This window comes from Chionomys nivalis, chromosome 4, assembly GCF_950005125.1.
Source record: "Chionomys nivalis chromosome 4, mChiNiv1.1, whole genome shotgun sequence".
Classification (NCBI taxonomy): Eukaryota; Metazoa; Chordata; class Mammalia; order Rodentia; family Cricetidae; genus Chionomys; species Chionomys nivalis.
In genome coordinates, this window is record NC_080089.1 from 19942475 (window position 1) to 20081370 (window position 138896).

At 42.9% G+C, this 138896-nt stretch overlaps 3 protein-coding genes and 1 non-coding gene across 16 annotated transcripts in view; 1 reads left to right on the plus strand and 3 right to left on the minus strand.

Annotated features, from left to right (window-relative positions):
- Nucleotides 1-2213: 2213 nt before the first annotated feature.
- On the minus strand, nucleotides 2214-2375 carry LOC130874041 (U1 spliceosomal RNA). The gene has a single exon (XR_009057086.1). It is a non-coding gene; the product is annotated as a U1 spliceosomal RNA (small nuclear RNA).
- A 1205-nt stretch (nucleotides 2376-3580) lies between these two features.
- LOC130873242 (zinc finger protein 426-like) lies at nucleotides 3581-27591 on the minus strand. Of its 10 annotated transcripts, none has more exons than XM_057767923.1 (9): nucleotides 27557-27591; nucleotides 27228-27297; nucleotides 22148-23074; nucleotides 12661-12809; nucleotides 11634-11716; nucleotides 9957-10083; nucleotides 8014-8094; nucleotides 6522-6604; nucleotides 3581-6078 (listed from the first exon to the last, which is right to left on the minus strand). In XM_057767923.1, the coding sequence occupies exons 4-9, from the start codon at nucleotides 12683-12685 to the stop codon at nucleotides 4816-4818; spliced, it is 1662 nt and encodes a 553-aa protein (XP_057623906.1). In that variant the 5' UTR covers nucleotides 12686-12809; nucleotides 22148-23074; nucleotides 27228-27297; nucleotides 27557-27591; the 3' UTR covers nucleotides 3581-4815. The 10 variants fall into 10 exon arrangements, with proteins under 10 accessions (XP_057623906.1, XP_057623907.1, XP_057623913.1 ...); XM_057767924.1 differs by having other exon boundaries at nucleotides 22148-22243; nucleotides 27146-27297; nucleotides 27557-27580; XM_057767930.1 differs by lacking the exon at nucleotides 22148-23074 and having other exon boundaries at nucleotides 27557-27580.
- Nucleotides 27592-29322: 1731 nt separating this feature from the next.
- On the minus strand, nucleotides 29323-60829 carry LOC130872912 (zinc finger protein OZF-like). 4 transcript variants are annotated; one of them, XM_057767289.1, is made up of 9 exons: nucleotides 60319-60829; nucleotides 59994-60093; nucleotides 42595-42755; nucleotides 41160-41314; nucleotides 40421-40509; nucleotides 39473-39599; nucleotides 36138-36221; nucleotides 34903-34976; nucleotides 29323-34503 (listed from the first exon to the last, which is right to left on the minus strand). In XM_057767289.1, the coding sequence occupies exons 4-9, from the start codon at nucleotides 41182-41184 to the stop codon at nucleotides 33091-33093; spliced, it is 1812 nt and encodes a 603-aa protein (XP_057623272.1). In that variant the 5' UTR covers nucleotides 41185-41314; nucleotides 42595-42755; nucleotides 59994-60093; nucleotides 60319-60829; the 3' UTR covers nucleotides 29323-33090. The 4 variants fall into 4 exon arrangements, with proteins under 4 accessions (XP_057623272.1, XP_057623273.1, XP_057623274.1 ...); XM_057767290.1 differs by having other exon boundaries at nucleotides 60277-60829; XM_057767291.1 differs by lacking the exon at nucleotides 41160-41314 and having other exon boundaries at nucleotides 60319-60828.
- A 70089-nt stretch (nucleotides 60830-130918) lies between these two features.
- Nucleotides 130919-138896, plus strand: part of LOC130872853 (zinc finger protein 699-like) — a 15022-nt gene continuing 7044 nt past the window's right edge. The window contains exon 1 of the mRNA XM_057767175.1: nucleotides 130919-131275. The gene's annotated coding sequence lies outside the window, so the exon portion shown is untranslated. The remainder of the gene's footprint in view (nucleotides 131276-138896) is intronic.

A 138896-nucleotide genomic window follows, 5' to 3' on the forward strand; every position in this document is an offset into this window, starting at 1 on the left:
TCACCATAGAACCTTCATCTAGCGATGGATGGAGATAGAGACAGAGACCCACACTGGAGCACCGAACTGAGCTCCCAAGGTCCAAATGAGGAGCAGAAGGAGGGAGAACATGTACAACGAAGTCAGGACCACGAGGGGTGCACCCACCCACTGAGACAGTGGGGCCGATCTATTGGGAGCTCACCAAGGCCAGCTGGACTGCAACTGAAAAAGCATGGGATAAAACCGGACTTTCTGAATATGGCGGACAATGAGAGCTGACGAGAGGCCAAGGACAATGGCACGGGGTGTTGATCCTACTTCATGTTCTGGCTTTGTGGGAGCCTAGACAGTTTGGATGTTCACCTTCCTAGAGCTGGATGGAGGGGGGAGGACCTTGGACTTTCCACAGGGCAGGGAACCCTGACTGCTCTTGGGACTGGAGAGGGAGGAGAAGAGGAGTGGGGGGAAATGGGAGGCGGGGAGGAAGCGGAAATTTTTTTTTCAATAAAAAAAAAAAGAACCAAAAAAAAAAAGCAAGATGAAAAAGATTCTTGCTTGAAGTTTGAAACAATCACTATTGTCAGTAATCGTTCTATCCACATTGAAGTGCAAATATATCTTTGGCTTCCAGCTCTCAGTGTTTTGGATTTATAGAAAAGAAGTACCACTGAATCATATAATAATGGGTTTTAATAGTGAAACCACCATACAGCTCTCCAGACCCACTATGCCATTTTACTACATAACACACAGTTCCTTCTTTTTACTTTTTGTTTCTTACTTTTCATTTTGTATTATGTGGGGTGGGCACGTGCATGGATTTCAGAGGACAACTGCCCACCACCTGAGCTCCAGGGGTCAAACTCAGGTCATCTTCCCTGGCAGAAGTGCCTTTACCCACTGAGCCATCCTGCCAGCCCTGCTGTGCTTTTTAGAATCCCCCCTCCAACTGCTGTTGATGATAACCAGAACCAGTGTGGTAAATGAGATCTCATTTGTACTCTACAGGGAATCTATACCTTTGCACATGCTAAATACATAAGATCCACTACAGCCCTCTTGCTGTTACACATGCTAAATACATAAGATCCTCTACAGCCCTCCTGTTACACATGCTAAATACGTAAGATACACTATAGCCCTCCTGTTACACATGCTAAATACATAAGATCCACTACAGTCCTCCTGTTACGCATGCTAAATACTTAAGATATACTACAGCCCTCTTGTTACACATGCTAAATACATAAGATACACTATAGCCCTCTTGTTGTGGTTTGGATTTATTTTCCATGTTTAGTGATTTAACCATCTTTTGTTGTACTTCCTGCTCATTTGTATTCCTTTTATATATTTGAGTTCTATTGTTACTCTTGAATTCACAGGTTTTGTATGAGGGTTTGTGTGTGTCTCAGGCTCAAACTTTTTATTTGACTTTTAAAAATTAATTTTAAAAACTAGTATACAAGGCAGCAAGACAGAACTCACTGCATGGATCTACCGGCCTCTGCCTCACAACTGTTGGCATTAAAGGCATGGGACACCATATCTTAATTTTGGTTTAACAGATAACAATATTAGACATTTTCTTTTGTATGGTCATTGGTGGTACACGTAATTCTACTTGTTTTTCTGCATCTGGGTTCTTTTGAATCCAGAGTTGTTATAAGAGTTTGTTTTCTCCTCTCTGAGTAGCACTGGGCTGGCCCTGAGGAGAAGGCTGCTCTCTAAGACCTCTGAATAAACTAGAAGAGCTAGAATGGCTGAAATGCTTGGCAAAGAATTCAAAAGTCTACGTTTTTAAAAGGTTTTTTTTAAAAAAAAAAAAACAAAAAAAAAACTTTTTTCCTCGTGTGTCTCTGTGTGTACATACAGCAGGACAGCGTGGAGGCCAGAGGACAGCGTGTGCGGGTCAGTCCTCTCCTCTCACCATGTGCGCACTGGACTCAAGTCCTCTGCATTGGCATTAAGAAGCCTTTACTTTCAGAGTTCTCTCACAAGTCCTGGAAAGTCATTAAAATAATTAATGACCAGCCAGGCAGCTCTGGCATACGCATTTAATCTCAGTACTTGGGAGGCAGAGGTAGGTGGATCTCTGTGAGTTCAAGGCCAGCCTGGTCTACAGAGTGAATTCCAGGACAGGCTCCACAGCTACAGAGACACCCTGTCTGGAAAACAACAACAACCAACCATATCTGTATATGTTACAGAGTTCATCTGTGGGCTTCAGAGGTGGCTTAGCAGTTATGCGGCTCCCCATTTCCACAAATTATACAGTCAAGTTTCCCATATCGGGGGGGTGCAGGGGTCAAAACATTTAGAGTACAATGAATAGACCACGCCCTGTAGAAACCACCTTTGTGATCATAGTATCTCCCCTGCCAGGTCCTTATGTTCTGTTTTTGAGACAATATCTTAGTGACTGTTCTACTGCTGTGACACCACGACCAAGGCAATTCTTATTTCAAAAGCAGCAGCAGCATTTACTAGAGGCTTGCTTACAGTTTTAGAGGGCCAGTCCATGATCATTTATTTTGGGGGGAAACAGACGTGTATGTCACTGGAGCAATAGTTGAGAGCTGTACATTCCGATCTGCAGGCAGCAGGCAGAGAGATATACTGGGATTGGCATGGGCTTTTGAAACCCACCTCAAGTGATGCACCTCCTCCAAGGCCATCCCTCCTAATCCTTCTCAAACCGTTGCACTAATTGAGGACCAAGCGTTCAAACATGAGGCTTTCTCCTTCAAACCACCACAAACAGGAACTCAGTTAGCCTTGGGCAGCCTCAAACTTACCAAGACAAGGGTGACCTTGAAGTCCTAGTCCCCCTGCTTCTACCTCCTGAGTCCTGGGAAGACAGAGGATCTACCACAACACTCAGTTTTATTTTTGTTTCGAGAGGGGGATCTCATGACACCCAAAATGGCCTTAAACTCAATATGTAGGCAATACTGGCCTTGAATTCCTGATCAGTCTGACCTCACACACTCAAGTGTTAGGATTATATTAGTGTGCCATTATTTTCATGCTATTTGTCTTTTTAAGATTTTTTTTTTCAGCAGGGTGATGGTGGCACACGCCTTTAATCCCAGCACTTAGGAGGCAGAGGCAGGTGGATCTCTTGAGTTCATTGCCAGCCTAGTCTACAGATCAAGTTCCAGGACAGTCAGGGCTACATAGATAAACTTATTTCAAAAAAAAAAAAACCCAACCAAAAAAGAATTTTTATTATTTTGTGTGCATGAGTGTTTTACCTACATGTATTTATGTGTAGCACATGACTGTATGATGTCCTCAGGAGTCAGAAAAGGACATTAGATGAGCTGAAATTGGAGTTACAGGCATGATTGTGAGCCACCATGTGGGCACTGGGAACCAAATACTAGGTCCTCTAGGAGAGCAACAAGTGTTCTTACCTGCTAAGTCATCATTTTAGCCCCACCCCTTGATTTTTAAAGATAGGATATTAAAGAAAAATGTTTTAAAAAAAGAAGACAAGATCTTGCTGTATAGCACAGGTCTTAAACTCAATCCGACTTCTACCACTCAAATTGTAGGATTATAAAACAGGGGCCACTGCAATCAGATCTGTAGTCTAAAGTTTTATTTATTGATTATTACATCTATTTGTTAGAGCTAATGCAACAAAGTAACACACCAGGTAGCTTAAACACGGTTATTCATTTCTTACAATTTGGAGGCTGGAGATCAAAGATCAGCAGAGCTCAGGTAGTTTCCTCTGGAGGCCACAAGCAGAAACACCTTGGTAACGATCTGTCTCTATTTGCAGAAGGCTGAAGACTTGCTACCATCTTCTCTGTGTGCATCCTGCTGCATCTTTACCTTCTGAGGACATTAGTCACTCTGCCCTAAGGGACTCATTACAACATCCTTTCCTCTTCATTGTCTTTATGTGTATAAGTGTTTTGCCTGCACATGTAGGTGAAGTCTATGTCTGCTGAGCACTTACAGAGGCCAGAGAGGGTGCCAAATCCCCTGGAACTAGAGTTGTGGATAGTTGAGAGTTGCCATGTGAGTGCCGAGAACTGAACCCATGTCCTCTGCAAGAGCAGCAGGTGCTTCTAACTGTTTAAGTCATCTCTACAGTCCCTCATTTTAATTTTTAAAATGTATTATTACTGGGGGCTGGCAAGTGGGCTTGGGTGCCACAGCATTCACGTGGAAGTCAGAGGACAGCTTTTAAGAGCCACTTTTCTCCTTACACTGTGGGGAACCAGGGATAGAACCCAAGTTGTCAGGATTGTATGTAGAATGCTTTTATCTGCGGAGCCATCTCATCAGCCCTCAATTAAGTTCTTTAAAAATTTACTTATGACTGTGGCATACGTGGTAAGTAAGCAAACATACAGAGGTCAGAGGACAACTTTAAGGCATTGGTCCTCTTACCCTGTTGAAGCATGACAAGGTCTCTCGGAAGATAGTTGGCCTGTAAGCTTCCAGGTGATTCTCCTGCCCCTGACTCCTATCTTGTAGGACTGTTGGCAATACAGATGAATGCCACTATTATCTGTCTATTTTACATGCATACAGATCAAACTCAAGATGTCAGACATTCACAACAAGTGATTTTATCCACTGAGCCATCTTGTCAGCAATTGTTTTAATGTTTTTGACATGGAGTATTTGTGTTGCCCGGTTTGGTTTTAAATTTTCCCCCGTCTTCAGCCTCCTGAGCAGCTACCATACAGTACTGCTCCAAGCTGCGTGGATAATTTTAACAGTGTCTCTCCACTGTGAGTACCATCGTGTCTTCAAAGTAAACTAGAGCAAATCATGGCTTTCTCCCACAGCTTCCATCAGCCAGGCTGCTCACTGGTGAGTTCTTTCATGCCTCCGAAGGGAACGGGGATGACTGTAGGCTCTTCCACACTGCTGACACTTATATGGTTTTTCTTCAGTGTGAGTGTGACTTATTTCATGAATTCTGAAGGAACTGGGGCAGATGAAGGCTTTCCCACACTCCATACATTCATAGGGCTTCTCTCCAGTGTGGGTTCTTTCGTGTATCTGGAATGAAGTGGAATGGCTGAAGGCTTTTCCACACTGTTTGCACTCATAGGGTTTTTCCCCAGTGTGGATGCGCATGTGAATTTTAAGGTGAGTGGAATAGTTGAAGGCCTTCCCACATTCCTTGCATGTGTACGACCTTCTGGCGCTATGAGTTCTCATGTGACTGTTGAGACATGAAGGATGCCCAAATGCTTTCCCGCAAATCTTGCACTCACACGTCTTCTCTTCAGCATGCATTTTCAAATGTCCATTAAGATTTGAAGAAATAGCAAAGGCTTTCCCACATTTGACACACACAAAAGGCTTTTCTCCTGTGTGTGTTCTTATATGTTGAATAAGTCGTGAGGATGTAAGGAAGGCTTTCCCGCATTCCTTACACTCATAAGGCTTATCACCATTGTGAGATCTTACGTGTATGCTAAGTCCTGAGTACTGAGTGAAGGCTTTCCCACACTGACTACACACATAGGGTTTTTCTCCAGTGTGAGTTCTTCCGTGTATCTGAAATGAGTTGGAATAATTGAAGGCTTTCCCACACTCCTTACACTCGTAGGGCTTCTCGCCAGTGTGCGTCCGCATGTGAATGTTTAGATATGCAGGGTATCGATAGCCTTTCCCACATTCCTTACACCTGTAAGGCTTCTTTGCATTGAGAGTTTCTATGAGCACAGCAAGTCTCGAGTTTATAAAACTTCTCCCGTATTCATTCCAATCGTGAAGTCTGTCTCCATTGTGAGTTCTTCTATGTGTCTGAAGGTGCGTCTGACTAATAAAAGACTTCCCACGGTCAATGCATTCTAAAGACTTCTCTTGTGCGGCAGTTTTTCGATCAACTTTAACTGGGGTCGCACAGGCTTCCTCACTCTCACTGAGTTCAGAAGGTTCCTCACCAGCGCAGTTTTTCTTGGGAAACATCAGAAAGTCTCTTCTGTACTGACCGCAATCATAGTCATCCTGTGTCGCTTGAGTTTTCGGATGTGCCTGAAGGGGTGAGAGGTCACTGCAGAAGGCTCCAGACTCTGTCCAGTTATGGAGCTCCCCTCTGCTCTGGCTTCCTGTTTCCTGGTAAGAAGGAAGAACAACGTTTTGTTTTTGCAGCCAATTGTTAAGGTTATAAGCATTTGATGACAAAACACTATAGTTATGGTTATTTCCACTACCTGCATACAGTTCATGCTGTTAGTTGCTCTCAAGTGGTGTGATTAAACACTTTCTCCAGAATGCTGTGTCATCTGCTCTAATCTTTAAAAGCTTTCTGCACCAGTCCAAGAAAAAGATGTTCTGAAGCAGTGAGTTTCACTACACATTGGGGACACAATTTCATATTATTTCTTCAGACATTTGTTCTTGTATATTATCTACTTCTCTCAAAGCTCCTTTAACGGAATTCCTAGTTTTCTCCCTCGAAGATCTTCAAATATGCCAAACAGGTACTCTATAAGAGACACATCTTTAGCCTCTAATTTCCTTTGAGAATAAAAATAAGATAAAATTTTTATTCTTACCATTTGCAACCCACTGGACATGTCACCCCTCAAAACTCCCTGTTGGAACGCCGGACATTTGGTTTCAGGCTGCATTTCCCATTCTGAAGTGAAACAGAAAAATAAAGGTAGGAGTATGGAGAAGGAAGTAGAAAACAGGAATTAAAAAATAAGGTTTGGGCTGGAGAGATTGCTCAGTGGTTAAGAGCACTGGCTGCTCTTCCAGAAGCACCCACATGGCAGCTAACAACTGTCTCTGACCAATATCTCACATCCTCACACAGATATCAGTGCAGGCAAAATACCAATGCAAATAAAATAAAAATAAATTATTTTTAAAAATAAGGCTCATTTATTTTATTTTGAATTTTAAAAGGTAGAAAAAGTAGAGACAGATGAGGATTTTTTTTCTGTTTTATTTTTGAGATTAAACAGCCTAGCCTTGAACTCACTACACAGCCCACACTATGCTGACTTCATAACCATTCCGACTCACATTCCTGAGTAGAAGGATTACAGGAATGTGCCATCATGTAAGACAAAGATAATGACACTGGATCGAACTTTCAGATCGTATCAAAAGTTGATTCTATAAAAATTAAAAATGATGGTAAACAGAAAGAAATTATCAGGGAAGGAAAGGAGAAAACTTCTAGAAAAAGCGCATCTCTCAAAGCACTAAGTTTAAGTAAACGAAAAGAATATCGGAAGTTGAAGATTTTTCTTCTTGCCTCAGAGTTCTGAGACAAATTTTATCTTGAAAAACTTCATTATAGGAGCTTGATTGGTTCAATGAATAAAGTGCTTATTATATAAGTGTGAGGGCCTAAATTCAGATCCCCAGAACTCACATAAGGCTGTCTGTAATTCCAGTATATCTATGACAGATGGTAGATGAAGACAGAAGGATTCCCCAAAGCTTGCGGGCCTGGCACATGCAGTGGCAAACAAAGGCTCTGTCAAATGAGGTGGAAAGTGAGGACAGACACCAAAGGTGCCCTCTGACTCCAAAACACATATTGTGGGAACACGTACACGCCCCCATACACGAGAATTTTAAAGCTTTTGTAAAATATTCATTCGCCCCTTCATTCGCTTACTGAGTGTGTATGTGCAGACATACGCAAGCGTCACAGCACGCATGTAGAGGTCAGGGGACTTTTGGAGTTGGTTCTCTCTTTCTGCTGTGTGGGTTACAGGGATCGAATTCAAGTTGTCAGGCTTGGCCGCACATGCCTTTACCTACTGAGCCATCTCTCCAGACCAACACAAGGGTTTTGTTTTTAAAGTTCATTTCAGTTGCAAATATACTAAACTTTCATTAAATAGAACTTCCAAGCCCAGTGATGGTGGTGCATGCCTTTAATTCCAGCACTTGAAGCAGAGGCAAGTGGATCTCTGTGAGTTCGAGGCCAGCCTGATCTACAGAGTGAGTATCAGGATAGCCAGGGCTATACAGAGAAACCCTGTCTCCGAAGAAAAAGAAAAAAATTTAATTTCCATGAATACTGACCTGGGAAAACTATGTTCTGACATGTTCTAAATTCTTCTTGTTCCAACCAAGAGACCAGACTGGGTTTGATGAGCTGATGCCCTGTGCACAAGGTAAGACACACTGAGGAGAAGAAGGCTTAGAGAAAAAAATGACAGAACTTCCCAGGGTTCAAGAATTAAGAACTTTTGCTTTTTCTCCAGTGTTTGGAGACACTGACTTCAAGCTCACAGAAATATTATTCTTATTGCCTCCCACATGCTTGAATCCAGAAGTGTGCCACCAAACTGCCAGGAACTAGAGATGTAATGATAATCATGAGAAATTATTTTTAAGGCGCTAATTATACAAGTACCACCTGTCTATGCCTCAAAGTTTAGCTTGCTCTGGAGTCTAAGACCCCAGTTAATTTATCGTATATACATTTACAAAGTACTAGAGTTTTCTTTCTATGGCACTGGGGGTTGCACCCGGGCCCCGCAAGTGGTTGGTGCTCGACCACTGAGTCGTATCTTAGCCTAGCACTTTACTTTTACTCAAACAGAAAGTAAGAACAGCTGGGAAAATATGTTTTAATGTACTGGGGTGGTTCTCAAAAAGTCCAGGTCTCCATATATTTTTTGCTGGGTGATGGTGGTGCATGCCTTTAATCCCAGCACTCAGGAGACAGAAGCAGGTGGATGATGTGGGATGTCCTTCTGTATGTATTGCTTTTATTGGTTGATGAATAAAGCTGTTTGGGCCAATGGCTTAGAAGAGTAAAAACAGGCAAGAAATCTGAACAGAGATCTATAGAAAGAGAAGACAGAGTGAAGGAGACACCATGTAGCTGCCAAAGAAGTAACATGCTGCACCAGTAAGTCACAGCCTTGTGGTAATACTGATGAATAAAAATGGGTTAATTTAATACTCAGAGCTAGCCAGTAAGAAACCCAAGACACTGACCAAATGATGTTGCAATTAGCACAGTTTCTGTGTGGTTATTCGGGTCTGGGTGACTGGGAAATGAAAGTACAGTGTCTGTTTTCAGGAGGATCTCTGAGTTCAAGGCCAGCCTGGTCTACAGAGTGAGTTCTAAAACAGCCGGGGCTACACAGAGAAACCTTGTCTTGAAAACAAAAAACAAAAGAGAGAAAGAGGAGAGAGAGAGATCTGCAACAAAGAGATCTTTGTTCCTCTAGAAAAATTAACCACAAGTGGCTCATATATAGTATTATTAATCACAGTCATCAAGATAATTAAACTTTCTAATTTACTTATTATTTTGTATGTCTGTACAAGTGTTCATGTATGTAGGTGTGCTTCTGTATATATGGTGGCTAATATCACACCTAGCCTTTACAGGAGAGCTGTGGCCCTAACTCAGGTCCTCTTGCTAGAGCAGTAACCATCTTACTGAGTCATCTCCTCAAGCCCTTCTTAACTAACTGCATGTGTTTGTGGATATGTATGTGTGTGGTATATGTGCATGTGGTATATGCATGTGTGTGTGCAGGTATGAATGCCTGTGCCCACATGCAAAGGACAAAGTGGGGTGCTGGGTGTTTTACTCTAGGGCAGTCTCTCCTGGAACCTTGGCTTGTGCTTTCCCCACGAGGCTGGCACCCAGTGAGCCTCAGTGATCCTCATTTCCAACCTCTCCTCAGTGCCACACCAGGGTTACAGGTGCATGCAAGACCACAATCCGCTTGTTAGATAAGTACTGGGATCCCCACCCCAGGTCCTCAAGCAACTGCTCTTAACCACCAAGCCATCTCTTGAACTCCAAGAGAATTTATAGACACACAAATGATATAAGATTATACACTGAGGTTTCTAATTTAGCCTATCAAAATAGAACAAAACAAAAACAAAAAACAAAATATGGATTTAGGGATGGGGCTGTGTCTTATTCAGAGCTACCACCATCATTCCTGAAACACAGTCAGTCCATAGGAGGCTGCAGGGAGCAACAGCAGTCTCACCTACTGTGGCCAGGTTCCGGTAGTTCTCCAGCATCACGTCTCTGTAGAGGCTTCTCTGGGATGGCTTCAGTGAGGTCCATTCCTCTTGGGTAAAGTCCACAGCCACATCCTCAAAGCTCACCAACTCCTGAAATATTGAACACATGCCATGCTGGTCTTAGCCAATTAAGATCAAGATCTTTGTTAACGAACATGGGAGGATGAGGAAGTGGAACCCAACATCTAAGAAAATTCTCTGGTCTCTAACACCAAGGTCCAGTGGCTTTACAAACTCCTCTTTAAACTCACGTGTGTGTGTGCATGGTGTATACACATGTAAACTGATAGGAACACTTGCCTGTGCAAGTTCATGTGGGATGACTTCCTCAATTAATTCTTCACCTTATTTTCTGAAACAGGGCTTTTGACTGAACCTGGAAACTGCTGTTTCAGCTAGACTGGCTGATCAGTGAGTCCTGGAATCTACTCATCTCCACCCCAGCCCTGAAATTACAGACATAAGCAGCCACGCCAAGTTTTACATGGGTACTGGGTCTCAAAACTCAGATCCCTGTATTTGTATGAAGCCCTTTACCCACTGAGGCATCGAGGACCCCAGCCAGCTTTTTACCTTGCTGGAGACAGAACCCAGAACCCTGACTGAGCATGCTAGGCAGGAACTCTACCGCTGAGCTCCATCTTCAGCCTTATTCTCGCTCTCTTATTTCCTCAAGTTAAATGTCACTGCTGACTAGGAACTGGTACCAACAGTACAGAAGAACATCATGGTATTTCTCTGTATTAGGCGCAGTAGCCAGCACCTCCTAAAGATGTGATGAGTGTGCATACATGAGTAAATGTCTTAGAAAAGGAGGCTATCTCATCTACCTTATCATCTGCCAGGGAACTCAAAAAAGGAAGAAACATTCAGTTGGTCAGGGGCCAGCAAGACGGCTCAGTGGGTAACATTACTTGCTGCCAAGACTGATAACCTAAGTGTGGACCTCAAACACACACGATGCAAGTAGAGCACTGACTTGCAGTTGTCCTCCGAATCCACACACACTGTGGCATGTGCTCTACACATGCATGTTCATATGAATACACACACAAATGTAATAATAAAAGAAAAATGATCTGACACCATGAAGGTAAAGCCAAGATCAAGATTAACTGTAAATTTCCAACTCACTTAATAGGAAAGATTTTGTCATAATCACTGGCAAATTGACACAAACTAGACACATCTGAGAACAGGGAGTGTTAACTGAGGAACTGCCTTCATCAGATTGGCCTGTGGGCATTTTCTTGATTTCTGATTGATGAAGAAAGGCCCTGTCCATTGTGGGCAGTACCGTTCCCCAACAGGTGGGCATTGGGTGTTTAAGAAAGGTAGCTGAGCAAGTCAGGGTCATGAGACAGTAAACAGATTCCATCACTGGTCTCTGCTTCAGTTTCTGCCTCAAGTTCCGGCGTTGACATCTCTCAGGACTGGATTATGATCTGAGAATTGTAAACTGATGGTTTTTATCATGGCAACAGAAGGCAAACTATGCCAGGTTCTCTATCCCGGGAAGCCAGAGCCTTAGGTGAGTGAAGCTCTATTTGCTGTAAACAGCTCTAGAGACAAGTGTGTTCGGAGGAAATTGTCTGTAGGTGGAATGTTTTGAACGTGTGTGTACGTGTGTATCTTTTTACCTGATAATTCGTCAGGCAGTCAAGCAACATCCTTTGTGCTGATACCTTCTCTTCTTGAAGGCAGACTGAGTCCCCTGAAAGATCTCATGGAAAAGGAAAAGCATGAGATTTAGTTGTGCAGAGTCTCATCCGAAGGCACAGGAGTCATTCCACCCTAGTACAAAAGCCTCACGTCATCAATCTAACTATCTCCTCCCTCTCTCCCGGTCTCCATCTTTCTTGTTCTGTGCCTCTCACTATAGTTCTCTCTCTCCTTCCTCTCTCCCTCATTTGTTCCCCACCTCACACACACACACAAATTTGAGAGCCTGTTCCCATCCCTACATGCCAAAGAATGCTAGAGCAGTCCTGTGTCATCTACAACCTGAAAGAAGGATGCAAGGAATGCTTCTTACTAGGGCAACTCTATTAATAGCATCTTCATCTCATAAGTAAGGAAGCTTTGTGCCCTGACACCACTTTATCAGGGTTGGAGCTGTAGCTCAGTCAGTGCAGTACTCACCCGGAGAGCATGAAGCCCCAGGCTCCATCTTAGAATAAATGGGTATAAATGGTGCACACCTGTCATCCCAGCTCAAGAGGCGAAAGCAAAAGGATCAAGAATTCAAGGCCATCATCAGTTACCTTAGCAAATTCAAGGCCACTATGGGCTACATGGGGCTCCATCTCAAAAAAAGAAAAGTGTTGGGGGATAGAGAGATGGCTCAGTGGCTAAGGACTCAGGTTCATTTCCCAGCACCCACATGGCAGCTCACAACTGTCCAGTCCCAGGAGATCTGACACCCTCTTCTGGCCTCAATAGGCACCACATGCACGCGCGCACACACACACACACACACACACACACACACACACGATGCATAAACAAACATACATATAAAAATAAATAAAATCTAAAACAAAAATGGTACTTTATCATGACTATAAAACATATAATGAAGACTGCACCTTTACCCCAGAGGCGCTACAAATATTCCTGTGGGCCAGCAAGTGGGTTTCAACCTGTTTTCAGTTCCTAAGGCCTTACCGTGGGACGAGTCAGTCGCTGCCATCCTGTAACGCAGAAGTGGGTCCGGGTATTGCCTTCTCTGGAGCTGCCATCACTTCAGTGCAGCTGGTGAGTTTCAGAGGACAGTGGTACTCTCCATTGCCGGTTGTACACAACCATTAGCATTTCTGCAGTATCAATCACTAATTAACATCAGTTACTTAGACAATACCTATCAATTATACATTATCTGTATGCAGGAAGTACATAGGACGATCACTACACACAGTGCTCTCTGAAACATGAATTCTAGTGATACTAGCTGCAGTTTACTGAGGGATGCTATGTAGCAACTGTGCAAGGAGTATGTGTGTCCATGTGTTCAATTAATCATTATAATCACCCTTCACAGTAAATACAGCTGACCTTAAAAGATCTATATTCAAAGCCAAGTAGGTGGTGCATGCCTGTAATGCCAGTGCTGTACACTGGATATCCGTTGCTCTCATTGGTTTGATAAAGGACTCTCACTGATTTAACAAAGGACTAAATGGCCAATAGCTAGTCAGGCATAGGTTAGCAGGACTTGTGGACAAAAAGAGAGAATGGGGATGAAGAAGGGCAGAGTCGCCAGCGAGATGCAGAGGAAACAGGAGATGAACATGCCGTGCTAAAAATACTACCATGTGATAGAGCGTAGATAAAGCTAGTTAGTAACAAGTCTAAGCTATCAGCCGAGCATTTACAATTAATAACAAATCTCTGTGTGGTTGAGAGCTGGCTGGTGGAACAGAAAACCCTGCAAACATGCCAGCCCTTGAGAGGTTGCACCAGGGAAATGGCTGTGAGTTCAAAGCTAGCAGGGATATAAATTTTGCCTCAAAATAACAGGGAGTTGGCCAAATGACTAAGCAGGTAAGGCACTTGTGTCCAGACAATGAGCTTCACAGCTTGTGTTTGATCTCCACGACCCATGTAAAGGTGGAAGGCACCCTTCTCCCTGCATCATACACACAAAGAAAATAATCAGAAAATTTAAAACAGAACAAAACGGGAAAGGACCTATATTCAGAGAGCATTAGCGAGTGCTCATTTATCATCCGGTTCAGACACGATGATGCAGGACTTAAGGGCAGGTAAAGGTTTCTTTCATTGCTATGCAAACTTGCTCTCATCTTCAACAAGTGGGAAAATTATATGTACAACAAGCATATTTTCTTATTTGTGTGTATGTCTTCTGAAAATGTGCACACGCAGAGGCCAGAGGTTTCTATGACCTTCCCCATCCTTCTCCACCCATTCATTTAAGGTGGGTGTTTCCCTGAACCAGGGGCTCACATTTTCTCAGCTGTGCTGAAAGCCAGAAAGCTCCAGTGGTCCTCCTATCTCCATCCTCCTTAGGACTGGAGTTACAGATGTTAATTGGACACATAGTTTGATACACGAGTGCTCAGATCTACAGCAAATGTACTTGAAAATTGAGCCATCTTTATGGTCCCAAAATAATCCTTTTGTTTTCAGGTAGATTTTTCTTGGCGGTGTGGTCTTTGATCCTATTTGACAGGTGTGGAGGATGGAACTCTTGTCTATCCTGTATGAATCTTGAATGTAAAGGTATTTGGGCAGGGGGACTCTCAAATCATAATTTAAGCAGTAAGCAACCTCAGCAAGGTCTTGGTAGGCAACTCAAGCCTTCTCCCCCCAGCACAGGGATGGCTAGAGCAAAATTAGATCTGTTTAGCACCTTTTTTATGGGTCTTTTCAGAGAACCATCTTTTCACTTTTTGTTTTAGGGTTCCTGTTTGCCTGCCTGAAACAAAATCATCATTATTATTATTGTAGGAATAGTGTTTCATAGTGTTTAATTTTTTCACCAGTTTGCTTTAATTTCCTTCTCACACTTTTCTTCCTTCTTCTTCCTCTTCCTCCTTTTCCTTTTTTTTTTTTTGTCTACCAGATATAATATGTAAGTGAAAATGAGACAAGCTGTTCATCTTTTCCAAATGTTGACTGCGGAGGCAAAAAAGCCAAAAATGAATAACAAAATTCCTCTTTCTTTTGCTCCAGTGCCTTGTGGTGCCATTATCTAACGAAAGCTTAACTCTTAGCTTAACCATGGCATCTCACCCCAAACGGCCAATCTTTTCTTCCCTTTTTATTAAAAATGGGCTTTCTTGCACCAATCTTAGGACAAATGGTGTTTGTTTATAAAGCTTACTACCTATCAGGATACTGAAGTGTCACCTTTTATCTCAATGACCCCAAACAAATGGCCCAGGATATAAGTTAGGTTAATGTCTCTTAGCTGCTACAGAAGGTACCCGTACTCTCTGAGAGGCAGCAAGTGCCTGGGAATTTCTATGCCGTGTTTGTCAACAATGCATAGTAGTGTGTTTGTGTGTGCATTGCACCAATGAGCATGTGCGTGTATGTATGGATAGGTCAGAGGCCAACTTTCTGGGGTTGTGCTCACCTTCCACCAGTATGTCATAGGACCACATTCAGGTTATCACCCCGTTGAGTCATCTCTCTGGCCCCATAACATACACTCTTCATTAAAACTTTGTATCAATTTTCACCTGGTAAATACTTCTACTCCCATGCCTAGAGCTCCCTGCTCTCATCATATTTGAACTATCTTCTATTTAAGAAAACACCCAGGGGCTGGAGAGATGGCTCTCATAGAGGACCCAGGTTCAATTCCCAGCACCCACATGGCAGTTCACACTGGCTGTAACTCCAGTTCCAGGGGATCTGGTACCCTCATGTAGACACACAAGCAGGCAAAACACCAATGCACATAAATATGAATGAATCTTTAAAAAAAAACACCCAGTGAGTTCGAGACCAGCCTGGTCTACAAGAGCTAGTTCCAGGACAGGCTCCAAAGCAACAGAGAAACCCTGTCTCGAAAAACCAAAAAAAAAAAAAAAAAAAAAAAAAAAAAACCCAGGAAAATATATTAATATCATCTTCTAGAATTAAGAACTTGCCTTGAAAAATGTGCTATGTACATTTTGCATGATTATGGGCTAGGCACACATTTTAAACCTTAGTATTTCATGAACAGCAAAACCTCATACCACCTCTAAAAATGCTTATAAGCTGGGTATAGTTGTGTATACTTTTAATTTCAGTACTCATGAGGCAGAGGCAGGTAGATCTGTGTGAGTTACAGGCCAGGATGGTCTGCATAGTAAGTTTCATGCCAGCCTGAGCTACACAGTGGTTAGAGACCCTGTCTCAAAAACAATTTTTATATATACCAAAAAGGTGACTGTACCATCAATAAAACAAAAAGCTCCAGTGTTTTGTACCTCCAAGCCTATGTCTGAGATCCTAACATGAACTTCAGATTTAAATCGAGGGCAAGAGACATGCACAGCCAAGCAGTGCTACTAAGTGTGCAGTTCCCCTCATCACGATAGCTCAGGCTCCCGTCCCTGCTGCAATACGATCTGACCTCTTTCCAGGATACAGCCCCCTCCCTGGCCCCACCCTATCCACACACACTGGCTCCTAGCCTGTTCCTTCTCCCAACATTAAAATCTTTCAGAAATACCAATTGACGTGAGTATATGCTTTTGAAAGTCTATTTCAAAAAAAAGGGGTAGTCACCAGTTTCTCTTTAGAATACCTTTATTCCCACCAGGGCAATTAGAGATCCTTCTGAAATTGTACAACTAAGTACTAACTAGATTTAATTAAATGATTTTCATAACACAATATAAATTTAAGTTTCCAGGAAATATACTAAGAATGGGAGGGCGAGAACGATACCTTGTTTGTGCACTCAACCACAGCACAGTTTGACTTGGCTGCACACACCAGCGTCCACACCAGCGTCCAATTTTGCTTTGCTGGTTTTTTTTTTTTTTTTTTTTTTTTTGGTTCTTCAAGACAGGGTTTCTCTGTGGTGCAGCCCTGGTTGTCCTAGAACTTGCTCTGTAGACCAGGCTGGCCTCGAATTCAGAGATCACCTGCCTCTGCTCCTGAGTGCTGGGATTAAAGGCGTGCGCCAACCACCCAGCTATGAATTCTTTTTTAATACTTTTTTTCCCCAAATGTATCTTGAGGGTTGTTTGCATGTATGTATGTGTATGGCTGGTACCCAAGTTAGAAAACTCCAAGTATTGGATTCCCCTTGAACTGGAGTTACGGATGGTTACAAAACACCACGTGGGTGCTGGGAAACAAACATGGGTCCTCTGCAAGAGCAGTTAAATGCTCTTAACTGCTGAGCCATCTCTCTAGCACCCCCACATGAACTGTTAGTGGTTTTTGGTCTAAAAGTGCAATAATAGTATTATTATTTATTATTGTGTGTTGTGGGAATTGGTTATGACTGAACATGTGGAGGCAGAGGGCAACATGCAGAGAGAGCTCTCTCACTCTGAGCTCCAGAGACTGAACTCAGCCTGTTGAGACTTGGGAGCAGGCACCTTCAGTTGCTGAGCCAACTCAATGGTCCTCTATATATTACATTATTACTATTGTGTGTGTGTGTGTGTACACTCTCACGCACACACGCCTGTGTGCAGGGACATGTGCCATGGTATACAGAAGGTAAGCAAACAAATTTGGGAAGCTGGTTCTCTTCCAACTGTGAGTTCGAGGGATTAAATTCAGATCAAGTTCACACAGCAATTTTTACCCATAAGTTTTACCCACTGAGCCATCTCACTACCCTTTTTAAAGTTATTACTATTACTGTTTATATGTGTGGGTATGGGATCCATGGCACCCATGTAGAGATCAGAGAACGATTTTGGGGAGTTGGTTTTCTCCTTCCACCATGTGGGTCCCAAGGATTGAGCTCAGGAGGTCAGGTTTGGCACCAAGCACCTTTACCAATGAGCCACCTTACTGGTCTTCTCTTTTTGATCATCCCAGGTGCCAGGATTATAGATGCACCTTTATTCCCGGTAACTCGTGTGTGTGTGTGTGTGTGTGTGCGCGCGCGCGCTCGCGCACCATCGCACATGTGCACAAAAGAGCACACACACCACATGTGTCCAAGTGCCTGTGGAGGCCAAAAAGGTGTACCTTAAAACTAGAATTACTGATGGTTGGGTTGGAGAGATGGCTCAGTGGTTAAGAGCACTGATTGCTCTTCCAAAGGTCCTGAGTTCAATTCCCAGAAACCACATGGTGGTGGCTCACAACCATCTATAATGAGATCTTGTGCCCTCGTCTGACCTGCAGGTATACGCAAAGACAGAACACTATATACATAATAAATAAATCTTAAAAAAAAAAAGAATTATTGACACCCTGACGTGGATCCTCTGGGAGAACAGCAAGTACTGCGGAGTCATCATTCCAGCACCACAGCTCAGTACTTTAAGTAGCAACTGGGAAGCTAACACTCGTCGCCTGGGTTATGCAGATATAAAAGATGAGCAGAACAGACTAATTTAGCTCCCACGGCTTTATAAATCTAACTGGAGAGTCATGCATGACAAAGTACTTCTAGATTCCTACCATTTGAGGGGGGTGGCAAGAGGCCTGGTTCAAGGTCATTCCTGGCTATACAATAAGATTAAAGCCAACCTTGAAAAACAAACAACAACAAAAAAGGCAAAACAAATTCCACATAACTAGAAAAAGTAGCATTAGACATACGACAGGGTTTGGAACCCAGTCCATAACCAGACACTCAGTTTCGCCATCAATATCCAAAGAAACAAATCAGGAAATCAGGCACCTCCAAGTCCAACATGTTCTCAATCTTGATAGCCCAGGATGGTCTTGAACCTTCTACCCTCTTCTCAGTTTCTGTAGTGGTAGAATTATATACCTGTGGTGATTTGGTCAAGATTAAGTGTTGGGAACATTAGCTACTAAAACATAATTTTGGAACATCCTTGTTTGTGCCCAATAAGAAACATGCAGCCAGCAGGATGCAGCTGGAATGGCACTCTCTCTCCTTCCACTGTGGCCATCAAAAATCCCATCTATGAATAATCATTCAATAAGCACTAGAGACTTTTAAATATTTATTATTGTGTGTGCATGTATAGGCATGCACATGGGGGGTCAGAGGACCAGGTCCAGGAGCTGGTTCTCTCCTCCACTACTGTGGGTTCCAGGGATCAAATTCAGGTTCCTAGTCTAGCATGACAAGTGCTTTTGTGCACTGAGCCACCCACAGGCTCTGAACTAAACAATCTTACCAAAAGGAATGTTCAGGATGATGGATTTATCTGGCTTAAAATTAAAGACTATAGTCTGTCACCAAGGGGGAATCTAAGCTGAATTCAAGCATCTATTCACTTTACACTGACGATCAAGAGCAGAGAAACGAATGAATCCTTACTTGCTTGCTCTTCTGTCTTACACAGTTCAGAGCTCCAAACCAGGGACTGGTAGCACCCTCAAAGGGCTGGGACTCCCTATAGGAATTAACAATCAAGACAATGCCCCCACACCAATCTGATTTACACAGTTCCTTACTGAGACTCTCTTTCCAAGTGATTCCAGGTGGACAAGTTTACAATTAAAAGTTAACTGTCACATCACAAAGGAGAAAAATGAATAATTCAACAGGATGGGTTAAATGAGGTAGGGATGGGATGGCAGAGTAGAAGAGGGGGTATGGAGAAAGACATTAAAAGTCTTTTGAAAGCATTATATAGATGCCTACCTTCCTAAAATATATACTTATATAAAAAGAGTTTAAATAGAATTAGCCCGTAATCAGGCAACAATGTCCCTACTGGATATACCACAGTCTAACAAAAAACTTAGTGCCAAGAATGGATTACCTCTTCGGGTGGTGCTGCACAGACCTCCAAACATTAAAGACTATTGCCATTGCTCTTGGTTACCCTTCAGAACTTGAGAATAAGACCCTATTGCTGAAGACACCACATACTTGAGTCACAGAACATGAAGAAAGCAAACTTCGCTTAACCTGGAAACTTCATCCCTACTGACTAGTTTTTATACTGCTGAGTGCTAGGCTTGCTAGTGGGGAAAAGGGGGAATCGCCAATTTTTTTAAATATGTAATTTATTTTTATATTATGTTCATTAGTGTTTTGCCCGTATGTATGTCTGTGTGAGGGTAACATGTCAAAAGCCCTGGATCTGGAATTACAGATAGGTGTAACCTGCCATGTGGGTGCTGGGAATTGAACCTCGGGTAACCTGGAAGAAGAGCTTTTAACCACTGAGTCTTCTCTCCAGTCCCGGAATGACCAATCTCACCCAGCTGTGAAATCTGCAAAGCTACAATAATGACGACCCTGGCACAATATGCCCGCTGATGCAGCCACTAGTGGAACAAACGTATGGGAGTAACCAAACACTTTCTGCCTGGATTCAAGACCATCTGCACAAGGTGGGACCCATACCCATTATCAGAGTCAAGAACCTGTGGTCACTAGGCCACAGACTCTAAGAGGAAACCTACCACTATCACTGTACTAAATAGACATAAGTGAATAAACCCATGACTTATCACCACACCCACAGTTAGTGCATCTCTAAATCTTCACCAGAGACGCTTCTTGCAGTAGATGGCAATCAACACAGAGATCTTCAACTGGTCATGTTGCAGAGAGTAAGAAGCTGTGGAGTGCTTAGCCCTTGGTGGGACATCTATATCACACCCTTCCCCTCAAGGTTCAGGAATCGAGAGAGAGTAGAAAGGACTAGAGGCCACAATGACTATAATGAAAGTGTTTTCCGGACACACCAGGGCACTTGCACAAATGAACTCACAGTGGTTGTGTAACATGAGCAAGACCTCTGCAAGCTCAAGCCAGACAAAATCCCAGCACAGAGCGGAAAGGTGCCGTGATGTCTAACAACCAGCAGAGGATGAATGGCAGCTTACAGGAGGAATCAGCTGTGAGTATAAGTGTGACCTCTTAGCCGGGCGATGGTGGCGCACGCCTTTAATCCCAGCACTCGGGAGGCAGAGGCAGGCGGATCTCTGTGAGTTCGAGACCAGCCTGGTCTACAAGAGCTAGCTCCAGGACAGGCTCCAAAGCCACAGAGAAACCCTGTCTCGAAAAACAAAACAAAACAAAAAAAGCGTGACCTCTTGTAGGCTGTCCACAATTCAGTGGATGGAGTATTTGGGCTACACAAATTGGACAAGATGAGAGATGAAGAGGAGGAAGAAGCAGAAACAGAAAAGCTGGGTGGGAAGGGAGATGGGAACTGACCTGGAGAAGCTGGGGAGGAGCGAATAAGATCAATAGACACCATATTCATATTAGACTCTCAAAGGGAAAGAAATGAGAAAAGCAGCTCGGGCACAGTGTACGACAGGCGTACTTCATGCTGCCACTGAGGGATTTCCAAACATTATTATAAGGTGCTAGCTGGAATCTATGGCTTGATTTTGACAGAAGATGTTGAATTGGGGGCTGGAGAGATGGTTCAGTGGTTAAGAGCATTGCCTGCTCTTCCAAAGGTCCTGAGTTCAATTCCCAGCAACCACATGGTGGCTCACAACCATCTGTAATGAGATCTGGTGCCCTCTTTTGGCCTGCAGGCATACACACAGACACAATATTGTATACATAATAAATAAATAAATATTTAAAAAATAAGATGTTGAATTGGCGTAAATACTTGAGGCTTTTATTTATGATACATCCTGTAACACAGAACTAAATATATTAATTGCTTCCAAATTTACATGCCAGTATGCTATTCATAATCAATCAGCCTGAAAAAGATATGACTATGAGACAATAAAATATTGAAAGAAACCATATTTACTTTAACTTTTATTATAGTATATTGTTGAAATTATTCAATTTCTTAGTTATTTCTGTTCATCTATTATTGTACCGAATTTATAAATTAATCACAGATATGTTTAGGAGCAGAAAATGATACACACAGAGCTCTATACCCTTTACAGTTTGAGGTCGCTACAAACATTCTTAGAAAGTATCACTCATGGGACCTGGAGAAAGGCTCAGTGAGCAAAACACTAGCTGTCTAAGTATGAGGACACTGAGTGTGAACCCTGGCACCCATGTGAAACCCAATAGGTTGGCACACGTCTGCAACCCCAGTGCTGGGGGGTATAGGTCAGAGACTTGTTAGCCAGATAGCCTAGTCGAAATGATGAGCTACAGTTTTAATGAGAAACCCTATCTCAAGAAGGCAGAAGACACAAATGTTGACCTCCGAGTTCCATGTGTGCATCTAAACACATAAAAATACACATGTATATATTCACAAAATACACAAATAGTTAAATGATTTTAAAACACATTTATTAAAAAAGAAAGTCTCTCCTATAGATAAGGGAACCATTATATTGTTCATTTTACTCAGTAACCCACAGATGATGGAGGGAGGCACCCATTGAGAAAAGAACTCACAAGACTACTATAGACACTGAGTTTTGGTTACATTATGGAAAACATGGGGAAATGAGCAAAGAGAAATTTATGTGCTGCTTACTGGGGGCCCCAGTTGAGACCAAAGATGCTGATATAAAGCGGGAAATGTACTCACAAGATGTAGTAATATGAGTAAAGTATAGTGATACAGACCTGGGATTCCAGCACTTAGGAGGTAGAAACAGAAAGTCCATGAGTATAGATAGGGTCATCCTCAGCTACACAGGGAGTTCAAGGTCAGCCCAAGTTCTGTCTCAAAACAAAACTGAGTATGATATTATAGTTAACAAAGGGAAACATGCTTAACAATTGCTTCACAGTTTACGTGTGAGAACAGGATAGCTGGTAGACACAGCATTTAATGCGAAGGCCAACAATCCACTCCACAGTTTGAACAGGTGTGCTAGTTCCTGCACTTGGCCTTACTAAGCAGCAGCATCATACTGAGCTGCATGACATCATAATGCACCAGTATCCTCCTTCTAGCACACAAACTCTCACTGCTAGTCACACAACAAACCCCAGCTGCTCCTTGGAAAGCCTTGGAGACTGAGACCTCCACCTGGGTACTGGGAGCCATGTTCCCACAGCTATAATTTACAAGAGGGCCCAGATTTGATTCAACACCAGCTTGAGCCTTAATACCCACAACCTGGACAGCTGGGTATGGAAAGTCAAAGACTCAGCATTTGTGAGAACCCATTCTCAGATAGCCTGGTAGGTATGTCATTTGTTGTCTTAATGTATGGCCCAAAGCAGAGAAAGGCAGTTTCTTCTATCAGAAGAGTAAGGCAACAAAAGGTTATTTGGGACAGATAATCCACAAGGCAGGAGAAACACTGATAAAACCTCTACAGGGAAGAAGTATCGAGGGCACTAACAGGATTAGCTGTTAGTTTCAATTTGTCAATAAAATTTTAAAATAAAGGATGTATTCCCACCAGAACTAAAACAGCATGGCCAGCAAGGTGGATCAGTAGAAAAAGGTGCTCACCGGTGGTCAATCCTCACAGGCCCACAGGGTGAAGGAGAGAAGCAACTCTCACAAGCCACCCCCTGATCTCAACACCCCTCCAATAACTGTAATTAAAACATAAGAGGAAAGGATGAGTGAGTAAAAGACACTGCACTATATGTGTGTGTAACTAACAGTGTGCCAGGGCCAGTAACCCAGAGGTTTTTAACAATTTCCATAAATGCTGTGGCACTTCTATATGAGCACAAGCACCCCTACACACACACACACATACATAAAATAAATACAAAAGCCAAGCGTGCCAAATGAAATCCTGAAAGGTACTACCAACGTCATACCTGACCTAGGAAAGTGTGCAGTTAAGGTGTTGTCTGAATGGACTACCTATGTGTGACGACAAAGTTGCTGCGGTGCCTCAAAGGTGCCCGTGAAGGTATACTGTGTTCACACTGGAAGAGTGAGGCACACTACCGCAAACAAGCTCTTGAAATAGACAGAGGGGCTGGTGGGATGGTTCAGTGAACACAGGGCTTGCCACGCCATCCTCAGAACCCACATCAAGGGGAAGGACAGGGAGAGAACCAACCTTACACAGCTGTCCTCTGACCTCCGTCCACACACCCATGTCACAAACAAAAATAAATTAAATAAAAAGAAATAGTTACTAAAAGGAAAACATTAGCCAATATATAAGTAAAAAATGTTTACAAGTTGTTGATTGGATAAAATTAGAGCAATATTCAATATTGTATATGGGGGCTTTGATTATAGAACCATAACTGAGGCTGCAGTAATCCACTGGCTATGTATCCATCTGACCTATGGAAATAAATTGTACAAATTTTGAATTTTAAATAAGATCACAATATAGAAACTGTTTTATTACTTACACATGATAAAATTTATCACATATTCACTTTATAGTATTCATATTAAAACACAGACATATAGGATTATATAAATCTCAGGTGTCATGAGGCAGGAACAAGAGAAAACATGGATTACACAGTGAGCTCAGGGCCATCTAGGAATGGCCATCTACACAGCAGGAATCTATCTCAACAACCGTAAATGAAAATGCAAAAACTGATGTAGTCACATAATCTACTAAATCACACTGTTATTTTAAGCTCTTGAATGGGACTCAGTTTGAAATCATTAACTCAAGGTGGACATACCTGTACTTACAGTGCTCATGAGCCTAAGGCGGGAGGAAGGAGGGTAAGGCCGGCCTACACAACACAGCAAGATCAAATAAGAAAAATTAAAAAAAACAACTAAAACTTGATGTTTAAAAACCCCTTTATTTTACTCAGTTGAGTTCCTAGCCAGCAAAAATGCTACTTGGGGAAGGAGATAGGAGGGAACTGGAGCGAAGGGGGCAGAGGAAGAATGATTCACCAGAACAAGACTACAAAGCAAGCATTAAATGACACTAGAGACAATAGAGATTCAACGTAGACTCTCACTATGTAATGCCTCCAACTTGTGACTGCCAGCCTCAGTTTCCCCGGTCCTAGTAGTGCAGATATATAGCACTCCATGGTTTTGTTTGTTTGCCTCAGGTCCCCAAGCACTGGAAGTACAGGCCACCCATGCAAACGCAGCTTCTCAGAGTACAGCCGAGTGATCTTATTCACTTGAAATGGCCAAGGGACTTCCCGTGTCAAAACAAATGTCTTGTACTTAAACTAAAATTCTGTTTCTTATTTTCCCAGAGTAAGTTTTAAATGATGTTTAAGACAGATTGATTCAGAAACTGCTACGTAGGTAAAAGACCTGGGAAAAGGGAAAAAAATTAATGTATGTCAAAATAAAATGTACATGTCTTCTGACCTAGAGTGACAATACATCTCCATAAATAGAGGAAAGAGGGAATAAGAAGGCTGGCAAAAACTGGCTAAAGGCACTTGCAGCATATGCCTGTCTACCTGAATTGAGTCACCAGAACCCACACAAGAGGAAAGAATCAACTCCACAAAGTTGTCCTCTGACCACAACCATGTCACCATCATTGAGGTATTAGCATGCACACACACTAATAATACGTTTCTAAAATTAAAAGAGGGCAGGGACATGTATTTACTGCAGTTGGATGTTAAAAAAAATTAAGTGTGATGAGAGCTGGGGCACAAGACATTCCTCTTGTTAAACTATAAGGAAAAACATCTGTAAAAGCAAGTGTTGGGGCTGTGGCTTGGTGCAGAGTGCTTGCCTAGCAAACCCAAGGTCCTGGCTCCGACTGCCAGCACTGCCAACAAGCCAAGTGCTGTGATGGTCGGTGTCTTTAGCAAGTACCAAAGTTAGGATCACAAGAAATGGATGCCTCCCTAATAAAATATAATCCAAGTATGGAGCATCTACAAATTATCTTCCACATATCTTTTGAAATCTTGGAGTTGGCAATGGAAAGCTGCGGTACCCGAACTTACTGGAAGCAAGATGTGACTATTAACCCAGTGCTTGGGAGACGGTGAGTGGTAGGAGTATAAATTCAAAGCCAACCAAAGCCAATAATAAGCTTAAGATTTAGCCTGAACTCCATGCCTCAAAGAGAAAAGCAGAATGCTGTGCCTAGCTGCGCACCATGCACAGCAGCTTGCCTGCTACTGCAGACAGCCAATTACTTGGAAATCGTTATGGCTTATAAACAAGTACAATACAGACATCTTTTGGTTTTATTTTTGACACAAGGTCTTGGCATGCAGCTCAGCGGGACCTCAAACTTGCAGTGGCACTCTTGCCTCTGCCTTTCACCTGTTGGGACTGCAGGTGTCTGCCCCAAAGTCCAGCACAACATGGAAATCTGGAAGAGATCACACACCTCCAAATACCCAGAAGCAGCTTCTTCTCATTGTTGTTTAAACAATGGGGAGAATTTCGAATGTTTATAGATGAGATATCACACAGCACCATTGTTAATTTTCAGTATTTTTTTGCAGAGCTGGGAACTGCGCCTAGGGCCACACATGCTAGGCAAGTGTTCTACCGCTGAGCTATTTTCCCAGCCAGTTTTTAACTTTCTTCTTTTCTTTGTTAGAGACAAGATCCTACGTGATTCGGGTTGGCTTACAATTTACAATATGACCAAAGATGACCTTGAACTCCTAATCCTCCTGCTTCTACGGATTAAGGGTGGAATTACAGGAGAGTGGGCTACTACACACAGTTTATGTGGTATTAGAGATTCAACCTAGGGATTTGTACATAATGAGCAAAACTCTATCAACTGAGCTGCATACCCAACTGTTCTTTAGCTTTTCTTGATCAAAATCTAGTCATTTTGTTTTGTTTTTCAAGACAGGGTTTCTCTGGGTAGCCCTAGCTGTTCTGGAACTCACAGAGATCCTCTGCCTGCCAAGAGCTGGGATTAAAGGCGTGCGCCACCACAACCCTGCCACACCCCCCTTTATTTTCAGTTTACGTCTTAGCAAACAAATCATCATACAATATATTTATCTATTAGGAGAAAGTGCAAACAAACTCCTGCAACACATCTGGATCATCAAACATGAAAGCACATTTAAGATTTTTCTTTAAAAGAGAAATTGGGGGGGAGACGTGTTGTAGGAAAGAAAACACTAATTTATCAATCTTAACAGGTAATTCTACAACTTTTCATAAAGCTTTCCACGTTTCCTCTGTGAGGTCCACATTTTTAAGCAGTTTGGTGCTGAACAGGCCTAGGAACTAAGAAAAAAAATGTGTAGCATGCATAAGGCCCTGGATCTGATCACCAGCGCAAAGGTGTAAAAGGGATGGAGAAACACAGTTCTAGAACTTCAGATGAACAGAACAGCCAGCTGTTGTTGTTTGTTGGATTTTTGCTTGTTTTTTGAAACAATGTTTCACTATGTAGCACAGGTTAGACTGAAACTCTCTATATACAACAGGCTAGCCTGGAATTCTTAGAACCCCTCCTGCATCCTTAGATTTAAGTAAGGCATGCACAGACACCGGGCTGGGTTTTCTTAAGTGGACTTGAGGTCTACCAACGTTTAAACTCACAAAATAAAGAAGTACATTCTAAATAACGAAAAAGTATGTCTTTGTATCTGAAGCTAATGGGCTAAATAAAACACACATACACACACACACACAGAGAGAGAGAGAGAGAGAGAGAGAGAGAGAGAGAGAGAGAGGAGAGAGCGCAACAATAGGGGTCAAGTTCTCACCCGAGACATTCGTTTCTTTTCTTTTCTTTTTTTTTAAAGAAATACGGCCTTTTCCAAAAGGCATCTTTCACTAAGTGCTCACCAAAGGCGCTGAAATCACAAGGTTTAAGACGCTGGTCACTCCAACTACTCCAGCGAAAATTCGTTCCCTTCTGAGAAAACAAACAAAAACAAAACAACCAGCTTTTTTTTTTTTTCCATAAAAGTTGCTCTGGCGGCTTTTGAAGAGCGGGAGCTGCGGACACAGCCAGGACGCGCCCTCTGCGGTCTTTCCCACCCCGGGGACTGACAGCCTGAGAGGCCCAGACTTGGCCACGTCCGGAGGCGCCGAGGCGCGAAGAGCAGAGCTCAGCACCCAGGCCTTTATCCTCCCCATCAACCTGCAGGGAGTCCCTCTCCCGCGGAACTCACAAAGGCCACAGCTCTCCAGGGAACGAACTACTCAGGGCACAGAGCCACCGGAAGAGATGGTCGCGGTCTTACGTCACTTCCGCTCGCGCATCCTTTGATGCAGAGGCGGAGCTCGGATCCTACTTTGTTGTAAGATTTCTGGTTTCTTTGCAGCTAGGATGGAGGTGCTGTAGTGGCTTCACAGCGGGAGCTGGAGGCCAATGGTGGCCTCGTGGACAATACAGAATTAGAACCTAGGCTGTGGGCCGGAGCGGAAGTCATCGGTGATACCCTGGTTCTATAATGTTAGCGCTTCCAGCACAGGGTTTCCTATGCAGACCCCGCCCAAAGAAAGCTCATCAGAAACTTTCTGCCTGTCTCCCTCGCGTTAAAACCCTTGCTCTCCAGAGCTCATTTGAGTAGGAACAGAAGACTGTCGCTCCTGCCATTATCTGCACCTCTCAATGTGTTGAAATTGCTTTTGGTAGGTTGCAACCTACAGATCGACCCTACGTCACCCCATTCCACCAGGCTCGGGAACCCCTGGGAGGAATTTGAGATGCTAGAGGTTTTTGAGTGGGAAACCTAGCTAGGGTTTTAGCATTCTCCTAACTCTATCTGTATCTTTCCCAGCAATTGTTTTCCCAATTACCGGTTCTGATAAATGCCCTGGGTGCCTAAAATGAACTCAAACCTTGTCATCTCAGTGAATACCGTCATCCAAACCATTCTACACTGTGGAATACTGATGCTCCCTTGAGACATGAAGAGCCAGTTTATTTTACAACCCCACAGTTCAGTAGCTGAGAACTGCGAAGTTACTAGAAGTCTACTGAGAAACCTTTAGAACTGAATTTCATTGACTTCTATTGGTTTAAGTGAGCCATAAAGATTATTCCACCTTCTGATGAACTTCAAAGGATTTATGGTTGTGATCTCTCACAGGATGTAATGGGCCTTTTGTCAAGAGACCCATTTTGTGTGCCCCCCCCAGTCCCCGCCATGGATTTGTTCAGTCAGGGGCTTGTGTTGCCACAGAAACAATATGCCAATATGATTTCCCCACAAGAAACCACTGCATACTTAAAACTGAACTAAAAGCTCTTTACTAAATCACACTGCCAAATGGGGCTATCGCACAAGTAAGAGCTGGCATCAATTTCACTAATTTATGTACACCTTAGGGTATTTTATACACTGTCATCCTTAAATCTTTTAGGTCCCAGCCCCAGGTTTCATTTCAAACATTTAAACAGAGACCGGAGACTGCAAGTCTGGCCACCTGAGCAGGTGGGAAGACTCACACAGCAAAAAATATTGCCAAAATTATTGAAGCATGACAGCATTGTACTTTTCAGATGAAGGGTCCTGTCCTTCTGGCAGAATTATGCTTTTCTCAAGAACAGAACTTATAGCTGGTATCTGTTGTGATCCTGTGCTGCCCCCTGCACCTGCCTGTTAAAGGTATGTTCTTTGGAGATGGACTAGGGGCTGACCCAGACAGTTCTGGTGAACAAACATTTACATACAAGCAGTGTGAATTTGCATTGATCTAGCAGGCTTGAGTAACATCCTTGAGGTATTTCAGGGAGGGGGGCAGCAGCACTTCCTTAGCTAAATTCACTTTGTGCAAATCTATTACTAATAAATCCTCTATAAAACATCAGTTCTGTTACTTTGATTTTCTTCTATGGCAGTGTAGGTCTCTGCGGCTGTGATGCTCAGGAAGAGAGCGTTGGCTGTATGCAAACTCAGAAAGAAACAATATTAACAGATTTTATTTTAAAACTGAATTTAATGTTTTAGAATAGCAACTAAAAGCAAATGGAGTACATAAATTTCAAGCACTGGGTAAAATTTCAATGAAAACATCATTACAAAGAGAAGGTACATGCAACAAATACAGAAAAAAACAAGTTGCTAAAATTCCAATTTGTTACTAATTGCATTTTACATGATGGTCTAAAAAGAATTGTTAATCTGGATTTTTCAAGTATTCAGAGTTTTAAAACTTCAACTACAGTATGTATAAAAGACACCTACAACTGGGATACGTCAGTGGTTAGCATGTGCAAAGCCCTAAGTTTGAATCTTAGCACCCCCCCCCAATTTTTTTAACTAAGGATACAAAAAGAAAGCTTATATATAGCCATGTAAATACCTACCAGAGTCAATGAAATAAAAACCATATCAGAAAGTTTAAATATTTCAAGACAATTTTGCCCTCCCAAATTATTTATCAGGCCCCCAACTCCACCTCTGGGTGCATTTGGTTTTGTTTTTTCTGTTTTAATCCAGCTTTTGTATTTTTAAAACAGTGTTTCACAAAGTAGCCTAGGCTCAGGCTACCCTTAAATCTGTGATCCTCCAGCCTTGGCTTCCAATCCAAGATTACAGTGTGTGTCAACACACTCTGCTTGAGACAGATACAGTCCAAAAGAATACTGGATACTTTCAAGGTTAACTCAATGTAAATACAAGAAATCACTGCAGAATGAAGATAGACTCAAAGTAAAGTTAGTTATACAACCAGGAAATATTAGGAATACAAGAAAAAATAAATTTTTGTTTCATGTCAAAAGGAAAGCATACCTAAGAAAAATATACTCAAAAAATTTTTAAATAATATTGTAAATATTAGGTGTCCTATAAACATAAAAGATTCCGAACAATTTAAGAAGACAGAATACAGGTACCCAAAAGTATCAGTTATTCTAGCTCAGGAGAACTCAACAAATTGGGGATTTAGAAAAGTGAGGAATATACTTCACCGTAGTATGTGACACTGTTCTAATCTACAGCTAAAAACCAGTCAGTTAATTTCAAAATTTGTTTTGGTGGTGCTGAGGACTGAGGGTCTTGAACACTGCTAACAGGCACTCTACCTGCTCCATACTCCATTTCTTCTTGCACAAGGAGAACTTCTATGCAATGTTACTCAAGGATAGCTATGATAATCTTTATGTGAGTAAATGGCTTAAATTGTAGCTCAGTAGCAGAGTGCTTGCTAGTCCTGGGTTTGTTTGAGTCCCCAGCAATCACACAAAACAAAATGATCCTTAATGTCCAAGTTGGATATATCTAGGAATTTAAGGTTAATATAAAACAACTAATATATCGTCACTATTAATAAATGACTGCCTTTATTTTAGAGTCCTTTTACTCATTCCAGTATTTATTAGGCATTATGAACCAAGGAAATCCTAGGTACTTTAGCCTTACCAGCAAATGAGTATGGTCATCACAGAGGACATGGGAAAAGCAATTCATGAATCCAAGAGGAATTTTACTTCACAAATAAAGAAATACTATAAAATCATTATGCAAAATTCAGATATTAAAAACACCCTTCTATCTAATAAGCAAATCAGTATGATGGAGAGCATATAGCATTATAATTCTACAGAAAATATGCTTTTACTACTTTCACTCGTGTCCTGGACATCATACTCATTTCTGTAAAAAAAAACAACTAAAATAGAAAAAGAGAATACCATTATTATCTACAGATATGACTACCTATCTGGTAAATCAAAAGAATCTATATGTACTGTTGACCCTCTCAAATTCTTGGTTAAATATACACCACACATGATTGTCCAGGTAGGGTCTTTAGAATTCCATTTGATAGTCGAGGGTAATAAGTGGAGACCTCACCCAACAAGGCTGCAATCTTATCAGAAGAGGAAAAAAGCCTCATCTCAGGCTTTGTCATGTGAAAGTGATCACATACCAGGAAGAGTCTGCACCAGAGTCAAGCATGCTGTTATTTTTAATGTGTGTGTATGTGCATGCTGGTGTGTTTACACATTTGCATGTGGCATGTGAAAGCCAAAAGATACTATCAGGTGTCCCCACTCACTTCCCTTTTTATTTATTGCAGCAGGGTCTCGCTGCACTGAAGCTCATGGATTCAAGTAACCTAGTTACCTAAATCACCTGAGGATTCCATTCCCATCTTGTTTCCCAAGCATTGGAATTACAGGATCCAAATTCTGGTCCTCGTGTTTGCATGGCAAGAGCTTTTCCCTCTGAACCATTGCACTAGCTCCCAAGCTCTTCTTGTATGAGAATATAATCTGCTGTACATTATCTGTCCAGGGCTGGAGATAAAAACTAGCTTTGCATATGCTAGGCAAGGACTTTTACCACTGAGCTAAATCCACAGCCCTAAAATTTTATCCAAAAAGTGGTGAGCTAATGAGAACAACATACAGTAATACACAGATACATGAAAACGCCATACGGAACCCCATACTATTCCTTTAGAGTGAATCTGAAGACCTTGGTTTCTGTTGTTCTGTGTAATGTTATGGCACACATCAAGTGTGTGTGAAAGCTGTGGCAGGCATGCACAAGTAGAGGACAACTTGTGGCAGCTCATTCTCTCCTTTCACAAGACAGGGTCCTGGGATCGAACTCAGTTCCTGATTTCATTTAAACCAGGTAAAGCACATTTACCTTCTGAGCCATTTTGCCAGTGCTGGCTATGGTGTTTTCTTGATACTAAGGCATTGCAGTAAAACATAATTAAACAGATACAAGCAGCTTAAAAACTGAGCGATAGGTACAGGTTATTCTGGGGAGGACTGCCTTAGGAAGGAGGAACATGTTACTGGAACATGAAGAAAAACTAATCAGTGATGTGTAATGGTAACATTACATATGTAATGCAGAACTGTTATTCTTGTAATTTGTGTGAAGCTAGAAATTGAGAGTGATAAAACTGGAAATTTATGTGACAGGTGTAATCAATCTGATTCCTCTTGAGTACTTTTAGTAAAATGTAAAAGGAGAGACCACTGAAGCTAAAAGGGAGTTGGTACACTCTCAGCTAGCCCACATTACAGTAACTGAGAAATTTGTACTAAAGAGACTAAGAGCCAGCGAGGGATGCGGCTTAGCAGCAGAGCACTTACCTAGCATCCATAAAGCCCTCAGACCATCAATCTCAACCACACTGAGAACAAAGTTACTGCCACTTCAATCAGAAACAGGTCCAAAAGGTAGGATAGAATGTACCTTCTGAATTTTATGAAGGAACACAGAAATAGTATCTGTAAACAGGCTGCTACTAAGAACGGATAAGGACTATTTCTTGGGATGCTTACTGGAATCAGTGGGGTCAGAGTAGTTGCCTGGATTGTGTCTTTCCACATTAAAAAGACACACTAACCCACAAAAGGATCCAATCTGTTTCATTTCATAGCATTTAGAAATGTTATAATCACTAAGAGTCAAACATCAGAATGAGGCCATCTTGTATACTGGCCTCATTTATGACCCACAAATGCTCAGATTCAGATATTCATAAAAAGGTTCCAGGGATGTAGCTCAGTGATTGAGTGCTTGCCTAGCATGTGTGATATTCTAGGTCAAACCTCAAAACTGCCCAAAAGAAGAAAAGTTTGAGGGGGCACCTAAATAATCCTATTTCATAAAATTAGGATGTTGTCTAAGGCCAATGTGAGCCATTATAACCCACACAAAGCAGCTAAGACTAACTTGATGATCTTTGGTGTCACTGTCAGTATTTAAAGGTGGCAACAGATGGGCTAAATAGCAACACTCATACCCTCACATTGATAGGGCTTCTCTTCAGTGTGAACTCTGCTATGTTTCCTTAGACGTGAGTAAACAGCAAATGCTTTCCCACACTGCTTACATATATAGGGCTTCTCTCCAGTATGGGTTCGCATGTGAATATTAAGGGATGTGGAATATATAAATGCTTTCCCACATACATTACATACAAAGGGCTTTTCGCCACTGTGAATTTTCAGATGTTTTGTGCGATGGGAGGAAGTTATGAAGGTTTTCCCACAATGAACACATTCAAAAGGCTTCTCTCCTGTGTGAGTTCTCACATGATGAATCAGGCCAGAGGTCCTGGTAAAGGCCTTCCCACATTCCTTACATTCAAAGGGCTTCTCTCCACTATGAATTCGTACATGTGTGGCAAGGCCTGAGTACTGAGTGAAGGCTTTCCCACACTCCTTACATTCATAAGGTTTGATTCCAGTGTGTGTTCTTACATGTTCAGTAAGCTGAGTAGATCTAGAAAAGGTTTTTCCACATTCCTTACACTCGTAAGGCTTTTCCCCAGTGTGAACTCTTATGTGTTCAGTGAGGCCTGACCATCGAAGGAAGGCTTTCCCACATTCCATACATTTGTATGATTTTATTCCAGTGTGAATTCTAACGTGATCATTAAGGTATGACATATTTTTAAAGGCCTTTCCACACTCCTTGCATACAAAGGGCTTTTCTTCATTATGAGTTTTTACATGTGCAGAAAGTCGAGAAAAATTAGCAAAGGACTTCCCACATATCTTACATACTTTGGATTTTTCTTCAGTATGAATTGAGACATATTGAGTTAGGTGTGAGGAAACCGTGAAGGCTTTCCAACATTCCTTGCAGTCACAGAATTTTTCTCCAGTGCACATTCCCATGGGATTATTAAGGCATGCAAAATACTGAAAATCCTTTCCACATTCCTCAAATTTGTAGGGGGTTCTTGCATTGAGAATTGGAAGATGCATAGCAAAGCTTGTGGGATGAATAAAACCATTCCCATATTTATTCCAGTCAAATGGTTCTCCTCCATTCTGAGGCCTCATATCTGCCTGAAAGTATGGCTGATTAAAAAAGACTGTCTCATAGTCTGTGCATTCAAAGGGTTTCTCATTTGTGCTAGTGCTCGGGTATATGATGTTTGGCGTCAGACTGAAGATTTTTCCACACTGATTAAGCTCAGAAATGTTCTGTCCAGTAGAGGTTTCCTTGAGCAAAGAAAGAATGTCTTTCCCATACCAGTTACACTCAGAACTGTATCCTTGGCTCTGCATGCTCACCTCTGGGTTAAGGCATAATTGTTCACCCAGCACTTCTCCACATGGCTTAGAGTCACACAAGTCCCCTTCACTGTGGTTTTCTGACTGTTGAGGAAGGGCTGAATCAGCTACCTGAAGACACAAACATTTTTATGTTCATTATGAGCTTTACAGTTTCTTTTCCATGCATTCATTTCCTGACCTCTATTTTTTCCAAACTGAACGACAAAATCCATTGGCCAAAATCTTGATGACTGGCGAGTTACATGCATTTCTTAAAAAGGTGTAAACTTCCGTGAGACTGCTGAAACTTCTATGTCTAATGTATATGTAGAAACACATACTAGTGGAAACAATGAGACATGATCTTTATGGTATATTTGGGGAATTTCCCAATTCATGATACCCCAAATAGTTCTCCTGAAGTATTAATTCCTCTTGGGTATAGACTATTCATCTCAAAGAGTTTTCTACAGAGGGACCCCCTCCTCTTTTTTGAGTATGAAGTAGAAAATCCTTTGCTGGTCTCACCATTTCTACTGCACTGGAACTTGGCATCTTTAAGTAATTCGGAAGCTCTGAATCATCGGGTTGTAATTCCAATTCTGAAGTTAAACAGAAAGAGAAATGTAGAAAGTTCAAAAAACAAGTGGTATGTACAAGAAATTCAAAGGTGGTAAGGGTTATTTGTCCTTCTTTTCAAATTAGGCACATTAAAAAAATAAAACTGAAGGCTGGAAAGATGGCTCGGACGTTAACGGCTGAGGCGGAAAACAAAGAGATGAGAAAATGAAGTGAGGCAGACACGACAGTGCACTTACGGCCCGAGAGGCAAAAGCCAGAGAGTCTTAAGTTCAAGAGCAGCCTGGCCTATATTACGACACTGTTTCAAAATTAGTAACAGAAAACAAGGAAAAGGGAGGAGCAGGGGGGATGGCTAGTTGGTAAATCAAGAAGACCCGAGTTTGAACCCTATATAACCAACTTTGAAATACCAGGAATAATGATAGATGCTAATAATCCCAGCACTGGAGCAGCAGAGAAAGATTCCCCCAGGCTCATTGCTCAGCCAGCCTCACCCAGTTAGTAAACACTCGGTCTCAGTGACAGGCCTGATCTCAAAATAAAAGGTGGAGACCACCTTGTTACAAAACTTGAAAATCTGAGTTCAAGCCTTGGAAATGAGAAAACTGACTCCAAAGTTATTCTATGACCTCCATAGGTGTGCTGGGATGTGTACACACACACACAGACATGCAGACAGACACACACACACACTCTCTCTCCTACTTTAAGGATTTTGTTATAACAAAAATTTAGCGACAGAACTGCTCAGTGGGTAAAATGGTTGCCTCACAGGCCCTGACCCTGGGCTCAATTCCCAGCACCTCCAAAACAAGAACAACAAAAAGCTGCAATTAAAAAAAAAAAAAAAAAAAAAAAAAAAAAAACAATAAAATTAAAAAAAAAAGTAGAGTCAACATTTTATGTATTACAAACTGATCCTACAGCAATTACAGCAACAGGAAAGTGAGAAAGGTCTGGGAAAACAGTTGATATTGAAGGAGTAAACTTAGGAAATGGAACACAGTGTTGTAAGACCACAGCTATGCATGAACAGAGAGAAACAACAGATTATGTAAAATGGAAGATATCTCAAACTCTGAGAAAAATGGCTCTAATCTCTGAGGCGTACATTGTAAGAAAACTTGATTATGGTTGATAAACAATAATGAACTCAAACGGATTTCTACATGCATACTCACGTTGAGGAACTGTAATTTCCACCGTCTCCAACTCTTCTTCTTGTTTTAACCAGGGGGTCGGACTAGGAATGAAGAACTGACATCCTGTATATACAGAAACATGAGTGGAAGAGCTTCAAACAAAAGATAACAAACTTTCATATGGCTAAGGAAATCATAGTTCAAATGAAAACAAGGTAATTCATTCAAAATGAGCAAAAATACAAATACAGGGGAGGGTGGGGTGTAGTTCAGTGGTAGATGCCTGCTTTACGTGCCCAAGGCTCTAAGAGCAATTTTTAGCACCATAAAAGCAAACACAATGTTCCTATTTCTGTGTCCCAAAAAGGACCCCTGAAAGTCAAACGCAAGTTAATATACACTTTCAAGAGGAGCTGCACCTCAAGGATAGAGCATTTACTAGCATGTCACTGCCCTGAGATTTCATCTCTGCTCCCCCCAAAACAAGCCTACTAAGTGGTGTACGCAACTTGAAATCTCGTAACTTGGGAGGATGAGGACAAAGAACTCCAAGTTTGAGGCCAGCCTGGACTATACACAGAAGATTTTATTGCCAAAAATAGGAGAAAGTCACAATGAGGGGAAAGGAAAGAGAAAAGAAAAGGGTAAAGAAAGTGGAGAAGAAAAAGGAAAACAAAAGAGTAAGGAAAAAAAAAGGAAAGACAGATGTGGTGCACACCTTTAATTCCAGAAGAAAGAAAACAAAATTAGAGTTCACAAAAAAGAAAAAAAAATGGCTAAGAAATATCTTTTTTAAATGTCCACTATTAGGAAGGATCTGGGAGGGCACAGTGATGGGTAAAATAGAATCAAAATGTGTTACGTAAAAAAAGTTAAATGTTCAGCTTCGTTAGCATTGAAGAAATGCAAATCCAAATGACTCTGAGATTTCATCTTATCCCACTCAGGAAGACAAAGATCAGCAAATAACCAGTAACAAGTGCTGAAGGGAATGAGGAGAAAAGGGAGCCCCATCCACCGCTGTTGGGTTGCAAACTGACACAGCCACTATGGAAACCAGTGTAGAGAACTCTCAAAAAGCTAAAATAAATCTACCGTATGACCCAGCTATACCACTCCCTGCCATATGTCCAAGGACTTGAAATCCTACTCCACAGATAGTTGCTCAGCCATGTTCAGTGCTGCTCTGTTATAGGACGTGGAATCAAGCTAAACGTCCTTTAATCAATAAATGGGTAATGAAAATGTGGTCCATATAACTATGACAGACACGTTATGTTCTCAGATCGGAGGCACCCAGATGAGTATACAACCTGGAGCAGCTGTAGAAACCAGGAAAGTAGAAAGGACCCTTGCTGGAGTCAGGAGAGTGGGGCAGTAACAGAGAAGAACAGAATTTAGGTGAGCTAAATGGGAAATAAGAAAAATGGGGGAGGGGCTTTAATTAGGAAGAGGGAGGGAGAATATACAGAAGGAGAGAGGGTAAAATAACAGTAAGGATATCTGAAAAAGCTTTAAGGAATCATAATATTGACTACCTAAAAATACCCATTGTACACCTAAGTTGGTGTGTATAATAGAGGCACACAGTTTAAATGAAGTTTTCCCACCTGAACTGACAATACTCCCTCAAATAGCCAAAGACCATTTAACAAAAACTCAACATCAGATATGAGAACTTTTGAGTTGTTGAACAGGGTTGTCCAAGAGACTTCAAAAACACTGCAGATTATTGTTGCTGCCCTTGGTTGGCCCATAAAGGCAGAAGGTTAAGTCCCAATGGCTGATGACACCAAGCGCCTCAGACACAAGGCCCATGGGCCCTGATTTAGAAACGACTGAATGTCTCCTACCTGAGAACTGGTTTTCATGGTACCAGAAGGCGCCATGCAAGCTTCCAAAGCGGAAGCAAATGAGTCCAACCCAGCTATGATACCTCTGAACCACCACAACAAACAGCATGGCATGATAGCCGTAAGGACAGAAAAGTGACACGCATACCCTGGAGGTGACATCAGCTCTCTAACTGCCTTGAGACTCACGGACAGTAAATCACACCTAATACTGGAAACTGTGGGTCCTGCAGAACCTACAGTCACCACTTAGAAAATCAGCATAATCCAACTGCACTCTACACATTTGTCTTATATCCCACATATCAGGATAGTCCTCACCCCCAAAGAGACTTCTCTTTGGAACAGATGAAGACCATTACAGAAAACAATAACCCATCAAAATGCTGAACTGTCACAATGGATACAGCTATAAAACAACTCCTGCGCCTAAGGATCAGGAAATATTTTTATATATTGGAAGAAGAGGATCAGAGAGTTTGCTGTAATTATATCTTTTAGTAATGTCAGAAGCTACACCCATAAATTACCAAGAAGATGACTGTCTAGATGAGCTGGACAAGGAGAACTCCAACAGACAGGCTCATGTGGGAGGGGCTCAAGGAAGCTCATGAGGTCTCAACCCTACATAGAGAACTACAGACAACTAAGGTATGCTAAGAGGGAGAAGACCACAGCAATCAGTTACCCAATCAGTAAACCTGAAAACATAAATATAAGTAAAACTATACAGACTTTGTAGATTGTAATTATATATTTAGGAATACACATACACACACCAACAATTAATGAAAAGAGACCATGAATTTGAAGGAGACTGGGGAGTATACTGGATGGAAGAAAGGGAGAGAGAAAGAAAGGGAAAAGAAAAGAACTGCACTGTGGATTATTATGTATCATGTAAGAATTGTATTTGTTGGAGCTGGGAACATGGCTCGTGATTAAGAGTGTTTGCTACACAATTACAGGAACCTGAGTTCTGATCTCAGAAACCCACATAACAAGCTGAGCATGGTCTTGAATATGCCTGTAACTACAGTCCTGTGCGGGTGTGCGGGGTAGACAGGATTGATAGGGCTGAGTAGCTCTAGCTCGGGGAGAACACCTGCCTCAAAAGAATAAGGCAGTGCTAGATGAAAACAGCAAATGCCCCTCTGGTTTCTGCATGACAGCATGTGCCATGTGCGTGCTTACAAAAAGTCAGTTTGGGGTTTGGTTTTTTGTTTTCTTCTCTCTTAATTTTTTTTTTTTTAATATAGCCCTGGTTAGTTAGCCTGGCCTGGAATTTGTTATATAAACCTTAAACTCAGAAATCTACCTGCTTCTGCCTTTTCCTCTCAAGTGCTGGAATTAAAGGTGTGAGTCCCTAGACCCCACCAACACACAAAAGCAGTTTCATTTTAAAAACTGCACCTGTCATTCCATTATACTCATAATTAACACGATCAATTTCTAACACATTAAGAAGCATGCAGTATGTGCCTGTTTCATAAAAGATAATGAGGAATGTGGCAGCCTTACCTACGGAGGTCAAGTTTTCGTAGTTCTCCAGCATCACCTCTCTGTATAGGTTTCTCTGAGTCAGGTCCAATAATGTCCACTCATCTTGGGTGAATTCCACAGACACATCATCGAAGGTCACTGAATCCTAAACCATCACACACATGTTGGTTTGAGCCAATGAACATTCTTGCTAGTACTCAATGGAAAATTAGGAAGGTGGACCTAATACCTATCCATGGTTCTCAGATCAGCCCCAAGGCAGCTGCAGGAATCAATGGCCCCAGGAACTCTAAACTCTAAACTCGCTCTGCTGACCTTCTACTGCCACATGATTTTAGCAGCATTTCATAAGCATGACTTCTACCAGCACAGCCAGAGAGACGCTCTTCTGGTCCTACTGTCTCATTGCAGAACATTTCTAAGCAAACTGTAGATATCCAATAAGTAGATCATCTGAGAAAAGGGTGCTCTTGCCAGTCTTATCATATGCCAGAGCACTCAAGAAAACAAAAAAAACATATAGGTGACACATGAGGCTCAGGATTAGTAAGCTGAGGTCTATGACCACAACAAAGGAGGAAGGCTGAGACTAGCCAGAAGGTTAGGCTATATAGCCAGACTTTAAATAGAACAAAGAAATAAGATTACCTACTGGAGTTGGGGATACAGCTCAGTGGTAAAGCATGTGCCTAGCATGGCTAAAAAGGCCCTGGTTCAATCCCCAGCCAAGCAAACACAGTAAGCAGCAATTACAGAAATGCTAGTATGGTTTGCAAGGTAACATGTCACCAATATAAGGCTCTGCTCACCAGGAAAATTTGTCAGACACACTTTAGCCCCTAGGGAAAATGCATTTCCTTTAAATCCTGGAGGCTGAGTCTGTCTAGATTCTAGGCTCCAGAAGGAAGTGCATCTAGATCACAGATGAAAAGTTCTATTTGGTAGAATGATATTCTTTCTTTTTACCTGGTAACAATTTGCCTGGTTGTCAGTCACTGTCCCTTCTACCTCTGTGTTTTCTTCATAGATGTAGATAGGCTCTCTAGAAAGAAGGCCTGATAGGAAAGAAAGACGGCATCAAATCCCAGAGCCGTGAAGTCATTTCACTCTAGTATGACATTCCCCTGTCATCTGCACACTCATCATACCACATAAATACATGTTCCTACCAAGAAATGCCAAAGCACTTCCGTCTCCCCTGGAGTCAGGGAAGCAGGCTAGGAACTGTGCTACCTGCTGAGGAAGGGAGTGTTCTCACTTAGTAGAGAAACTTAAGGTGTGAAAAAAACTGACTCTGGGGCTGGTGAGATGGCACCATCAGGCTAGTCTGAGTGCTCGGACCCGATGCCCAGAGTTTGATCCCAGGATTCCACAACAGAAGGAGAAAATTGACTCCCAAAAAAGTCCTTTGACTTTCACATGTATCCTCACTCACACAAATACATACACACAAGAATAATTAAACAAAACAAAAAGTAAAAAGAAAAACATGACTCTAAATTGCCCCTGGTGACAGAACTCATGACAATTATACAGCACCTCTTCGGAAAGCATACACACCGGGACCCTAAATCACAGAGCACTATTATGTGACCCATTTCAGCTCTTTGTGAATCACACAAGACTACTGAAGCCCTGCCCACTGGACTTTGTTGTACAGGAGAGACCTAAAACAGTCTAAAAAAGAGCTTCAACAAGGACTTACCATGGGACAAATCAATGGCTGCCATCCCGTGATGCTGATGGTGAAATGTGCCTGAACACTCCCTTCCCTGAGGCCAAGATCACTTCGGGACAGCTTATGAATCTAAGTGGACAGAGGCAATCTCCATTCCTCTTAATACAGGGTTATATGGAGTCCTGTTCACATCAATCATTAATCAACAACATCGAACGTCAGTCAGCAAACATCACACAATAGTGCTCACTCTCTGCAGATAATATATGTGAACCCACCGGCAAACATCTAGTTACTAACAATAGCCATACTCATTTACATTTATCAGTTTTGTCAGAAGTTGTGCTAGCACCTTTACGTATCTAACTCCCATGTTATCATAACCATCCTACACAGCAGATATCAGTAGATATATTACCCACACTAAACACCCACATCCAGGCAGCTCTAGTAATCAGTCTAGTATTAGCTGCTTGGAAATGAACTGAGACTTGATGAAGCTGAGTTTGTCCAGAAAGTTTGATTTCCTATGACCACTATTGATCCCTAACATGACCAAACATGGGTCCACCACAGCACTACACAGAATTCACTACTCCATATGTAAATGACTACTTCATAGCTACATATTATGACTTAATTTTAAAAAACTAAAACTGAAATGTTTTTAAAAATTAACATGACTGCTATTTGACAACTCTTAAGTATGTCTGGTACAAGGCCCGATGCCACACACTTGATACTAGCACTTAAGAGGCCAAGGCAGGAAGACTGTAAGTTAGGGCCTCAACCACATAAAGATACCAAGTTAAAAAACAAAAAATGGGGAAGTAGGGGTGGCATTTGCCCTAAATCCCAGCACTCGGGAGGCAGAGGCAGGCAGTTCTCTGTGAGTTTGAGGCCAGTCTGACCTTCCTGGACAGCAAGGGCTACACAGAGAAACCCTTTCTCAAAAAACAAAAAACATGTCCTCAAAAAATAAAAACAAGAAGTTTGGAAAACCTTGTCTATTTGAATCTATCTTACTTTTCTTTCTTTTTTAAGGAAAGTATCTCATATAGTGTGTTATAAGGGCTGGCCTTGAACTCACCATGCAACTTCTGATCCTTCTACTTCTAACTCACAGCTACTAGAACTGCAGATGTGTCCACCATGTCTGGTTTATGTGGTGCTGAGAACTCAGGGCCTTGTGTATGCTAGTCAAACACTCTATTATGGGGCTACATACCCGGTCTTGTGTGTGACTGTAAACTGTACCCAGGGCCTCATGTAACCTAAACACATACTCTACCACTAATCTATACCCCCAGGTTCCAAATCTTTTAAAACTACTAATCTCATTATCATAAACATAAATAAATGTCTGGAAAAGAAAGTAAGCATCTAAATTTTCTATTATGTACTAAAATGGTATTTTCAATATACGGGTTAAAAATAAAAACATTATTACAAATAATCTTACCTCTTCTATTTCATTTACTGTAGGTACTGGAAGTTTATTTCAGGTCTGGCTTATTCTTTAATTCTTTCAGCAAATAATTAGGAAGTCCTATTCCTGTGGTAGGCATGAGCAGAGCAGGGAAGGACACAGAAAATATCCTGTTCTGTAAAGATCTAGAAGTCCTATGGGGAAATATAATCATAACATAAGTGCTACAGGGAAAATCAAGCAGGGGAGGAGAAAGTCCTGCATATATATACACAAAGGAAGCACAAAACTGCAAACTGGTTTGGGACAAGATAGCAACATAAAAAGAAAACTAACACTGGCTGCATCATCTCTGACCAAGAGATTAGAATAAGAATTGACAGGGATTTTGTTTTTTAAAGGAACGGAGGGCAAGAGAGATGGCTCAGTGGTTAAGAGCACTGCCTGCTCTTCCAGAAGACTTGGGTTCAATTCCCAGCACCCACATGGCACCCACACTATCTGCAGAACACACCCAACATTTGCCTCTGACCTCTACACATACACACACACACCATACACACACCAACTCAGAGCACATTTCAAGCACTACAGTCTTGGTTGGAAACACTAGAATAATATATATAAAATAATAAATGCCCTTTCCTGTTCATACTGGTACAGAGTCAAGGACTGGCCGGAATCCGTCCAGCTCTTCAGTATGCAGACCTTTCAAAGTAAAGAGTACCAGGTGTTTTAGAAATAAAATAAGTATTAAGTTTGCCTTTTTCTTCTCTATCCAGCCTCCTGCCCAACAGGAAGATGTGGTTGGCCTTGAACTCAGTCCTACCTCTACCTTCTGAGTGCTGGCACGGACCGAAGTCCCTCTTCTCATGATGCTAAACCACTGAAGCTGAATCCCCAGCCAGAGAGGTTGATGTTTTTGTTTTCAAGTTTTTTTTTCCATTTCTTCAACAATTTCCTTCATTTTTTCTTTTATTGTTACCTTGCCATATGTATTTTAAAGATTAACTCTTTAAAAACACACACAAAAGCCCATGAAAACCAGGTATGATGGGGGAGGCTTTGCAAACCTTTCAAGACAGAAGTAAGAAGACTTCAAAGCCAGTCTGGGCCAAATAGCAATAGTTAAACAAAACAAACCCAGACCTGTAATCCCAGCTACTGGGGCGGCTGAAGCAAAATGACAGGATCAATGATAGGATCAAAGCTCAAAGCTAGCTTGGCTACAAAATGAGTTCAAGGCCAGCCTGGGCAAGTTAGTGGGATCCTGTCTCAAAAAGAAAAAGAGGGCTAAGGATGTAGCTCAGTGACACAGCCCTTGCCTAGCACATGTCACACCCCAGGTTCAGTTCCCAGTATCCAACCCCACACACACTTAAATAAATAAGGGCCAATGAGATGGCTTGGCAGGCAAAGGTTCTTACTGCTGAATCTGATGCCTCGAGTCCTATGCATCCCCGTGGCCCACATGGGAGACCGAGGGAGCTGAGTCCTTACTGCCGCATGCACACTGGCGGACGTTCTCTCCCCACAAAGGAGATGTTATAGATCCACCTAGTGCTCTACACAGTGTGCTTCACTGATCCCTGAGAGTCCCACAGCCCATCAGCACCAACAAAATTCACCCTCACAAGATCCCTATGCAGCTTACTCTCTAGTTGATCCCAAATGCTGAACTAAATAATGTCCTTAAAAAATCACATTTAGACTCCAAGGACAAACAGAGTCCACTACAATTATCCCTAGAATCTTGACCTCTGATCCCTTGCATGGGCTGGGGCCTCTCAGATACAGAAAGTAGCAGTGCTCCTTACAGTGGGAAAGTCACCCAGTAAAATCAAATGAACCACAATATCATCTGTGGGTGACTGAGCTGCACTGTCAACTATGGCTCCTGTCTTGGGAGGCCGAACACATGCTTTAGCTGCCAGCAGCCAATGTTGGGATAGAACGTAAGGGCTCATGCATGGTAGTAAGTATGTTCCCACAATATCCCCAACCATGATGATACGTACGTTTTGTTGATATATTATCTTATTTCATAGCCCAAGCACGAGCATACCTCACAACACCCACAAAATAAATAAATGGAAAAATAAATTTTGTAAGTCTTTAAAGTTAAAAAAAAAAAAAGCTCTTTTATTTACTTATATATGTGGCTGTACTTGCCTGTGGAGGCATATGTGGAAGCCAGAGATTGCTATTTGGCATCTTCCTCTATGGCTCTTATTTTTTTTTTTTTTTTTTTGGATTTTTCAAGACAGGGTTTCTCCGTAGCTTTGGTTCCTGTCCTGGAACTAGCTCTTGTAGACCAGGCTGGCCTCGAACTCACAGAGATCCGCCTGCCTCTGCCTCCTGAGTGCTGGGATTAAAGGCGTGCGCCACCACCGCCCGGCTCATGGCTCTTATTTTTTGAGACAGTATTTCTTACTAAATTTAGAGCAGACTGTATTCTAGACTGGCAGGGCAGTGGCTCCAGGAGTCCAACAGTCTCTGCATCCCTCCGGTACTGGAGTTACAGCCCACACCACCACACCCAACTTATTTTTTTAGTATTTATTTATTTATTCTGTATACAATATTCTGTCTGTGTGTATGCCTGCAGGCCAGAAGAGGGCACCAGACCTCATTACAGATGGTTGTGAGTCACCATGTGGTTGCTGGGAATTGAACTCAGGACCTTTGGAAGAGCAGGCAGTGCTCTTAACCACTGAGTCATCTCTCCAGCCCTCCAACTTTTTTTTTTTTTTTTTTTTTGGTTTTTCGAGACAGGGTTTCTCTGTGGTTTTGGAGCCTGTCCTGGAACTAGCTCTTGTAGACCAGGCTGGTCTCGAACTCACAGAGATTCACCTGCCTCTGCCTCCCAAGTGCTGGGATTAAAGGCGTGCGCCACCACCGACTTATTTTTTTAACATGAGTACTAGGGACTCAAACCCACCCACGTTCCCTGCTTGCAAAGCCATCTCCCCAGTCCTCAGATAAAGTCTTTTAAATGTGTTTAACACTCAGCTCCACCATCTAAGACCTGCCAGGTGTGATGGTGAACACCTGTAATTCCTGCACAAAGGAGGCTGAGGCAGCCTTGGCTACATAGCATGACTGACCCAAAATAAATAATAAATTAATGAATTTTTGAAAAATTTAGAAGGAGGAAACACTACAAGGCTATTAGTGCAAACACACAAAATCTAACAGGACAAATGACAACCATGATCAATATCAAATGTTTCTCAAGAGAAAATTAGGGCACTGGTCAATATATTGCAAACTGGAGAGTGAGTCTTCATGAGATCTTCGAGGATCACTCTGTCATGGCCAAAAAAAAAAAAAAAAAAAAAAAACTTATACTGGAGAAATGATGTGAACTGAATCACAGGTACTAGAGAGAAACACCATACAGAAAAACGGGGAACCGCACAGAACAAAGGAGTTGTAGCAAACTGGAGGACAGCTGAGAGAAAGTGAAGGCCTACAGAAAGGTTCATGTCAGAAGCACGATTCCTAAAACAGCATGTTCAGAGGCAGGGTTTGAGACTGAGGGCTCCAGAGGGCTCTGACCTCATCAGTGTTTGTCACTGTGAAGAAACATCCCCACTGAAGTGGCTTGAAGAAAAATGTGTTACAGCTCACAGTTCTAGAGTACAGCCGACCCTGGCCAAGTCACGACAACAGGACCTGAGGCAGTTGGTCCCGCTGCGTTCACAGTCAGGAAGCAGGCGTGGATACTGCTGCTGAGTACTTTCCTCCCAGTCCAAGACAGAACCATGCTATCTATTCAAAGTGCCCCCGCCCAAATCTGCCTGATCTCTCCCAGGTATACCCAGAGGCTCATTTCCTGAACAATTTTAGGTACTATCAGGTAGAAAATCAGTATAAACCATCACAGGCAGCCTTACTGAAAGATGGCAGATATTTCGGGGAGACCCAGCTGGAGGAAGTAGGTCACTGGGGACTCCCTTTAATGGGTGTGTCTTGTCCTTGGCCCCATCCTGTGGTTTTTCCTGTTCTGGCTGCCAAGAGGTACAACACAACCTCCTTCACCACGCTCTTGCATCTTGATACTCAGTCTCACCTATAGCCTAAATCCACGGGGCAACAAGATCACAGACTGAAACTTCTAAAACAGTGAGCCTAAATTCATCTTTCCATGAGAGCAATGCTGCACATTTCTCTCGCATTTCAGTCACTGACAAACACAGGAGTCTTTCCTGGGAGTCTGGGTGGAACATACGTACAAAAGTTGTGGAGAGAGTTAATTGATAATTAGGTCACTATAGGTGGTGGCAATGAAAACAACTTGAGGCACGGACCGTCCTATAAGGACGTCGGAAAGACTTGCCTGAGGGATACTGAGGCATCAAGAAAGTATGAAGGTTTTACAATGAGCAGTTAGAAGCACTGGCTGCTCCTCCAGTCATTACGTGCTAACCCACACAGTGGCTAACTAGTCCCAAGGGATGAAATGGTCTCTTCTGATCTCCATGAGCACCATGTATGCTGTGTACAGACATACATGAGGGCAAAACACTGTACACATAAAATAAAGGCTTAAAACAAATGTATAAGCTGTGCAGTGGTGGCGCACGCCTTTAATCCAGTATTTGGGAGGCAGAGGCAGGCGGATCTCTGTGAGATCAGGCCAGCCTGATCTATAAGAGTTAGTTCCAGGACAGGCTCCAAAGCTACAGAGAAAATCTACCTTGAAAAAAAATAAATAAAACAAAACAAAACTGTACAACGTGGCGGGGGGGGGGGTCTGGAGAGAGGGCTCCGTGGTAAAGAGCACTGGCTGTTTTTCCTAAGGAGCTAGGTTCAATTCCCAGCACCCACATCAGGCAGATCAAAGGAAACAACACTTTCTTCTGGTCTCTGCAGACATCTGCACTGACATCTCTACATGTAATTAAAAATAAAAGTCTTAAAAAAATTTTATAATGCAAGTGGTCAGGGATATACCAGTTAGTGGTGCTTATCGAGAATCACAAAAGCCTGGATTACACTCCTAACACTACGTAAACCAGGCACAGCAGGACAAACCTCTAATCCCAGTACTTAGAAGGTAGAGGAAGGAGGATGAGAAAGTCAAGGTCATCCTCAGCTACATAGTTCAAGACTAGTCAGGGCTACATGAAGCATCATCTTTAAAAACTGAAGTTACAAAACAAGTTGTGCCTGGAAGCTGAAAAGCAAAGATTGACTCTGAGGCCATTAAGAGGAAAATATGAGATCCTGTCACACAAAAAGAAAATAGGTAGAACTCACTGGCAGAACACTTGTCTAGTGTTCTTGAGGCAGAAGATGTCATGATCAGCACCACAAAAATATACAATGAACTATGCAATGCAGGGGCCAGAGATGGCTCAGAGGTTGAAAGTATTTGCTACTCTTCAGAAGGATCTGGGTTCGATTCCTAGCACCTACATAGCATCTCACAACCATCTGTGACTTTAATTCCAGCGAACTTGACACTCTTCTGGCCTCTGAAAGCACTTCATGCACAGACATACATGCAGGCAAAACACCCATACAAATAAAATTAAATTTTTAATTAAAAAAACTCTACACAATGTATTTAGTGAAGAATAAATATAAGAAAGGTGGGATGGGGGGATCTCTTTGGACTCAAATGAAAGTCACACTCTTAAGCTTCCAGGACACCCTGAGCTTCCTTGACCAGGGAAGCATTATGCCCACTGGTTGTTCAGAAGACAACCTTTGACCTACTTGAAAACCCTCATTCCCGGAGAGATATCTGGAAACAGGGAGCTCATTTTTCTAATGAACTTTCAAAAGCATTTGCTGTTGTCACTAAACTCACAACTATTAAAAAACTCAGGGACAATCTACTGTACAACACAAAAGCCATTACCCCGCACAACAGAACTGTGTGCTAGAAATACAGGTCTCGACACATCCACTGAACACAACTAACAGGTGAGACAGCCAGTGCAGGGTGTGGGAGTATGTGACTACACGCAAGACGTGTGCACATGCTGAAGCCAGAGGAGAATGAAAGGATGTCTTTTGACCGCACACACACAAAATAAGGAAGTCACCTTTGGCTAATGAGTGAGTTCTAGGCTAGCCTGGGATACATGAGACCCTGCCTCCAAAGAATTAATTTTTGTATCCTTAATAAATCCTTGTATAACTTTTCCCAGGTACAGACTACTTAACAACAAATTAAAAGGAGGAATATGCAATATGGCTCAGTAAGGAAGAAACCCAAAAGTAGATGCACATGCCCACTCTCACACATACACAAAGAGAGGGACACACATACAACTTTGGGAGGTGGTGTTTGAGATAGGGTCTTACTATGTAGCCTTGGCTGGCCTGGTACTCACTACGTGGACCAGGTTGGCTTCGAACTCATAGATCTGCTTGCCTGTTCCTGCCCCCACGCACTGGGATTAAAGGCTACAATGCCTGGCATAAATTAATAATTTTTGAAGAAAGATTTACTTTGCTCAGTTCCTGAGGGATCAGCCAGGGTGCTTGGTGCACATGCTTGAGCAGAATATCACTGTAGCAGGAGCATCTGGTAGACAAGGTTCTTCACATGTGACAGGCAGGAAGCAGAGCAACACAGTAACAAGAAGCTAAGGCAAGACATTCAGTCAGGTCCCATCATATTCCCAATGGTTACAAATGAAAACTTTGAATGCATCAATGGATCAAATCATTCATCAAGCTGAAACCTTCATAATCTAACCCTCTCTGGAACCACCATCATAGAAATATACGCAGAGCTGTATTTCTATGAGTGAAGTCGACTGGACATCACTTAATCCAACCACACTGACAGGCTCCCTTCGTCTTTCCATGAACACAGCAGTACACGAGGGATTTATGCTTGACTACATTTCCCTTAACACAACATCCACCATGCTCATCCATGTTGCTGCAAATGACACAATATTCTTCATTTTAAACCAGTCTACAATCTACTTTTAGGAATTCCAGTTTTAACCAGGCAGTGGTGGCACATGTCTTTAATGCTAGCATTTGGGAGGCAGAGGCAGGAGGAGAATCTCTGTGAATCCGAGGGCAGCCTGGTCTTCAGAGTGAGTTCCAGGACAGCCAGGGCTACACAACAAAACCGTTGGGGGGCGGGGGCGGGGGGGGCGGTGTCCAGTTTTAAATGAGAACAAGGCACGAAAGCGCTCAGGCTGTACTGTAAGCTTCTCTGGCATTTAGCTTAGATGACTTTGCAGACCAAGAAAAGCAGGGTACTATTAACAGTCTCTGACAAGGACCGTGAGCAAAGTCAATGGACAGTTTTCAGGTACCATGGACCAAATTTGTGACACCTTCTGGATGAAGCTATTCTCAAAAGGAAAATCTTAGCCATGTCATATGATAAACATTGAATAACCACAAGATATCAATATGGCTGAAATTTCCGAAAATTATTGAGGCACCTGACCCACCCAGCCACATATTTGGTCATGTGACACCAATCTGCCATCAACAGAACAGTACAGAAAACACTGTACTCAAGCTGAGTGTGGCAGTGGTGTACACCTATAACCCGAGAACTCGGGAAGCTGAAGCACAAGAAATGGTGCCAGCCTGATGACTACGCCAAGACAAGGAAGACACTAACTGGGCTGATGGTGACTCAATGGCAGCATGCTTGCCTAGCATACATGAAGCCTTGTGTCCCTTCCCTAGCACTACAGAAAACCAGGGGTGGAAACACGTGCCTATAGACTCCACACTATGAAGGTAGAGACAGGAGGATCAGGAGCTAAAGGTCATTCTTAGTGTTCAAGGCTGGTCCGGTCTACATGAGACCCAGGCTAAAGGTCATCCTTAGTGTTCAAGGTTGGCCCGGTCTACATGAGACCCAATCTCCCACAAAAAGGAAGAAAAATCACAAAATCCTAAGGTCTGTCACCCCAGCGAGAACTTGTGGCAGACTGTGTGACGGACTAGCTTAGCACTTGTTTCAGATGTGTTGTTCCCAAACATCACACAAGACCCACTTCACTTCACCTATGACATATCAGCACCACCGGGAAGCAAGAGATACAGGTCTGTGGTCCCACCCAACTCTGGAGAGCTCTATTACCAGAAAATTATCCCAGAGCTGAGGGCTGAGGAGTAGGCAAAGCATGTGCCATGCAAGCACAAAAACCTCAGTTCAAATCCCCAGAAATCATGCAAAACCCAGAAGCAGCAGCAGCAGCATGGATGTCTGTAATCCAGGGTGCCTACAGGAAGGTGGGAAGTAGAGACGGAAGCAGCCCAGAAACACCAGAAAGCCCATTGGACATAGTAGAAAAACAGACTCAAAACAAGGTAGAAGGCAAGGACCCACAGCTAAGTTTGCCAATCACATATTCATACATACACACTCACTCACCCGTATACATATATACACACGCACTCACACACCCCACACGCACCCACACACCCATATACATAGATATATACACACAGCCACACACCCATATACATATATATACACACACACACACATGCACCAACACACCCATATACATACATACATACATACATTATACACACACACACGGAGAGTTTTTTAAGTGAATGGATAAAATATATAGTTTTTAAAAAAATCCTCTCAGTAAAGAACCTCAAACAATGTTATCTGCCTTGCCAGGAGGCCCATCATGAGGAGTTGCCAATCATTCGTCAAGGGTACAAAGACCACAATGGTGCTAAGGACATCTGTATGGGCACGGGGCCATACCTGTAACTACGACACTCGGATAGCTAAGGGATCCCAGGTCAGCCTGGGCAACACAGTGAAACTGTCTGTCTGTCTGTCTGTCTGTCTATCTCTCTCACACACACAGAGCAGACTGTGACCTGCTGAATCCCATCGCAGGTGACCTAAGAGAACCCAATCACTGTGTCAGGAATGCACTCAGTGGCACAGAGTGCTCATCTCCCAAGTTCAAGGCCTGGGTCAGCCTCAGCACAGGGTAAAAGCAGACTTATTGGAGTTGTTTGCAATGTACCTTGGAATTCCTCCTCCTACTCTAACTAGCCCTTCACCTCCCTGGAGGAGAATCCAGAGTAACTTAACCCGTGGGACTCTTGAACACTGACACACCCAAGGGGCTGGAATTGTTCCATGGGTGACAGCCAGAAATCTCCCCTGCCAAGATGAACTGCCAGAGGGGCCTAAAGGGACCAGGCAGCTTGAAAATGTCCTTATCATCTTCCGCATATTCCACTTGGGGGATCCCAAGGAACTAGCTGGGTATATTGACAAAGCTCAGAGTTGTGGGCCAGGGAGACAGATCAGCAGGCAAAGGAGCTTGTGCAAGGAAGGTCTAATGACATTTCTGGGACCCACTGGGGAAGAGAGAAATGATTCCTTAAAAGTTGTTCTCTGACCTCCACAGGTAAGCTGAGGCACATCCTCTAGACATACAAAAATAAAATCTAACTACTTAGCTTTTCATTCCTAAATTCACCCAGTCATTAAAGGTCTGTTGAGAATTTTAAAAAAATAATAAAATAAAATCTAATTCTAAAACACTGTAAGAGTTTCTAATACTAAGTCAATCAAGACATGTATAGATTGCTGACTGAGTAGGTTATGGGGAAAACAATTTCAAAAACTCCTGGCAGCATCCATGAGATTCCTGTGTCCACACTATAAAAGGTATGCTCCTGTAAGTGTAAAATGGAAGCAAATGCCTTTCCTACCAGTACAATTTGCCAAGTTCTAAACTGGAAAAAAACCGAACAGACAAATATGAGTAGCTGCTCTGTGGTAAAACACTGATTCTCTGCAGTAAACAGAAAACGTCAAAGGCAAGACAAGAATATACATGAACAGACAGACACACGCATACTTTTCTCTCGTTTTTCATATGTATGTCTCTATGGTTTGCATATGTATATCCATGTTCACACATGGGGCATTGTTATCAGTCAGGGTTCTCTAAAGGAACAGAATTTACAGAATAAATATAAGGAGAAGGTGTGGCCCAGATTAAAGGTAGATATTTCCCTCCCCACAAGAGCTGGATTAAAGGTGTTTCTTCCCACCTCAAAAGAGCCAGATTAAAAGTGGGTGTTCACACTTCAAATGATTTAATTGAGAAACATATCCGTTGGGGCTGGAAAGATGGCTCAGAACTAAGAACACTGACTGCTCTTCCAGGGGACCTGGATTCAATTTCCAGCACCCACATGGCAGATCACAACTGTCTGTAACTACAGTTCCAGGGGATCTGATAGCCTCACACAGACATGCATGTACGCAAAACACTAATGTACATAAAATAAAATTAAGTAAATATTTTTAAGGAAGGAAGAAACAGAGAGAGAAAGAGAAAGAACAAAAGGAGGGAGGGGGGAGGAAGGGAGGGAGGGAGGGAGGGAGGGAGGGAGGGAGGGAGGGAGGGAGGGAGGGAGGAAGGAAGGAAGGAAGGAAGGAAGGAAGGAAGGAAGGAAGGGGGAGAGAGAGAGAGAGACAGACAGAGAAAGAAAGAAAGAGAGAGAGAGAGAGAGAGAGAGAGAGAGAGAGAGAGAGAGAAAGAAAGAAAGAAAGAAAGAAAGAAAGAAAGAAAGAAAGAAAGAAAGAAAGAAAGATCCTTCACAGGTATACCCAGCAGCTCGGGTTTTCATGAATTCCAGATATAGTTAAGATGACAACCAAGAATTGCCATCACAAACATGCATGTAGGTGCAGGTGTGTATGTTAATGAGGCCTGAATTTGATTTTTATAAAGAGTTTTCCTGGGTTGCTCTCCATCTTATCGAGAGCTTGCTGATTCAGCTAGTCTAACTGCCAGCTTACTCAAAAAATCCTTTTATCTCTGCCTCCTGAATACTAAAATTATAGACTGGCTGCCACACCCACCCAACATTTACGTAGGCTCTAGGGATCCAAACTCCACTCTCCAGAACCCAGAAAGGTGGGTTTAACCACTGACCCATCTTCCCAGCCCAAGATTCCATGTTCTAGTACAGATGTCCCTGGAGTCCCTGGGCAATAGGCTCCAAGAACCCTGCAGATCCCAAAATATGCAGATGATAGGTAAAAAAAAAAAATCACATATTATTTGTGTATTACTTATGTACTTCTTGATATGATATCATCACGAGATTACTCACAATATCTAATACAGCTTTTAGAATGTAGCGCCATTGGCAAAGTACTTGCCTACCATGCATGAAGCCCTTGGTTCAATCACTGGACAGCAAAGCATAAGCCAGTATTGGCGTATGCCTGTAATCTCAGCATTAGGAGGTGTAGACAAAAGATCAGAAATACAAGATTACCCCTGGATATTGAGTTCAAGGCAAGCCTGAGCAACAAGAGAGCCTGACTCAAAGAACAAAACAAAAAGCCTTACTATAATATATATGCTATGTGGTTGTTATGTATATTAAGAAAATAGTGATAAAACGTCTATACTTATACAATATTGATGCAACCACCAAGTCAGGAAAAGATAGCGGGCAGCTGTAACACCAGCACTTAGGAGGCTGAGGAGGGAGAAGTGCAAGTTCAAGGCTAGCCTAGACTACACGGTGAGTGCCAGGACAGCCTCGGCTATACAGTGCACCTATTCTCACCCAACATACCTGCACACCCCTCCACCCCAAAACACCAAATGGGTGTGGTGATGTATGCGTGTAGGCCAGCATGTAGGAAGAGGACAGTGAATGTGAGGCTATTCTGAGCTGCGGAGCAAAACTCCCTCTCAAAAAAAAGATGCAACAAATGCTACATCACATACATCAAACAATGTAACACTTTCTTCTGACATGGAAGGCTGAATCAGGACTTTACATGGCATGGTCTCCCCCACAGAACACATGAGTACACATGAAATTGGCTTTAAGCCAAGAATTTTTGCCTTCAGTTCTCTTTTAGATTCAAGGAAAGGTATTCCTTAGATGATACTGGAAATAAGATTGTCACCTGGTCATCTGAGCTGTGTCTAGCACCAAATACCTAATCAAAAGGCAATGGGGCCGGGCGGTGGTGGCGCACGCCTTTAATCCCAGCACTCGGGAGGCAGAGGCAGGCAGATCTCTGTGAGTTCGAGCAGGACAGGCTCCAAAGCAACCCTGTCTCGAAAAACCAAAAAAAAAAAAAAAAAAAAAAAAAAAAGGGAATGGGGCACTAACCCACTGGCTACAGCAATTGTTACCAACTAACAAAGGAAATCTGGAGTCCAATATACTCCCATGGAGCATAAAGTTAACAGAAAGTTACAACTAAAAATAAAACAAAGGAAAGGGGCTGCAGAGATGGCTCAGTGGTAGGGAGTGTGCACTGCTCTCAGAAAGAATAGGAGTTCAATTCCCAGCACCCGTGTTGGAACTCACAACTCCAGGGAGATCCAACTCCACTGGCCTTTGGAGACACACACACCTAAAAATCTATAAAAAGAGAAAGGAAGAGAATGAACATATTCTTGTTAAAAGAAATATGGAAACAACTGAAAAGCAACCATGGTGTGGAGGGGAATAAAAGCCAGGGGGTGGCACACATCTGTACCCCTAACAACTGGGAATCTGAGGCAGGAGGATATGAACTCAAGGCCAGTGTAAGCGACATGGCAGGAGCTGCAGTCCTTTCCCACTGGATTGTAATAACTGTCCAAACATTCAATCTCTTCCATTTTTCTTTGCAAACACTGGAGATTAAATGTTTTATTCTCCTTTTGAAACAAAGTCTCATTATACAGCCCACACTGACCTCACGCTCACAGTCCTACCACTTCTAATTCAGCTCTCACTGCCATTTCTCATATTGGGGATGGAACCTAAGGCCTCCATGTGCTACCACTGAGAGCCAACCCTCTTTTTTACTTATTTTTAAACAGTCTCACTAAGTTGACTAGGTGCAAGTTCAAGTGTTGACCAGGCTGGCATTGAACTCAACATTGTAACCCTTGATGGCCTTGAATTTTCAATCTTATCCTACTTCCCAGTAGCTGGGATTACAGGACTGAGTCACCAGTCCTAGCTCTAATTTAATCTCTGGGTAATATACCTACTCACTCGGAATGTGTCTAAACATGAGGATTAATAAATATGGTTTGTGATAGTGATATCATGTCTACAGGGGACTGTCCTCACTCTGGGGAAGAGTTACAACTTCCTTTGTTATTTTCTTAGCTAGAATAGACTTGTTTAATTACTATTAAAAATGTCAAATACATGCAAAAGAGCTGAACAACCCCATTACAGACTGTTGCAGTATGCCTCAAGTTTTCCTTCAACACATGCTTTAGTACAACACTAGTTCTCTCCCCTTCCACCTTTGCTACTTGCTGTGTAGCTCAGGCTGGCCCTGAACTGCACCTGCCTATCTTCCAGGTGTTCACCATCATACTCAGCCATGTGAGATTTTAAGCCAGTAAATGTGTTAAATACACTAATTAGTAAGTATACACATATTCTCTTTTTATTTTTTTTTAAAGATTTATTTATTTATTATGTATACAGTATTGTCAGTATTCTGTCTGCATGTGTGCCTGCAGGCCAGAAGAGGGCACCAGACCTCATTACAGATGGTTGTGAGCCACCATGTGGTTGCTGGGAATTGAACTCAGGACCTTTGGAAGAACAGGCAGTGCTCTTAACCACTGAGCCATTTCTCCAGCTCCCCTCTTTTTATTTTTTTAAACAAGTGTTTTCTAATCAAGTCAAATCCATGACTTGACAGAACCTGACTAGCATTCACAAGGTTCTAAATTCCAAGGGTAGGAAAAGGAGATGTCAAAGAAACTCATCTGTGTGTGGTATCTATCACTGATTTATTCCTCCAATTAATTTTAAGATGAGTCTCCTGTCTCCACCTACTGACTCCAGAATTTCAGAAATATATACTACAGTCAAGTGTACACAGAACTAGAGATTGAACCCAGGGCAAGCAACCTGTCAACTGAACCTTATCCCCAGCTTCCACAGTTGTTTCTCACTGAATACAATTTTAGATAACAATTGTGAATATTTTCAACAGTATTCACATTTAAGTAATATTTAAATAAGTTTTTACTTTTATACTAACACTATAAGGTCAGAGTATTCAAACATTTAGCAGATACTACCAACAGCTGGAATTACTTCTTCACTAAATTCTGTCACCAGTGTAATGTGCACAACCTTACAGCTGTATGGGAGGAACTCCTCACTAATTTGTTTGTTTGGATTTTCTGAGACAAGTGCTCACGTAGCTAGGTTTACCTGGAACTCAGGATATCAATCAGGCTGGCTAGAACTCGGGATCCTCCTGCTTCACCTCCAAAATATTCAAATTACAGGTGTTTACTACCATGCCTAGTTTTCTTTTTCTTTGACTCCTTTGACACCATGAACTTTTTTTGCTTGTTTTTCGAGACAGGGTTTCTGTGTATAGCTTTGAAGCTTGTCCTGAAACTCACTCTGTAGACCAGGCTGCCTCAAGCTCAGAGATCCGCCAGCCTCTGCCTCCCAAGCGCTGGGATTAAAAGAGTAAGCTACCAGCACCCGGATGACACCATCAATTTTTATTCTGTCCCTTAAATGGCAAAAATAGGAAAGAACATGGATATTGTCAAGCCAAAGTATAAATATCCCTTGATATTTCCAGCTACACCACACTGGCAGGGGAGTCTTCTGGTCATTTACCCTGGAGGGGTTCCAACTCGCAGCGGCGGTCTCTGTAAGCAGTCACACAGGACTGGTTCCTCCTGAAAGTAGAACTAGAGCATTCATTCCCCCAGGGAAATCGAGTCCTGGTTTGGACAGGGGAAATCTGAGACAGCCTAAAAACCACTCAAAGAGGATTGGACCGTTTAGGAACAACATTTCCTTTAACTAACACAGGTGAATTTTCTACCCTGTTGTTTCATTGTTGTGATTATTTTATAGGTAGGTATGAGTGTTTTGCCTGCGTGCATATCTGTGCACCACTTATATGCCTGGTGCCCGTCAAGGCCAGAAGAGGGCACTAGAATCTCCTAGAACTGGAGTTACAGACGGTTGTGAGCTGCCATGTTGTGAGCTACCATGTGCGTGCTAGAAATCGAACCCAGGTCCTCTGAAAGAGCAGCCAGGGTTCTCAACCATTTAGATAGGATCTTGCTATATAGCCTTGACTGGCCTCAGACTTGCAGCAATCCTCCTGCCTGTCTCTGCCACTCAATAGCTAGGCTAAGACTTGTGTACCACTGAAGAAAACGAGTGGAATTACTGTCAAGCCTGAGACTGACTCTTAAGGCTCTCTCCTGCACTGTACGAATATAATTAGTCACTGCCTACCATGCTCTCTACCGCCTACTTCCTTCTCTTTCAACATGGTGAGTCCTACACCATATCATTTCGCCTCAACTTAAAACTCACTTGTCTCGGGAATGAATATGATCCAAATACGTTATATGAATGCCTTAAAAATGTCACAATGAAACTCATTATTTTGTACAATGAATATATTCAAGTAAAAAGGTATATGGAACCATTACCATTGGGGGGGTGTAAGAGGAGACGCACAGAGACCAGAGAGATGACTGAATGTGTGAAGGCATTTGCCACCACGCCCAAAGGTCTACAGTTCCCTGAGTTCAATTCCCAGACCCACAAAATAGAAGGAAAGAATGGACTCCAGTAGGTTGTCTTCTGACCTCCTCACACACACCACGGCACAAACATGCACTCATGTGGACAAAATAAAATCTAGTTTAAGAACTTAAGTAAGAAGACTGGGGGTGCAGCTCAGTGATAGAGCACTTACCAAGTCCAAGATCCAGGGTTCAGCACCACCCCAAGGCTTTTGTCTCTGGTCCTCTCTCACACACGAATGTGTGTGCACACACATACACACTTTTAATTCTTTTATGTACTCTCATATACTAATAAGATGTACTAACTCAATAGAGTATATTAACTTCCAAAACTCTGATCAATTTGTAATCCGTTTATTCTGAGTTTTGTGAACAAGCTTAGGCTAGATTTCTCTCACTACCCCTCCCGATGAAGCCCAAGGCCTCAAATATTCTAGGCAAGAGCTTTCCCACTTCACTCACCCAGCCAAAGCATCAATTAGTCTACAAAAAAAAAAAAAAAAAAAATTTTTTAAATGGAAAAAACTTTTTGCCTTTGTTTGTTTGTTGTTGTTTTTCCCCTGAACAGGGTTTCTCTGTAGCTTTGGAGCCTGTCCTGCAACTCACTCTGTAGACCAGGCTGGCCTAGAACTCAGAGGTTGGCCTTCCTCTGCCTCCCCAGCGGTGGGATTAAATGCATGCATGCATCACCACCAGCCAGCGAGAGATTTTTTAAACAAAAATTTCTACAAAAACAAACCATCAAAATATACAGAGAAATGGGGGGAAATACACACCTTCTGAGAAAGTTAGCATAATGAACATCACTGCTCTAGGTTCAAAGATTCTAAAAGCCATTTGAAATTTTTATTGTAATAACCTTGAAGAGGGGAACTGAAGAGATAAATGACTTATCGGTTAGGAGCACGTACTGCTCTTCCAGAACCTGAGATCTGGTTCCCAACACCACATCAGGTGTCTCACAACCTCCTGGAACTCCAGCTCCAAGGACCCATGCCTTTTCTGCCACGCCAGGAGAGTGCACTCGAAGGCATAAACCCACATCCCATATATAAATATCTAATTAAAAAAATAAATAACTAAAACTTAAGTATACTAAATAAACAACAAGAAAAATGCCTTAGAGAGGTCTGGGTTTATAGCTCAGTGCTAGAGAGCTTACCCAACATACACAATGTCCTAGATTCACAAAAACAAAGAAACTTTGAAGAGATCTTAGATGCAAAAATACCCAATTTTATAACAATAAAGAATTCTGATTTCACACAAAGAAGATATTATTTTTAATTCTCTTGGTTGAGACATTAACTATTAAGGTCTTACTGGGTAGATATCTTCATTTCTTTTTAGAATATGCTTTATCCATTCTGTCAAAGTATCATGCCCGAAATTCTCAACTTATTTCAAATAGTTCACCATAAAACGTTTTCTTTTTCCTTGAAAAAAGCCAATCAGTACTAATCTAACAAAGCCTCCATTTTTTAAAGTCTGCAAGGAGGCACAGGCCTACAGCGGTCAGACAATAGCTAACTATTTGGGCTGGGGTGTAGCTCAGCAGGAGAGAGCTTAGCATCATGAGGTCCCGAGTTCCACCTCCAGCATCAAATGAGAGTAACTTGGTAGTCTTACTTTTCTTCGACACAAAGAGACCCGTCTAGGGTCTACGTACGTCTATATTTACATACAGATAAATGCATCCTGCAAGTTACCTTTTTTTAAAAATCAGAATGCAATGTGTCTCAGGTAAACAGATGTCCCACAAAAGCGCAATTTTTGGATAAAACATTCCTTTCCACAAACACACACACACACATACCAAAAGGAAAAAAAAAAAAAAAAAAAAAAAAAAAAAACGAGGAAAGGGCTGTCCTCACCCACCTTTCGGCCAAAGCTCGGCTGCAGCAGACAGAATCGCCACGTCCGAGATCGGAAGATGCAGCGTCTCAATGTGATGCCAATGGCGGAAAGTCTATTCCTTCTGGGGAGAGAAAACAATTCCACAAAGGTTACTTTGCACAGGCTTTAGAAGAAAGGTGGATGCAAACAGCCCAGGGCTGCGTCGTGATGCGCACTCGGGCCGCAGCACCTGGAAGGGCTGCAGAACCCGGAGGACACGCGGCCCCGCGAGCACAGCTCGGCCCACCTTCCCGCCCAGGCCTACCTAGTCTTCTCCCTCCCGGTGCCGGACCCCGCACCCGCTCACCAAATCCTCCCCGAGCTGAGTGGAGAGCACCCGGACAAGCGCCGAAAAGGTCTCGGAGCCCCGAGAAAAAGGGGGGGGTGGAACAGCGAGTATGACGTCACTTCCGCTTCCGGCTCGGCGTTCTCGGCCACGTTGGATCTCTTCAGGCCAGAGGGAAAAAAGCTTGTTTGTTCTCGCGTCTGGGCAGTCGCACCTTTCTTCGGGTGGGCTCCTAAGGGGAGTTGCGACGGAAAAAGAGCCGAAAAGTAGCCGTGTGAAGCGAGGACTCGAAGGGCGGGGCGAGGGGCGGGCCCAGGCCGGGTGTGCCGCGGTTGATGGCGGACCGGTGGGGCGAGGATGGGGGTGGGGACGCCCGATGGAGATGCTGCTGACAAAAGCTTTTCTGTCGGGCCTCTCCCTCACGCTCGCGGTGCCCTTAGCCATGTTGCATAATCTGCCAGCCCAGGAAAAATGATCCGTCTGGCCCATTCAGCCACTGCTGTTCCCAGACACCTTCCTGTCGGTCTGTCTTTGTGTGCCTGGACACCGTGCTTACACCCAGTCGTTGTTTCCGTTGAGTTTTCAGGATAAAAGTACACGCCCTCCCCCACCTCCACCCCCACCCCCACCCTGGGCTCAATTTGTGGAGCCCCTGCCAAACATGCCTGAAGCCCTGGAATTCATCTCCAGCACGGGGAGATGGTGCACGTCTGTCACCCCAGTACTTGGAAGACGGAGACGAGAGATTCAAAGCAATCTTCGCTGCATAGTAAATTGAAGTCAGCCTAGGATACGTGCAACCGTGTCTCCAAAATCATAAATAATAGTGATCTTTTTGTAAATTCTGAGTCTTTTGAACTTCCTTTGTTTTTTTTTCCCCCTTCATCCGACGTGGCTTGTTTTGACTCTGGGGCGTGGGGGATGAAGGCGCGCGTGTGGGAGGCGGGAGGGGGAGAGGGTAGGCTCACGTTCGCGGTGTGTGCGTTTGCAGTGTGTGTGTGTGTGTCTGTGTGTGTGTGTGTGTGTTCCCCATTGAGTCAGGAAGTTTGTAGCTCAGGCCAGCCTCAAACGTCGTGGACTGCCATGGGCTAACCCTTCTAAGACTCCGGCCTCCGGATTTATAGGGTATATGGGTATTAGTGTATGGTATTCAAGGAATCTGCCAACAGAGCTTCATCCGCCACTCCAAGTGTGAAGTTTTTTATTTCTTGGAATTTATCAAATGAACCAGTCTTTCCTACTTTACAAAGTAATGCTGGTAACATGCGTTCTAAAGTTGTGCCGCAAGGCTTTTTTTTTTCTCTCGGTATCACAGTAAGTGTTCACGGGGTGGCCCTCTGGAAAGTTATGAACACTGATTCACTGGCACGTTTTTTTTTCCCCAATAATTATTCATGAGGACTGAGAATACAGTTTGGTGGCCAAGTACTTGCCCAAAACACTCAAGTCTTTAAGTTCACTCTCCACTACTGCACTTTTTTTTTTTTCAAGTTTTTCGGGAGCTGAAGAGGCCTCACCCATTAAGAGCATTTGCTGCTCTTTCCAAGGACCAGAGTTCAGTTTCCTAGCACCTACTTGATATGCCTCAAATCGCCTGTAACTCCCGCTCCAGGGGTTTGGTATCATCTTCTGGTCTCTGTAGACACGCACACTCATATGTACATACACACAAATAATAAAAAATAAATCTTAAAAAGTTTTTCATAGACATTTCTGCAATCCCAACACACTCCAGAGACTGAAGCAGGAGGATCAAGAGTTGTAGGCCAGTCCAGGATTCATAGTGCATTCAAGACCAGCCTGAACTACTGGATAGTATTTCTACACATACAAGCTGGTTGCACTAATTTGTATCACCAGCAACTTGAGCAAAATAAATGCCTCATTCCTTGAATGAGTAAACAAATGAAAGAACACTGAGAAGAAGACTACTCTCGAATTCTGAGGAAGCGCCTCAAGGAAAGCTGTGTGCTTGGAAACTGTTGTATTAAATTAGAGCTCTTGGAGGTCAGCCTAAACTACATAGTGAATCCCTGTCTATAAATAAATAATAAAATTGTATATGTGTGCTACCAAATACAGCTTACAAACATGTTGGATTGGTAACTATTTTGCTGTTCTCGCCCATCTTTTCTGTATACAATGATCAGTTTGTAGGAGGAAATTTGTATTTGTAAAGAATATTTGGATTCCTTGAAATTTTAGCTAACATGAGGGCCTAATATTTTTTCTGATATTTAGTGGTGGTGGTGTGCATGTGTGTTACAGGAAGAGCAGGCATGTGCATGGCGATCTGTGGAGATCAACTTTCTGGAGTCTGTTCTCTTACCATTGGCTTCAGCTTCTCTTTCACTCACTGAGACAGCTTGCTGGCCCAAATAGCTTACTTTTTTAGAGGCAATTTAGCAACTTGTATATTTTCTATTTTTGGAGTAGTTCAGAGTAAAACTAGGCCAAACATGGTGATACACACCTTTAGTCCAGCACTCTGGAGGCAAAGGCAGGTGGATTTCTGAGTTCAAGGCCAGCCTGGGATACTGAGTAAGATCCTGTTTCAAAACAAGACAAAAAGTAAAACTACTGTTTCTTATATGGATCCTAGCTTTCTTTTAATTTGTGTGTGTGTGTGTGTGTGTGTAAGTCATGGACCCAGAAAGGGAACCATGAATGGGGAGGAGAAAGGTTTTAAAGAAATAGGAGTTGAGCTGGAGAGATGGCCCAGTGATGAAAAGCTCTTGTTTCTCTTCCAAAGGACCCTGGTTTAATTCCTAGTACACACATGGCAGCCCTCAATTGTTTGTAACTCCAGCTAGCTCCAGGGGTACCTGATGCCCTCTTTTGTCCTCCAAGGGCATCAGACATGCATTTAATGCCCAGACGTGCATGCAGGAAAAAACACCCATACATATACAAAAACAGCTTAAGAGGTAGAAATAGAGGCATTAAAGGGAGTGGGAGGGTACTCTTTGGGGAGGTGGGAATTGCCGAAATAAGTGGATGACAGTCAACCAAAACAAAGTATATTTAAAAATGCTGAAATGAAACCTGACTTTGCTGACTAAAAAGTACATAAAAGGGACTAGAGAGATGGTTCTGCAGTTAAGATTATTTGCAGCTCTTCCCAAGGACATGAGTTTGAACCCAGGATCCATGTTGTGCAGCTCACAGTCATCTCTAACTGCAGCTCCAGGGGATCCAATGCCCTCTTCTGGCATCTGCAACCACCCTACAAATACATGAATACACATAAATAAGAAACAAACCTTTTGGGTGAGTTCGAGGCCAGCCTGGTCTACAGAGCTAGTTCCGGGACAGCCAGGGATACACAGAGAAACCCTGTCTCAAAAAAACTTTTAAAAATTCGATGATCACTTTTTGGTGGCAGTGTACAGTATATTCCTGGCACTGGACTTTTTGTTATCCTATGATATCTAGAAGGGGCATTATCAACCCATTGGAGGGTAATTCCATTAAAATTTTATTTACATATATGTTTTAGGAAGCTTCTGCTGTAGGTTTTCATAAGACTCTTTTAAAAGAGTTAGTCATCTCTCTTTTATTCCCTTCTCTACCTTGCCCTCCCGTGTTCCACCCTATTCAAACCTTTTCTGTTCCATTATTCTCCTTTTCCCCTTTATATAAATGCATTATGTCCTCCTTCCCTTGAGCCCCTCCCTCTATAGCCCTTTACTTATTGTTTGACCTCATCGGGCATTACAAATGACACAAAGACACCTGTGACTAGAGAGGTCCTAGGACCTATGGGAGAGCTACCACTAAGTTCTGCTAAGTGGACATAGTGTTAAACCAAGTCCTAATGACTTACTGTTATACAATAGACTTATACCTCCCTCAGCTCTCTTCAGAGAAGCTTCTTTTTGCAATAGATGTTGAATTGTAAAAGTTCTTTACATACTATGCTTCAAGTACTCTCAAGCTTGCTACACAAAGGCTCTGTCACTGAGCTACATCCTAAGCCCCATTTTCGCTTTGTTTTTAAAGACTGAGACTCGTGTGACCCAGGATGTCAGATGGCCTTGACTCCTGATCCTCCTCCTTCACTTCCAAAATATTGGGGTTACTGGCTTTTCATTTCTTGATGGAAAAAGGGAGCTTGTGGGGCAGGGACCCATGAGCAAGAAAAGAGGGAGGAAGGAAGCCCAGTGAGGTGACTCAGCAGGTAAGAATGTTTCCTGCTGGCCTCACACCCCAGTGGTCCCCAGAAAGGAAGAAGAGAGAAGACACCCCACGAAGTTACCCTCTGAATTCTACATATGCTAAGTGGCATGTGTGTGCCACGTTAGCAGGCTTCCCTTATTTTTATTCATTTTTTCAGTGTTGGAGATTAAATATGAGGCAAGTATTTCATCCCTGAGCTTCAGCTCCCACAACCACCAGATTTTTCTGCAGAGACACAAGTCTCAGAAGATCATAAATAAGCCAGCAGTAGATTCAGAAATAAAAAAAAAATATATGTTTGGTATTCATTTTGTTTCTTCATAAAAGCAATCCATGGAACATGTGAGGTGTGGATGTTACTGTGGGTAAGGGAACTTGCCTTGAAGCCTGATAACCTGAGTTAAATTCCTAGAACCCAAATAATAGAATGAGAAAATCAGCTCCCATAAATTTTCCTCATACCCATCATGGTACATCCATGCCCACACACACACAAACTATATATATATGAGGGCTACTGGAGAGATGGCTCAGCAGTTTAAAAACACCAACTGCTGTTCCAGAGGACAGAGGGTTCAATTTCTAATGCACTCACATGGTGGCTCACAGTTGTTAGAAGTAAAGATTCAAGGGCTCCAAAGCCCTCTTTTGGTTTTCATGGACACTGAAAACACACATGATGCACAGATTTACATGTAAATGAAACACCCATATACTTAAAATAAAATTTTGTTAAATATCTACTTAATATTATATACTTATATAGTATATGTAATATACTACATAATGTATTTGTTATATATAATATACTTAATAATTGTACAGTATATTGTATATTTAATATTACATAATGTATTATATATTTGATATTTATATATTGGCTAGGGAGATGGCTCAATTGTTTAAGAGCATAGGTTGCTCCTCCAGAGGACCCAGGTTTGGTTTCCAGCACCTACATGACTGATCACAGCTATCTGTAACTCCAGTTCCAGGGGACCCTTCACTGGCACCAGGAAAGGTACAGTTGCACAGCTATAACTGCAGGCAAAACACTCATGCACATAATAAAATAATAAAAAAATTAATATACATGTGTATAATGATGTATTGTAACACAAATTCTAATTGTTCTTAACAAAAACTCGGAGTCAGATGTGATGGGGTGAAAGCTGAGAGATCAGAGAAGCAGTGCAGCCAACCAGAGAGACCTTTTACATCTACTGAATCCTCAGACCCAAAGGGCAGTCCTGTTCTCAGACTGTGTACTCTGACTAACTGCTTCAGTCTGCACCTCAGACTGCATCCTCGGACTGGCTGCCCAGACTGCATCCTCACACTGCATCCTCAGACTGCATCCTCAGACTGCATCCTCGGACTGGCTGCCCAGACTGCATCCTCAGACTGCATCCTCAGATTTCATCTCAGACTGCATCCTCACACTGCATCCTCAGACTGCATCTCAGACTGCATCCTCACACTGCATCCTCAGACTGCATCCTCGGACTGGCTTCCCAGACTGCATCCTCAGACTGCATCCTCAGACTTCATCTCAGACTGCATCCTCACACTGCATCCTCAGACTGCATCTCAGACTGCATCCTCGGACTGGCTGCCCAGACTGCATCCTCACACTGCATCCTCAGACTGCATCCTCAGACTGCATCCTCGGACTGGCTGCCCAGACTGCATCCTCAGACTGCATCTCAGACTGCATCCTCACACTGCATCCTCAGACTGCATCTCAGACTGCATCCTCGGACTGGCTGCCCAGACTGCATCCTCACACTGCATCCTCAGACTGCATCCTCAGACTGCATCCTCGGACTGGCTGCCCAGACTGCATCCTCAGACTGCATCTCAGACTGCATCCTCACACTGCATCCTCAGACTGCATCCTCAGACTGCATCCTCACACTGCATCCTCACACTGCATCCTCGGACTGACTGCCTAGACTGCATCCTCAGACTGCATCCTCAGACTGACTGCTCTCAGATTGCATCCCTCAGACTGCATCCTCAGACTAACTGCTGCTCAGACTGCATCCTCAGACTAACTGCTCTCAGATTGCATCCCTCAGACTGCATCCCTCAGACTGACCGCCTAGACTGCTCCCTCAGACAGCATCCTCAGACTGACTACTCATACTGCAATGAGCTCCTGCCTGTCTCCTCCCACCTTACATTCCTCTCTCCACCCAGCCATGTCACTCCTATCTCCATATCCTTAGTGCTAGGATTAAAGGTGTGTGACTCCCAAGCCCTGGGATTAAAGATGTGAGCCACCACTGCCTGGCCTCTATGGCTAGCTACTGGATAAACTCTGCACTCTGATCTTCAGGCAAACTTTATTTGTTAGATTAAAAACAAAGAATCACTATAGCCTATCAATATTGTTGACTGATTAATTTTTTGTTGCTTTGATAAAACACATGACCAAAAACTGTTGGAGGCCATAGGAGCATACAGCAGGTGACAACTAGTGCTCAACAGGTCAATCTGCCAGATGAATGATTCTCTGATAGGGAGCCCCACTTGGCATGGCCGTGGAGTCACTGGCTGTAGACAACTGTTGGCCTCTGTCTGGAATTTCTCTCATGAGTCACTTCTTTTGTTCCCTAAGGATAACTTTGGGTATTTTCTCACTGCTTGTGTGTTTATGTTGTGAAAATATTCTATCTACTGGGCACGCATATATCTATGAATGGTTGGGAAGGTGACTTCTCATTAAGTGCATAGCTTTGATATACAGAAAATATGCTAGGACATGATTTATAACTAGATCTATTGTCCCATGAGGCTGTAAGACACTTAAAGGCTGCTTTGTTCCTTTTACTCAGGCTAACACAAGAAAATCAATATCTCCTCAGTCTAAGACAAACTGCACACAATCAGCTCATTTTTACCTCAGAGCACGTTCGAACTAGTCTAAAGGTTTTTGCAAATGGATCTTAAGTTAAAAACTTTACAGTTGTGCACAAGGTCAGAGTCGCTTACAGCTAACCAAGGTTATTTACACAAAACAGCCTAAATAACGTCACGCCAATTCTTCACCTGCCAAGTCCAGTTGCTGACAGGCCTACATCTGAAAGCTTATCTCACTGTGACCCTGCCCTCTTGTCAAGGTCTCACTCCAGAAGCCTTGAAAACTGTGCACAGTCACAAAAGCACTCCTACCCTTGGTGCTTTTGACCAATAAGATTAACTCTTGTAATTCTTTTATTATTGTTTCAAGCCTCCTGTAAAAAATAAAGTGTATTTAAGAGAAATGAACAGAGAAACAAGAGAGAGAGAGGAAACAGAGAAGTAGAAAAAGATTTAAAACTACAATGTTGGAACTAAAGAACTAGAGCTAGGAAATTATAGACAACTAGGACAAGGGAATTAGAGTCAGAAGAATAAAGAGCATGACTTGGGCAGCACATGTGTGGAGTATTCCATCACCTCTCACAGCATAAGTTTTCTAAGTTCCTTTCACTAAGCCATGGCCTCTGATCTGAATCATGGGAGGTAGTTTTGCGAGCTGGACTTGCAAGCTATAAAAATCAACTTACAAAAGGAAGAGTTTATTTGGGCTTATGTTTCACATGGGATAAGGGTCCATCGTGGCAAAAAAAAAAAAAAAATCATTGCAGCGGGCAGACATGGCAGCTGAAGCAGGAAGCTGAAAGATCACATCTCAACCACAAGCTAGAAGCAAGAGAATGTACTAGAGGTGGGGATGGGCTTTAAAGTTTAAAGCCCACCCCCAGGGACCAGTGACATCCTTCCTTTAGCAAACCTTCATGTCCAAACAGAGTCACCAACTGGGGATGGGGATCATGTATGTGTTCAAACCCCTGAGCCTATGGGAGATATTTCTCTTTCAAACCACTACAATTGTTAACAGTATTTTTTTAAAAATATTTATTTATTATTTATTATGTATACAATAGTCTATCTGTGTGTATGCCGAAGGCCAGAAGAGGGCACCAGACCTCATTACAGATGGTTGCGAGCCACCATGTGGTTGCTGGGAATTGAACTCAGGACCTTTGGAAGAGCAGGCAATGCTCTTAACCACTGAGCCATCTCTCCAGCCCAGTATTTTCTTTTTTTTTTGCTTCCAAATTTCCAGGAGGATCCATATATGTTTTTCATTGGGTTCACCTTGTTATTTGGCTTCTCTAGGCTTGTGACTATAGGCTTAATGTCCTTGGTTTATGACTAGAATCCACTAATGAGTGAGTACATACCATATTCATCTTTTTGGGTCTGGGTTATCTCACTCAGGATAGTGTTTTCTATTTACATCCATTTGCATGCAAAATTCAAGATGTCATTGTTTTTTACCGCTGAGTAGTACTCTAATATGTATATATTCCACACTTTCTTTATCCATTCTTCCATTGAGGGACATCTAGGTTGTTTCCAGGTTCTGGCTATTACAAATAGCGCTGCTATGAACATAGTTGAACAAATGCTTTTGTAGTATGGTTGGGCATCTCTTGGGTATATTCCCAAAAGTGGAATTGCTGGATCCCAATTTCCTGAGAAACTGCCACACTGATTTCCAAAGTGGTTGCACAAGTTTGCATTCCCACCAGCAATGGATGAGTGTTCCCCTTACTCCACATCCTCTGCAGCATAGGTTATCATTGGTGTTTTTGATTTTAGCCATTCTGATAGGTATAAGATGGTATCTCAAAGTTGTTTTGATTTGCATTTCCCTGATTGCTATGGAAGTTGAGCATGCCCTTAAGTGTCTTTTGGCCATTTGAACTTCTTCTGTTGAGAATTCTCTGTTCAGTTCAGTGCCCTATTTTTTAATTGGGTTAATTAGCATTTTAAAGTCTAGTTTCTTGAGTTCTTTATATATTTTGGAGATCAGACCTTTGTCTGTTGCGGGGTTGGTGAACATCTTCTCCCAGTCAGTAGGCTGCCTTTTTGTCTTAGTGACAGTGTCCTTTGCTTTACAGAAGCTTCTCAGTTTCAGGAGGACTGTTACTTATTTTTTAATTAAAAATTTTTATTGCATTTATTAATTTATGGGGTGGAGAATGGCTTGAGTGCCACATCACATGCATGGGGGTCAGACAATAATTTTAGGGAGTTGGTTTTCCTTCTGCCATATGAGTCTTTACAGAAGCTTTTCATTGCCTGGCAAAAGTTGGGAGCAAGGGGGTGGGGGTAGGGGTGGGAGTGAGGCTGGGGGAAGGGAAGAGGGGAAGGGAAAGGAGTAGGGAAAGACTGGTGAGAGCTTGGGGGAGTGGGAGGGTGGAGATGGAGGAAGGGCGGATATAAGAGCAGGGAAGAAGATATCTACATTAAGGGAGCCATTTTAGGGTTGGCAAGAGATTTGGCTCTAGAGGGGATCCCAGGCGTCCACGGGGATGCCCCCAGCTAGGTCTTGGGCAGCAGAGGAGAGGGTACCTGAACTGTCCTTGCCCCACTATCACACTGATGATTATCTCTAATATCACCATAGAATCTTCGTCCTGCGACGGATGGAGATAGAGACAGAGACCCTCATCAGAGCAACAGACAGAGCTCCCAAGGTCTAGTTGAAGAGCAGAAGGAGGGAGAAAACTAGCAAGGAAGTCAGGACCGTGAGGGGTTGGTCCACCTGCTGAGGCAGTGTGCCTGTTCTAATGGCAGCTCATCAAATCCAGCTGGACTGGGACTGAATGAGCATGCAATCAAACTGGACTCTCTGATTGTGGCTGACAATGGGGGCTGACTGAGAAGCCATTGATAAAGGCACTGGGACCTGTGTTTACAGCATGTTCTGGCTTTGTGGGACCCTAGTCTATATGGATGTACAGCTTCCTAGGCCTGGATGTAGGGAAGAAGGGCCTTGGACTTCCCACAGGGCGGGGTTCCCTGCCCTCTCTCAAGCAGCGAGGGAGAGGGAGGAGGGTAAGTGGTAGAACAGGAGGGGATTGGGAGGAGGGAAGGAAGTGTAAATTTTTGAATGGAAGAATAAAAAAGTTAAAAAAAAAAACAGTAATTTTTTTTCTACTTGTTTGAGACAAGGTCTTATGTAGCCAAGATGGCCTCAAACTACCTAAGTAGACATAGTAAGAGCCCTAAACTCAAAAACAACAACAACAACAATAAAACAATTGGTGGTGGTGGCGCATGCCTTTAATCCCAGCAGAGGCAGAGGCAGAGGCAGAGGCAGAGGCAGGTGGATCCCTGTGAGTTCCAGGCCAGCCTGATGTAAAAAGAGTTTAACTCCACCCAGGTAAAGTGGAAGGTGAGATGTCACCCTATAAAGTTGCCTTTTGACCTCCACCAGAACACCACAGTGATTGGGTACCCACATATACACATCATACACACAGATAATTAAAAGAAAAATTAAAGGTTTTTAAAGCCAGGCATGGTGATGTATATCTTTAATTTCAGCACTCAGGAGGCAGAGAAAGATGGATCTCTCTGAGTTTGAGGCCAGCCTGGTTTATATAGAGAGTTGCAAGCTTGCCAGAGATAAATAGTGAAACCATCTCAAAAAAGATGGTTGGCTTTTTGCTTGTTTGTTTATTGTTTTATTTTGCTTTGTTTAAGGGGCAAGGCTGGAGCCAAGCCTTTGTTGTTAAGAACATTTGCTGCTCATCCAGAGGATACAAGTTTGATTCCCAGAACCCACATCTAGTGATTCACAACCAACTATAATTCCAGCTCCAGGAAACCAAAACTCTCTTCTGGTCCTCTACATACCTGCACTCTTGTGCATATACCCACCATATACACAAAAATAGGTCTTTTTTTTTTGTTAAGTGAAAACCTGAATATCTGTTTTACCTAACATGAAGAAGTCTCTGGATTTGTTCCTCAGTCACCATACAAAAATGGAAACAGGATATATTAGGGTTCTCCCTAAAGGAACAGAACTTATGAAGCAAATATAGATGATAGATGATAGATAGATAGATAGATAGATAGATAGATAGATGATAGATAGATAGATAGATAGATAGATAGATAGATAGATAGATAGATAGATAGATAGATAGATAGATAGGAAATAATATATTTGGGCTTACTGTTACTGTTCTGGAGGGTTAGAATCAATGATGACAGAAACAATATTGCATGTAGCAGGCACGGTGGCAGGAACAGAAAGTTGAGAACTCACATATGGAAACAAAAGCACAAAACTAACTGAAAATGGCTCAATTCTTGATATTTTAAATCCTACTTCCATACATACTTTCTCCAACAAGGCCACACCCCTTAAGCCTCCCCAAACAGCATCACCAACAGGGATCACATACTAAAATGTGGGAGCCCACAAGTGACATTCTCATCCAAACCCTCATGATATAAGAAAAGGAGATTCTTATTATGTTGGCGTACAGGATGCAGTTTGGGTAGTCCAGCAATGTCTGTCTCGTGCTAGAAAGGGCAAGAATTCTGTAGTTAATCTGTCCACAAGACTTGGATATCTCATCGGTCCCGTTTTGGCACTGGAGTCCTGAAAGATGCCTGGAAAGCTGCTAATCTTCAATCTCTGTTGAAATCCAAAAGATATTGGTTCTAACACTAGTGAGGAAATGCCTCGGCAACAGAGTAGATGGATTCACTAGGGACAGTGAGAAAAGCAGGCAAAAAGGAGTTCCTTTCTTCCGTGTCCTTTTATATTTGTGCCACAGAAGATGTAGGATAGGTCTTCCTGCTTCAAATAATCTGGCCAAGAAAATCCCTTGCAGGAATGTTAGTTGATTCCAGATATAATCAAGTTGGCAATCAAGATTAGTCATCACAAGGGCTATAGGGAAATGACTATTGTAAATATTTGCCATGCACGCATAAAAATCTGAAGTTGTATCTCTAGAAGCCAAACTCAGTAGCACGCATCTATAATCTCAGCACTCACTCCTACATCAAAATACAGTGTGGAGACAGGAGAGTCCTTGGAAGGCCACAGGCCAGTTAGCCTGGTATAAGCAGCAGTGAACAAGATACCTTGTCTCAAACAAGATAAACAAAATACTAGACCTGCACACGGTTGTCCTGGAAGGTGTGTGCCAACAGTCACACATATTAAAATTGTTTTGTGTGGCAGATGATCCTTGGTAGTGGTGCTTTCTGTTAGGAATGAATGAGTTTATTGCCTACACAGCAAGCAGAACAAAAATAAACCAGCAGCAGAAAGATAATAGAGCATCGTATCAGACATTGCTACCAGCAGAAAGCCCAAGATAGGGTGCAGGGCAGAGGTGGATAAAGAGGGTCTCAGAGTGTACACGATGACACTTGCAATTAGCCATTCCCATCACAGGTACTTCTATATCACAAGATAAATCAGCCTTTTGCTTTGGGAAGATACTTGGGGAAAGTTTACCTTCCAGCTAAGTTCAAGGACATAATGTTTTTATTCTGCTAACTTTCTCTTCTTTTTCAACATGGTATATTCATTCTTGGCCTGATCTCCATTCATTTTCTTACAGGGGCAGGGGCAGGGCAGTCCACCGCTGGATAGAAGGTCATGGAGGACACTCTAAGACAAACATGCTTAGGTCTGAAGTAGAGGACTGACCTCATTTCCAGAGTCAGTTTCTCAGTCATCTTAGACAGCACATGGCAGTGTACCAATACAATGTGTATTATATGAGCTTTTCAATTGCACCTGTGTACAATTGTTCCTGCACAGAATATGCAGGGACTACAACGAGTGGATGAGAGTAGCGACACAGTCACAATGTCATCAGTACACGTCCAGTCATTAGTGATATCCTCCTTAGGTCACATTTATACGTTTCTCAGCCTGCACTCCACCCCAAGAATCCTACGGAATGAGTTATTTTCTAATTTTGTTTGTAAATCAGAGATATTCTGAGAATCATCATTAAGGTCAAAACACCACATGACTGGAAATTCTCTGCACTGCCGAAGATGTACTATACTCGATAGCAGCTCAAGCAAACCTCGGCACATATTGATTAATCCAGTTCACTTTATTTTTATTGTATAAAAATCCTTATGCGCTTGCCACAGCTGGAGCCTGGGTTTTCTGAAAGGAGGCTCCGGCGCAGGTTTTCACGAAGTGGTCAGTGAATTCCTTAATAAGGAGACTTGGTGAACACAGTCTGTTTACAGAGGTCAAGGGTCAGATAGCTGTAGGGGCAGAGATGATGCCCTGTCTCTGGTGACAGAGATGAATGCTGTAGGAAGTCCTACAGCCTGTAGTTACCCGCCCATGGGGCGTGGCCTCTTCTACTATTTATGCCGATGTAGAGCGTGCGCCTGATCTCTTTTCCGCTGGGCGGGATTCGGTTTCTGTGCTCCATTCCAGCAGAGGATTCTGATTTGTGAGTCTACTCCTAAATAAATAACCGTCTATTTCTCAATTCTGAGCTGGTGTGGGATTTCTTTTAAACGTCCTTGATTGGATGAAACTCATCAACACAGACCCACGGTGTCTGTCACCTTGCATGGAACAGTGTGGGGTTTTTGTTCCCCCAGTGGCCTCTCTGCACAGGGACAGTGGAAAGCTTGATTAAGATGACAGCTTGTCGGATGGCAGTGGCTACGTCCTTGGAGCACTTAACACCAAGACTAATCTGACCATTGTAGTCCCCATTAGCGACGAAAGCCTTGAACCTGGTCCTCTGGCCGGCCTGAGTCTGCTTCTGCACTGGCATGATCTTTAGAACCTCATCTGTTAGGGACGTACCCAGGAAAAATCAAATTTTTTTTTTTTTTTTTTTTTTTTTGGTTTTTCGAGACAGGGTTCCTCTGTGGTTTTGGAGCCTGTCCTGGAACTAGCTCTTGTAGACCAGGCTGGTCTCGAACTCACAGAGATCCCCTGCCTCTGCCTCCCGAGTGCTGGGATTAAAGGCGTGCGCCACCAACGCCCGGCGAAAAATCAATTTTTTGAACTGACTTAATTTTGGGTTACTTAATGAGCAGGGAGAACAGGTAGATGTCCTCCAGGGACTTGATCTTCATGTCCTTAACCAGGCGGCCCAACTTGGGACAGGGATCCAGTTCTTGTCATCTGCTTTATCTCTGAGAGTTCTGGGGCCTACAGCCATGCCTAAAACTGCTGCTGCCAAATCCTCCTCAGAAGTCTAATCTCGGGCCCCAGATTCTCCCGGGGGCCTCCTGCCACCCTGGCTTCATCTGCCATTTAGTGTTTTTCCAAAGAAAAAGAAACCTGACTAATTCTTAATAGCAGCAAAGGCTAAGGCAGCGTTGTTCACTACTTTACTGGTGAAGCTCCTGAAATTTCATTTTGCAACCCGGTCGTAAGCCCTGGAATGGCTAGCAAAGATGCAGTTACTGCATTATTAGTCAAAGCAGGTACACAGATGAGGTGGTTATGCAAGCTGCCTGACACAAAAGTGGAGTTCTTTATAATAAGAAGGCTTATTATTATAAAGAAGTATTATACACTATATCCCTATCAGATAACCTATATATCTCACTAGTGTATGATCAGAAGGTATGTTAAAGCAAAAACTGGAGATGGCTTGTAAGAAATGGTACTGTCCGTAGACGTCCATTAAATCCTGAGAGTGGGGCAGTTAATACAAAGACAGTACAGACTAACAATGTCAGTGACGGCAAAGTGTGTAGCAGTCTAGTGGATTAGCATTAAGAGATGACAGCATAGCACGGCATTTACAAATGTCTGCACAGATAACGCCCATCTCTATCAGCTTGTCTATAAAGATTTGTTTTATTTTTAATTATGTGTATGTATACATATAGGTAAAGGCACTCACTCCTGCCTCTGCCTCCTGAACATTGAGACTAAAGGTGTGTGCCACTATGCCCAGTTTATAAACTTGTTTTTATTTTATGTTTATATATGTGTGCCTGAGTTTTCATAAATGCGCCGTATACATACAGGAATCCACAGAGGTCAGAAGAGGGTGTCAGATTCCCTGACATTACAGATGGTCATAAGCCACTTTGTGGGTGCTAGGAACCAAGCCCAGCTCCTTTGGAAGTGCAGTAAGTGCTCTTAATTGCTGAACCATCTCTCCGGTTCCTACAGTTACTTTAAAAATTTACATTCACTTATTTCCATGAGGAAGGGAGTGGGTGTGCACATGACATAGCATCATTGTGGAGGTTGGATCACCCTACTTAGTATTTGAGGTCTCAGATGGCTGGACTTGGTTTTCCCAAGATTAACCCAAACAATCTAGGAGGGAATAGTGTACGCTACCGGTAGGTATAGCACTTAGCGTGGACTCTGACTGACACTCCATGGAGAAGTACAGATCAGTCTCATTGAATCAGAAGTTGCCCAGAAAGGCACCTGAGCACCAAGCCTTAACCTCCCAGGACAGTAGCAATATTGCTTCATCTTTTATCTCCAACTATGGTTTAGAGATTTTGAGTCATAATTCACATAAATGGTGTTTCATTTTGTTCTGTTGGCCTATTATTTAGGTCTGTACCGTTTCCAGTAAATGATCTTTCTATTTATGGAATGAGCCTAGCCCTATCTGTTTTAATTGCTGTTTTGGCATCTGTGGTGACTATTCTTGGTTGTTAACTTGACTATATTTGGAATTAACTAAAACGCAAATGGTTGGACACACCTGTAAGGGATTGTTTTCTTAATTACATCTTTTAAAATGGGAAGACCAGGGAGCATGGGGACCTTGGGTGAGGGTTGAAGGGGAGGGGAGAGGCAGGGAGGGGAACAGAGAAAAATATACAGTCAATAAAAATCAATAATAAAAAAATAAAATGGGAAGACACACTTTTAGTCCAGATCTTGAGATGGGAAGAGCCACCTTTAATCTAGGCCACACCTTCTGGTGGCAGCCTATCTATATAAAGGACATGGAAGAAGGAAACACTCTGTTGCCTGTTTGCTCTTGATAACAAGTTCATTCCTTCACTGTCATTAGAGAATATGTCTTTGGGATTCCTGCATATACTGAAGATCAGCTGAGATCTTCAGTCTCATGGACTGATCAGCTACTGGATTCCTGGGCCTTCCATTGGTAGACAGCCATTGTTGGACTAACTGGACCACAGCCTGTAAACCATTCTAAAAAAAATCCCCCATATATATATATATATATATATATATATATATATATATATATATATATATATATATGTTATAATACATGTTTATGTATATATAAACATATATCTATAAATATATTTATGTGTTTAGATAGATTCAATCTATAAGTTCTGTTACTCTAGAGAACCCTGACTAATACAGCATTAGTTTATGCTTATTAGTTTATAAAAACCATTTTTGTTTTTCTACCAAACCTTCAGCTTTCAGATAATAATGTGATAAATCCATTTTATACCATGCATCTTAGTATAGTCCTATATTAACTTACATTTGAAGTGACTCCCATATCACTCTGGGTTCATATAGGTATATCAACCTTAGCATTATAAAGAGTCCATATAGTATTCATTTGGGTAGCATGGGCATATGGACATACAACCAAATATCCAGATGTATGTATTTACCATCACAGAGATGGACTAACAATTTTGAGATCAGGTCAAAGCTCCCACATTATTGATCTACCAGATTTGTAAATACAATCTTTCCAATGGTGCAGGATATTCCACTTCTGCATCCACTGGCAGAGGGGATCTTTGAGGATGCTCTTCTTTATAATACCCTGAGTACTAAGCATCCCGTAGTGCTGTGCCCACCTGTGGGCAGCATACTCTCCAAGATGTCTAGATTTGTGAAAAACCCATTTGTGCTTGTCAGAGGGAAGTTACACACTCAGTGGAATCTGAGCTGAAGAGTCTGGGCTGGATGCTTGTTCTATGGAGATAAGTAAGCACACTGTGAGTATAACCATGAAGTACAGTGTCACTGATTAACTGCTACCAAATATCCTCCCACGCAGGTTTTCTCCATATTTCTTTGCCACTTGTGGTCCATTCATGTTTTGTTATCAGGCCATCCAGATGGCCATTTCGTTTGCCACAGACCAGTTGATGTACACACGGCATCGTCCTGAGTCAGCATGAATAGCTTTATAGACAGCACATACCTCTGCGTATTGGCTACCCATACCACAGACTGAGGAGACCGTTGATCAAAAGACTTTCCCCAGCCTAACTGGAGATGCTCTTGTAACATCCAAAGTGAGAGACAGGGTTACTGATTTCACTAAGATTCCACTGGACCCTGCATTTGCTCTGTCTTATTTGGTCTTCTGCTGATGACACTAAGCTCCTCTGTGCCCTGTTTTATGAGCAGTGGGTGAGCTTGGTGTGTGTCCATGTTGTAACTGGAATGTCAAGTCTCATCAGTGCTTCGTGATAGGCAGTGATTGGTTTAGTTTTAATCAAAGCCCCCCCAAAAGAGCTAGTAACTGTTTCTCCAAAAGGGTATACTCTTCCCTGAAAGAGAACAGATTTCTATTTCAAAAGCCTGAAGGCACCCTCCGTTTTTCCCATTTCTGACACAAACACCAGTTGGCATTCATCCCATCAGCTACTCCTCATAATCAAGTGGGGCCTGTTCTGACCAGCCAGACCTCTAGTGGCACATATTGTCTGTTCTGCATGTTCAAATGCGTGCTCCTGCTGAGGTCCTGTGCAAACTGACATTTCTAGTTATTTCTAGTCAAAAGTGTTCTAGATGAGGAATGGTGGTGCCCGAAACCAATTAGGACAATTAGAACAATGGACTTTGGGTTTGCTTTATATTTATAAAATGGGAAATCACCACTTCTTCAGTCTGGATTTAGGTAATATTTACTGTCTGCCTTGATTCTGAAGTACTTTCTCCAAATGAAATGGTAGTTTCCAGACCTTGAATTTTCACAGGGTTAATTTCCCATCCAAATTACTTCAACCCTGCAGTCACTAACACTGAAGTTTCTGGCATTGCTTCTTCCTCCATCCTCTGAAGAATTATGCTACTGATGTAATTCATTATCGGAGTGGAGACAGGCACTTTTACACTCGGCAAATGCTCCACTGTGAGGTGATAGCATATGGTGTAGGAGGTCCTTCTGTTTGTGTGTTGCTTTCATTGGTTAATGAATAAAGAAACTACCTTGGCCTAGTTGATAGGGCAGAACTTAGGTAGGCAGAGAAAACAGAACTGAATGCTGGGAAGAAGGGCAGAGTCAGAGAAGCCATGGATCCTCTTCCTGAGATAGACGCCAGTTAGAATCTCTGCCATGTGGCGATACACAGATTAATGGAGATAGGTTAAACTAATATGTTAGAGTTAGCCAATAAGAAGGTAGAGCTATTGGCCAAGCAGTGTTTTAATTAATACAGTTTCTGTGTGGTTATTTTGGATGTAAGCTAGCCAGGTGGCTGGGATGAACAAGGGGCCCTCTCCTTACAAGAAGCATATGGCAAGACTATGAATATCCCCTTAGAGTAGGCGCATAAATGTACATTCTTTGCCCTTGCGGTATAGGCAAAATTCTTGCATTGATCAGGATGGGTACAGTCAGATCTGTGCCAGGGCCAGGTGCCTGAAAGGCACTGTCCTTCTCTAATGAGGTGAGAGCATCTGGACAGAAGCAGTGAGAGGAGGAGCCACTCACTTAACTCCCAACAGTCCTTGGTTTTCTTCTCTGATCATCCCGTTTTCTAACAGACCATGTGGATTTGCACCACTAAGTAGTAGTAGATCCCAAAATTTATACTTCTAAATCCTCCATAGTCTGGTATTTTTCTTCCTGATCACCTGGTGATATTGTTTCATTTGAATCACCTTAGTAGCTCACCTGTTGAGACTTACAGGAAACAATCCTGATCTCAAATTGATAGGTTCCATCACCATCATTTAAACTTAGCTTTTTAAATTTGTTTTTGTTTTGTTCGTTTGTTTTGATTTTTCAAGACAGGGTTTCTCTATGTAGCCCTGGCTGTCCTGGAACTCATTCTGTAGACCAGGCTGACCTCGAACTTATAGAAATTCACCTGCCTCTGCTGATGAGGGATTCCCCTCTGTATGCTGTGAATACCATTGGTTAATAAAGAAACTGGCTTGGCCTGATAGGGTAGAACAGAGGTAGGTGGGGAAAACTAAACTGAATGCTGGGAGAAAGGAGGTGGAATCAGGGAGAAGCCATTGCCCCAAGATAGATGCGCTGAAACTTTGCTGGTAGGTCACAACCTCGTGGTGATGCACAGATTAATGGGAATGGGTTAAACTAATATGTAAGAGTTATCAAATAAGAAGCTAGAGCTAATGGGCCAAGCAGTGGTTTAAATAATATGGTTTCTGTGTGATTATTTCAGGAGTCTGGGCAGCCGGGAAATGAACAAGCAGCCTCTCTACAACATTCTGCCTCCCAAGTGCTGGGATTAAAGGTGGTGCCACCACCACCCAGCATGTTTTAATTCTTTTAACATGTCAATTCTCATGATCTAATCTGGAATGGAAATTATTATTACTTCATGCCCCCATCTAGGAAGCTGGCCACTTTTTAAATGGAATTGTAGCTTGTTTAGCATAAATTCCCTCCCCTAATCTAGTAGTTGTAACCGATTTCCCTTTGAACAATTTTGGATTACCATAAATTAAACTGGTCTCATCTCCAGTACTCACCAAAGTTAGGGTAATGGTAAGTGACCTGTTTTTCCAATAGATCATGACTTTAATGTGGGGCCTGAAGTCTTTACAGATAAAACTTAACTTCTGGACCGGGGCTTTCCAGTTTTGAGAGCAAATCAGCAAACAAAGCAGAAAGAGCCATTGTAGCCATGGGGACTATAGGGAAGCATCAGCCAGGGACTTCCAGAGGATAAGGATGCTTTCTGTAATGCAATCTTTTATCTTTAAACATCTGTCACAGTTCTTAGCTAGTCACTCCATCTGTTTTATCATATGGCACTTTTGACTGAAGGGCAGTGAACATTTGTCTCTGGAAGATGTAAGCTCCCTTCCCATGGTGCACATGGGGCGGGCACCTTCCCACAGTCCAGTCCCAACTCCTCTCTTTGTGTTACCTTTTAAATCACTAAGGCAATAAACTATCTGTATCATTTACCAGCAGAGTTCTGATAATTTGCTTATAAGCAGGAGATGCTGTTTTAATTATCTTATTGGGGCCAGTGATATGGGTCAGGAGGCAAAGGCACTTGCTGCCAGGCCAGATGATCTGAATTTGACCCCCAATATCCACGCAGAAGAAAAGAACAAACTCCCAAGAGCTGCCCTCTCACTTCCACACATACTTTGTGTCATGAGCGCACCAAGCACAATTAATTATTATTTTTTAGTTGTCCTATTCCTGATTTGTATTCCTAAAGTAGGGTTGTTAAATCACCAGTCACTGCAGCACTGGATGGCTTCAGGATTCTTCCATGGTTTGTAAACAATCCTTTGAAGAGGATGATGGATCACAAATCATCAGTCATATATGTGTCCCTGAGTGTCCCTCACAGCCAGTTCCAACACGGTACTGCCAATTGACCTGTCTGTACATCCACGGTGTAAGCCTTTATGCTCCACGCTTGGAACATATTGCACACTGCAGGTTCTGTGGTGACAATTGCAAATTTAAGTCTCTTGCATCCAGTTTAACACCAGTGACTCCTAGGTCATACAATTGCACCAGCTATCTAATCAGGGGTTCCCAAGCCTCTGGGTGGCCCTTGGAAATGCCATTTATTTCTTGCCATGTAAAATATTACATCAGGTACCCAGATCTGATGTGGGACAATGGTTTGTATTCTGTCAATTATATCTTAAATAAATGCTGATTGGCCAGTAGCCAGGCAGGAAGTCTAGGTGGGAAGTAGAGGCAGGTCAGTGAGAGCAGGAGAATTCTCTCTCTGCAGTCCTGTCCCAGCCACAGAAGAAGTAAGATGTGACTGCCCTGCCAAATAAGGTACCGAGCCACATGGCTAACGTAGACAAGAATAATGGGCTAATATAAGTTATAAGAGTTAATAAGAAGTCTGAGTTACTAAGTCAATCAGTTTATAACTAATGTAGACTTCTGTGTGATTCTTTGGGATTTAACAACTGTGGGAGCCAGACAGGACAGAAACCCCGACAACACAGATCCTCCCGTTGTTTTAATCATCTGTGCAGCAGAGTCTAGCTTTCAGTAAGATGTGATTCTCTCTCTCCTCCTCATAAGTCTAATCCTCAACCCATACATACATTGCTGTCCCAGGGATAGGACACGGCACTTTCACTCCTGACGGTCTTCATAGCTCTTCTGAGGTTCGTTCTTTCTCCTCACAGGGCCAGAGGGAGCTAGCCCATTCCCAGACAAGAGGTCTTGGGGGACACTTGAATCCCTCTCCACTAGGCCATTAGCAAACACCAGCCTCCCCTGGCCCTAAGAGAAGTTCTTCAGAGACAGGGATTTGCTCAGCAACCTTAGAATATTTCCTCCTTCAGAACAGAAATGCACCTTATGGAAGGATCCATGCTAGCCGTATATATGATTTTAAAAGAATAAAACAAGCAGCAGAAACACACTAGAACATGAGGCTAGACACTTACACCACCCAGAAGAAAATGTCTGGGGGAGCCCTAGACACCAAAACAGCAAGCTGGGGTGTCTGACCACTGAGACTCCCAGACAGAACGTGTTTTCCTGGGTGATACTTCCCATTGGCAGTTCACACCCCAGGCATCTTTTTATCATGGAATTAAACAGTAGCTGAGTCTTTGGCTTTGGAAAGCTGCCTGGGAATGCTTACCTCCCAGAGTGTTCAAGGACACGGCACTTTCACTCCTTCTGATGGTCTTCATAGCTCTTCTGTGGTTCATTCTTTCTCCTCACAGGGCCAGAGGGAGCTAGCCCACTCCCAGGCAAGAGGTCTTGGGGGACACTTGAAAACTGCATGCTTGGGTCTGAAGAGCCAGGTTCTCAGTGATCTCAAATTGCAGGGTAATGTGACATATATTACACACACACACACACAACATATACACATACACCCAAAAGATAAAGGGGCTAGGGAGATGATTCGATGGATAAAAACCATGTTAAGAAAGTATGAAGATTGGAGTTTGCACCCTCAGTATCCACATGAAAGCCATGGGCAGACATGGTAGAAACCTGTAATTCCTGCACTGGAGGCAGAGACAAGGCGAACTGGCTAGCTAGGTTAGCTAGAATCCTCAGATTCAGGTTCAGTGAGACACTCGGCCTCAATAAATAAAGTGGAGTATGACCATGGAAGACTCGTAACATCAACCTCTAGCCTACACACACACACAGACACAGACACACACACACACACACCTCTACATGAATACATAATTCTACATATACATGCCTACACACCATATACACACACCTACCCATATACACACTACACACACACACACATTCTTAGACACAGGTAAATGCATACACAAGTGCATGTACATTACACAGGAACAAGAAATAAAGATTAGAACAGAGAAAAGAAAAAATGGTAACTTCATGACTAACAGAACCATCTGTAACTCTGAAAGGAATAAGGAATATCCTGGCAGGGCCAGCCATGTGGTTTGGTCCATATGGTAACACATTATTTCAATTCATAGTTTGGGTTTCTGTAAGACAAGAGATTCCCAAAGTTTTGGTTCTCCAAAGTGCTTCGGGCAATGATCTAATAGGTCCTAACAACAGAAAAACAAAGCTTGGTCTATTAGTCAGCCTGGGAACCCAGGCCTTAAGACACTTACCTGAAACCTGGCCTGGTGTGTTGTTTATGGGACCTTTATTGATGACAGCCTAGCTAATTCCATTTGCACAATCTACAAACTCTTATATTAGTCCCTAACTTGGCCCCAAGGGGATTTCCAGGTAGAAAAGAGCGTGAGTTAGGTGTGACCTCCTCTAACAAAAGAGTCATGTCAAGGAATTGAGAAATGTTTCTTGGAGGCCAGATTTGGCTCCATTTATGTTTTTGCTTTTTAGATTTATTTCATTATTTATTTTAAAAATGTGTTTATTATTATTTGTTATACTATTATAATATTTTGTGTGTATCTGTTCCTGGAAGTGCAGGTGCCCATAAAGACCAGAGGCATTGAATACCCTGAAGTTACAGGCCGTACTAGCTGTATGATATGCCACGCTTGGATCTCTGCAAGATCAGTACATGCTTTTAACCACTGAGATCTCTCTCCAGTCTCTACTTTTTTTTCTTTTTCAAAAAAATGCATGCCTTATATATATTCTTTTATGTGCACTGGTATTTTGCCTGCATATATGTCCTTGTTAGCATGTCAGATCCCCTGGAACAGGAGTTATAGAGAGCTGAGATCTGCCATGTAGGAACTGGGAATTGAACCTGGGCCCTCTGGAAATGAAGCCACTGCTCTTAACGACTGAACCATCTTTCCCGACTCAGTCTCTATTTCTTTTCTTTTTCCTTCCTTCCTTCCTTCCTTCCTTCCTTCCTTCCTTCCTTCCTTCCTTTTTTTTTCTTCTTGAAACAGTGTTTCACTATGTAACCCTGGTTTGTCTGGAACTTGATATGTAGACCAGCCTGGCATCAAACTCACAGAGATGTGTCTGCTTCTAAGTCCCAAGTAGTAGGATTCAAGTATGTTACCATACCTAGCTTGGTTTTGTTGTTATTTGTTTGCAGGTGTGTGTGTGTGTGTCCATATGTGTTTAGGAGCCCATGAAGGTCAGAAGAGGGTATTAGATTTCCTGGACCTGTGATGTGGGAGGTGATGTATGCCATAAATATGTTTTATTGCCCTTGGTTAATTAAAAAGCTGCTTTCAGCCAATGGATTAACAGAGTAAAGCCAGACTGAAAGAGATAAATATATAGAGAGAGAGTAGGCAGAGTCAGAGAGAAGCCATGCCGCTGGGGACAGATTCCTCTGCTGGAGTCTGCCAAAACTTTGCCAGTAGGCCACGATCTCATAGTGATGCACAGATTAATGGAGGTGAGTTAATTTAGAATATAAAAGCAAGCTAGAATACGCTTAAGTGATTGACCAAGCACTGATTTAAATAATATCATTTCTGTGGGATTATTTCGGGAGTCTAGGTGTCCAGGAAACAAATGAGCAGCCTCCTGCCAACAGAGCTAGAATTACTGGCGACTGTGAGCTGCCTGATGCGGGCACTAGACACAGAACCCAAGTCCTCTGCAAGAGGAGGATGGGCTTTTCACTGCTGAGTCATCCCTCCTGCTCTGCTGTTTAGCTCTTTTTAAAGCCACTAATAGAAATGATTTTAACTTGTAGCTAAATTTTAAGGTGCTTCCCTAGTGTCAAAAATAAATCACTATGGTCTGTTTTCAGTAGAAGGTGTGTTTAGAGCTCATGAGAGAACCACAGAGACTCAGGAGGCTGGCAGCTGGAATCCTCTTATCACAGTTCATCCTAAGGTTGAAAAATTACAGTCTGCTAACTGACAGAGCCCATGTATCAGAAAGGGACTCTTGAGCCCTGGGATATTCATTAGATAAGTCTTTTCCTCCTGAACCAATAGAGTGGGTATTTGGGGGAGTGAACTATACTAGACACCAGGAAGGTTGTATTTCACCGAAGAACTCAGCCAATGAGGAATTCAGGGGGCAGGGAGGGAAATAATATTAGTAATATAATTTAAAAAAAAAACCTGGAGTTTTATATAAAACTAGCATGGTAGTCACTTTTGCCTTTTCTCTTGCCGGTCACCCAACTTTATAAGGTTGTAAAATAAACTTGCCCCTTTGGTATTCTGAGTCTCCAGGACTCTCCTCACAACTCCATGTCCTCTGTGAGTGTGTTAGATGAGATTCTTTGGCGAAGGATGTTGTTGGTGCAGTGTTGTATCTGCGTTCCTGTAGAGACATGGATGTTAGCAATATCTTATCTGGGGGGCCAGGGTGTGGCCCAGGTGCTAGAGTGCTTGTATAGCATGCACAGGGCCCTGGATTCCATCCTGGAACCAAACACACTGAGCATGGTTGAGTTCATCTGTATCCTAGTACTCAGGGAGGGGGTAGAGAGAGGCAAAGCAGGATTTCAAGGTCATTCTGGTCTACACCAGAGACCAAAAATAAAGGAGGGAGAGGGTGATGGCACATGGGACGCTCAGGTGTGCCTATAGTTTTATCTCCAGTATTAGGTCTGCTTTTGCTTTGTTTTTGCTTTTGTTTCAGTTTCGTCAACTGGCGTATTTCCCACTTGTAACCATTAGCTAGAATTTATGTTGTAGAAGTATAAAAGTCAGTAAGTGACTTTTTGCTATACTTTTGTTGTTTATATGCAAGCACATATGTGTGTGCTTGCACATTCACAGGCATATGAAGGCTAGGAGTTGATATGGACTTTTCCTCTAATGCTCCCCCTGTGGTGTGGTAGTTTTGTTTGGTATTTCCAGACAGGATCTCTTACTAAACCTGAAACTCACCAGCTGGCTAGCATGGCTGGGCAGTGAGTCTCCGGGATCCACTTGTCTCTGCCACATACCTGGCTTTTACACGGGTGTTGGAGATCTGAACTCTGGTCCTCACGCTTGCACAGAAAGTGCTTACCCATATAGGCGTCTCTCTAGACCCCTGAATACAAAAGTTATTTAACTATGTGACCATCTGGGGGTCTGTTCTAAAATCATCAAGCTACAGATAGCACAGTTTGCTAGATTTGACACTTACTCAATGAAAGTGGGCTGGACAGATGTCAGTGGTTAAGAGTGTTTGCTGCTCTTGCTGAGGACTTGGGTTCAATTTGCAGCACCCACATATCAGCTGACAACCATCTGTAACTCCAGTTTCAGAGGTTCTAATGCCCTCTTTCTGACCTCCTATGCACCAGGCACCCACATAGTACACAGACATACATGCAGGCAAAACACACATACATAAAAAAAATAAATCTTAAATTTTTAAAAATGTTGTTTGTTTGGTTTTTGTTTTGTTTTGACTTTGGTGACCTGAAGCCACAGTTCTTAGTTTCTGTCTCTGGTTCTTACGAGAGATAGATATGTGTGTTCCAGTTGGCAATATGTAACAGGTCTGACTATGGACCATTAGAATAGATGCAGAGATTACAGCCTGAAACCTCGAGGCAGTAGCTTCATTCACACACACACGGTGTTACTATGTTTTGTAAGCAGAGACTGCTCATTCATTTCCAGACCCAAATAATCACACAGAAACTATATTAATTACAACACTGGTTGGCCTATTAGCTTAGGCTTCTTATTAACTGACTCTTACATCTTAAATGAACCCATTTCTATTATTCTGAGTATTGTCACAAGGCTATGGCTTACTGGTAAAGTTCTGGTGTAAAGTTTCGGCATCTGTCTCCTTTGGTAGCTACATGGAGTCTCTCTGACTCTGCATATACTCTCTATCTGGGCAATCCGCTCCTATCAGAGATTCTTCAGGGGGTCTTCCTTGATTTTTGTTAACCCAGAATGAATCCACAGCCTCTCATTTCCTGTGGAAACAAAAGCAAAACCTCTTCTCCAGAGTAGTATATCTTTTAATTTAAATTTTGAAGTCAAGGCATTTTCAAAATATATATGTTGAATTAATCCAGCAGCATTTATAATCAAATGTCTTTTAGCAGCTGTTGCTCCTTCCTCAGCCGTTAAACAATTCAAAGAGAACACAATAATATACAGTATCCAGATTTTCTGTGTATTTTCCATCTTTACGTGGCTTTATTTTAAACCCTATTTCTTTTATTTTTATTTTTGGGTTTTTTTGAGAAGGAACTCACTCGGTAGACTAGGCTGTCCTTGAACTCACAGAGTTCTGCTCACCTCTGCCTCCCAAGTCCTGGGATTAAAGGTGTGAGCTGCCACACCCAACTGCTCCTTTTTTTGTTTTTTAAGGATTTTATCCTTTTTTTTTCCTCTCCCAAGCTTACACACACACACACACACACACATATATATATATGATTTTCGAGACAGGGTTTCTCTGTAGCTTTTGGTTCCTGTCCTGGAACTAGCTCTTCTAGACCAGGCTAGCCTCGAACTCACAGAGATCCGCCTGCCTCTGCCTCCCGAGTGCTGGGATTAAAGGCGTGTGCCACCACCGCCCAGCTCCTACATATATTTTTTAACTGTAAAAGGTTTTTATTGTCTGAATCTATCTTTACTGTATCTCTCTCTTCTGATCACATGAGTCTTTAATTTGCTAAGCAATATGGCTAGGATTAAAGCCATGACTTTGACAGCTAGATCCACCCCATTCCTTAGCTTTCTGAGAGTCTAGCTTCATGGCAGAGGTACCGGTGGGAGCCATGTTATTTTCACAACTCTATGAAGTTTCAAGGTCCCTGCCACCACCAAGAAGCATGCTGTTGTGCACTTTATAAACACCATTTAAGTGTTTGGTGGCGACCTCTTAAAAGAACTGCAAAGTTTTTGCAGCTAAAGCTGAGTCAGGAAAGCCTCTTTTAAATGAGACACACTTACCTCTAGCAAACTGAGCCCACCTGAGAAAATACTGATTAACTCTTAAGCCATGCTTAACTCTGGTTTTTTTTTGTTGTTGTTGTTTGTTTGTTTGGTTTGGGTTTTTTTTTTGTGCCTAGAACAACTTCCCAAGCTCTCCTAGATTTTATGTGGATATAGTTGTGCATTTTGTAAGTGAAGACTGCTCATTTATTTCCCAGTTGCCCAGACCCAAATAATCATACAGAGACTATATTAATTACAACACTACTATGTAATCTAGGATGGCCTCAAAAGCATTCCTGTTGCCCGTCTTCTGAGTGCTGAGATTACGCCTGCCTGTCTGCCCTTGTTTATTTTTTATTTTTGTGGGTTTAAAATTGCTTTTTTTTTTGTCTTTGTTCTGGTTTTAAGTGTGTGTGTGTGTGTGTGTGTGAGTGTGACAGGTTCTCACTATATCACCCTGGAATTTACTATGTAGAGTAGGCTGGCTTTGAACTCAGTGAAATCTGACTGCCTCTGTCTCCTGAGTACTAAGAATAATGTTGTGGAGCACCAATTTTTTTTATTATTTATGTGTATGGGTGTTTTGCCTGCATATATGTGTGTGTACCACCTTCCTGTCTGGTATCCAAGGAGGCCAGAAAAAGCCATTGTATCCCCTGGACTTGGAATTACAGACAGTTGTAAGAAACCATGTGGATGCTGAGAATCAAATGGATCCTCTTGAAGAGCAGCCAGTGTTCCTAACTGCGGGACCATCTTCCATCCCTTTTGTTGTTGTTGTTGTTGTTTTCCTTTATTTCGTTGTGAGGGTGGGGATGGGGCAATAAAGTCTCGTTCTGTAGTCCAGGCTGTCCTGGAGGTCATGGCAATTCTCTTGCCTTGGCAACCTGAATATTACAGGTAAGAACATTCTGCTCACTTTTCTTTTTCCTTTGTATTTATTTTTGTTCCTTTTTCAAAATCTTTGTACACATGCGTATGTGGTGTATATGGTATGTGGTGTGGTATGGTGTGTGAGTGTGTGTACACGCAGTGTGTGTTCCTATGGCACAGGTAAAGCTGCACTCATATAGTAAGTCTACAACCTCAGGCATTGGTCCTCACCTTCCGCTTTGAGACAGGATCTTATTTATTTCCAATTCAAACTGCCAGACCGCAAGCTTCTGGAGTCTCCTGTCTCCACCCTCCATTTCGTGGTGACCCCGGGAGGACAGATCCTCCTCTGAATGCTGTTTTGCATGGGTTTTGGGGTCTCAGCTCAGGTCCTCACCCCTGTGCTGCAGGCCCTTTACCCACCAAAAGCTCTTCCCAGCAGTTTTCATGCTTTAAATTTTTTTTCAGGGCATTGCTTCAAAATCTGATCTTTCCCTGTCTGCTTTATAGATTCTCCCAAAATAGCTGACGTATGCATTTTGTGAACACTTTTCTTAAACCAGATAGGGAAAAATTATACTTTGTTTTTCCCAAGCAAAAATTATTCTTAAAAAAAAAAAAAAAAAAAAAAAAAACGCCTAACTGATATTCTGGAAGGACAATTCTAATTTTTAGATTTTTAAAAATTATCTCTATGTGTTTAAGGGAATATGCCTTGAGTTCAGTGTCCTTGCAGGCAAGAGGCTCAGAGCCCCTGGAGCTGTAGTGACGGGGCATTGTGAGCCACTTGACATGGGTGCCGGAGACGAACTGAAGTCCTCTGGAAGAGCAGACGCACTCTTAAGCGCTGAGCCATTTCTCCAGCCCCGGAACCATTTTCCCCTAGTTTATAAAAAAGAAGAAGAAAATTAATTTGCTGACCAGCGGACTGCCCTGGCCACGGCTAAGCCATCAAGGAAGCTTGGCGCCTTCCAGGCACTGATCACATCTATTATGAACCACAGTTAGCAGGTCACAGTTATCTGCAGCACCATTGCCACCTCTAGTCCTTGATCTGGGGCTGCAGCACATCAGTCAGTCAGAGGGGACATCTGGGTGATGGTGAAACAATGGTTTCCTGCCTGTTGGTGCAGGATTCTGTTTGGAGAAAGGACCGCCCAAGTCCTGGAAGAGCATTGCTGAACTGGTCTGCGAAGACCTTGGACCCTTTTACAGCCAACTCAGAGGCACTAGGAAACGAAAAGCAGACTTCTTCTGTGGGAGAGGAGCATTTGACACTTGCTGGCATGGTCTTCTCCCTTCGTCATGGCTTGCAATAACGCTAGCCTGCTGTGGTGCCCTTCCCTCTCTGCCTACCGCAGGCAGGCCTGATTTCCTGGCTAGGGCCAGTGGCCCCATAGGGCTTTTGTTGTTTGAGTGTTATTGCTCAACCTGTTTTTGATGGAGCTACTACTGTAATATGTGAACCAACCAATTTATAAACTGTAAATGGGCACCAGAAGAACATAGAGAAATGTTGTTACTTTATTTATTTATTTGTTTGTTTACGTATGTATATGCATGTGTGGTGTGAATGATCGCCACAGCTTGTGTGTGGAGACAGAGGGAAACTTCCTTCTTCCCACTACATGGGTCCTGGGGCTCACACACAGGCTAACCGGCTTGAGGGCAAGCAGCTTTCCTGCTGAGTTGTCTCAACAGACCTTATCCTACTTTTAGAAATGATCACACAGACAATATAATCTAGGCATGGTGGTACACACCTATGGTCACTGATACTCGGATGGCAAATGATCCATTTGAAGCCAGCCTGGACAACACAGTGAGACCCCCATCTCAAAATAATCATAGTAAATATGCATTTTTACAACTGATTTCTTATGTGATGTGTTTATACGAGTCATCCATGATATTGCATGCACCTGTGTCGTAGGTATGGCTTTGTCTAAGTCCATCCCACTGAACACAGATGGGATGTATAGAGTCTGTGTGAATACAGAGGAATTCACTGACCCAGTCTCTGGAAGCCAGGTCACACAGCTTGCCCCTAGAAGCAGCCCCTCAGTTTCTGAATCCCAGTTGAACTTTCCTAGGTCTGGACCAGAGTCTGGGCAGGCTGACAGTGTCCTCCACTGTTGGGTGAAGCTTCTCATTTCTTCCCACCTGCTGAGACTCAAAATAACCACAAAGAAACTGTATTAATTAAATCACTTCTTGGCCTATTAGCTCTAGCTTCTTGTTGACTAGCTCTTACATCCTAAACTAACCAATCTCCATTAATCTGTACATCACCACAGGTCGTGGACTACCATCAAAGTTTCAGCAGGCTCCAGCCAGCGGAGGTGTCTGTCTCTGGAGGTGGCTACATGGCTTCTCACTGACTCTGCCTACTCGACATATCTTTTCTAGCCTGGCTATATTCTGTTAAGCCATTGGCCAAAAGCAGCTTCTTTATTAACCAATAAAAGCAACACATATTTAGAAGGACTTTCCACACCACTCCACTGAGACCCAGAAGATGATATCCAGACAATGGAGAGTTGTCTGAGCAGTCAAGAGCACTTGTAGGTCTTTCAGAGAGGCTAAGTTTAATTTCCAGTGTCCTCATGGTGGGAAGCTCATAGCTATATGTAATTCCAGTCCTAAAGGATCTGATGTCCTTTTCTGACCTCCACAGGCATGAAGCACACACGTGGTGCACACATGTAGGCAGAACACTTATACACATGAAATAATAAAATTTTTAACAATTTAACTGGGGTAGCAGACACCTTTAATACCAGCACTGGGGAGACAGAGATAAGCATATTGTTGTGAGTTTGAGACCAGCTAGTCTACAGAGTGAGTTCCAGGACAGCCAGAGCTACATAGTGAGACCCTGTCTCAAGAAACAAACAAAACCACAAACCCAACAAAACAAATCAAAACTCTAAAAGTGAGTCCCTCTGGGCTTTCGTCCAAGACATCTGACTCGAGCCAGGAAGTCCTTCCAACCCCTTTCCCTTACAGTGGAACTGCCTTTTCATTAAGAGTATAGATGTGGGGCTGGAGAGATGGCTCAGAGGTTAAGAGCATTACCTGCTCTTCTAGAGGTCCTGAGTTCAATTCCCAGCAACCACATGGTGGCTCACAACCATCTGTAAAGGGATCTGGTGACCTCTTCTGGCCTGCAGGCATACACACAGACAGAATATTGTATACATAATAAATAAATAAATACTAAAAAAAAGAGTATAGATGTTTCCAACAAAGAAGCACCCAGCTTTGGAGGGCCTTGTCTAGGGGTCATCCTGGCAAAGCAGGTACCTTGACTTTACACTGATGTTGACAGCTCCCTCAGCGGCCCATCCTGCCAGAGGAGCCTGCTGCCTTGTGGAGGCAAAGGCTGGAGACCACTCCTTTCCAGGAATTTTAAAATACATTCTATTTTTAAACTATTCAGTGTCTGTATGTGAGTGTGTGTGTGTGAATGCAGAGCCAGTGGAGGCCATAGGATCCCTCTAGAGCCGGAGCTCCAATTTTGAGCTGCTTCTACATGAGTGTTAGAATACTGAATTTAAGTCCCCCGTAAGAGTTTTTAACCCTGAGCTATTTCTACAGTCCATTCAAAGTTTTTGAATTAAATGTATTTACTTATGAAGGGGGACATCTGTGGAGGTCACAGGGAAACTTCTAGGAGTTGGTTCTGTCCCTCCAGCATGCAGGGGATACAGTTCAGGCTGCCCGTTTTTTTTTTGTTGTTGTTGTTTCTGTTTTTGTATTTTGTTTGTTTGTTTGTATGGTTGGTTGGTTGGTTGGTTGGTTGGTTGGTTGGTTGGTTGGTTGGTTTTTCAAGACAGGGTTTCTCTATAGTTTTTGTAACCTGTCCTGGAACTATGTCTAGTTATGTAGACCATGCTGGCCTCTTAACTCACAGAGATCCTCCTGCCTCTGCCTCCTGAGTGCTGGGATTAAAGGAGTGCACCACCACCACCCAGCAGGCTGTCAGGTTTGACAGCAAGCACTGAGCAATCTTGCCAATGCAGGAAATTTTACTGGCTTTAGTCTTTTTTCGTGAAAACCTTGGGCTACTCTGTCCTCTTTTCCTCCACTCTGCCTAAAGTCTAGTCCCTGAAGGTTTGGGGTTGGTGGGACTAACATGGTCCATGCTCCAGCTACTGTGGAAGATCAAAGCTTGGAAGTGGGCTATAAACCCAGTCCTGGTCCACCCTAAACTGGTTCTCAGGAGTTGGGATTGACTGCTGGGAGTATGAAGTTATGCTCAGCTCTTACCTCCTGCTTCTACTCCTCTACCCTACCTTGCCTTGTGACTGGACTCCCTCTTACAGTTCTCTTTGCTGTTTGGTGATAGAGTCTAAGGCCACTTCATTATACATACAAGGCAAGTATCGCTCTGCTACATCCTAGCTGTCCTCTGTCTCTCTCTCTCTGTCTCTCTCTGTCTCTCTCTCTCTCTGAATAGGGTCTCATAAAGTCCAGTTTGATCTCAACTGCTATGTAGTAGAGAATGGCCTTGAATTCTTGTCCTACCACCTCTCTCTCCAGGGTGCTAGCATCACCAGTATGCACCTCCCATACTCCGATTCCATTCCTCGTGATGATAATGAATTTTATTCCTTAAGCTGTACACTGTAGGAGCTAGCCGTGATAAGCTAAATATGAACAGATCACCCAAAGGAAGCTCTTTACTTCCAATCATTATCACCTGCCAGTGTAGGACTCAGCCATCAACAGGTTTAATAGAGGCCTGAGGGAAATCAGTAGTTTACCCTGAAGCAATACTTGGTTGCAGGAAGAACCACAAACTGAGATTACCTGAGCCACCCAAGAACAGACCAACCAAAGGAAATGCCTAAGGCTCCAACCACTGTAGATAGGATCACCTGCCAGCACACACTCACCAGAACACCCCTAGACAAATGTCAGCCAAGCAGGGGTCCTAAACCTCAGAAACCCCTCACCCCCACCTTTACTACTATATAAACCCTAATCTAACTGAGCTCTGGGCGCTCTGTTTATTCCAATACGTTGGACATGTGGAGAGACCGAGTTTGCAAACATGCATAAAATAAAGGCTCTTTGCTTTTACATACGGGACTCAGTCTCCTTGTTGGCTTTTGGGGGACTTCGCAGATTTGGGCATAAGATACACATGCACAAATTTTGAAAAAAATAAAAAATCAAATCGTTTTTCCAAATTAAGAAACAAAATACCCACAATGGTGGCCAGCGAGATGTTTCTGCTGCCAAGCCCTGTGACCTAGTTAAGCTCCTGGAGTCCGCATGGTGAAAGGAGAGAATTGACTCCTGCAAGATGTCCTCTCCAACCCTTCACACACACGTGCAAACACACACTCCAGCGTTCCCGCCCCAAATGTCCTCTCCAACCCTTCACACACACATGCAAACACACACTCCAGCGTTCCCGCCCCAAATGTCCTCTCCAACCCTTCACACACACGTGCAAACACACACTCCAGCGTTCCCGACCCAAATGTCCTCTCCAACCCTTCACACACACGTGCAAACACACACTCCAGCGTTCCCGACCCAAATGTCCTCTCCAACCCTTCACACACTCGTGCAAACACACACTCCAGCGTTCCCGACCCAAATGTCCTCTCCAACCCTTCACACACTCGTGCAAACACACACTCCAGTGTTCCCGACCCAAATGTCCTCTCCAACCCTTCACACACACATGCAAACACACACTCCAGCATTCCCTACCCAAATGCACTCAATGACTGACTTCAAGTAAACCAAGAAGCTGGGACCTGGGCTACATTTTCAGGCTCTCACTGGACCTCCAGCAGAGCTCAACCTCCAAAGAATTAAAAAAAAATCACAAGGGGTTGGATTCATGTTTACAATTCTTACTGGCCTGGAACACAACAAGTGGACTAAAATGGCTGGCCATTAAGTCCCCGGGATTCCTCCTCTTCCCTCTCTTGCACTGGGGTTACAAATGTTCACCACAACCGGCATTTTGTTTTACATAGGTCCTAAGGATTGATATCAGGTCCAAGGTGGTCCTACGTTTGATCTCCATCACCAAAAAAAAAAAAAAAGAAAAAGAAAAAAAGACAGCAAGCAAGGAATAGATTTCTCTGTGGGATCCTTCCTACATCACAGTAATTCTAAGTCTTTTTAAGTTTTTTTTTAAAGACTTCATTTATTTATTATGTACACAATATCCTGCCTCTATGTATGTCTTCAGGCCAGAAGAGGGCGCCGTATCTCATTATGGTGCCATGTGGTTGCTGGTGTAATGAGCATGGAAGCAGATTCCTCTGAATGAATAAATAAAGGGGAATCTGTAGTGTAGATAGAGCAGGAAATTTATAGAATAAGAATGAATGTAACTTGGTGTAATGTAAAAGCATTTCTTCTTGTGTGTGGTATGGAAAATTACTAAGGTGAAATATTAAGAGAACATTTGCCCGCTTGAAGGCTGCCACACCCATCTGGCCCTGCCAGATGTGGGGGCTGCACCCAGCAACCGTGGTAATGAAATAATCTTGCCACACAAGAGGGATCCCCACCCTTTTGTGGCCAATCGATACTGATAACCTAGGACATCTGGTTATCAGAAGGATCAAACGAGGGGCAATTTCAAACTGACTTAAAAGAGGTGGCTGAAGCAGGACGGTTATCTCACTTCTCACAATGGCTCTGGCACCAGGCCTCCGTGGAAAGAGAGCTCCTCCTAGCCTGCCTCCTGAAAGGCAGAAATATTAAACGCCTTGCCTAAACATTTAATGCTCTGTCTCCCGAGTACAGAGCTTCGTCTCCCGAAAACAGATATTTAACGCCTTGCATCCTGAATGCAAATCCTCATTCCCTGAGAGTGGACATTGAAGGTCTGTCTCCCGAGAACAGACTAGATACTCTGCCTTTCAGAACGCTTTGCCATCCCGAGAGCAAAGCCTCGTCTTCTGGGCAGACAGAACGCTTTGCCATCCCGAGAGCAAAGCCTCATCTTCGAGAGTAGAGAACTAAAAGCCTTGTCTCCCGAGACTTGGTCACCCGAATAGCCGAGTCCAAGGCCCTACCAGATACCAGCCTGGAACATCAGAACCTTATCTCCCGAGCGCAGACTACGGGGTCAAGAGTCGATCTTCGCTACCCAGCCTCCAGCGCGGACAAGAGCCCAGCCTGAAGAAATTCAAAAAGTCCTTTTTAAGCCAGGGAATACCAGGTCATATGATGCTATTTTATGTGTGTATGAGAGGTTAAGAGAAGAGCATAGATGTGTTAATACATATGTTTAGTGTGTGAAATGTTAAGAGATATTTTATGGATAATTGATAAGATTAGGAAATATTAATGGATAAGTTAAGGTTAAGAAGCGTTTTATAGATAATTAATCGATAAGTTAAGGTTAAGGAGTGTTTTATAGATAAGTAATGGATAAGTTGTATTAAGGTTATAGATAAGTAATGGATAAGTTGTATTAAGGTTATAGATAAGTAATGGATAAGTTGTATTAAGGTTAAGAAGTATTTTATAGATAAGTGATAAGTTAGATTAAAGTTAGGAATTGGTTTTATGTATTAGGTTCAGTAGGATTAATTATTGTGATATTGAATTGCCTGTGTGTTGCCCATCATCAATCCCCCATGCCTATTAAGATTGTAAACCCCATTGATGTATTGGATAATGAAGTTGCTTGTAAAGAATCAACCTAAAAACAATTCTCTTGCTTGGTCTGGTTACTCATCACTCTCTGGGGAGAAGGGCACAGAGTCCTCATAGATATTACTCGAAAAGAACCTGGAGCTGAAGTCCCCCAGCTCGTAACAGCTGGGAATTGAACTCAGGATCTCTAGAAGAGCAGCTAGTACTGCTGAGCTATCTCTCCAGGCCCCTAAGTTGGTTTTTTTGTTTTTGTTTTTGTTTTGTTTGTCCCTTGCTATGCTGTGGTTAGAATCCAGGACTTCACATTTGATACACAGAGGGACAACAAACGAGCCACACCCTGGTTACTAGAATCCCTACGTTCTAGTCTGGAGGTCTGTCCTGTTCAGCTCTCCCGTCCTCAGCTTCTGCGCCCTAGTGCATTCAGTCCTAAAATTCCCAGTACGTGACTCGACACCAGTTTGTGTAGGCTGCTCTGCTCTGCTGGTGACGGTAGGCACGCAGCAAGGTTTTCCTGAGCATCCCGCAGGACAAGTCCCCACGTGAAACCTTGCTCTTCAGGTCTATCCCGCGGTGCATTCCGCGAACCCGATCCGGCACCACCTCCAGACCGAACGAGTACGTAGGACCCGCCCCAGAGTAGAACCCCCGGCCTCTGGATTGGTTAGAACAAGCGGCCTCGCCCCTAGGCAGAGGACAAGTAGCCCGGACAGCGACCCCGCCTCCACAAGTAGGTGGCCCCCGCCCCAAGAGTAGTTAGCCCCGCCCCCGGGTAGGAGGTACCGCCCCAGGTAAGGACGCTGCCCTGAAAGGAGGCCCCGCCTCCAGGAAGGAGGCCCCGCCCCCGCCGTCCTGGCTCAGTCTAAAATCGGTGCTAAGGGCGGGTACCAGTTCGGTGGTAGCTGCAGGGAGCTGTGTACTGGTCTCAGCTGGTTCACTGCTGCTGAGCCCGAGTTTGCGTGCCCCGCCGGAGGCTGTTCCGGAAGTGACACCATAATGCAGCCTTCTCTTCCGCCGCCATCCCGGTTTGTTACGCTGCGTCCCCTGGTGCTTTTTGCATTTTTTTTTCTTTTTGAAACAATGTCTCAATATAGTACAGAGTGGTTTCGAACTCCTACCCTCCTGACCCAACTTTCGACGTGCTGGAATTACAAGAAATAGCCACTACGCAAGACTCGAGCCTGGTTTCGTGTCTTACCCTCTTCAAAAGTCCCTAGAAAACCTTTCTGGTTTCTTTTTATTCCAGAAGAAAAAAAAATCACCTGTCAACATACATTTAGTTGAGTCTCACCTTAAGTCTTGAGGCTGCAGGGTCCTGCAGGGTCCTGGCGATTTTGATGCTTTCAGGTGAGCACGGGGTAGGAAGGCCATTTCTGGCAATCAGGTCACCCTATTTATTTTTCTTTCCGAATCAGAGTCTTTGATAGCCCAGGCTAGCCTCGATCCCACTCTCAACCTTGCTAATGCTGGTATTAAAGGTGTATACCACTAATACCTGCTTCCATGTGGTGATTCCGAAACAGTGACATCAAAGCAAGCATGTTACCCCAAGGTAACAGTTCACGGAGAGAAGTAGTTTTAATGGAGACTGGTCAGTTCTGTCAACATACAGGAAGAGGGGAAGAACTTGAGAAGGGTTTGTTATTTACATTGAATAATAATAATAATAATAATAATAATAATAATAATAATAATAATAACCATTTGAATGTATTTGTTACTTTCTCCCTGTTCTGACAAAGTGCCTGAAAGACCCAACCTTAAAGTGAGAAAGGCTGACTCACATCTTGGGATATAGTCACCAGCCGGTAGTGCCCCACTTCCTTAATCCCAGCATTTGGGAGGCAAACACAGGCGGATTTCTGAATTTGAGGCCAGCCTAGTTAGTCTACATATCTGGTTCTAGGCTAGCCTGGCCACATTATAAAATCGTGTCTCAAAATCAAAACAACAACAAAAAACAAAAACAAGAAAAAAACAAAGCCAACAATTTAAAAGTAGACTATATGTAGTAACTTCATAATAAGTTACTACAGTCTTAATGTTATGGTGTCATACTATGATTACAGTCTCTGTACCCAATACCTAATTTTATTAAAATACAGATTGTAATCAACCTGTACATATTTTGCTAGCACGGATTTGGATGGGCACTCTGTTTAGTGTCTTTCTCAATGGTTTCTCAGCTGCAGTTTGCCCAGTTTGCCTTCATGTCCAGGAAAATATAACACACTTTTTCCAAACCACTGTGAATACCTCAGTTTGAGTCTTGTTACAGATAATCTTGCAGACAGAATCCTGACTTCATCCAGTTTTATCCAGGAATACAAGTATGATAACACATTGGCGACTTCTTCTAAAGACGTGCATTGGACACTCCCTAAAGTCATACAAACGCAGGGCCGACAGGATGGCTCAGCCTCACTTCAGTTCCTCAGACCCACATGGTGGAAGGATAGAACCAACTCCTTCAAACAGTTCTTTGCTCTCCCGTTAGGTCCTCTGGAGACTCCCTCATGGAAATGGTTTCAGTAGTCTCATGCTTCCTGGAGTCTTGGGAGTCACCATTCTAGCTGGTATCTACTCACATGCTCTTGATGGAAGAAACAACAACCTCTTTTGAGGCAGTGCCTCAGGTATTCCAAGTTGACTTCAAACTGTGGTCAAGGATGATCCTGATGATCCTCCTGCCTCCACCTCCTGAGTCCTGGGATTATATGCATGCACCATCATACCTGGTTTTGTGCAATGCTAGGGATGGAAGCCAGAGCCCAGTGTTTGCTAACCAAGTACATTGCCAACCTGTGGCGGCGCAAATGAATGTAGACAGATTATATAGATATATACAGCTTTAATAAGGAAATAAACTTACAGGACCACAGGTTCCCGCGGTGTACCGGAAAAGCGGAGCAAAGAAAAAAGGGCTGCTGGGCTCACGCCCGGCAGATTTATCCGTAAACATTAGCCCGAGGCGAACACGCCCCCAATGGGTGGGGCTATGTCCCTACATCTCCCCCTTTTGTCTAAATAAGATAGAACCAAACCAAATACAACTATATACAATAATAACAAATAATAAATATAACAAACAATATTGAGAACAAAACTTTTGGTAAACATTCTATCTCAAGGAGTCTAAATAACATAGAGAGTAACTATAATTATATAATCTTTAACTCCGTCAAAGATCTGAGAAGGGAATAAATATCATTTAACAATCGAGAGATATCCAAAATGTGAAACAATTGACAGAGACAACTGACTACCTGGGCAATCACCCAAAGTCTCGTTTGTCGAGTTGTGTTAAACAAAGATTTGTTCTCTGCCTGGAGAACTTTAAACTGATTTTTGAGAAGATTGTTGTCATTCTCAATTGTTTTTAAGCGTTTAACCTTGTCTCGTAAAGACTTTATCATATTTCTATTATCAAACCATACAGTACCAAGGAAAACTACGAATCCCAGAAAGATCCATATCTGTGGGCTGATAGACACTTTTTGTAAAATCTCCCATATGGTACAACTGAAAAGGCTGTTAAAGTCTTGAATGGTAATGTTTTTAGACTTTTTTTTATTTATAAAAGAAAATTATGTACCTGTAATGAAGTTTTCCTGCCAGTGGTGGCTAAAGAAATGCACCTGAGTCCACGTGGTCTAAGCCAGAGCCGGTCTGAAACAATTAACTCAAAACAAAAATTATTGTACTGCCTGTTAAGGGAAGGGGTTGGTGGCTTTTACTTCAAAACCGCGGGTGCTTCACTTAAATCAGGCAGTGAGGGTTTGGAAGAAGCAGGGAGCTATTAACTGCTCTGTGGGGGGTCGCTGCTCTGCGACTGTAGTGGCCTGGAGTGGGGGAAGGGAAAGCGAGCAGGGAGCGCGCTGTAAATCGCCTTCCTGAGCTCAGGCAACTAGCCGGGAAAGGTGGAGCTTGTGCCCCCCCTGTGCCGGGTCGGGGGCAAAATAGCCCCACGTTGGGCGCCAAATGTGGCGGCGCAAATGAATGTAGACAGATTATATAGATATATACAGCTTTAATAAGGAAATAAACTTACAGGACCACAGGTTCCCGCGGTGTACCGGAAAAGCGGAGCAAAGAAAAAAGGGCTGCTGGGCTCACGCCCGGCAGATTTATCCGTAAACATTAGCCCGAGGCGAACATGCCCCCAATGGGTGGGGCTATGTCCCTACACCAACCAAGCCAAATCCTCAGCCCCAGACCCTCTCAGCCTCTTGGCATGTGCCTTAAAATCACAGTTGCTGACTACATGCTGGGATGTCTAGGAAATAGTCTCTCAAAGACCTGAGCACATGATCCTTTATGTCCAGTTGCTAATCATATTTAGCCTTATAAAAACCCCACCAAGATGCTTCTGTAAAATACAGTCTCCAGACTGGGGTCCATAGAGTGCTAGCCTAGCATGTGTGAGGAGGCCTTGGATCCGTACTTTGCACCGCAGAAACAAAACCAACCTAGATGTGGTGGCTCATGCCTTAATCTTAGCACTTGGAGTCTGGGACAAGAGGATTGCTTCAAATTTGAGGCTATCCTGCGATGGATAGTGAGTTCTAGGCTAGCCTGAGGCTGTTGAGTAAGACCCTGAGAACCTTGGCCAACAGGTGTCCTCATGTCACAGCCACAAACTGTTGGCTGCCGCCTAAAAATTGTCCCATTCAGAACGAATGCCAGGGATCTCTTGATTCAGAGAGGCTAAAATAGTCATCAGTGTCACATTTCAGGCTGGGTACGTAACTTAGCCATAGAATGCATGCTTAATATGTATGAGATCTATGTTAGAATTCTACCGCCTAACAAAGAACATCACACGTCTCTATTTCTTCTGAGGTCAGAGTAGAGTATAGTGGTTGTGTCCAGGTCCTGGTAGGTCTTTTTTATATTCATCTATTGTGCGTGTGTGTATATGTGTATGTATGTATGTGTATGTATGTATATATGTATGTGTGTGTATGTATGTGGACATGCATGTAGCACAGCAGAGGTCAGAGGATAAATTTTCAAGAGTTAGTTTATCCTTTCCCCATGTAGGTTCTGGGGATTGAACTCAGATTGTCAGACTTGGTAGCAAGCACCTTCTACCTGCTGAGCCATCTCACCTACCCAGACATTTTTTAATTGCCTTTGGAGTTTCAGGTATTAGAAAGGGAACCCTGGTTTGTATTTCACTTTTCCAAATGTGTAATTGGAAAGGCAGCCAATGAGACTTTCAGTTCCTCATAAATTCAACATAACCAGTTTTGCTGAAAGGTACAGCGGACTCTTCAAGCAACTTAAAATTCCAGCTCAGGAGCTAGGGCTGGGGCTCAGCTGGTTAGCATGCTCACCTCCCATGCGCAAAGCCCTGCCAGGGTACTCTCCCCACACTGTGTAGTAGGTATAGTGCTGCCTGACAGGAACCCAGCACTTGGGAGATGGAGGCAGAAGAATCAAGTATTTCAAGATCAACCTCAGCTACATAGCAAGTTTGAGGATAGCCTGGGCTACATGACCCTGTCTCAAAATAAAATTCCAATCCAGCCGGGCGGTGGTGGCACACGCCTTTAATCCCAGCACTTGGGAGGCAGAGGCAGGCGGATCTCTGTGAGTTCGAGACCAGCCTGGTCTACAAGAGCTAGTTCCAGGACAGGCTCCAAAACCACAGAGAAACCCTGTCTCGAAAAAAAAAAAAAATTCCAATCCAGCAAAAGAACCTCTAGGTTTCAATGTTGCTCCAAGTCCTCAAGGCTTAGCCTATCTTGTAATATTTTCATCTTTCCTTCATCTCATGAGGAACAGGACTGATTGAGGGTATGTGGTTTCCTGATCCACTTTCCAGAAATTGTTCATTGGACTAGGTGGCTGTTTTTCTGACATGGGGTCTATTTGAGCTTATACTTTCATTAAAACAGAACAAAAACTATTGGGTGGGGCCAGGCTCTCTGTGTTGTTGGTGATTTCATTAGTTTACAGGGTAGAGACTCACATTTCCACATAAGCCGTTGTTCCTCCCAAGCACGGCAGAGGTAGAGACCCATCTCCACCCACCTGGGATATCAGATGGAAAGGGAAACGCACTTCCACATCCCACTCAGCATCTCTCTGGCTTGGAAGCCCCCACTGCTGCTGATGTCCCTTTAAATCACTCCATTCCCCACCGCCTCCCCAGTGAGGATGCTGTATCAGAGCTGGTGTCACCCATTTGACTAGAACTTACATCTTGAGGTCACCCACAAACTTCCTCTCAAGGCACATATTGGACACAGACTTTTGCAAGCATTTGGACTTGAGTTCAAATCTCCAGCACCCCATGTGAAAAGTCAGCTATGGCTGTACATATGTCTGAGTCCAGAGCTGTCGGGAACTCAGGATGGAGGATCTCTAGGGTTTGCTGACTATAGGTCTAGCTTCAATTTTGTTAAATATCTTGTCTCAAGAGAAGACGTGATTAGAGCAGGAACCCAATGTTCTCTTTTGACCTCTGCACACAAGATCATACGCATTCTACACATGTGCACATACACTACAAAGAACAAACACAAAACAAAACCAAAGTATTTTTTTTTCTCAAGTAGGCATTGGGCAGCTATATATAGGAGGTAGCACACGCCTATATTCTAGAGCCCATGTAAGAAACCACATCTGGGAGCATGAGCACCTGTAATCCAGAGGCTGAAGAGATGGAGCCAGGAGGATCTCAAAAGTGACCTGGCCAAGCAGCCTATCAGCAGGTTTAGTGAGAGTTCTTGTCTTGAAAAACTAAGTTGGGGAGAGCTAGAGAGATGGCACAGTGCTTAAGAGCAGGTAGTTCTCTTGCGGAGGGCGTGGGTTCAGTTCCCAGCACCCAGGTTGGTGGTTCCCAACCACCTGTAGCTCCAGCTTCAGGGAATCCAATGCTCTCTGGCTTCCACAGGCACCCACACAGACACATAACTTAAAATAATAAAAATAAATCTTTAAAAGGTGTAGAGTGAAGGAAGACATTTGAAATCAACCTCTAGCCTCTATATGTGTGAACACACATGGACACACACACAAAGCATGATTGTAGTTACCTGCGCTTGGATCGGAAGCATCACCTCACCTCCCTGGTACCCTTTATACAAAGAGTCTGGGATATTTAGTTGGGGGCTTCTCCCCAGCCCCCTGGCATCCATTTTTGAAATGTTGGGCAGGGGCTGGAGAGATGGCTCAGCAGTTAAGAGCAATGCCTGCTCTTCAGAGGTCCTGAGTTCAGTTCCCAGCAACCACAAGGTGGCTCACAACCATCTGTGATAAGGCCTGGTGCCCTCTTCAGGCCTGCAGGCATACATGCAGACAGAATATTGTATACATAATAAATAAATATTTTTTTTAAAAAAAATAAATGTTGGGTGGAAAATTCCATTTCAAGCTCCCTCCCCTGGAAGTTGCCTCAGTCCAAACTCTACTTCCAAGAAAGCCCACCAAACAGTGACCCCTCCCCAGGGAGGGTCAAGACCACTCCCACAGGCTATTTAAACTGGCCCCCAGAGAATAAACTCGTGTCTTTCCTTTTCTCTCTCTCTGGTGGTTGTTCTGGTTCTCCTCCCCAACTCTGTGCTTTTTCAGGGGCCTCCCAGGACCGCTGGCGCCTATTAAAGCTGGGCATCTTCTAATTCAGTCTGATTTGGTTTGATTGGAATTACTGTGTTAGTGGAGAGGTTTGTCAGTCAGAAAAATACTTAATAAACACAAGTGTGTGTGAGTGCCATGACATGCAAATGGAGGTCAGAGGACCATCTGTGTGTCCTTCCTCACTGTCCAGCTTGTTGGGGCAGGGTCTCGCCAGTCACAGCTGTGATGCTGAGCCAGCCAGCCTGGGAGTCACAGGAACTCTTCTGCCCCCTCCCCCATCTCGGTAGTGCCCCAGGATCACAGAAGGCACTGCCTCGTTTGACTTTCGTTTCGTTTTGTTTGTTTTTTGAGACAGGGTTTCTCTGTAGCTTTGTGGCCTGTCCTGGAACTCTTCTGTAGACCAGACTGTCCTTGAACTCACAGAGTTCCACCTGCCTCTGGCTCCCGAGTGTGAGGATTAAAAGTGTGTGCCACCACTGACTGCCCAGCTCTCATTTGGCTTTTACATAGGTCCTGAGAAGCCAAGCCAAGCTGAGGTCTTCAGGCTTTAATAGCCGGTACTTTATCACCACTGAGCCGTCTTCCTAGCCCAACTGACCAGTTTCCTAGACATATATAACCTTACTCCAGGACTGAGTCCCTCGCTGGTTTACTCAGAGAAAAGAACCCTTAGATTAGAGAGGGGACATCTTGAACATTGTTATAATTGTCCAGTCGTTACTGATGGTGACCCTCCTACATGAGACCCTGAGTTTAATAAATTAAATAAGGAAATGAACCAGGTTTGGTGACTCAGGTTTGTCATCTCAGCTACTTAGAAGGTTGTGGCTTGCTAATGCCCTGTTTCATAAAAAAAAAAAAAAAAAAAAAAAATCTGGATGTATTGACACACATCTTCAATTCTAGCACTTGGGAGAGAGAGATGTCTGTCTGTTTGTAGGTAGATGTCTGTGAGTCCCAGGCCAGTCAAGGCTACAAAAGGAGACCCTGTATCAAAAATAAACAAGCAAAACTAAAATACAGAGCCGACACCAGTGAGGGGTTCAGGATGTAAAGGCACTTGCCACCAAGTCTGACAGCCCGAGTTTGATCTCTGAGACCCATATGTTGGAAGGAAAGAACTGACTCCCTCAAATGTTCTCTGACATCCACATACTCAGAGTGGCATGCATATGCCCACATGCAAACACACATGGATAAATAAATGTAATAAAAATGTGGTAAATGAAAGAAAGAGCTAGGGTGCAGTCCAGTGTTAGAGCGCTTGCCTGGTGTGTCTGACACCCTGGGGTTCCTTCCCAGTACTGTGAGATGGGAAGACTGAGATGAAAGGAACTCCCAGTCTGGTTACTCTGAGATCCTCTCACACATCACTAATGTCATGAATGCCTTGAGTCGAGAGTGGTTGCGGTAACTACAGAGACGATCTACCAAAGCCCTCAGAACCAGATCTGGGCTTTGTTCTCATTACTCTCCAGAGAACACTGTGGAGACATGCCTTTGGCCGTGTGTTACTCAGGCTGACATGCACACGTCTTAGGACTCAGTGACCTTTGATGATGTGGCTGTGGACTTCACCCAAGAGGAGTGGGTTATAATGGATCGAACTCAGAGAGACCTCTACAGAGAGGTGATGCTGGAGAACGACCAGAACCTGTCCTCAGCAGGTAAGACTGCCATTGTCCCTCCTGGCCTCTTGGGAGAGAGCAGTGCTATGTAGCACCTGTACTTCAGCATCACTGAAGTCTATTCTGAGTCTCGTGAGAAATAACAGAAGCCTCGTCCCAGTGTTGATGAATTGTAATCTGCACTGTGGTTGTTCTTAAAACATGATCCAACAGAACCAGCAAGATGGTTCAGAAGGTGAAGGCACTTGCAGACAAGTCTGAAGAGTTGATTTCAATCCCTGGGGCCCACACAATGGAAAGAGAGAACTGACTCTTGCAAACTGTCCTTCGCCCTCCACACATGATGGAGCACATGTGTACAAGCATGCACACACAGTCTAAATAAACAAATCTAATGAAGGATTCTTAATGTGGCCCAAGTGCACCTGTCGCCCTAGCACTTTGGAGGTGGAGGCAAGAGGATCCGGAGTTCAAAGACAACCTCAGCTACAAAGTGCTTTCGAGGCCAGCCTAAGATACATAAGGTGCTGGAGAGAGAGGGGTGAGGGAGAAAGAGAAATGGGGAGAAGGTGGGCAGAAGATAGTCTTGCTTTTAACTCAGTTTCCTAAGTGAGAGTGTTAGTTATAATTGGGTATATAATCATTGATTTGGGCTTCAGGGTTCAGAGATAATCTTTTACAGACAGAGAAAGGTCATTTTCAGCTGTCTTAGTCAAAGTTTTATTGTTGTGAAGAGACACTATGACCACAGCAACTCTTATAAATGAAAGCATTTATTGGGGCTGTCTCACAGCTCAGAGATTTCCTTATTGTCATCATAGTGGGAAACATGGAAGTGTACGGGCAGACATGGTGATGGAGAAGGAGCCGAGAGTTCTACATCCAGATCTGCAGGCATCAAGAAGACAGAGACACTGGGCCTGGCTTGAGCATCAGAAACCTCAAAGCCCACCCCCAGTGACACACTTCCCCAACAAAGCCACACCTCCTCCAATAAGGCCACCCCTCCTAATAATGCCACTCCCAAGGAGCCTTTGGGGGCCATTTTCTTTCAAAATACATCAGCCTTTCTTAAATAATTTCATGGGTGTAATGAGAAGGAACATTCCTGAATTACCATGAGTCCATTCTGTTGTACATCATTCCCCTATACAGGTTGTTTACTGCTCAAACCCAACCTGATCTCTCCGTTAGAAGATGTGGGAACACTGCAGAGAGGAGACCGCCAAGGTAAGTATAAAAGAAACTGGTAAGGATGCTGTTGATCCTAAAAGAATGAACTTGTTTATCTGAGAAAACAGGGTATCTTCAGCTTTTCATCCTCATTCACCTTTTGTCCACAAAAACTTTTCTTTCTTTCAAGACAGGTCTCGCTGAATTGTTGGGGAATGTTATTTTTAGGTGTGTGACTTTTGTTTAACTCTGTGAAGCTGTGTTACTGTGCCTAACACACCGGATGGTGTGTTATAAAGAGGTGATAGCGAGGTAGGAGCAAAGATAGGTGGGGCTATCAGGCAGAGAGTATAAATATGAGAAATCTGGGAGAAGAGATGAAAGAGGAGCAAGGAGAGACCAAAGGCAGGAGATCAGGGGCCAGCCACCCAGCTACACCGCAATGAGAGACCAAAGGCAGGCGATCAGGGGCCAGCCACCCAGCTACACCGCAATGAGAGGCCAAAGGCAGGAGATCAGGGGCCAGCCACCCAGCTACACCGCAATGAGAGGCCAAAGGCAGGAGATCAGGGGCCAGCCACCCAGCTACACAGCAATGAGAGACCAAAGGCAGGAGATCAGGGGCCAGCCACCCAGCTACACAGCAATGAGAGGCCAAAGGCAGGAGATCAGGGGCCAGCCACCCAGCTACACAGCAATGAGAGACCAAAGGCAGGAGATCAGGGGCCAGCCACCCAGCTACACAGCAAGCCACAGAGAACGAAGCAAAGGAAGTACACAGAAATAAAGAAAGATAAAAGCAAAAGAGAGTTGGGACAATTTAAGTTAAGAAAAGCTGGCAAGAAGCAAGCCAAGCTAAGACTGGGCATTCATAACTAAGAATAAGCCTCTGTGTGTGATTTATTTAGGAGCTGGCCCCCTAAAAAGCCAAAAGAGTTAAAAAAAAATCTTACAACACTAAATAGCTCAGACTGGCCAGGAACTCTCTTATGTAGACTAGGCAGACCTCTAACTCCAAAAATATCTGTCTGCCTCTGACTCCCAAATGCTGGAATTAAATGGGGTGTACCATGATGCCTCCCAGCTTCTCTCCTTCCTCCTTCCTCTTTGTTTTGAAATTTTTGTTTTGTTTTTTGAGGTGGGGTTTCTCTATGTATTCCTGGCTCTCCTGGAACTCGATTTTTAGACAGGCTGATCTCAAACTCACAGAAATCCTCTTCTCTCTGCCTCCCAAGTGCTGAGATGAAAGGTGTACACCACCACAGTCCAGGCTTCTTTTTTAAATAAAGATTTATTTTACTACTTTTTAATATTTATTTATTTTTACTTTATGCATATGCATGTTTTGCCTGAATGTATATAAAGTGTATCACATGCATGCCTATTACCCATAGAGCCAGAAGAGGGCATTAGAGCCTCTGGAACTGAAATTAGACTGTACAAGCTGCTATATGGGTGCTGGGAGAACTCTTCAAGAACAAGTGGTTTTAACCACTGAGCCATCTCTCCAACCCCCTTTACTATTTTTTTTTTAAATATTTATTTATTTATTATGTATACAGTATTCTGTCTGTGTATGCCTGCAGGCCAGAAGAGGGCACCGGACCTCATTACAGATGGTTGTGAGCCACCATGTGGTTGCTGGGGATTGAACTCAGTACCCTTGGAAGAGCAGGCAATGCTCTTAACCTCTGAGCCATCTCTCCAGCCCCCCTTTACTATTTTTTAAATCATGCATGTATGTATGTATTTATCTGCATATAAAATAGGTGCTCATGGAGGCCAGAGGTATCAGATCCCCTGTAGCTGAAATTAGATAGTCGTAAAGGTGCTAGGAACCCAACTTGTGTTTTCTGAAAAGTAGTGAGTACTTTTAACCACCGAGCCATCTCTCCAGTCCCCTCTTCTATCTCTTCTTGAATGCCATCATTAGATGTATGTTCTTTGTACAGGTGTTTTGATACTTTCCAACCCTGATTACATTTCATCTTGCTGCTGGGTGGTGTACCGTAAGTGGTGTTGCCTAGTATTCACGAGGCTCTGGATTCCATCCCAAGCACCACCAAAATGAATGCATGTGTGCATGAAAGTGTCTCTGGATCTGTTTCTATGCATGTACTCAGCTTTGATTTTCCAAAAAGTCAGCTTATACTAAACTAACTAAAGTTACAATTCACATCTTTAACTGTCAACCTGATACCCCCTAGAATTATCTAGGAGAAGATTCTCAACTGAGGAACTGCATAGATCAGATTGGCCTGTGGGGATACCTGTAGGGACTGTCTTATTTGCTAATTAATGGGGAAGAGTCCAGCACACTGTGGGTAGCACCATTCCCTACACAGGTAGTCCAGAACTGCATAAGAAAGGTAGCCGAAAGCTGGGTGTCGTGTCCACACCTGTAACCCCAGAACTCAGGAGGCAGAGACAGGCAGATATCTGAGTTTGAGGCCAACCTGGTCCACATTCTAGGCCAGCCAGGGCTACCTGGTGAAAAACTGTCTCAGAAAAGAAAAAAGAAAAAGAAAAGAAAGGTATCTGAGCATATAAGCCTGCAACCAGTAAACAGTGTCTGCCCCGTTTTCTGTTTTCATGTTTTCTGTACTTTAGCTGTAAAGTAAATTCCTTGATTACAAGTCACGCTGTAGCAAGCAGACCTGTCTTTAAGCCCCCCCACCCCCACCCCCGCCTTGATTTCCTGCCCTGACTTACCTCAATGATAGACTGTAACCTGGGATTGTAATCCAAATAAACCCTTTTATTGCCCAGAGTTTATAACAGCGGCAGAAATGAAACAAGGATGGTTGCATTGCCTTTCTTTCTTTCTTCCTTCCTTCCTTCCTTCCTTCCTTCCTTCCTTCCTTCCTTCCTTTCTTTCTTTCTTTCTTTCTTTCCCTACTCTGGAGATCCTATGCATACTAAATAAGCATTTTCTCACAGAGCTGATCTGTCTACTCCTCCCCTTCTAAAACGGATCTTGCTCTGTAGCCTGAGTGGTCCATCTTGAGCTTACATTCTTACCGCCTCAGCCTCCCAAGCTTTGGAAATGCAGCTGTGTACCACCCCCTCTTAACTTCTAAATTTATTTTTTTTTTACCATTTTTTTAAAAGCAGAGTGGACAGAGATTTATTAAAGAAAAGGGGAAAATAAGAAAGAACTCCAGAGAGGAGAAGATGTCCCAAGAATAGAATATTCAAGTTTCTAATTTTTTTTTTTTTTTTTTTTTTTTTTTTTGGTTTTTCGAGACAGGGTTTCTCTGTAGCTTTGGAGCCTGTCCTGGAACTCCCTTTGTAGACCAGGCTGGCCTCAAACTCACAGAGATCCGCCTGCCTCTGCCTCCTGAGTGCTGGGATTAAAGGTGTGCGCCACCACCGCCCGGCAAGTTTCTAATTTTTTAAAGATTTATTTATTTATTATGTATACAGTGTTCTGTCTGTCTGTCTGTCTGCAGGCCAGAGAGGTCACCAGATCTCATTACAGATGGCTGTGAGCCACCATGTGGGTGCTGGGAATTGAACTCGGGACCTCTGGAAGAGCAGTCAGTGCTCTTAACCTCTAAGCCATCTCTCCAGCCCAAGTTTCTAATTTTTTAAAAGATTTGATTTTAAATTTAAAAATTATTTTATGTGTATGGGTTATTTTGCCTGCAAGTATGTCTGTGAACCACATGTATACGGGATCCTTGGAGACCAGAAGAAGGCATCAGATTACCAGGAACTGGAGTTACTGATGGTTGTGAGCCACTTTATGGGTGCTCAAAACCAAATCCAGGTCCTCTGCAAAATAATTTCTTGCCGAGCCTTCTCTCTAGTCCTTTTTTTTTTTTTTCATTTTCTGATATCTTTTTTTTCTTTCTTTTTTATTGAAAAAAAAAATTTCCGCCTCCTCCCAGCCTCCCATTTCCCTCCCCCTCCTCCCATTCCTCTCCCTCTCCCCCCACTCCTCCCCCCTCCCTCTCCAGTTCAAAGAGCAGTCAGGGTTCCCTGCCCTGTGGAAAGTCCAAGGTCCTCCCCCCTCCATCCAGGTCTAGGAAGGTGAGCATCCAAACTGGCTAGGCTCCCATGAAGCCAGAACATGAAGTAGGATCAAAACCCAGTGCCACATTGGAGCACCGGAATGAGCTGCCAAGGTAAAAATGAGGAGCAGAAGGAGGGAGAACATGAGCAAGAAAGTCAGGACCGTGAGGGTGCACCCACCCACTGTGACAGTGGGGTTAATCTATTGGGAGCTCACCAAGGCCACCTGGACTGGGACTGAAAAAGCATGGGATAAAACCGGACTCTCTGAACATGGTGGACAATGAGGGCTGATGAGAAGCCTAGTCCCCTATTTTTTAAAGATTTTACGTAGAAGGAGGGTGTGTGTGTGTGTGTGTGTGTGTGTGTGTGTGTGTGTGTGTGTGTGTGTAGATGCCTGCAGAGGCCAGAGGCATCGAATCCCCTGAAGCTGAAGCTGTAGGTGGTTTTTAAACCACCCACTACGGGTCGTGGGAACCAACCTGGGTTCTCTACAGGAACAGCAAGCCTTAACCACTACGTCATTTCTCTGTCTCCAAGTTTATGTTTATTTATTTTGTTTGTTTGGTTGGTTGGTTTTGTTTTTTTCACAACGGTTTCTCTGTGTAACAACCCTGGCTGTCCTGGAACTCACTTTGTAGACCAGACTGACCTCTAACTCATAGAGATTCACTTGTATCTGCCTCCCAAGTGCTAGGATTAAAGATGTGTGCCACCATTGCCCAGTTGGTCATTCATTTTTTTGAGACCATGGCCGTGGCTATCCTGGACAGGATAGCTTTGAACTCAGAGATCCTCCTGTCTCTGGAGCGCTGATATTTAAAGTCATATGACATCACACCTAGCTATTTTCAGCCAGTTTTAATTAAAAAAAAATATGCAAAGAAACCCTGTCTCAAAAAAATTTTTTTAGGCAGAGGCAGGCGGATCTCTGGGAGTTCGAGACCAGCCTGGTCTACAAGAGCTAGTTCCGGGACAGGCACCAAAGCTACAGAGAAACCCTGTCTCGAAAAAAAAAAAAATTTTTTTTTCTTTGCTAGGCCAATCTCATATCTTTGATCCCAGCATTCAGGAAGTAGAGGCAACCAGTGCAGCAAGGACTCAAGAATGAAGGAAAAGAAAAGAACTTCTATCATTTGATATTTTATTTTCTGTGTGTGTGTGTCTGTGTGTGCGCGCGCACATGCGCGCACCAGAGATTGTTTTTATTAGGATGTCTCCCTCAATTTCTTCTCTACCTTCTTCCATAAGACATAGTCTCACTGAACTCAGAGCTCAGCATTTCAACCAAACTGGTTAATACTGGTTGGGTTAGCCACATGCAGTCACATGCAGCCACACTCGTATTTCCACTCTATCGCAGCTCAATGCTCCACTGTGATTCTCTGCATCTGCTTCCACCAGTTGCTGGATGTAGATTCTATGATGACATTTAAGATAGTCATCACTCTGACTACAGGGCAAGGCCAGTTCAGACACCCACTCCACTATTGCTTAGGGTCTCATCTGGGGTCATCCTTGTGGATTCCTTGGAATTTCTCTAGTGCTAGGCGTTGCAAGGAGCCACTTGTTCATCCTGGCTGCCCGGCTAGCTTGGACCCAAAATAATCACACAGAAACTGTATTGATCAAATTATTGCTTGATCCATTACCTCTAACTTCTTTTTGGCTAACTCTTACATATTAATTTAACCCATCTCCATTAATCTGTGTATCGCCATGTGGCAGTGGCTTACCAGCAAAGTTTCGGCATGTCTGACTCTGACAGTGGCTCCATGGCGCCTGTCTCTCCGCCTGCCTCCTCCCAGCATTCCGTTTAGTTTTCTCCACCTAGCTCTGTTCCCCTATGCTATGCTATAGGCCCAAAGCAGTTCCTTTATTCATTAACCAATAAAAGCAACACATGGACAGAAGGACCTCCCACACCAGTTAGGTTTCTTGCTAACCCCAGAATGGCTCCCTCAATCAATGTATCTCTTTCCTTGTTCTCCATCTTTGTCCTTCCTCCATCTTGAGCATCCCATTTCTTCTAGTTCTTCTCCCCCTTCTCCTTCTCCCCTCTTCTTCCCCTCCCATTTTCTCCCCCCACTCTCACACTCCCAATTTATTCAGGAGGTCTTATCTATTTCCCCTTCCCAGGGGAATCTTCTTTGGGGTCATCAACTATAGGCTTCTCATCCTTTGCTTTACAGCTAGTATTCACCTATGAGTGAGTACATACCATGCTCATCTTTCTGAGTTACCTCACTCAGGATGGTTTGTTTGTAGTTCCATTTATTTGCATACAAATTCCAAGATATCATTTTTTTTTACCGCTGAGTAGTAGTCCATTGTGTAAATGTACCACATTTTCTTTATCCATTCTTGTGTTGAGGGGCACCTAGGCTGTTTCCAGGTTCTGGATATTACAAATAATCCTTTAAGAAGTCAGATGTAACTCTCCTATATATGTTACTTGGCCTTTTTCTTTGCAGTTCTTAAAATTCTTTCTTTATTCTGATGATTAGTGTTTTTATTATTATGTGGTGAGGAGACTTTTTTTTTTTTTTTGGTCCAGCCTATTTGGCGTTCTGTAAGCTTCTTGTACCTTTATAGTTATGTCCTTCTTTAGGTTGGGAAAGTTTTTTTCTATGATTTTGTTGAATACGTTTTCTGTGCCTTTGAGCTGGGTGGGATTCTTCTTCTATCCCTATTATTCTTAGGTTTGGTCCTTTCATGGTGTCTCAGATTTCTGGATGTTTTATGTTAGGAATTTATTGGATTTGACATCTTCTTTGACTGATAAATCTATTTCTTCTATCATATCTTCAATACCTTAGACTCTCTCTTCCATCTCTTGTATTCTGTTGGTGATGCTTGCATCTGTAGTTTCTGTTTGCATCCCCAGATTTTCCATTTCCAGAATTCCCCCAGTTTGTGTTTTCTTTATTGTCTCGATTTCAGCCTTCAAGACTTAATCCATTTCCTTCACCTGTTTAATTGTTTTTTTCTTGGCTTTCTTTAAGGGATTTATTGATTTCTTCCATTTTTTTGTTTATCTTTTCCTTCACTTATTTAAGGGAAAATTTTAATTTCCTCCTTAATAGCATCTATCATCTTCATAAAGTAATTTTAAGTTCGTTTTCTTGTGTTTTAACTGCATTGGAATGTTCAGGTTTTGCTGTTATAGGATCACTGGGTTCTGGTGGTGCGATATTGCTCCTTTGGTTGTTGAATGTATTGCTACACTGACATTTAATCATCCTTACTTTTAACTGGTGTGGCTTGCACCTGTGCCGATGTAGTCTGCTGGGGTTACAGGGGAGGGTTGACTCAGGGAGGGTGTTCAGGTGCTTAGTGTTGGGTGGCAGCATGGGTCTTGGCAGTACAGTGTCAAGTGGGTGGCAGGTGTCGGGGCACACATATGAAGACTAGAGCATAACTGTGGAGTCAACTTTCTCCTTCCATCTTTACGTGACCTCTAAGGAGGTGTGAACAAATGTCTACTCATACCAGATAAAGAACAGAAAGGCATTTGAAATCAACCTAGTCTACATAGTTCCAGAACAGCCAGGCTATGTAGGAAGACCCCATCTCAAAACAAAAACAAAAGTAACTGGGAAGAAAAAGAAAGAACAGATGATTGAACAAAGTGAGGATGCCACCAAAGTCTAACCTGGTGGACCAATTATTTTTATTGTAGAAATATGGGTGAAATGTTGCTCACAGGAATATGGGTGGAAGCTGGAAGCCTGGAGCGCACTGGATACCATGCAGGCAACTTGACAGCTTGTCCTTTGCAGGCAGCTTAGCTGGTCTGCCCCTTCCAGACTACTCAACTAGCGTCAGAGTGTCTCTCACCAGTTCTCACTGATTATATACATTTGAGGCAGAGGAGGCAGGGGTTGGATGGTTTAAATGAAAATCCCCCCCAAAAGGGGTGGACGTTGAAGCTTTAAAAGCCTGTGCCATTCTCGGTTTGCTTTTTTTCTCTGTCTAGTGCTTGTGGATCACGATAAATGTAAGCTCTCGGCTGCTTCTCCAGTACTTTGCCTGCCTGCCTGCCTACCTGCCTGCCTACCTGCCTGCCTACCTGCCTGCCTGCCTGCCTGCTGCCTGCTACCTGCTGCCTGCTGCCTGTCTGCCTGCCTGCCTACCTGCCTGCCTGCCTGCCTGCTACCTGCTGCCTGCCTGCCTGCCTGCCTGCCTGCCTGCTACCTGCTGCCTGCCTGCCTGCCTGCTGTCTGCTACCTGCTGCCTGCTGCCTGTCTGCCTGCCTGCCTGCCTGCCGCCTGCCTGCCTGCCTGCTGTCAACTGTCATGTTTCCCACCCTGATGGTCATGGACTCCAAGCCTCTGGAACTATGAGCCCATCTCCAAGATGGAATGTACCATAGGGAAAGCACCTGTACACACTAAACCATGCTATAGGCACACTGAACCATCCTATAGGCATTAAATTCTTTCCTTTTTTAAGATTAAAAAATTAAGGAATGGAGAGCTAGCACAATGATTAAAAGCTCTTGCAGAGGACAGGATTTAGGGTTTAGTCCTCAGTACCCACATAACAGCTCAATCATCCCAGGGGATCTAATGTCTTCTGGCCTCCTTGGGAACTGCATACACACCCTGCACGAACATACATGCAGGCAAAACTATCCATACACATAACATAATAATCCTTTAAAAAAGTTTTCTCTGTGTGTGTGTGCGCGCATGCGAGCACACACACACACCTGCAGAGTTCCAAAGTGTCAGATCCTCCTGAGGCTAGAGTTAGAAACTGTTGTGAGCCACACAGTATGGGTGCTGGGAACTGGACTATAGTTCTCTCCAAACACAATATATACTCCCTTAACCACTAATCCATCCAACACTCTAGCCCCGCTAAATTACTTCTTCATTCTGTCATTGGTGTTATATCATATATATATATATATATATATATATATATATATACCGTCCCTTAGAGAAATTATATTAATGTTCTCTAGAGTAACAGAATTTATAGAATGAACTGTTTTCTGTATATAGAAAGTGGATTTATTAGAATGGCTTATAGGCTACAGTTCAGCTAATCCAATAATGGCTAGCTGTGAATGGAAAGTCCAAGAATCCAGTAGTTGCTCAGTCCACAAGACTGGGTGTCTCAGTTGCTTTTCTGTATATGCTGGGATCCTGAAGAAGTAGGCTCTAATGCCAGCAAAGAAAAGGACTTGATAGGTGAGAGCAATCAGCCTTACATAGGCTTCTACCGAAGGTGTGGTCCATGTTAAAGATGGGTTTTCCCAACTCAAATGATCTCCATTAAAGGTGAACCCTTCTACCTCAAGATTGGATTAAAGGTATGTTTTCCCCAATTTAAAAGATCTTTAGTAAAGGCACATATTCCTACCTCAGAGATCCAGATTAGAAATGGATCTTCCTGCCGGGCAATGGAGGTGCACGCCTTTAATCCCAGCACTCAGGGGGCAGAGGCAGGCGGATCTCTGTGAGTTCGAGACCAGCCTGGTCTACAGAGCTAGTTCCAGGACAGGCTTCAAAGTCAGAGAAACCCTGTCTCGAAAAACCAAAAAAAAAAAAAAAAAAAAAAAAATGAAATGGATCTTCTTACCTCAAATTAAGCAAAAATCCATTACAAGTGTGTCCTCTACTTTGGGGTTTTAGTTAATTCCAGATGTACTCAAGATGACAACCAAGAATAACCATCACAGAGAGAAAGTGTGTATCCCTGGCTGGCCTAGAGTTCACTTACGTAGATCAGGCTGGCCTTGAACTCACAGATATCCCCTGCCTCTGCCTCTCAACTGCAGAATTAAAGACATACACCATTTCTTGGTCCAAAAGTATAATCTTAAATTACAAAAAACAAGCACACAACAGCAACAGCAAAACAGAGGTCACAAACAACCATCCTGATTCCTTGTTGAGGTTCAGCAAACAGAGAAAAAAAGAGCCAAAAATAAAAGCAGAAATTCTCATTTCAACAATCAGATCTTGACTACTTGGATCTTGACGCCTGATTTGTGAGGTGTTATAATTAGAAACTAACTCCTGATGAGCTATGACACCTTACCCCAAATGGCCAATCTCAAAGGAAACTGATTTCTAAGTTTTACTCTCTAACAAGATACTGAAGGCTGGGAATGCAGCTCAATTTAGAGTGTTGGCCTAGCACACATGAAGGCTGTATTCTGTCCCCAGCACTACCTAAAGTTGGGCATGGTCCATACCTGCAATCCCAGTACTCTAAAGGTAGATACGGGAGGACCATAAATTCAAGGTCCTGCTGCATTATATAGCTAGTTCTAGACCAACCTGGTCTACGTGATATTTTAATGTTATAAATGGTGGTGGTGCACACCTTTAATTTCAGCACTCAGGAGGAGAGACAGGTGGATCTCTGAATTCGAGACCTGCCTGGCCTCCAGAGCAAGTTCCAGGACAGACTCCAAAGCTACAGAGAAAAGAAACCCTGTCTCAAATCGCACCCCCCCCCCCAAGAAGGCTGGAGAGATGATGGCTCAGCAGAGCATTTGCTGCTCTTTCAGGGAACAAAGTTTTGTTCCCAGAGCCCAGGTCAAGCAGCTCACAACTGCCTGAAGTTTCAACTCCAAGAGGATCTGACATGAATTTCATGGGAGAGAAAGATCACATGTCTTGGGGACTTTTCTTGTTGTTCCTGTAATAAAACAGACAAAAGCAACTTAAAGGAGCAGGAATTTACCAGGTTCACAGACCAGGACTGCAGAAGAGATGTCAAGGGAACAAGAGCTCATTCTGGTCACATTCACTCACAGTCAGGAAGCAGACAAGAGGAATAATGCCTCCGGCCGCTGCATTCTCCATGTACACAGTGCAAGATCAACATCAGGACATCTGCAGCAGGCAGATCTTCCAACCTCAAGGCAATCAAAACAACCCCTACCCCACACATCCCCGCAGCCGCCTCTCTCAGGAGATTCTAGATTCTGCCAAGTTGGCAATTACCACTAACCTTTATAAAGGTTATAAAGTTGGTTTTTTTTAATTTATTTATTTATTATGTATACAATATTCTGTCTGTGTGCATGTCTGCAGGCCAGAAGAGGGCACCAGACCTCTTTACAGATGGTTGTGAGCCACCATGTGGTTGCCGGGAATTGAACTCAGGACCTTTGGAAGAGCAGGCAATGCTCTTAACCACTGAGCCATCTCTCCAGCCCCCGGTTATAAAGTTTATAAAACAACTTCCATGCCCTCTAAGAAAGACGGCCTACTCTCCTTGACAGAGTGCTTTGCTTACAGAAACACAACGCCTATGACATCAAAACTGACCTTTTCAACCTTATTGGCCAGTCACAACTCAGAGAAGAACGTTTGCTGGGATAGCCTGTCTCCCAAGATGTCTAGGAACATCTAGCAAACAAGTCTAGGAAGTAGAGACCACAGACCCCATGTAAGCCGCAGACATGCATCAACTTCCTCACTTCTGAGCACCTATAAAGGGTCCCAGCCAGCTTCTCCCCTCGCAGACGTCTTCATTCCCCTTCACTGTGTGTGCTAATAAACACAGCTCATCTGTTGAGCTGAGACTCTGGTCTCTCTCCTGCTCTGTCTCTTGACTCTGCACTCTGAAATCTAACACCCTTCGAGGAATCTTTGTCTCTCTTTGCATTTATTTTCCTTAATAAATCTTTTCCATGTGTGCTTTGGTTTGCTAAATACATTTGCCCTTGAGTTTGTTAGGTGTGTGTGTGTGTGTGTGTGTGTGTTAAATTGAGTTCAGAGGACAATTTGCAAGATTTGATTCTCTTCCTCCAACATGTGGATCCCATCACCACCAGCACCACCACCATCATCATCATCATCATCAGAGTACAACTGCCCATATGAATTCAGACACTGGGAGAGTCTGAACAAGACTTGCACAAAATCAAGCCAGCCAAAGTCCCAGCATATCCCAGTATGGGGGTGGGGGATGGACTCATGACATTTTACCCTTATCTGAGGAGCTATTGGCAATACTGGGAAGGGAAAGTGGTGATAGGGTGATAAAGGAGGAATTGGAAAGGAATGAATGGGGTGAATTTGATCAAAACCTATTAAATAAATATATAAATAGCAAGTAAAATCTTTAAAAGAATGAAAATTAAGAATTCAAGTGATGAGGCTTTGGGGCAGGTTTCTTTACCCACTGAGCCATCTTACCAAATGTTATGGATCTGGGTCGTTCAGAGATTCACCAATCTGACTATGAATAAATTTTTATAAAAGAAGAGGCTTTACCAGAACTTGTAAACAACCTAGATGCCCCTCAACTGAAGAATGGATAATGAAAATGTGGTACATTTACACAATGGAGTACTACTCAGAGGTAAAAAAACAAGGACATCTTAGCCAAGCGATGGTGGCGCACACCCTTAATCCCAACACTCGGGAGGCAGAGGTAGGCAGATCTCTATGAGTTTGAGGCCAGCCTGGTCTACAAGAGCTAGGGCTGTTACACAGAGAAACCCTGTCTCGAAAAAAACAAAAAACAAAACAAACAACAAAAACAGAAAACCAACAACAACAGCAAAAACCAATGACATCTTGAAATTTTCAGGCAAATGGATGGAACTAGAAAAACCATTCTGAGTGAGGTAACCCAGACTCAGAAAGACAAACACAGCATGTACTCACTCATAAGTGGTTATCAGATATAAAGCAAAGGATAACCAACCTATAGTCCACAAGCCCAGAGAAGCCAGGAAACAAGGAGGACCCTAAGAGAAACACACATGGATCCCCCTGGGAAGGGGAAATAGACAAGATATCCTGAGAAAACTGGGAGCGTGGTGGGGGGTGGAAGTGGGTGGGGAGGGAAGAAAGAAAAGGGGAAGGAGAACATGAAGGATCCCGAAGGTCGAGTTCAGAAAAGGTCAGAGAGGGAGAGCAAAGAAAGAGATATCTTGATAGAGAAGCCATTATGGGGCTAGTGAGAAACCGGACCCTAGGGAAATTCCCGGGAATCCGGAAGGATGACCCAGCTAAGAATCTAAGCAATAGTGGAGAAGGTGCCTGAACTGGCCTTGCCTGTTGTCAGATTGATGACTATCTTAAATGTCATCATAGAACCTTCATTCAGTAGTAACTGATGCAAGCAGTTACAGATATCCACAGCTAAGGACTGGGCTAAGCTCCTGGAGTCCAGTTGTAGAGAGGGAAGACTGGTAAACTGAGCAAAGGGGTCAAGATCTTGACGGGAAAACCCACAGAAACAGCTGACCCGAGCTAGTGGGAGTTCACTGACTCCAAGCTGAGAATGGGGGAACCAGGACTGAACTAGGCCCTCTGAATTTGGGTGACATCTTGTAACTTGGGCAGTTTGTGGGGCTACTGGCAGTGGGACCAGGATTTATCCCTAGTGCAAAAAACTGGCTTTTTGGAGCCTATTCCCTAAGGAGGGATACCATGCTCAGCCTAGATACAGGGAGGAGGGCCTTGGTCCTGCCTCAAGTGATGTGACAGACTTTGTTGACTCCCCATGGGAGGCCTCACCCTCTCTGAGGCGTGGATGAGAGGTGGGGTGGGGGAAAGGTGGGGAGAGCAGGAGGAGGGGAGAGGGAGAGAACTGGGATCGGTATGTTAAATTTAAAAAAAAAAAAAGATTGTTCTTAAGAAGTAAAAGAAAAAAGAAAGAAAAACTAGATGTTAAAATTAATGACAAAAAAGAAGAGACTTTACTCAGATGCTGGTGCTGGAAGCTCATGGTGCCCAGACTGCACCTGGGAGTGCTCTCAAGATGCAGCCCTGAGATTAATCAGGGTTTATAAAGGCAAAACCCACAAGGCTACGTACTTCCTGCCTCTGTGCAGTTGGGGGAAACACACATCCTGAGGTACTTCCTGCCGTTATAATCAGGCATATATCCTGCCTATGTGCAGTCAGGGGCAAGCAAGCTTGTTTGCAGAAGCAAAAGCAAGTAGGTTATCTTATCCAAATAACAGTTTTGTTATAATGCAAGATCAGGCAATTACAAGAAACAGCCCCCACCATTCTGGGAAGTTATCTGTACTTGGGCAAGTGGAGCTTACAGGTTAGGGGCATTTTTGTTTTATAGTTCTCTTAAGCACAGTAATTTTAAACTTTTAAATATAATGTTCACCATCACACAACTTGTGAGCTTTGAACTTCTGATTCGCCTGCCTCTGCCTCTGGAATTAGACTAGGCTGAACTGAAAGTTGTGACAATCTTCTGTCTCTTTCCCCAGTGTTGGGATTACATGTGAGTACCACCATGCCCCAAGTGTTTATTATGTTGGAGTTTGAATTAAGGCTATGTAAGGATATAATGAATTTGTGACATGAGTAAGGGAACATCCAGTGTTGATATTTCTCAAGAAGGAGAAATCGGGAAACAGATAGCATCTTCAGATAAGAAACGAGAAGATGTACATGAGCCTTGCCATTGTTCCATCTTGTCCCCGGCTTTCTGACTCTGTATTCAGAAGTTGAAATGTTCTTTATTAACCTTCTCTGTTTCTATAAAGTTGGTGCTTCTGCATTAGCACAAGGCACTTAGTTCAAAAGGAAGGAGTCCTTGAGGCATACATAACCTCACCTGTTCATAGACCCAGTGCCTTCCTAATCTTTCTCACCCAGAGTTATCACTTTCCTGTGGGAATGGGGAAAATATGATGCAGAATGCATCAAATGGAGGGAATGTGAGTCAAATAATCTCCAAATAACTCTAAATAGAGTATTTCAAGGTTTTTCTTTATTAAAAGGGAACTTACGGATCACAGTGAGGAAATAGCAATGGGGTCTGACATCCAGGTGTGGTTTGAGGGAAGAAGAGATGGAGGAGGTCAGGACTGTGGCTCTTTGGTACCCAAAGTCACTCCCCCAACCTAGTCCAGCCTCTTAAAGGCCATTGGCTGAAGGAGGTTCCCCATCACTTCCCCCTTTTCTCTAAATAAGAGAATTCCAAATCCAATACAAAATTATATACACTAAGAACAGATATCAAGTATAAAAATTAGAATTACAACTGCATGAACAATATTAATCAAGGAGCATATGCTAAATGTTTTAAAAATCATTTTATCCTAAGGATAAAAAAAATAAGTCACGTAAAGATAGAATATACACAGAGAGTCTAGATTATACATATTATTGTGCTTTCTTTGAATTTTTTGACTATAAATGAGCTAAGCACAGAGAGACATTTTATTGTATGGGCTGCTAAGCTAAACAACATATATATTTTAAAGGTATCTTGACTTCAAAATTTGGGTCTAGTATTTGTTGCTTTGGAAAAGAGGTTCTTCTTTTGTTTCCACAGAGGATGAGAACCTGTGAATTCCTTCCAGACTAAAGTGATTTGATGAACCAAGACCCCCAGAAAGGTCACCATGAAAACCCCTTAAAATTACTTCACCCAACAAAAAGCAGGAAGCAGTTTGGAAAGAACTATGCCCAAATTCCCTAAATGATTGTTTATAAATGTTTGTTTATATTTAAAGAGGGATATGCTATAGAGATGAATACTTTGCATTAGTATGGATCTCTGGTCTATTGATACAAATTTTAGGTCAATTTTGTTATATGTATATTTCTGCTCTTGATTTGTTTATGTAGCTCATTTAAAAATGTATTGTATAATTAAGAAATACAGGTTAATAGATAGTCATCTAAAATAGTCAAGATTGTAGTCATGTTAGTTGGGTTTTCTACATAAATAGAGCTATATTTCAGTTAGATAATTTTTTTATAATCTTTGAAAGTCATAGTTTTATTATGTTTTCTGATTATATAATATCTTTTTTTTCTATTATATAAATTTTTTTTAACCTTTTTTTTTTATTCTTTTTTACTTAAAATTTCCAACTGCTCCCCGTTTCCCATTTCCCTCCCCCTCCTCCCACATATTGCCCCCTCCCCCTGTTCCCCTCCCCCTATCCCCACTCCACTTCTCCTCCCCCTAGTCCACTCCCCCTCCCTCTCGATACTGAAGAGCAGTCCAAACAGTTAGATAATTTTTAAACCTTTCAAAGACCTACAGAATAGAGCATTTAAAATGTTTTAAGAACTTAGGACTTTCCATGACAGTGAGACACATCTGCTCCTGGCAGCACCAATCTTCAAGAGGATGATGGGCATCAGAAAGGCTCCTCATGGAGTTTGTAAGCTGTTTGGGCAAGAAACTGCTCTTGCCTGAACTGCTTGACTGAACTTGCAAGACCCACAGAAAAATGACTGCTGAAGCTGCCTAAAGAAGGTCAGGGCAGTTAGGAAACAAACAAGCAGTCTCCCCCAACAAAAATATATCCAGAATATGAGCCTACAAGATACTTAGAGATTTTAAACAAGCCATTTCCTCTTACAGAGTTACATCTCCATATACTATGGGACTATTGAGAGGGATAGCTGAGACAGTGTTTCATACCTCATGATTGGGACAAGATAACCAGAACTTGTTAAAAACCTGCCAAATTCCTTCTGTTTACGAATTGGTTGCAGTCTGATCTCAGAGAAACATTAAGCTTTGACAATGCTAGCAGAGAATGTCGATAGGCTCTACATCCAATTTGAGCAAGGAATGACAATTTAGATTATATAGAAACCTACAATATTGGATCTCCAAGGTCACTTCCTCTGAGATAGGATATTCTTTCTGTTTTCAGTCCTGTCTTGCTCTGTGATATGGTATGCCTTTGTTTCTGCCCCATCAAACCCAGGTAATATTGGTTTTGTTTCTACTTTTCAGTTATAAACAGACACAGAAGCTGCTACTTAAATATCTGACTCAAATACATTTGGGGCATGGATTATATTTAAAAGTCATTATTGCATGTTGTTTTAGCTCCCAAAAAAGATGGCTCTGGATCTGTAACTTGCCCTGACTTAAACATGTTTGTTTCAAAGTTTCTCCCAGAGCCCCTGTCCTGAGTCAGGCTAGTCCACTGACTCAATGATAAGCAAAAGGAGATCAACAAAACAACCTTTAAAATGTATGAGTAGTTAATAACAATATGTAAGCTATTTCTAGTAGGGACTACTATTATTTATCTAGTGGTATAAATGTGTCTGTAATAAAAATCAGCTAATAGGATGCTTGTACATAAAAAGGATGAAAGTGACCCTCTGTCTAAAATCTCATAGTAACTCTTGTTGAACCTGCTTAAAATAATCACATCTGGGCTTGTTAAATGTTATTATCCCTTCAAGAAAGGAGGAGATACTACAAGGTGCTGGACCTCCCCCTGAGTGACCAGTTACTCCTCTCAGCTACTTGTCTGGAATTAGACCTTAATTGCATTAGACCTCAAGATTTTCTGGAGAAACTAAAATGTCCAGACTAAAAACTAAAAACAGAGGGGTAAGTCCACCTATGCAGTTACAACGGCTGTTATGGCATTTAAAAACTTTTAATCCAGAGAGATTTGTATATAAAGGTGAAGATGGCTAGATAATTAGAGATGTTTAGCTCTCTGAGGGCTGCACCTCCTTTGAGTTCTTGTTTACAAACACTGTTCCCCCATTCAAGGTCATTAATATTTCCAAGTCTCTTGCTAAAATGCAAACTTTCTTACTCTCAGGATCTACAAAAGGATGGGGTTGGAGGATTAAAAACTGTAAAATTCTAGGGCTGGAGAGATGACTCAGCGGTTAAGAGCACTGACTGCGGCAATCTTACCAAAAGCAATCTCCAGATTCAATGCAATGCCCATCAAAATCCCAGCAAAATTATTCCCAGACCTCGAAAGAACGATACTCAACTTCATATAGAAAAGAAAATAATCCAGGATAGCCAAAACAATCCTGTACAATAAAAGAACTTCTGGAGGTATCACAATCCCTGACTTCAAACTCTACTACAGAGCTACAGCCCTGAAAACAGCCTGGTACTGGCATAAGAACAGACAGGAGGACCAATGGAACTGAATAATAGACCCAGATATCAATCCACGCATCTTCAAATACCTGATTTTTGACAAGGAAGCAAAAAATATCAAATGGAAAAAAGAAAGCATATTTAAAAATGGTGCTGCCACAACTGGATACCAACATGTAGAAGAATGAAAATAGACCCTTATCTATCACCATGCACAAAACTCAAGTCCAAATGGATCAAAGACCTTAACATAAAGCCAGCCACACTGAACCTCATAGAAGAGAAAGTGGGAAGTACACTTGAACGCATTGGCACAGGAGATCACTTCCTAAATATAATCCCAGTAGCACAGACACTAAGAGAAACAATTAATAAATGGGACTTCCTGTAACTGAAAAGCTTCTGTAAAGCAAAGGACATGATCAACAAGACAAAACAACAGCCTACAGAATGGGAAAAGATCTTCACCAATCCCACATCACACAGAGGTCTGATCTCCAAAATATACAAAAAACTCAAGAAATTGGACACCAAAAGAACACATAATCAATAAAAAATGGAGTAAAAACCTAAACAGAGAACTCTCAACAGAGGAATCTAAAATGGTTGAAAGACATTTAAGGAAATATTCAACATTCTTAGTCATCAGAGAAATGCAAATCAAAACAACTCTGAGATTCCATTTTACACTTGAAAGAATGTCCAAGATCAAAAACACTGATGACAACTTATGCTGGAGAGGTTGTGCGGAAAAGGGAACACTTCTGCATTGCTGGTGGGAATGCAAGCTTGTACAACCCCTTTGGATGTCAGTGTGGCAATTCCTCAGAAAATTAGGAAACAACCTTCCTTGAGACCCAATAATACCACTTTTGTGTATATATCCAAAGGATGCTCCATCGTGGCACAAGGACATGTGCTTAACTATGTTCATAGCAGCTTTGTTTGTCATAGCCAGAACCTGGAAACAACCCAAATGCCCCTCTATCAAAGAATGGATAAGGAAAATGTGGTACATTTACACAATGGAGTACTACACAGCAGAAAAAAATAGCTTGAATTTTGCAGGAAACTGGATGGAGCTAGAAAACATTATTCTGAGTGAGGTAACCCAGACACAGAAAGACAATTATCACATGTACTCACTCATAAGTGGTTTTAAACATAAAGCAAAGAAAGCCAGCCTACAAACCACAATCCCAGAGAATTTAAACAACAATGCAGACACTAAGAGAGACTTATATAGATCTAATCTACATGGGAAGTAGAAAGTAGAAAAAGACAAGATCTCCTGAATAAGGTGGGGGGTCCTTGGACTTCCCACAGGATAGGGAACCCTGATTGCTCTTCGGGCTGACGAGGGAGGGGGACTTGATTGGGGGAGGGAGAGGGAAATGGGAGGCGGTGGCGGGGAGGAGGCAGAAATCTTTAATAAATAAATAAATTTAAAAAAAAAGATCTCCTGAATAAATGGGAGCATGGGGACCTTGGAGGAAGGTTGAAGGGGGGGAGGGAAGAGGCAGGGAGGGGAACAGAGAAAAATTTAGAGCTCAATATAAATCAATAAAAAAAGAATCAAAAATGAAAGAAATTACTCATGTATAATAAACTATTAAAACAAAGACAATTGGGCTGGAGAGATGGCTCAAAGGGTAAGAGCACTGACTGCTCTTCCAGAGTTTCTGAGTTCAATTCCCAGCAACCACATGGTGGCTCACAACCATCTGTAATGAGATCTGGTGCCCTCTTCTGGCGTGCAGTCAAACATGCAGGCAGAACACTATATACATAATAAACATATATTTAAAAAACAAAGGCAATTAAAACACAAGGTAATATTGTTACTCTATAACTCATCAATGTATTTAATATGCCCAGAATTATGTTTGTAATGTTAAATACAAATGTAATTCATTTGCACAGACAAGATTGAAGGTAAAACCAATTTATGTCTCCCATTATATAGTCTTCTGCATATGCTGTCAAAGCTTAACCTAAAGCAAGCTATCACACCCTGAAGGTTTACATTCATAAGTTAAAAGGGGGGACAGTTCTCCCAGTTTCCCCTCATGACCAACTTATGAAATCTCTGTAGACTTCAAATTTGGAAATTTTGGGTAAGCATCACATACCCTATGCCAAGAGCATTAGAAAGAAACAGGAGAGTCACTAAAAAATAAGCTGAAGTCTCCTAGATGGTGGTATTATCATCTGAGAAAGAATGGCATATCAGGAACATAGAAACATGTGGAGGTGGGTTTGCTTATGTTGTTTCAGATTCAGATCAACTAGTGTGAGTATCACAGCAGCATATAAACCTCCAGTGTGAAGTTATGGGAGTTTCAACATCTGGACCCATTTTAAACATTCTCAAGGAGAGGAAGATCACCAGTACAAAGAAGAGGCAACTCGACAGACTCACCAAGCAGAACCAAGAGCCCTACTTGGGGACATATTAAGAAAATGTGACAGGAAGCAGAATGAACCTTGGAATAAAATCATCAGGCTATAACCCCTGAAGTTGTTTTTTATAATAATGTCACTAAATTGTCCACCTCCCTTACAGGCGGCAATAAAGTTGGTCAGCCTATAGTGTTGAGATGCTCATGTATTCATGTTAATGAAACTCTAGGAATTAGAGTTGTTGATTAGGAAGACAGAGAATGGGTAATTTTTAAACAAACTGAACCTGAGAATATGGAATGACATAATTTACCAGATCAATCAAAAGGGGGAATACTGATTTTGGAATATTTAAATTACAAGCTCAATTTGGGGATTAAGGGCTATATCATTATCAAAAATGGGAAAAGGGCATAAAAGGTACTATTACAGCACATAGTAATACATGCACCCCGAACTAGCTATGAGGTCATTAGGACTAGGACTCTTGGGTAATAATTTATGGCTGAAATTGGCTATTGGGGGATACTTAGTAAGACTTCTTTTTTCATCATCGATGACCCTTCTATACCAAATATATTAAAGACAAATTTGGTGGGATTACGAATTCCTCCTATTGAATATGTTACTGTTGCTAGGGACAATGTCACATTCCAGTCTAACATAATTTGGGAAAATATTCAAAGACTTCCATGTCTTTTCTCTTCTATAACTATTTTTTATGTTTTGACACAATGAGGAAAATTCTCAGTGTAGGGATGTAAACATCCAATTTTTAACTCATGGAAAAGCTTTACCTATGGTTGGTCCCTTTTCCACAGGAACCATACTATTATTTTTCTATGAACCAAATTTTATGGTTTACATGCCCTTGGTCACATGCTTTCCACATTGACTGAAATCCAACTGCATTATGCACAAAATGCTGAAACCTTCCCATTTATTGCGATGTCCATTAAAGCTTATGTCCATCCCTGAGACAGCTACTGTAGCTACTTTTCTTCTTGTTGTACCTTTTGTAGGCATTCAGCAGAAGACTACAAAACTGGCATGTGCTATTACCAACACCATTAACATAACAACTCAAATATTAGGAGAATTAAATCAACAACTAGGAGCAGTTAGGACTGCTATATTACAAAATTAGGCAATACTGGATTCTCTCTTATGGAAAGAGTAGCTGGGATGGCTGAAAGTCCCTGGCCTGTGCTGACAACCTAACTCCTCTCAGCAATCACATGCAACTAGATCAGTCACAAGACACTGCTAGGCATTTCTCACAACCACACTGGGCCATCCTGCTTTGGGTCTCCCCATTCCTCAGACCACTAAATAGCTGTTGTTTTTTTGCTGACCTTCCCTTCCATACCTTTTCTTTTTAGTTCAGGTCCCACATCTGGTGTCCTGGCCTAGTTTGGCCACCCTCTGTCTGCACTGCAACCTACCTCTAGCTAATCCGCCAGGACCTACCCTAATAGCCACTGCCCACAAGTCCCTTCAATGATACAGCCAACCTCTCCGAGACTCAGCTAGAGATCCCTCATCTTTCTCTACAGTCTATTCTGATGAATCTTCCTGACTCCCCTGACCCAACCTGCTAGATCTAACGTGGGTCTCACATCTAATGCCCTGGCCTAGACTGGCCTTCCCTGCCAGTGCTGCAACCAATCTCTCGACTTCTGCCAGGACACTTCCTATTCAACCTTCAACCCTCACCCCTACCACCATAACCAAACTTTCCCAAGCCAGATCTACACACACTCCAGGCTTAAAACAGGAAGCAGATCCTGTACACCAGGCTAGTCCCTCTGTTTACCTGACTTCATTCCACCAAGCCATTCCCAACCCACCTGCATGCTCTCCATTATTTCTAAACCTGCTCTGTCCATATCCGACTTAGAACTAACAAAAGAAGTCCACCTGCAAGATCTCATCTCAAAAATAACAATATAAAGATCAAGCCAGTGTCTTCTCTCCAAAATCTACCAGTCCAGTAGAAATGTTTACAAATGAGAATTACCTACATGAATCCTAAGACACAGAACTTAACGGAATAATTCATAAGCTTCATCGATGAATTCAAGGAGCTTATAGAAGACACAAAGAAACCACTCAATAAAATTTAAAAAACCTAAAAGACCTAGACAACAATGAGGACCCTAAGAGGGACATACATAGATCTAATCTACATGGGTAGTAGAAAAAGACAAGATTTCCTGAGTAAATTGGGAGCATGGGGACCTTGGAAGAGGGTTGAAGGGGAGGGGGGAGGCAGGGAGGGGAGCAGAGAGAAATGTAGAGCTCAATAAAAATCAATTTATAAAACTTAAAAGAAAAGAAAGAGTTTAAGGAGAATAAACAATCGAGTGACGACCAAGGAAACACAAAGCTGATGGCAATGATGAAGACAATCCAGGACATGAGGAAGAATCCAGTGAGAAAACAGAAACACTGAAGAGGACTCAGGCTGAAATGGAGATGGAATTGAAACACCCAATGACTCAGATAGAAAATTCAAAGGAAAGTCTTATGTCCTAGTTACTTTTCTATTCTGCAAAAGAGGCACCACAACAAAGGTAGCTCATAAAAGAACTGGAGGCTTGCCTGCAATTTCAGAGCCTGAATCCATGACCATGACGGTGGGAAGCATCGCAGCAGACAGGAAGGCATGGTACCACCAAAACCTACAAATGACTCCAAAATCAACACAATTACCATAATTAACATACACATTTTAACAATAACTTTAAATATTAATGTCCTCTATTCTCCAATCAAAAAACAGGTTGACTGAGTAGATCAAGAAACAAAATCCTGGGGACTGGAGAGATGACTCAGTGGTTAAGAACATTGACTGGTTCGATTCCCAGTAATCACATGGCGTCTTACCACTATCTGTGACTCCAGTTCCAGCGGATCTGATGCCCTCTTCTGGATTCAACAGGCTCTGCATGCACATGCTGCACAGACACACATGCAGGCAAGACACCCATGCACCTAAAATAAAATTAATTAAAATTTAAAAAGAAACAAATCCATGCACCTGCTGTCTACAAGGATCTGTGATTGTGCTTTTTGTGGGGTATCCACCAGAGAAGACTGCTCGGACTTGAGTTTAAGCCAATAGAAAAGCCAGGTGGTGGTGGCACACACTTTTAATCAAGCAAGCAAGCAAGCAGAGGTAGGTGGATGGATATCTGTGAGTTTGAGGCCTGCCTGGTCTACAGAGCGAGTACTAGGATTGACTCCGTAGCTACTGGGAAACCCTGTCTTGAAAAAACAGCCCCCACCCCAAAAAAATAAATAAATAAAACAGACACGAGGTTAAGCCAATAGAAAGTCTTTATTAGCCAGCTGGTGACTACACTGGGTGGTCAGGATCCCACTATAAGCCAAGCCTTTCTCAGCATGAGCTTTTAAGCAGAAAAGCCATGTCCTGGGTTGACATACTTCAGTTAACAAGAACACTTAGCTGGAAGCAGAACCACAGAAGCCAAAAGGCAAAGTTAGTACATTTAGAGACATCATGGTGTCAGCTTTGCTAAGGTCTGTTACATGCTTTACAATCTTCTTTGTTCTGTCACTATAATAATTTCGTGAAACAGTTACATTTGCACGTGGAATTTGGGGTAACTTCAAATCTGTGTTCCTGGGCCAAAGTAGGTCATATTTGCCTCGAGAATAGTCTCAGTCTTCTCTGACTCACTATGCAGGCTAGCCATGAACTCACGGAGATCTGTCTGCCTTTGCCTCTTAAGTGAACGACAGAGAGGGGCAGGTTTAAGATCTAAATCAAACATGGTGGAGCTACGGACAACTGTGCCCCATCACCTGGGTCCTCCATAAGAGCAACACTCCTAATCCCAGAGCCATTTCTCAGTTCCTAAATTCCACCTCTGTCCAGGGTGGCCAAGACCCGAATCCCCAGGACGGAAGCGGAAGTGACACCGACATAGAGCCCCCCTTTTTTTTCTAGCGATGGCTCCGTCCTGAAGTTCCCAGTGCCTTTCTTCGCGTCTGGTCCATCTTTACTCCCTGGGAGTCGAGGAGGGGGGCGCGACGGCGGCCGTGAAGGGTCAGGGTAAGGCGTGGCTGTGTCCGCAGCCCGCGGACAGGCCGTCCGCGTAGGCTCGGAGCCCGGGACCGGCGGGATTGGCGTGCACCTCGCCTCCCTCCGCCGCTGCGGACGCTCTCCCGGGAAGGAACTTGCGGTCTGCTCGGGCCCCCTCTGGAGAAAACTCCCAAGCCGCCTTCAGCCTTCCAGATTAGTCGGTCTTCCAGGACAGAACTCCGCCGCTCTGCATCGCCCTGCAGCCGCCGCCTCCTCTGCACCACCCCTGATTGTGGAGCTCGGGTGAGCACCGCGGGCTGGGGTTTGTGAAGGAATCTTACCTCGCAGAGTGTGGCTTTGTCTTTGGCATCGTCTGTTTAATTCTGTCATATGACATTGGGGTAGAAAAAGTGCTCTTAGGTGTCTAGCAGTAACATTTCTGTTTGGGGTGAGTGAATGTTTATTTTTCTTTTCTGTTTTTTCTTTTTCTTCTTTTCTCCCCGCTGAACGGGAACTCGCTGTGTACACCGGGTTGGCCTCGAACTCGTGAAGATCCGCCTACCTCTGCCTCCGTAGTGCTGGGATTAAAGGCGTGCGCCACCACACCCCCCCCCCCGAATACTTATTTCTTTAGTCGTTCCTTTTCTTTTTTTTTCTTCCTTTTCCTTGCCTTTCTTTATTCTCTTTTTTTCCTCTCTCTCTCTTTACCTCTTCTCCTCTTGACTTTACTACTCGTAAAACCGCTCATTCAGTGAGCTACACACTGAATATTTTGTACATAAATGTATAGATACAGTGGGACTATGGCTTTCTGCTGGTGAAAATGAGAGTACTGCTCTCTTCACCTGAAGCTGAAGGCCTGTGCATCCTTAATTTCAGGAACTAACCCTGGCTCAGAGGTCAGAGAACAATTTTCAGGAGTTGGTTCTTTTTCCACCATCTCTGGTGCTGGAGGTAAAACTTGGGTTTTCTGGCTTGGTCTTTACTCACTGATCCAAATCCATGGCTTCTGTTCTTTGAAATAGGGTGTCATGTGACCCAGGCTGGCCTCAACCTTGCTATGTAGTTGAGGCTGACCCTGAACTTCTGATCCTCCAGCCTTTACCTCCCATGCCTGGCTCTGTAGTAATTTTTGAAGAGTCTCACATTATTTAGGAAAGTCATACATTTTGCTATTTCTAATTGAAGTCTCATGGGATGTTTAAAAATGCCTGTGTTTCTTCCCGTGTGCTCCGTAACTCCAGAAGAGAGGTCTGTAAACTGCAGTAAGAGCTGCTATGAGTACCATATACTCCTTGCATTGTCCGGGCAGCAATTACTCAGTTCCTCTCTAGTAACTGTGTCTGTAGTTATCCCGTGATGTTCTGGTCGTGAGCCACAGCTGTTTCTCAAAAGCAGACGTGTTGATCTTTAAAGGAGGGCATGGTGCCTGGAGTGTGTGTGGCTCAGGGGTAGCGAACTTACTTGGCAGGCAGGAGGCTCTGAGTCTAGCCTCCGGCAGCAGATATACAAAAGGCTTAGGATTGCGCTAAAGTACCAAGAAGGCTAAGGTGTTGCCTGACATCTGGCACTTGGACCTCTTTTGGATCTGCTGAAGGATTCAGATCAGGCACTTGAAAACCTTGTTTTTAATTATTCTTCTTGTATACATGTGTATGTGATGGGTGTGGCTGTGGCACAGGGCAACTTTGTGGAGTCCATTCTTTCTTTTCGTAGGTTCTGAGGATTGAATTCAGGTTTCCAGGCTTCTAGGGCGAGCTCCTTTGCCTGCTGAGCCCCCTTCTACTATAGCTGTTGTAACTTGTTCTGGCATGCACGTGAAACAGGAGGCTGTATAGGTGCTCCAAATTCAAGTATTGGTTCAGTGTTATGTCTTGTTTTTGTTGGCATAAGGAGCAATGAAATCTTCAAATGAATGTTTTGCTCGACAACAGCACTGACCTTTAGGAAATATCACCCCGAAGTCTCCCACACTTCAAACTTCTTTTAGTGTACTTTCGTATTTGTGCCTGTGTGAAAAGACGCCACAGCAGACAGTGGAGGTCAGAGGACACCTTGCAGTTCCCCCTACTATTTTGAATCCTGGGGATTGAACTCTGTCAGCAGGCAAGCCAGCACCTCTGCCTGCTGAGCCGTCTCCCTAGCCCACCTCTCGCTCTTGCATGGGTAAGGAGGAAGTGAGTAATGTGGTGTCGTCTTTTATTTTTGAATAAGGTCTCCTCCTGTAACTGTATATGTGGCTTATTTTTTTACTCTATTACTTTTAATATTTATTTTGTTATCTTTACTCCTTTAATCCATGACTGTACTCTTTCTTCTCTCTGTCCTAAGCCCATGAACATTTACCCAACATTGTGTCCCATTCAGAGATCTTTTTTGTCTGAATCTCTTATTGTGGATCTGTAATCATTTTCTATCCAGGAGAGTTTTGTTTTGCTTTGCTTTTTTTTTTTTTTATGCTAAGCAGGCATGGCTAGCAATAATGCTGCAGCTTTGCCTGTTGGCTCCACCCTGTCCAATATGGTAGAGGTATGTTCACTGTCTCTGCGAGCCGTGCTCCAGGGACACAGAGGGTCTGTATCACCATTAAGCAACTTGTAGCACTCTGCTCAGAAACCCCATTTAAATGCTCTGTTGTAGCAGGACCTCCCAGAAGAGCCAGAGCCGTTGGTGCCACCAGTATGAACCAGCAAGCTGTCTCTGAGAGAAGCTGCACCTCTGCTTGCAGCCCGCAAACAGAGCCTATCTGAAAATTTGCGACTACCACAAGCTCCAATTGACTCCCATTTTTGTGGATCTAGAAGTAATTTTTACAAGCTTTCTTAGGATTTATGTGGAAGTACGTTGCCAAATGTTAGGCACCATTATGTAAACAGACAGAGATCATACAAAAGCTATATTAATTACAGCACTCTTTAACCAATGGCTCAGGCATATTCCTAGCTAGCTCTTATATCTTAAACTAACCCATTTCTATTCATCTGTATATAACCACAAGGCTGTGGCTTACCAGTAAGTTTCTAGTGACTTTCTTGTTCAGCAGCTACATGGTGTCTCCTCAGCTCCGCCTACTCTGTTTCTGTTCAAATTTCCTGTCTGTCTTTACTCTGCTAAGCCTTTGGCCAAAACAGCTTTATTCATCAATCAATAAAAGCAACACATATACAGAAGGACATCCCACATTAGTAGACCAGGATGGCCTCAAACTCATGGAGATCCACCTGCCTCTGACTCCCAACTACTGGGATTATAGGCATGCACCACCACTGTCTGGCTTTATTTTTAGCTTTTTGAGAGTTTCCACACTTGAGTCAGGTAGTGGTGACCCATGCCTTTAATCCCAGCACTTGGGAAGCAGGGCCAGGAGGATCTCTGAGTTTGAGGTTAGCTTGGGGTACAGAGCAAGTTCCAGGATAGCCAGGGCCACACAGAGAAACTTTATCTCGAAAAACCAGAGAGAGAAAGATTGATTGATTGATTGATTGATTGATTCTCCACATTGATTCCCGTAGTGGCTGTACCAGTTTGCAATCCCACCAACAATGAAGGAAGGTTCCTTTTCCCCCATACTCCAGTCATCATTTGCTGTTGGTTGAACTTTGCCATCAAAGTTATTCTGATTTTCTTTTCTCCAATTGCTAGGGATAATAAACATTTTTTTAAGTTTTATTTGTTTGTTTTTCTTTTGAGAACTTTTCAGGTCCCAGGCTCATATTTTGAATGGGTCATTTGTTGCTTGTTTTGTTTTCTTTCTTTCTTTCTTCTTTTTTTTTTTTTAAGCTCTTTATATATTCAGGGAATTAATCCTATGTCAGATGTACAGTGGGCAAAGATTCTTCCCCTTTCTGTGGGCTTTGTCTTTACACAACAGATTGTTTCTTTAGATGCACAGAAGCCTTTCAGCTTTGGTAATTGTTAAGCTTAATTCCTGGGCAGATGGAGTACTATTCAGGAGGTCCTTTGATAGAGGAAGGTCATTAAAAAAGAAACTGCTTGGCCCTCATAGATTAGAACATAGGTGGGTGGAGTAAACAGAACAGAATGCTGGGAGGAAGAGGAAGTGAGCTCAGATGCAGGGCAGCTCCTCTCAGAGCCAGACGCCATGCAGCTCATCGCCAGGGCAGACGCAATGAAGCAAGCCACCAGGTCAGACATGCTGAATTTTTCCCGGTAAGACTGATGCTACACAGATTATTAGAGATGGGTTGATCGGGATATGAGAATTAGCCAGCAAGGGCTAGAGCTAATGGGCCAAGCAGTGTTTAAAAGAATACAGTTTGTGTGTTGTTATTTCGGGGCATAAGCTAGCCAGGCGACCAGGAGCTGGGGCGGCAGGAACACAGCCCATTGGGGCGTGGTCTCTCAGCGGCTATTGGCTGGAGGAGCGGAAGGACCTCCCGCAACAGTCCGTCCCTACACCTGCATCATTAGGGTGATGCCTGTGTTCTCTCCTAGCACTTTCATTATCTCAGGTCTCAGGTTTAGGTCTTTGATCCATTCGGAGTTAGTTTTTGTGCAAGGTGGTAGATACGGGTCTAATTTTGTGCTTCTACATGTGGACATTAAATTTTCCCAGCACCATGTGTTGAAGATGTCTCTTTCTTCCGCTTATGTTTATCTATCATTGTCAAATATTAAGAGGTGAAGTTATGTGCACTCATATTTGGATCTTTAATTTTCCCCCATTGGTCTACATGTCTTTTTTTTTTAATATAATTTATTTATTTTTATTTTATGTACATTGGTGTTTTGCCTGCAGGTATGTCTGATGAGGACATCAGATCTCCTGGAACAGGAATTGTAGATGGCTGTGAGCGGCCATGTGGGTGCTGGGTTTGAACCTGGGTCCTTAGGAAGAGCAGCCGGTCTCTTAACTTCTGAGGCATCTTTAGGCCTACTGCACGTCTGTTTTTGTGCCAGTACCCTATTGTTTTTATGTCTGTTGACTCTGTGATATATCTTAAGATCTAGAATAGTAATCCTTTCGGTGTTCTTTTTCTTAAGGATTGTTTGACTATACGGGATCTTTGGTGGTTCCATATAAATTTTAAGATAGTTTTTCCTTCTATTTCTGTGAAGAATGAGAAGGGGATTCATCAGTTTTTGAGACAGGATCTTGATACATAGGTCCAGTTGGCTTGGAACTTGTAGGAATCTTTCTGCCTCAACCTCCCGAGTGTGGAGGCTACTACCTCTGTTTGCTTCTATCACAAAAACCTCCACTTTATATGCCAGACATCTAATTGTAGGGATTCTGCCAGCCAAGAATGTCTATATTCTAGTGATGTGGGAGTCCCCTCTGTGTGCTATCATTACCATTAATGAATAAAGAAACTTAGGTAGGCAGGGAAGACAGAACTGAATGCTAGGAGAAAGAAGGATGGAGCCAGAGGGATGCCATGGATCCGCCACTGCAGATAGACATGCTGAACTTTTGCTGGTAGGCCACGACCTCGTGGTGATACACAGATTAATGGAGATGGGTTAAATTAATATGTAAGAGTTAGCCAATAAGAAGTTAGAGCGAATGAGCCAAGCAGCATTTTAATTAATACAGTTTCTATGTGATTATTTTGGCTCTGGGCAGCCGGGACAAGCAAGCGGTTCCTTGCAACATTGTAGTTACACATATAGAAAGTAGGAAAATAACCACAGGATTGGCCTGCTCTTCAGTTAGTCCATCAGTGAGCTAAGACTTGTTAAAGGTGAACTGGAGCCTGGCAGTATAGCTCAGCAATAGAGTGCCTGCCTAGCATGGACAGGACTCTGAGTATTATATCGAAAAATAGCAACAACAACAAAGAAACACCAGTTAACTGGGGCACCACAAAATTATAAAGTTTGGGTGGGTATGTCAGTCCTTGAGAGGCAAAGGAGGTGGATCTCTGCAAGTCTGAGGCTAGCCTGGTCTACATCTCAAATTGTAGGTTAGTCTTTTTTTTAATATAATTTTTTAATATTTATTTATTATGTATACAATATTCTGTCTGTGTGTATGCCTGCAGGCCAGAAGAGGGCACCAGACCCCATTACAGATGGTTGTGAGCCACCATGTGGTTGCTGGGAATTGAACTCAGGACCTTTGGAAGAGCAGGAAATGCTCTTAACCTCTGAGCCATCTCTCCAGCCCCCCTAGGTTAGTCTTAAACAACCAACAAAGCAAACCTCCTTTAGAAATATTAACTTCAGCTATGTGTGGTGTGCATGTTTGTAATTCTAACCCTTGGGATGTGGAAACAGGAGGATCAGGACTTAAAAGTCATTCTTAGTCTTATTTCAAGTTCAAGGTCAACCTGGCTACTAAGATTTTGTCTCAAAAAAAAAAAATCCTGACTTCACAGAAGTGATCAGTAGTACTTGTGGAAGTCACAAATATGTTGTACAGTACAGGTTGCAGCTGTACTTCTTATCCTGTTGAGACACAAATAGCAACCACAGGAGATGAAAGCCAGGCATGGCTGCACATATCTTTAGTCCCAGCTCTTGAAAAACTGAGGCAGGAGAATCTCTAGTTCAGCCTTAGACAAAAAACATGACAGAAGATCCGAACTTTGCAAGACTTCCTGCATTCATCTCAAAACAGTTACTTGCAGTGTCTAGACCTGTTTCTCCATTAGGTCTACTGTGAAGGGCTGGTAGGGTAATTAAATAGGTTTATCTAGGATTCATCAGGTAAAGGCATTTGCCCCAAGCCAGATGACCCCAAGTCCCCCAAATCCATATAAGTAGAAGGAAAGAATCAACTAAATTATTTTCTGACCTCCACATGTGCAAGGTGGACACTTCTCTATACACGAAATAAATTCTAATTAGTTTTAAAAAAATAATAGTCAACTGGTTTATATAAATATATATTGCATATCCATACATTAGTCTTCAGTAAATGACAGTGTTGTTAGTAATACTCCTATTACAAGGTACACTGTCTATAGTAGCTTTCACTTACCTCGTATGTGGAAAGTGAGCTCATGTATGGTAATGAACTATTGCTTCTTGATGATTGGTAGGAACAGGCTCCTAATAGCCCCAAATAAAGTGTAGAGTTTCACCATCCCTTGAGATGCCTAAGTGAGGTGGCTTTAGCATGCAAGAGGAACATCTGGGCAATTCCTTCGGGATGCCAACTCCTGATGTGTTCCATGACTGGACCTGTTGTTCCTTTTCAGAGGATCTAATCTAAGTCCCCTGAACAATAAAGATCCCTGTGATCCAGGCCTGGACAGTCACACTGCCCTGCTGAGTGTACTTTAGGGCCACTTCAAAGGTTAGTGAATGGTCATGTTAACTTTCTGGTACTGGGATAAAATGCCTGGCACTGGCACTGGCGCTGGAGCTGGGATCTGCTGGTAGACCAGTTGCCTGGCATGCCTAAAGACCCTGGTTTCATGCAGCACCCTCTAAGCCAGGTATGGTGGTTCACACCTGTAATTCCATCACTTGAGAGGTATGGTAGGAAGATTAGGAATTCAAGTTTACCCCTGGCTACATATCAAGCTTAAGGCCAGCCTAGACTACATGAGACCTTGTCTCAAAACAGAGAAAAACTTGACACCAGCATCTTATAAGGAAAAGAGTTTATTGCTCTGGATTTCAGAGGTTTTGGTCCAGGTTCGCTTGGCCGTTTCTGAGCCCTTGGTAAGGCAGAAGGTCATCATGGGAAAGGTACTGTGAGAGCTGCTCACCCCATGGCAGACAGGAAGCAGAAACAGAACATGAGGTACCATGCAGAAAACAGCATCTTTTCTTCGGGAACACATCCTCAGTGGCCTACTTCCTCCGTCTAGGTCCCATACCATAAATTCTGCTACCTTGTAATAGCCCATTAAATTATGTGGCCCATAACTTAATCAATTGTTTAATCAATTGGTGATGGATCTCTCATGATTCAGTCACCTACCAAAGGAGGTACACACTGCTGTATTAC

Excerpts from the sequence above, each read along its gene's own strand:
- LOC130873242 (XM_057767923.1), bottom strand. The coding sequence starts at position 12,685 with ATGGCAGCGACTGACTCGTCCCACG. Across the intron at positions 11,717-12,660 it reads AGCGACTGACTCGTCCCACG|ATCTTTCAGGGGACTCAGTC; the intron begins GTAAGGCCTTAG and ends CTTTTCCATGAG. Across the intron at positions 6,605-8,013 it reads TCAGAACATAGTTTTCCCAG|AATGGGAAATGCAGCCTGAA; the intron begins GTCAGTATTCAT and ends GTTTCACTTCAG.
- LOC130872912 (XM_057767289.1), bottom strand. The coding sequence starts at position 41,184 with ATGGCAGCCATTGATTTGTCCCATG. Across the intron at positions 39,600-40,420 it reads ACCAGGCAAATTGTTACCAG|GATTCAGTGACCTTCGATGA; the intron begins GTAAAAAGAAAG and ends GTGATGGTTTAG. Across the intron at positions 34,504-34,902 it reads GTTCCAGTGCAGTAGAAATG|GTAGCTGATTCAGCCCTTCC; the intron begins GTGAGACCAGCA and ends TTGTGTCTTCAG.